This window comes from Andrographis paniculata, unplaced genomic scaffold (assembly GCF_009805555.1).
Source record: "Andrographis paniculata isolate CXL003 unplaced genomic scaffold, ASM980555v1 Contig12END, whole genome shotgun sequence".
NCBI classification, from domain to species: Eukaryota; Viridiplantae; Streptophyta; class Magnoliopsida; order Lamiales; family Acanthaceae; genus Andrographis; species Andrographis paniculata.
In genome coordinates this window covers 4,368,395-4,487,500 of record NW_026137402.1, presented here as the reverse complement: position 1 = coordinate 4,487,500, position 119,106 = coordinate 4,368,395, and the positions used below count along the sequence as shown (strand labels likewise).

Below are 119,106 nucleotides of genomic sequence, written 5' to 3'. Positions count from 1 at the left end.
TGTCTGTCCATAGTTATAAATGACGAATGGCGTGCACCATTTGCTTAATATATCAAATTAATATACAAAAATATGCAATTGATATATGTTTGTTTTTTAATCTTCTCCTACAGGATGTTTGAATCTTGTGACATCTCTTTTGAAAAATTTACACTGTACTTTGATTTTGTTATTAGTCAACAACAGACTTAGTTCAATGTTAAAGAATAATGAAATGAAAATAAAACATTATATTAAAAATAAGATTTTAATATAAAGTTAATCACACTAAACACATACAAACTCATCATTTTTATTTACTAAAAACTAAAAGATTTTTGGACATTATTTTTATTTACTGAAGTGTGTTTGGTTTGTGATGTTTTTGTGTTTTTGGTTTAAATAGTACTTTGATTTAATATTTTGTAAAAAAAATAATATATTCTTATTAGGGAGCGTGATAAATGAATAATAGTAAAACGGAAAAAGATTGTAAACAGAACAGCTAAAAGATTTGGAGTGGATCTCATTGCTTGGTTCTAAGAATACCCTTTGTAGCTCCCTTTCTAAAATCTGAAAAAATAAAGAAATCTAAATGCTTGGCTGTTAGATTAGTCTCCTTCAAGATTAGTGTTTGTTTTTGTGATCTTGTTCTTTATCCAATATAACTCCCCTTTATAGCTGCATTCAGTATTAAGGCAAAATGAAATCACTCTAATTGTCAGTCTCATTTTCTTGGTTGAAATTGAATGATATGATTGACACTTGAGGATAAATGCACTTAGTAACTAAATGCTGAAATCTGCATTGACAGTAATGTTGGCATAAACTTCTGTTGCATCCAGATTTTATACTGTAATAAAATTAAAAATAAAATAATTTAATATAATAAAATAGTACTTAACTTATTGAACGGGGCATTCCGAGAATTGAACTCGGGACCTCTCGCACCCTAAGCGAGAATCATACCACTAGACCAAATGCCCGGTTATATGTGCTAGTTATGTTTTCTACCTTGTAAACTTTTTCCTCTGTGCATTTATATTTTACTGTCTATTGTTGCGTAGTAGCTCCTTTGATGTTTTCCTTTTAATAGATATTTTACAGCTAAAATGAATTCACCAACTGCAAACCATTTTAGTGTTGCAGCCACTTTTGATTTTCTTTATAAATAGAGTTCTTCTTCTTTTTCTTTTATATATATATATATATATATTTATGTATGTATATTCTACATAAGTTTTATAATAGAATTTTGCTTTTGGTCTTTATGAGTTCTAGATCAACTGGTTAAATATATCACGCCTAGAAACATTAAACGGTCAAAGCACTAAATATACATCTACAAAGTTTCTGTGACTTGCATTTTTCTGAGTGACCCTACTCATTTTAGATCTACTATGAAACCATATTTTGTACAATGCTGTAATTGGAACAAAAATTATAATTCTGATGTTTATTGGTGGGCAATTTATTCTTTGAAAGTCAGTGAAGAAGCAAAAAAGGGGGGCATTCCGAGAATCGAACTCGGGACCTCTCGCACCCAAAGCGAGAATCATACCACTAGACCAAATGCCCAGTTGCTCTTATTTAAATCTGCACTTGTCATTATGCTTTTCTGTTGCATGTTGTGCTTCTAGTCAAAAGTCTCAGTTTGATACTTGTTAAAAGGTTGGTGGGTTTGGAGTATGGTATGTGGACAAGTTCTTTAAACCATCTGTCCTAGAATGAACAGTCAATTGACCAAATTCTTACTGGAGTGGCTTGAATTATTCGAGTTTTATAGGTTTGTGCATATCATGCTTATTATACAGTTCATGATTGAAATGTTTTAACTGCTGAATCATAATGGAAATATGTTGTAAATTTTGTTTTTCGTAATGCATCTCTTATTGCTTTGTTGATCAAAATTGTTCAAGTATTCTCTTTCCTCTTTGTTTTTGCAATTTACCTCCTCATTATAATATGACATTCCTGACCCGATCAATCAAAAATTTCTTTATTTAGCATCGGTTTCTTTTTTTGTTCTAGAACTTACCTTGCGTCTTCGTTGGATTTTTACTTTATTGTCATTCGTAACTCCTATAATCCTTTCTTCACAAGCTTTGAGCTATTATCCTTCTTAATGCTATTCAAATTAGATTGTTCATCTTATTTGCATTCATTTTACCCCAAAAAAACTTCTTTTTACATTTTAGGTTTATATGGTGGAGTTGACATTGGAGCAAGAATTATTCCAATTGAAAAAGTAAGGATTCAAATTTCAAAAGCCATTGGAGGGTTTTAGGTGCTCTAAAAAAATTGAAAAACATTCCAAGGTTTTGATTCATTTCGCCAAAAGAAGTATTCCAGTTTTTCTAACCCAAATTCCTTATTTAGCCTTCTTAGTTGATTTTGAAAATACAATTATTTGACAGTGACTGTAACTAATCATAAGCAAGATGCTGAATTTCATATTGATGGTAATTGTTGAATTTTACAACAGCTTGTTAGTTGTCATGCTGGCTTCTGAAGAATGAACTTTCTTGAAGCTTCTGAAATAGTGCACATGGGCCATTTCTGCTTTTAGGAGTAATAGTTGGCTGTGGTCAGTTGACCTTGTTTTCCACAAATCAGTTAGAGATATTTGAGAAATTGCAGACGGTAATTTAGAAAACCGTGTTATTTGTTTGAAGGAGCGTTTTGAGAATTGAACTCTGAGATATGTTGCACTCAAAGCAAGAATCATACCACTAGACCAAATGCTCCATTTACGTGTGCTAATTGTGTTTGGTGCATTGAGAACTTGTTCTCATGATGAATACTGCATGTCAATTCTTTTAAGCTGTTTCATTGTAGATATTCTAATGTTAAAATGAATGTACGAGTAGTCCAGGTTTTCTGATTTGTAGATGTTGTAATTTTGACAATTCATTTATTTTCTAAAATTTATATGAGCTGTTATTGATTGAATGATTGAGCCAACCAAATAAGAGTAAGTCTTAAATGGCTGGAAATCTTGGAATTTGGGATTTATTCCAAACATCTGGAGTGTAAATTTGTGTCATTTCAACTGAATATTTTATAATTCTGATTATAGTCAACAACTATTTTTATTTCATATGTTTATCAATCCAGTGAGCTTGGTTTTGTACTTTGAACCTAGTCACAATCTATATTTGAGGCTTTCTATAATGCCTGATCTTGTAGACAAATATTGGTATTTCATGTCTATTTATTATTAGTTCATACCGGTGCATGCAAGAAACTTTTGCCACTGAATTACACATAAACAGAGCTTCAATTATTAAGGGGATTATTGTTAATCTTTCTCAGGATCTCCTGTCCTGCTGATCCAATTGCTGCTTGTCCTTGATTTGCTTAATGTGCTGGATTTTTCTTTTTTTTGGATAGTTGAATGTCAAGAACTGTCTTTATCTTCTTCAAGGCATCAAATGCTTCCATGTTTCGGAATCACAGTGTGCATTTTGGGGTTGGAAACTTTAATTTTATCCACCAGTTATATGTTATTTCTCAGTGGATCCAACACCCATTTTACCAACTGAAGCTTGTTTATTGCCAGTAGGTTTGTTAAATTTTCGTTTCTCTTTTCTTTCTTTTTTTTTTTTTTTTTCAACATTCAAGCAAACATACAATTTGAATCTTGAAAATATGATGTTCGCAAGCTGCGGAGTTGTTTCGCAAAGCATGCGGCTAGAGGCAACTACTTCCATGTTGTAATACGTCAAATTCTGTTTAACTTACCCTCCAAAGGTTACACTCATAGAAGCATTTCGAAAAATATATGAATGAGTTAATTGGGTGATTTTTTATTATTTTTTTATTTTTAGATAAAATGAATGTATAAATTATGGTGTACAAATAAAAAAGAAAAATATACTTGATGAGGGTTTAGTATTTAATAGTATAATATATATTGAGAAAGATATAATGTAAAAAAAAGTCATTTAAAGACATATGTAGATGGATCCAAGAGGATTGAGGATATGTGTGAATGTTTTCTTTGGCAAATTATTGTAGGTACACAGATGCAAGTATATACTTTCCTTAGTATCAATCTATCAATAGTTGTTAATTATATCTATATATATATATATATATACGGGTGGTTGAGTCATTATCATATAGTATAAAATAATTATCAAACTGAAGGGAAATATTTGGAAAAGCCATATGGAAGGCTATAAAACTCTTCACTTCTAGGATCTTTTCCATAGTATCTGAATTTTGCCCACCAATGCCTCCCGCTGTCCTTCCGGCTCGAAGCGTGCTTTCGTGCGAATGTCAGGTCCAGAAATATGGCGACAATCCCGGCTACTGTGGCAGGGGATGTGAACACCAACAGCACCATCTTGTTGAACTGAAATGAGACATACAGAGAATTACATGGAATGGAATGGAGAAACCTTTTCATTTAGTATTAGTATTAGTATAATACTTACCCACATTGAAGGGGTTCTTACAGGACCCAATCCAGAATTTGTTATGACATAGTCACTGAAATATCTTGGCACCGAAAGCCCCATGAAGAATGAGAAACCAATTATGAACTTTGTCCTGAAGCTGTTGAGGTTGCAATATTGCAGCAGCCCCAACCCAGCAGAGGCTGTAGTGTAGTGTACATTCATATAAACAAGAAGTTAGATCTTAGATCAATTAAGGAGTAAGTGATATGGTAGCGTGCGTACGTACACATGAGCGCGAAGAGGACGCAATAGAGAGCGCCCACAATGGGCAAGGGAATGGAGGCCACCACAGCCCCAAACTTTCCTTTTAATTCATCAAGAATGAAGGAATCAAGTAATAATGTACATGTAGTTAATTGTGGAATGAATGAATGAATGAGTTACTTACCTAATACCGAAAAGAAGAGCATGAACAGCGCCGATATCTGGACTACTCTGCGGCTTCCAACTCTTGTTAGAGCCAACAATCCCACATTTTCACTATATATATGTATACACATATATATGCTTTTAGAGCCGAGTTATACATCCATCCCACAAAGATACGATGAACTCAAATTCAAATTAAAGAGATAGATAGATAGATCGATTTTGTTTTATAGTACAAGTCAGGATGCAAGATACATTACACTGATACAGTAGATCCAGTTCCCGTTCCATATAAACCATCCAGAAACATGCCGAATCCCTGTTAGTTTATCAGACAACGCACACAATCAGTATTCATGAAGAGATGAATGATCTGGAGAAGAATAATCGATATTTTGAGTTGCACTCCATACCAGCCAGCCGATGCCTCGGCTAAGAACCGAAGAAGGTATATGAGTAGCGCTCCCAAATCTGGCTGCAGCAATGAATGCCCCTGTTGACTGCCACAGTGAAATGACAAGAAAACTGGATGATAATTATATGTTTTCGAAGATGTAGTATTATAGAAAGACTGTCGAGATTATTGTTTAATGGACACAGACCTCAACCATAGCAACAAATGCTGCAGCAATCGCCACAAAAACTTCTCCCACATGTACGCTGGGTTGCCCCCACTGAATCGGATACGGAAAGCTGATCCTGCATCGTAAACATGGCATAAGCACTCCTAGGAACACTATGATTAGCAGCAGGTGTTCAATTGTGTCGATCGCACAGCCATTCTTGGGAACAATGGTTGCTTGAAGATGATAATAGAGGATTTGATACGTACCATGATGATCCACTTACAAGCCCTGATCGATCAACACGGCAACTTAGCTGTGTATTCAGTGGTGTATTGTTGTATGCACCAGCTACGGTAAGAAGAGCTGCATAGGCCCAGACTATCCCGACAGACAACAGGACAGCATAACGATCAAATATGGGACGTTTAAAGCTCCAAAAACCCGGAACATACTGCCACATATATATGAGAATTTAGTGCACTAATATAGCATCGAGTTTTATGGATCATTTCAGCGAATCTTTCTAGTTGCATATATGATGCTGGAATGTAATACCTTACCTGAGCCAACAAAATCAGAATAACAAGCTCGGGAAGCCCAATTTCGACACACTGTGCAAGCTACAAAACAACATAGAAAAAATAATAAAAAAGATGAGCATATTTGCATATAACAAAATAAAATTGCTCGGATCTTCTTTCGATTCACACGAGCTGTTTTTGTTATGTGAGTATATCCAAGACACTCCATAAAAATTGTTTCTCGGATATAATTAAACCTTCAAGACCTCAACTGGGGTTGTCATAACTTTAATAAAAGTTTCGAAGCAATGGAGGAAATAAGGTAGAACTCATTAGGCATAAATGCACATATTATGTTCCAAGATCATCTTCAGCTTAATGTAAATTTTGTGTAACTATCTTAGATTCACTACATCCTACTACACTATTTTTAAACGAAATAATTCTCTTCATAACTTTATACCATTTACTCATATATATATATATACCCGTATTTAAATAAAAAATACACTATTTTATGCTTGTATCTAGTAATCACTCCATCCATGCCGAATTTGGCGTGGGGTGGAGTTGCTATAAAGCTTGAAGTACATACATACAAAATCGTGATTCTAATAAATGGTGGAGTCGTCATAGCTATAGAAGATCGAAAAAAACATTGCTATGTAAAGATAACAGCGTACCAGCGGGAAGCCCTGTTCATAGAGGCCAAGTCCCACAAGAGTTACAAGAGGCACAGCAGAAAGAGGGCTCAGGAACCTGAAGCATCAATCTAATGGAAGTCGATAACTAATTTCTTTATAAGGCGTAGTCAAATTATCTCACTCATTAACATTCATTTACTTGGATACCTGACAACAATCCTCCAAATTCCTAGAAAGCCAAGCAACATTGGTAGCACTGAAGCTACCATGAGAGCTCCTTGTATTGCCGTCATTGTGCTAATAAACCTCTTAAACAACGAGATGAGAAATTATTATTAAGTCATCGATATAAAGATTGCTCCAGAGGGATGAACAGGGAAAAGTTATGATTCAAAGCTCACCTGAGAAGGGCTGAATGAGAAGAAATATCTTTGGGCGAATGCAACATAAAGAGATGGAACAATGAATCTGAATGAACCCCCTATAACTACCGGTAATCGTGTCCCGAACCAGGTTTGTAACAATGTGTTCAGCCCAGAAACAAACAACAAAGTTTGTATCACTTGAGCCTTTTCGACCTGATATGTAAAGAATTACTCCACCATTAATCATATACAGGATGAAAACTTTTATCATAGTACGAGCAGAGAGAGGTAAATGAGGTCTGAAGAGGAATTACTGACATTGCCGCCGCCCATGTACGGAACAATGATGGTAGGAATGATCACAGTAGTCCCCAGCATTACCAAATAGTGTTGGAATCCCAAAATGGTTGCTTCACCTGCATCAGTTACAGATCAAAGTTACTTTTAACAAAATTAAACTTAATTGCCATAGCAAGCACCAAACAGAACCTTAACCAATTTTCTTGAGCAGTCAGGCATTTATCCTTCTATTGATTCTTTGAGAACTCGAACACACAAAAAAATTAGTGAAACTGAATTTAACTATACAGCAAGTAAACATAGCCTAAACTAAAATCGAAAAAAAAAGCACGACTAATTGTTGCATAGTTTAGCCGATGAACAGAGGACAGTGATCAATGATAATCTGTTCTTTCCCAATTTACATTTGAGATTAAACAGAGGATTTGAACATCACATACTAAAATGCAGAGTGAAAGAGGCATTACCCCAAGAAGGGTTGCTATTGATGCAATACTCTACGCCAGGCAGCTGTTCTTTGACAGGGTGAGGCACCAATTCATCCACCACTTTGGCCATTCTCCTTTCTCTCTGCAAATCGCCCAAACCCAATAGAAGAGATTTCAATTCTTCACTCTTTGAATTATCTCTCTCTATATATATATATAGAACATCAAGTCTGCTATACCCTACCAACTAACTACTGCTCTTCTTCTACGTCAGTCATTGGGCGCACTACCACCGTTACAGTCAATCGGAGCGCAATCCCCCCCATAAAGCTTAAATAGCAATAATAAATAGCAAGAGAAACAAGGAAATATACATAAATATTTGATCAACCAACGGCCTGACCACTTTTTGACAAAACAACACTCCGCAATTATTTCGACTGCAGGCAGACAGGCAGGCGGAGAAGTTGAGAATTCTGATGGAAAAGCAAGCGATTATGGTTGAGACTGTGGCGCCATTCCAATTTCACATCACATAAACAATATTCTCAGGAAAGCACACCAACTCAACCTACCTGATGAATTCATAATCATTAATTTCCCGATGGATCCATCTCGGCTGCAGCCCTCTGTAAATGTCCGCATCGTCGCATGTTAAATTCGGAAAAGCATAATATAATAGCAACGTCAAGATTGAACTATGTCCAACCCTAATCCTGTTTTTGTTAGGTGGAGCCGTTTGGTTGTGGTTGTAATCAAAGCCTAATATTATTAATTGTATAAGTAATTAATTAATTTGGACAACTAAAATGGATTTCGTTAGCTAAGTGGTAGTACGTAATTATACGACATGATAGTTTTATTTTATGTTTTATACAACATTTAACTGAGCACTAACCGATTGCTGCATGCAACAAGGACCGCGCCTCCCGAACCTTTTTAAATTAGTACACTTTAAATATAAAATCAGTATATGTCTTTATTATATATATATATATATATGGTATGTTCTATTATAATTACAACCTATATTATATAAAAATATGTCTCGTAAGAGATGTTAGTGGTGTAGGAGTTGGACTTGTGATCATGAGTTTATGGGTTCAAAACACCTTCACTTTTTAATCTTATAGCGTTTTTTATAGATATCAAATGTAGCAATAGAATGATTAACCATATTTCTATGATTTTTGTTGCAATGTTTTTTTTATTAATGACTCATTATATTTGACTATATAGCATTATTTTTTTTTTTATGACGGTAAAAATTCGCAATTGTTATTTGTCTGGGTAAATTTTCGATCGAACCTAATAGGCTAGACTCAACAAGAAAAGTTACACTAATTGCTAACCTAATAGTCTCCAAAAATTTGAAGGTGTCGGAAGTTTGAATCGATAACACTCAATTACAAGTTCACTCTATCTCACCGGGTCATTCTTTGCTATTATATAGTACTTTTATTGTCGTATTGAGTGCCTAGAAGGTAATGTCGGCTTGACACAGTCATATATAAATTTCTAAATCCCAAAGGATTGAATTACAAATATAAAGAAGCCATATATTGTCATCTAAAATATATCTATATACTATATTGACAGATACACAGAGGCGGAACCACCATAGGGCAAGGGGGGGCAGCCCCCCCTCCCGGGCCCACCCCTTTTATTTTATTTAAATATTTTTTAATTTTTTTTATATAAGTATGTATGTATTTGTATATTAAAAATATTTAAATTTCATAAAGAATAATACTAAAAAAATAGTTAAGTATGTTTATGCCTAGTATTTTAATTTCATATATAATTTTTTAGAAATGTTATAAGATAATATAATATATATATATATAACAAAAGTTAAATATACTTTTAGTTGTGATAATAAGATAATTTTAATAATTTTTTAAATATTCTTTTTTTTAAAAAAAAAAAAACAGTTCTATTTATTATTTTTAAACAAAATAAAAATAAATATATACTATATGTATTTTTTATTGCTTTATTTATTATTATTATCTTCAAATATATCAACTTAAAAAATACAACATTGAAATATATATTTTAATCGTGTTATTTTAAAAAATTTAAGAACTAGCCCCTTGCATCGGTCTCTGGTCTCTAGTTCCGCCTCTGCAGATCCATACATATATCTATATATATATATATATATATAATGGGTATTAATCTAAAAATAGTGAAGAATGTTTCTCATGTGAGAATATGAGATCCTGATTCCCATATATATATATATATATATCTGCATCAATCAATTCATCCTATTATATATATATAATCTCACCTTCCTCCTCCCATCCATTTATCTCTCTCAGTACATAAATTATATTCTTCTTCTTCGCCCATAATTCCCCGCGTCCACCAATATTTATATATATATATATATATATATATTAACCCTACCTTTCTGCACCCAAGGAATTGAAGCAAGAAGGAAATCAAATCAAATCATGAGTTATTACAATCAGAATCAACCCCCTCCCCCCGTCGGCGTTCCTCCTCCCCAAGGCACTAACTAATTATACATACTTCATTACAGTTTCTTCTGATTCGTTCCTGATCGTCGTTTTAATTTATTTAATTAGGGATTTATGAATTGATTAATTTGTGGTTTTGATTTAATTGTTAGGGTATCCTCCCCCGGATTATCATCCCAAGGACGGATATCCTCCGGCGGGTTACCCCTCACAGGGCTACCCGCCACAGGGCTACCCGCCGCCGCAAGGCTACCCGCAGGGCTACCCGCCGTATCCCCCGCCGTACGGTCCTCCTCCACCTCCGCCGCCGCAGCAACAGCAGTCGGGTCGCAGTGGTTGCATGGAAGGATGGTACGTCGTTTAAATTAATTAATTATTTAATTAAATTTTAGATTATATATGGAAATCTGCTCTTTGGTTTGTTTTGAAGTCTGGATCTGTAATTGATTGATTGATTGTTTCTTTTCCGTGAATGTGATGAATTGTTTTCTACCAGTAATACCAATCAAGAAAAAATGATAAAAATATATTTATTAATTTTTTATGATATAAATATATTTGTGGAGTAAATTATACAAATATAATGATGCAAGACAAATAGTGTTGATTTTATAGGACAAGATATTATTATTATTATTATTATTATTATTATTATTATTATTAGCTTCGGTTTGAATGCTTGTTGGATCAAATCAGCAAATATGATAAGATTGATCCATATGGATGAAATTAAATTAGAGATTGGTAAACATGAATAGGGAAAGAATTTCATGTTCACTTCTGTAAGCCTTGTAGTTGTAGAAGAAGAAGATTGAATATGAATCAATTGACTCTTGGTTTCATATACCATATTAGATCAATGCATATATAAATACTTGTGGGATTTGCTAACTTCTAAATTAATGTTTCTATTTTGATATATATGCAAACTTTTGAGTTCTATTATTCTAATATGTTGGAGACTCGATCGACCCTACCTATCAATCATGATTCTTGTTTAACAAATTAAGGGTGTGTATGTTTGGGGGTTTGGATTTCTAGTTGAAATTTGAATAGAAAAAATTGTGAATTGGAATAAGTGTATAATGTGATTATGATGTGATATAAATAGGTGTTGATGTACTATTTTTTATATTTTTTATAATATAAAAAATAAAAAATAAATGCTTGATTTGATGTTTTTGAGAGAGAATTTAATAAATAGTGGAAATTGGTTGAAATTTTTTAAACGAACACTTTTCATTTTGTTCATCTTTCTTAATTAATTAAACTAATTGTATGTTTTCTTCTACCTTGGTGATCATGTGTATTGTGTAGTTTGGCTGCTTTATGCTGCTGCTGTCTATTGGATGCATGCTTTTGATGATACGAGATATATATGAAAGACGGAAGGAAGAAGATACACGGGAAAGAGGGAGAGCTATAGAGACAGAGAGGATCCAATTTTATTGTTTGATGATCGAAACGACAACAACTTTATCGACTTCACAAATTGTTTTCTTAAATTATTCTGTCTCGATTTTGTTTGCAATTGGTGATGTTCAAAAAATTTTATGCAAGTTTGTTCTTTAATATGTGCTAGTGTCGCGCGGTGCATAGCACAATCTTTCTCTTCCAAACTTTAGTAAATTAAAAAAATTACACTATTTTATTACTTCGTGAAAATGTATAGTAAGTTTTGACATTTTTGTCATTTGATTTATGTATAAATTAATTGTATATGTAACGATATATTTATAATTTAGATTAAAATTAAAAATATTTTAGTATTAGCATATAATTACTTTCATAGAAAAAAAATATTTTAGTGGTATTAACATATAAACTTTCACTACAATAGAAAAAATATATATATTTTAGTTGTACAAACAAAAATTGCAAAAAATGATATTTTAGTTGAGACTGAGGGAGTATTATACACATAATTATATATAATATACATTATATCTACTCATTAAAGATAAATAACCAGAACATAATATTTTTATTTTTTTTATATTACTGACATTATTTTCATTCTTAACATATATTCATCTAAAAATATATAATAAGCATGCCCCTTATATTTTATCTTATATTTTTGTAAATTATATTCATATAATGTATAATAATATATAGTATATTAATTGATAAGTACGACTATGCTTATTCGGAATTTGCTTTTTCAACTTTTTATTATACGGTCATTAAGGATGTGTTTGTTTTATGCTTTAAACTTAATGAATTTTTATGTTAGGCAGAAAGAAGTTTATCATTAATATAAAATTTAATATTTATGTTGAATTATTTATTCTTTTGAGTTGATAGAGTACATAATTATACATTTTATGTAAATGAATATTATATTTTTATAATATTAATCAAAAATTGTATCAAAAAATTTCAATGAGGTGAACAAACACTAGTGTTTGTTTGTGGGTTTTAGATTTTGGATTTGAATTTTTTAATAGAAAAAGTTTAGAATTTAAATAGTTATTTGATGTAATATAGATAAATGATGTGATATTTTGAATGTAAAATAATTTGTAGTATAATATATATATAAAAAAAAAAAAACTGTTTGATGTAATATTTTTAAAGAAAAAAAAAGAATTTGAATAATAAAATTCTGTCCTAACGCTTACAAAAGAACACAACAACTAGGACTTTCCCACTATTTTCTTGTGCCGAAATGTCTCACAATTTAGCTTGCGCGGCTGTTTTTTTTTTTTTTTTCATAAACATATTTAACAAATATAAATCAATTTAATTAAATTTTTAACATATGGATCCACTCAAAACCCCTTTATTTTATTTCTCTCCTCAATGAATAAATATTTTTATCTATATTTAAAATTTCTTATTTTTAATAAAATTAGTTTTAAGTTAATTATAAATAAATAAATTATTTTTCTTATTTATTTGTATTATATAAAATTTTGTTTTTTACAAAATTATATTCATATTGTATATATTTTATTAATATATAATGCTAAAAATATTTAAAATGCCAACACTACTCATAAAATAATAAAATAATATCATGACTTATTATTAATAACTTACTAATCTACATTACCTAAAATAATGCATCTATAAACAAAAGAGTCATCTTGACCGGAACCGAAGGAATACAATTTAAGTTCAAGATACACAGGTGAGCATAAAATTAATGTAATTATTTTATTGTGCATAATCTGCCTCATTTCAAATAAACATCAATATGCAAACTTAGGGATGTAATTTTCCCAATTATTGATAGGAATACAAATGTTTGTAACAAAATTGATGTGATACTAAGAATAGAAGCTCTGCAGATTTTGTTACAAATGGTTTCCTTGAATATAGCTTCGACAGTCTACAGCCTATTTTTAGTACTACACATTGCTCTTACAAAAGGTGAAAATTGTTGCTGCTACTTCTTCCAACAATGGTGTTCCAATAGGATATCTTTGATGATTGCTTGAAGAGGGAGCTGCACAAGTTCATTCATTCGAGATGCCGAAAAAGCGAGCAGGAATTTCCGCGGGTAGATCCAAAGAGGCAACACACTCAAACTGTTTCAATAAAACCATAACATGCAAAAATTGGATTCTTTTCAAAATTTGGTGAAATTGTTAGAACAAAAGGGCTATTGTGGGCTAGGAGAGGTACCTGAGGATCCATATATTTCTGTCGAATAGCCGGGGCGTATTTTTCACTTGTTAGTTTCCGGTTGTGAAGTCTAAGAACACACTCTTTCAACTCATTTGGTTTATACCCTGTTAGTTGTTGCAGCGCCAGGTTCTGCATAAGGAGGGATCATTTAAAACCTCGACTCGTTTCATTCAAAAATCGAAGAACATATTACAGCACATTATCCTTTATATAAATGATTCACTGCCAAAGAATATTTGAGTGCAGGAGAAATGGCTGCCTTGCAATTTAGTTATGATACACAATGTTAGGATGAGGTTAAGGCTTACCCATGGATGGCATGTAGGTTGGATAATCAATTTCGCAAGAAAAATGGCCGAAGCAGCGACAATTGATGGAGTGTTGCAAATGCAGCTGTAGTCTGTTAAGCTTAGCTCTCCAAGATAACTACATAGACGATCGAATTCAGGATCCGAAAACTGAGAAAAAGGAAATCAACTAGTTTAGCATTATACATATGGATAAATGCTTCGACAATGAGAATTGTGTGTTGGAAAAATCTTAACCCACCTCAGGTTCTTCCTGCACTGCCTCCGACATTATCCTGAAAATGATCCCAAAAATAGAAGGTTATAATCGGATATCAACCACAACAAATTCTTTACAGAAACTCTGTAATTAACTGTGCTTGGGAACAATCAACAAATGATCAGAAAATTTCCGAACCTTAGGAAGGTTTTTGTAGTTGGAAGGCCGATCTCAAAATTTATAAACTTGAGGACATCTTTCTCCATTTCCATCACCTGATAGTTACAGCCATGGATATTCACAATGTGAGTGTTTAAAGCTACAACTATTCAAAGTACTCGATAGAAATGTAATAATACCTCTTCGATTGTGAATGAATTGTCTGTTATGTAGACAAAATTTTCGATGTGAGGAGGGGTGATTTCTTCATGTTTACTGCAGTTTGTATCGAGCATATAAGAACTAGCAAAATAATTTACATCATCAAATCAAAACAGAAATTACTAATCTTACGATGCAATTAGCATGCATGTTATGCCAAGAAGTTGAAGCTTGGTCCTCATCAAGCTATGGGTAGAAAGATATCGGTCGATATAGTTTACAGTGAGGTACAATGTATCGGAAACAAGTTTATATTCTTGAGCAACCTCCACCAACCAATCAATCAAAACAGATCGCATAAATGGATTAATATCAGTCTGCACCGTCTCCATGTAATTAGACGAAGGCCTCAATGTAGCTTCAACCTAAGTTCAAAATTCTTCATTAGATATGGAAACCAACATGAATACAGGCAAGAGATTTGAAAAGCTAACTATAAATTAAGTCAAATAAAGGATTGAAATCTTTGAAAAACATCCTTTCAAGCATAGGAAATGACAGCAAATACACAAAAGCAACTGTAAAAACCATATCAAATTGGAACAGCGCCAACAATTGTCGGATTAAATATTTTCAGATCTGCTGCTGAATTTTTATGGAGAACCCAAACTGTAATAACATTAGCAGCAGATTTCCAAAGTTCTAATCAATCTAATTAAATAAAAGATAGCCACAATCCAAATCAAGAGTAATCCATAAGAAATAGCAGTTTAAGACTCCAAACCCTAGAGTAAAACACCATTCCAAGTGGTGCCTATCAATTTATAGTTACAAATCCTTAAAAAAAGAAAGAAGCACACAGACAATCTAAATAAAACCATATACCTCCAAGGAGCGCAAATGTAGGTAAATCGAAGGAGGATATTGGAAAATTGGAGTCTCCTCCACCAAATCCAAGCTATTCTCACTTTCTGCGCTTATCCAAGATTGTTCTGTTTCCAACTTCCGGCTTTTACCCACAATCGAGCTCTGCGAGAAATTGGATACATCAAATGCGTTGTTGGTTAGCTCCCCTAGCACTGTCCTCTTCTTCAACATCCGATCCCCTTTTTCAGATTCAGCCGGTCGCTTAAAAGACGCTCTGCACCGCGGGCATTCCTGATTTTCCTTGTAAGCCATTGATGCCCTTGTATGCTTAGCGTATTAAGAGACAGATGCAGCAAATAACCGACTATGGATCGTATGTATGAGAATGGATGGAATTTATAGTGAACAAGTGAGGAGGGAAAGCTCCCCGGGACAAATAATTTCGATTTGAGGGGAAGAAGAAAGAGGGAAAGGGGAAGAGGGAGAGATGCGAAGATGGCCGCCATATTCACAATTTGAAAAAGAATTGTTTACCGCCACTCGTCAAAGTGGCGCACTACCTCAACTTAAAATAGATCGGACCGAATGATTGGCGGATCTAATTTAGGCCGTCCGGTCTAAAAGTAACGGCCGTGATTTATTAAAAGGTAAAAGACCAATCTGTTTATACAATTCTCTTGTAATTTTGGCATTATTTAATTTTTAGAAAAATAAATACTCCTATTAAACATATTTATTTTTTAAAATATATATTACTCCCGCCCCGCCAGCCCGTCCTTCAATTATGTTTGGACAATAAGTTTTTTCAAAAAAAAGTAAAAAATAATAATATATTTCTTGCTAAAAGAAGTAATATTTTTTCTTACAATTCAAAAGAAAATATAAATTTAAATGACAAAATAGTATTTTTTAATTGTTTTTAAAATTCTAAAAAAATTTAAATCTATTCAAAAAGATATCTATACAAATTTAAAACTTTGGTATACAGATAAGTTTTTAGGGTGTGTTACTCTTGAGATTTTATACAAACTTTTACTATTATATAGATTTTACTTTCTCTAAAAAATATATATATATATATTTATCTTTTTTATCTTATCAAATATTATTTTAATAAAACATTCAAATTTTCAAACTCTATTTAAACTAAAAAAGTCAGAGTTGACAAAATAGGTACTGCTAAAAAATTTGATTCAAATACAGCATGAAAAAAAATCGTACCTGAGCCTTAAAAAATAAAATTGAAAAAATCTGGTCGTATCTAGCCTGGAACAAGTACATTTAACTTCAATCAAATTCTTAGGATATATATATTCAATCATGATTTTATAGAATTCTATTAAACTTTTAAATTTTGAGTGAATTCAATCCAAAATTGTAAAAGTCTATTCAAATCCGAAGCTATTTAATTCAAATTTTAAAAATCTTTTAAAATTTGGAGGTATTCAAATATCTATAGACTTCAAAATTATATGATTTTAATGAATTCTTGTTGAAAATTATGAATAAATGATATAATGTGAAATCAAATTATCGGAAGAGATTTCTATGAATTCTTAAGAATATATATTATTATTAGAAGTGATAAATATTATCACAATATTTATTAATATTGTTATAATCTTTTAATAAAATTATAGTACTTTCAAAAACTAAAATATCTATCGAAAAATATTAGTAATAATTTTACAAATTAAAATATAATATAAAAATATTAGCAATTTTTAATAAAAAAATACTCCACGTTTTTAATTTAAATTATAAACTAATTCTTATTTTTTCTTGCATTAAAAAGTATATCCATATAAGTAAAATTTAAAAAAAAAATTAAGAGAATTTAAACCCAAATCATTTGAAATAAGATAGTATTCGTCACCATCTTTATTTTATCCTATTGACATTTTACATCAAACTTGTTAGATTAATAATAATATACACATATAAAATATAAAATTTTAATAGATAAATATAGTATTATGCTACAATTATAATACATCATTAATAAAATATATTTTTTTATTTTAACTATTACATTTTTTATATTTTTATTTAATTATTTGAATATTTTAATTTTCTATAAATATATTTTGTGTAAACAATCCAATCAAATATATAAAAATTAATTTAAATCAATGTATAAACTCTATCAAATTCTGAATAAACTCTATAAATTTATATAAATATATAGAATTTTGAAATCTAATAAAATTTCAAATAAATACACTCTTTAATTTCCTTCCGATCCCAATCATTTAGATTTGTAAATTTTCAAATTTGTAGCAATGTTCACAATCTTTCACATGGACATCAAGTCTAATTTGTTGAATTCCATTTGTCAAATATAAAAAAAAATAAAAATAAATAAATAAAATAATAATAAGAATAATAAATAAGAAAAATAAAAATAAAAAATCTCACTGCTCAATCAATCCTTAGCAACACAATAGACAAATAAGCATCATAATCTATACATTTTAACTAGAGGTTTATGTCTATTTCTCACGCGTGGGAACCAAGTCACTCATTCTTTGATCAAGACCGATCAAATAAAATTATTAGGTTGTGTTATTTTGTGGATTTTACCATAAATTTTTATTATTCAAAATCTTTTTTTTTTCTAAACAAATATCAAATCAAACAATTATTTTTCTCTTTTTATATTATACTACAAATTTATTTTACATTTAAAAAATCACATTAATCTCTATTTATATCACATCAAATAATGATTTAAATTCAACTTTTTACTATTCAAAAATCCAAACCCAAAAAACTAAAACCCACAAACCAACGCACTCTTAATTATCCTACTTGACCATTAAGATTGATTTTTCCCTAGCAATTAATTCCTTACTTCAATTAAACAAACAAGTTTTAAATTTCTTCAAGACCAGCCTTCATTATTTTTATCCAAAAATGCTAAATTTAATAGACAATTAAAAAGAAAATCAACATAGTTATAATGGACTTAGAAAATACATATTATCAGAAACTCTAATATTTAGTAATAGAAAAAAAATCTTTTTGTGTTTTTTGGTATTTTTGTTTTTATTCCATTTTAGGAAGAATGGTTGTTATACATCATATTTTATTTTATTCTTTGTACAAAAATTGTACTATTATGTACAGTTTTGATATATGATAGCCAAGTTTAACACTTGGCCATGTCCCCTTTTCCACGCTTCAGTGTGAACCGAAAAGTCTCTAGTTTTAGTCTTCATTATTGGAAAAGTTGATACGTGTGTTTGTTTGGGGGATTGGATTAGATTTTTACTATTTATTTCATTTTTTTTTAAAAAATATCAAATGAAACACCTATTTTTTATTTTTTATATTATACTAAAAATCAATTTTACATTCAAAACATCACATCAACATCTATTTATATCACAACATACAACTATTCAAATTCAAAATTTTTTACTGTTCAAATCCCAACTCAAAATCCAAACCCCCAAACAAACACACCCATTACTCTCTCTCTGTCCTAGGTAATTATTGCTGTTAACGATATGAGCCGAGCCGTGTCGAGCCAAATTTTAAGTGTTCGTTAACGTTTGCGAACAAGTCTCGGGCTCATTCGTTAAGTTTTCGAGCTCGTTCGTAATGTTCGAGCTCGGCTCGTTAAGAATTTTTGTTGTTTGAGCTCTAATTCGTGTTCGGCTCGTTTAGGCTCGATTAAGTTCGTTCGAGCTCGTTTGTCTTATTTTTTTTAATTTATATATAAATTATAAAGAAAATTTAAAATTATTTTATTTATATATTTTAAATTAATATTTTATTTATTTATGACTTATAATTTTATATGTATATATAATATTTATAATAAATATATTATTTAAACGAACGTTCGCGAACAAAGCTCGGGCTCGTTCGTTAACCAAACGAGCTTGTTTATATTGATCGGCTTGACTCGTTAACGTTCGCGAACGAGCTTTAACCGAGCCGAACCAAGCCGAGTTTAGGAACGGCTCGATTCGTTTAACAGCTTTATAAGTAATATGAGACTATTACTGTAAAATATAATTAATAAGTAATTAAAATATATATTAGTAAAAATAATTATTATATACTAAAAATAATTATAAATTAAGATTAAAATAACTAAATAGTTTAATTAAAATTAAAAAAATTATAAAATTTAAAATTTAAAATAAGATTAGAGTGTATAATCATATTTATAAAAAAAATGACAAATTATATGAGACAGGACAAATTACGGACACAAGGAATATGACTTTTGACTTTGTTGGAAAAAAAGTTTTAACTGGGTGTGTTTTGATTTTACTTTCAAAATAAACATAATTCAATATGTATATTTGTTTTTAAAAAAAAATATATTTGATGTGTTGTTAATGTTTTGTATTATTGAACGAATATATATATATTTTTATGTCTATAATGTCGGTAATATTAAAAATAATATTATGTCTTTAGTTGTTAATTTTTTAACAATATAAAATTGATGAATAAGGCCGGGTTATAGTTAAACTTATCGAGATTGTTTAAACTTACTTTTGGTTTGTCAAATGATCAAATTGAAATCGAATTTCTAAGTCATGATTTTGGTTTGCTGATTTTGGTTTCGGTTGTGACAATTTTAATTTGAAATTATTGAGTTTTTTTTAAAACAAATTCTTTTTATTTCATTTTTTTTCAGAAACTATAAAAATTTTATTTTTATTTTTTAAGATATATATATATATATCTATTTTTATGTAAAAAAATATATAAATACTAATAAATTTTATAAGATAGGATCATATTTTGGTTTGGTTTTTTTTATCATTTCAAATAAAAAAATCAGCTTTATTTATTATCATAGTTCTCAATAAAAATATAATAATATTTTTTCACAAAATATCAAATCAAATTATTATTAAAACAGAAAATTCAAATATAACATTTCATTTCAAATTAATTTTAATAAATACGACAACTTTGTTCTTTTTATGTTTTTTTTCTCGCATATTTTTTTTAAAAAAATTAATACATTGCATATATTCATTATTTTTATATTCTCTGCATAATTCCCTATATCTCAAATAAAAAAAAATATTTTCTTTTAACAATCTTACAAAACAAACACAATTAATTAAAATTTTTGTAATATCCATTGGTTTTATTCATAGAGATCCATAAATTCTTTAGGATTTGTTTGGTTTGAAGGGATTGGAGAAGATGAAAAGAGAGGGAAATATATATATATATATATATATATATATATTATTTGGTTCAATTTTTATTAAATGAGACTTTAATGGAAGGGAAAGGAGGAGAAATAAAATTCCAACTCTAAATTTTGATAAACTGGAGTTGAAAGGGAATAAAAGTTGTCTGGCTTTTTATTATTTAAAATTACTATTATATTTTTTCATTATATATTATATTTGTATTTAATTATGTACGTAGATTATATTATACGTATAGTAAAAAATTAATTATGATATTTTAAAATTATATAATATAATTAAAATTATATCTTCTTATAAATCAAATTAAATTATTTTAACGTAATTAAATTGGTAAGGGTTCAATTATAATTAATAAAACAAATTCATATATTTTTATTTATTTATTTAATACTACCAACAATATTTATTTTTTAATTTATTTTGAATAAATACATTTTAGGTCAAAATAATTATATTATTATAAAATAATTCAGTTTTCTTGTAATTTTATTTTTATGCGACATAAAATAATTCAATTTTCTTGTAATTTTATTTATAAAATAATTCAATCTAATATTTTATTTATGCTACATAAGTATATATAAGCTTATTTTAAAATAAATTGCGTTACATTATATATTATTCTATTATATCAAAATTGATGTTTTAGTAATATATTAATAAAAAATTATTATATAATTTTATTTTTTTATTTATATACTATAGGGACAAAATAATAAAATTATTATTATTTTTTTCTCCTCTCCTATTTATTAAAATAAAAAAATAATTTATTTTTGGGATAAATTATACACTACCTTCTTGTATTTAAATAAAAAATACATAAAATATTTTATATTTTATTTATCGCGTAAAACTATCTGTTATATAAAAGTTTGTACAAAATACTCAAAAACTTGATTGTAAATATGCACCTAAATTATGTAATTTTATATAAATAATAGAAATAAAAAATCTTAAATAATATTTTTGAATAATATAAATAAATAAATAATTTATAATGTTTTGTAAAAATTACGCAACAGTTTGTCTTTATAATTAAAAAAAAATAAATTAATCGATTATATATTTATTTATTTTATTTAAAAAGACTATTTAATATACTTACTATCAGTTTTGACGAAAATTATATTTTAAGCAAATTATAATATAATACAAAAAGAATTTCACAATAAATAAAATATAAAGTATTTTTTTACATTTTTATTAAAATAACAAAAAAAGTTTTATATAATTTATTTATTTTTATTTTTAATTGAATCTTTCTTTTCATATAAACTAAACAAACTCAGTACAATTTTAATAGTACAACCCTAATTTTTAAACAATAGTAAAGAGGTCTCCTTCTTCTAGATCCCGAGAGTCGATCACGACCGTCCACCATGGACCCCACGTCACCAACGGCGTGGATTTAACGACGAGTCAGGCTCTACTCCGACTGCAACGTCACAAGTCAGCGTCAAGTCACCGTTAACGCTATATATAACCAGACTTCAACCCATCATACCAGAACTTGCTCCGCAATGTATCAGAAATTCCGTTTCCCGTCGGTCAAAGCCGCCGTGTCCACGGCGGCGTCGGTGGCTGCCACGGCGGTGCTCGTCCGGTCATTCGCCAGCGATTTCGTCCCCCACGAGCTCCGCCACTATCTCCTCTCGAAATTCCAGAATTTCCTCTCCACATTCGCCAACGACATAACCCTAACCATCGACGAAGTCGACGGACTCAAACGGAACCACCTGTTCGAGGTGGCGGAGCTCTACATCAGCACCATCAAAAGCCCTGCGACGGCGCGGCTCCAAGCCTCGCTTGCGGAAAACGAGAAGAAAATCAACGTCACCGTCGGCGGTAACGAAGAAATCGCCGATCAATTCGCCGGAATCAACCTGAAATGGCGACTCGTCGTCCGTAAGACGGAGCCCAGGTACAAATTGAGAGTAAATTTCCACTATTTAAATTAAATCCTTATTATTTTATTATATATATTTTTTAAAACATTATTATTTTACTATATATATATTATTCATCGTCCCATTTAATTTCTCACTCTTTCTGTACTTATGCGATGTTTTTTTTTTTTTTTTAAAATATAATTATATATTTTAATCACAATTTGAAATTAAAATTTATAATTTTTTTTTAATTAAATTATTTAATTATTTTAATTTTAATTTTAATTTATAATTATTTTTATATATTTTATATAATATGTAAAACTAAAACTTAGTGGTAAGTTAAATTAGACAATTAAGTTTGGGGACAGCGTTTGTCTCTTTTTTTTTTTTTTTTTAAATTATAAATATAAACAAGATTTATGATAATTATAATTAAATAAAATATATATAATATATATATTATTTTGTATAATCAAATTATATAAATTAATATACATTTATATTATTATATTAATTACTCTCAAATCAATATACATTCATTCAAATCCAACTCAAATCTAAAAAAAAAAAAAAAAAAAAAAACACATAAATTCAAATTCATCTCAAAATTCAAATAAAAACCAAACTCTTATATACTCCCTCCGTTAAGTTATAAAGTATACATATTTCTATTTTGGGATGTCTAATTTCAAAGTAATCATTTTATTAAATACCCCACTTTTTTCCATAAATATCCTTACTTTTACATGACATCATTACTTTTATACCAAAAAAAAATAAAGGCAAAAATATTATTACATTATTTTTACCTAAAGTAAATATATACTTGTTACTTGGACGGAGGGAGTATATATTTATATATATATATATATAAATCTGGAGATCTTCCAATTTGAAAATATCCGTAGTTGTCAGCGTATTAAATTTTAACTTTAGTAAAATTTAATTTTCAATTTCTAATAAAATTCAATTGTTTGCCATATTTCTTGCTCTAACTGTGTTGATAATCATGGGTATAAACGACTATGATTTCATTATTAATAACATACAAATTTATAACTCTGTAAAATGTAATAGATACTCAAACTGTTTTGCAACTCATGTATAGCTGTAGTGTCTCTGATTTCATTATATATAATATGCAATTCTAAAACACTATTAAAAAAAAAAAAAAATGTAATAGGCGGGTACATTACCACGACGAGTTCAATTCCAGGGTGAGATCAGACGTTCGATACATCGAATTGGTCTTCCATAAAAAGCACAAAGCGAAGGTTCTGGAAGAGTACCTGCCTCACGTTCTAGAAGTTTCCATGGCGGTTAAAGAAGGCAGGAAGACTCTGAAATTACATACCTTAAGAAATGACGGTATGATGGGGGAGCGAATTTCGCCATGGCAGTCTGTAAATCTCAATCATCCGGCGAATTTCGAGTCTCTGGCCATGGATGACGATATGAAGCAGATGATCATCGATGATCTCGACCGATTCGTGAAGAGGAAAGAGCTTTACCGGAAACTCGGAAAGGCGTGGAAGAGAGGATACCTGCTGTACGGTCCGCCGGGGACGGGGAAATCGAGCTTGATCGCCGCCATGGCTAATTATCTCAACTTTGATGTTTACGATCTCGAGCTCACTGATATCCATCACAATTCCAATCTGAGGAAATTGCTGATTTCGACGGGGAATCGATCTATTCTGGTGGTGGAAGACATCGACGCAGCATCGATTGATCTGTCGGAGAGGAATGCGGCGGAGGCTCCGCCGCCTCCTTCGGGGCATCCTTTTCACACGCCGAAGGCAAGTTTTCAACTGCTTCAACTCTTTTACATATCTTCACATATAAACCGGCAAAAATTGATAAAGATTCGAAAATTCAATTCAAATCTGACAAGAAATAATCGTGTTTTGAGGAATAAAAAAAGAAAAATGTAACGATAATGAACTGGACTGGGCCCAATCTTTTAAAGTCCGGCCATCCCTAGCTCAATAATTTTATAAATATAATAACAAATAAATATATATCAAAAAATAAAGATATAGTTTAATAGTTTAGTTTTTCTAATAAAAATTTATTAAATTATTTTAGAACAAAAATAAGTAAGTTATATAATATACCCTTTGGTTTAGTAAAAATACAAAAGTATTTTATTTATTACTTTAAATATCCTTATATTAATATAAAATTTGTACGAAATATTTTTTTCTCTAAAATTGATATTTAATTCTAAATAAATATTTTAATTACGTTAGTTTTATATAAACAAAAAATACAAAATATTTTAAATAATTTTTTTGAATAAAATAAATAAATAAATAATTATTTAATCCTTCTTTTGATGATTTTTGAAGACAATTTTTTATTATCTGATTTTTATAAGAATTATAAAAATTATTTAGAATATCTTATATTTTTTATTTAATTTGTATAAAACATGTGTAATTTAGGTATTTATTTAAAACCAAACATCATTTTTGGATAAAGGGAGGATGTTTCATGCAAACTTTTCACGCAATAAATAAAATACGGAATATTTTGTATATTTTACTAAAATACAAGGGGATGATATAATTTACCCATAAAAAATATAGATATTATTATTTCGTTTAATTTTCATATCAAACTATTTGAACACACTTTGGTAGACCGGGCTAAGGATTACAACCTTTAGACGGTGTTGTACAGATCACCTTATCGGGGCTGCTGAATTTCATCGACGGATTGTGGTCGAGCTGCGGCGACGAGCGGATCATCGTGTTCACGACAAACCACAAAGAAAAGCTCGACTCGGCATTGCTTCGGCCGGGCCGTATGGACGTGCACATCCACATGTCGTATTGCACTCCCCGCGGCCTCAATATGTTAGTGAAGAATTATTTGGGGGTCGTGGAGGATCCGTTGGTGTTGGAGGCGGAGAGAATGGTTGCCTCGGCTAAGGTGACTCCCGCCGAAATTGGCGAGCAGTTGTTGAAGAGCGACAACCCCAGGGTTGCGCTTCGCGGGTTGATTAAGTTCCTCGAGCAAAAAAAGGAAGAAAACTTGCAAGAATTGGATAAAAAGAATATAGCGGCGACTAAGGAGGATGTTGAAGCTCCGGTGGACATAGAGAATTGATAGAGGCGGCGAAGCGACTACCGCCGGCCGGAAAGTCGACGGAAAAAGTTTTCGAGGCCGAGGAAAATGGGGGTTCTAGAAGTGAACGATAAAAAATAATAAATGTGAAAGACGTCTCATATGCTATATAATAAATATAATATATAAGTATATATGTATATGGGTATGTTGAATGTGATATGATATTGTTGGATTTTTTGTCCTTATGGTCCACCCCAATTATGATACAAGATACACACTCGTTTCGCAGCCCGAGCACATCTGGGCCTGGCCCATGTCCCGACTTCACTGACCGCCCGACTACGTCCTGACTTAGCGATCTGTCCCAACTTCACCGACCGCTCGACTACGTCCCGACTCAGAGACCTGTCCCGACTTGGACCGTCCGCCCGACTTAGTCCTGACTTGGACCGTCCGCCCGACTTCGTCTGACTTCGACCGTCCGCCCGACTTCGTCCCGACTTGGACCGTCCGCCCGACTTAGTCTGACTTCGACCGTCCACCTGACTTCGTCCCGACTTGGACCATCCTAATACATACCCACTGTCCGACCTTATACCTCCCGACCTTGACCCACGTCCTGATCCGACCCGACTAGGATCCGCGTCTTTTTTTAAGCCACGCCCCTGGCCGTCCGATCTAGGGTTTTGATCCTGTCCGTCCATCCGATCTTATCTGTATATATATACCTGGGGTGAGAGAGGCGCCGTCATTCGAGATATTACTCACTCTCTCTAAAAAAGCTCACACTCTCTAGCCTCTCTCCCTCTCGACCTTTCTCTCACTCTCCTGTCCGACGGTGGTTCACGGCGGTTTTTGTGCAGTGCCTTTCCTCCTGTTCTGTGGAGTTCCTTTGGCACTTGTTTCCCCCTGTTTTGTGTTGTTCGTAGCCGAAAGGGGCTCGTTCAACTGTAGGCTTGTGGTTTCTGTTTCCTGTATGCCTTTTACTTTTCTGTGGGGGTTTTGTGGTTGTGAGTCGTGGTGTTGTGGCCGGTGTGCTTGTGTTAGTCGCGATTCGAGTGTGTATGTGTATATTTTGTGTTTCGAGTGGTTAGGGGCTGAGCCTAGCCAAAACTAGTTAAAAGTTTTGTTCGATTTTCTCAATAAAAGTTTAGATCCGTTCCGCATTTTTAAATAACAGATATATATGGATGTATTGAATGTGATATGATATATATGGATGTATGAAGTGATGGATGTATGTGTAGGTGTAATAAATGGAAAATAAATAGATGATGTTGAATAAGTTTTTACCGCACTATTATTCACAGCCGAGAATATATATATACATCAAACCGTCATACAATACAATGGAGAAACATTAGCCAATAATAAAAATTGTGTTCATCAACAAAAATGTACACTCATATGTGTATAACACTCCCTCTTAGATGCTTTTATACAAAGAATATGTCTCGTTAAAATTTTACTAGGAAAAAACCCAATGGAAAAAAATTATAGCAAAGGAAAAATAGTAGAACATTCTTGTATTAATGTGCTTCTTCTGTTTTAGACTTTATTTGATATCTTTCAATCGACGCATTCTAATTTGTTGAATGTTGCAGTTCGGCAGCGTCTTCGTAAATAAATCTGCAAAACTTTCAGATGATCGAATTTGTTGCACATTAATTTCACCACTCTTATGAAGATCGTGAGTGAAAAAAATTTTCGGGGATATTTGCTTTGTCCGATTGTCTTTAATATATCATATTTTTAATTGAGTTATACAAGTTGCATTATCTTTGAATAATATTGTAGGAGATAACAAATCATAACAAATCAAACCATATTTTTTATAAATACGGTAAGTCATAAACCTCAACCAAACGCATTCACGACTAACTTCGTGAATTGCTAAAACCTCGGCATGGTTTGAAGACGTAGTTGCTATCATTGTTTAGCAGATATTCAAGAAATTGTTGTTCCACCATAAGTAACTAATGTAGTTTGAAATTTTGTTTTGTGTGAATCATACATATAATCAGCATCAGAATAATCAATTAATTTATTTCAAGATTCATTTGAAGAAAATATTTCGAGGTCATGAGTCCCCTGAAGGTAACGAAAAATGTGCTTTATACTATTCCAATGACGCTTTGTGGAGGATGTGCTTAGAGAGTGAGATTTATCCATATAAAATTGTTTTAATACTTTTTGGGTATATGAGGATTGATGAATAAATATCTCGTTATTCACATGATCCACTTATAATCCTAAACAATATTTTGTCTTTCCAAAATCTTTTATCTCAAATTTTTTCTTTAGACATCCAACTGCAATTTGAATATCTTCAGAAGTTTTAAGTAAATTGAGATCATCAACATATATTGCAATAATGACAAAATTTGATCCATTTTTCTATATAAAGATGCATGACCAATTGGGCATATTGGATTATTAGTATATCTTTCTTTTATTAAACATTCAATGAGATACTGAAATGGTTATACCACGTTTGTCATAATTGTTTAAGTCAATACAATTGACTTTTTCAATTTGATAAAATATGATTCCTTTAGGTTTAATTTGTAAGCTTCACACATAAATAAACCCTCAGGAACTTTTATATAAATATCAGTATACAAGAAGTCATAAAAATATGTAGTAACTATGTCTAAAAGACGTGTGTCGAGCTTTTCTCGCTTCTAGACTCACAAGGTATCTAAATATTATTTAATCGACAATTGGAGAGTATGTTTCATCAAAATCCACTCCAGGTATTTGTGAGAATCCCTGGACTATAAGACGAGATTTATATCTCATATTTTCATTAAATTCAATTTTTTTTGTACAAACACTCATTTGCATCTCATTGGTTTTATATCATCTGGTGTTCATAAAACCCATATGGTGTATAACAATTTTCTATTATTTGTCTCATTATTATACTGCTAAAATGCTCAAGATGATCATTCCATATTTGAAAATCGATAGTATTTTGATCTACCGTGAGGTGTGTTTCAACAACACATATTCTGACATATTATAAATCAGTAGCGAGTGAATGTAATCTCTCAATGATGCATTTCTTTTTATCAATGATATTAGTGATTAGTTTCAATGTGGTAACTATTTTTTTGAATATTATAAAAAATAAAAATACAAAGAGCCACGTTATATGTATACATATACATGATAGGTATTGAAGGGGAAGTAGATGACAACGGTATGAGTTTTGTAGTTTGAGAATTTAGGCCTTAGAACCGGCTCTGCTCCATTTTGAATCCATTGGATTCCGACGAGTTTTAAAATTTATTTTATTTTGTAAAATATGCATATATAGTGTTTTTTGGGTTATATAATTAAATATAATTTAGAAAATGCATATATAATTGGTGTGTTTGTTTTATGATATTATTGAAAAGATTTTTTTTTTAATTTAAAGTATAGAGAAATATATAGGAAATATAAAAATAATAAATATTTGTAATTATTTAATTTTTTGAAAAAAGGGAACAAAATAATTGAAGAACAAAGCCTAAGCATTTTACATTTTAAAAATAGCCGTTACTAATATATTTTCAACTGTAATGCCGTTGGTATAGCATCAATGACTTGATAGTAGAAAATTAATAAGTTGAAAAAATGTTAAGTTGTAATATACAATAATGTCAAAAATTGTAAAATAATAATAATAATAATAATAATAATAAATGGTAAAAGGTATAACATTATGAATTTTGACAATATAAAAAATTATAGATTTAATTTTTATAATTTTAAATTTTAGGTAAATTCAAGCAAAGCCGGATTCAAAAAGAATTTTCGATCAAATTCATAATTCGCCCATACCCAGCCGAATTTGAAATCGTAGAAGCTATAATAGGTCATATATATAAAAAATTGAATTCAAACCCGAACACGCCCATTAACACTCCCGGGCAAGACCCGCCCAAATTGTCATATGCGGTAGTAATTGGTGTAGAATACTCAATAGTTCGTGTGTAAGGTCGCCGATTCACTCCAACCTTCCTCAAATTAGTATGTGTATATATGCACAGACTACTTCCTTCTTCCTCGCTCTCTCTCTCCCTATTTCTATAATTTTCTCCCTCTCTCCTTCTCTCCTCCTCTCAATACACTACTGTTCCTTCATGCGTTTTTTTCTTCATTCATTTCGGTAATCCTCCATTCCTTTACTTCAATGCGGAATTACCTTCAGGTTAGTTGATCGCGTCTCTGATTTTGTTTATGGATTAGATTTTGGATATGTTATAATTTTTACGGTTGTGTATATGTATGCATACATTTAATTTGATGTTAATAAATATGAAATTAAATGCATCAATCGTGTTTGAATAGAAGCAATTTTAATATTAGGTTTAATTGCTTGCATTCTGGAAGCTGTTGTGATTGAATCAATATATCTGTTCATCTAAATATCTTCTCTGTTTTTTTTTTTTTTTTTTTTTTTTTTTTTTTTACGAATTGGAAATTTGTTGATCTGACTGCGAGTTCGTTTATATACGCATTTGAAGGCGTAGGCGTAGGCCTATTCATCTGCAAGTTCGTGATTCTGTGATAGTACGAAAACCTACTGTCGTCGTCTGCTGCGAACTGCAATCACAATGTCAGAACCTCTCGAACGACCAGTCAGGCCAAGTGAGTTTTTGCTTAGTTCCTTCAAATTAAACACAATTCATTTATGAAAGTATTCGATCTGGAGACGATGAATTAGCATTCGGTATGAAATTGTGAGTGAGTTCTGTTGTGCTTAATCAATTCCTTCTAATTAATTAATTTTCGTTATGCGTGAGTTCTGGAGATGATGATGAATTAGCAAATTTGGTTGGTAAGCGAATTGTGATTTTTGGTGTTTTGGTTTTTTGTTGAGGAATTAGGTCAGGAGAAAATTGAGGCGGACAATCTGGAGGATGAGAGGAAGACTCGGATAGGATCTCTGAAGAAGGCGGCCATTAGCGCGTCAAACAAATTCAGGAATTCTCTGAGCAAGCGGAGGCGGAACAGCAGCAAAGTGATGTCGGTGGTGTTGGAAGACGAACACGACGCTGAGGAAGTGCAGGCCGTCGATGCATTCCGCCAGGCGCTCATTCTCGAAGAATTACTGCCAGCCAAACACGACGACTATCATATGCTACTCAGGTACCTACATTTATTTATTTATTTATTAGGTACGAATTTATTTATGCGTGCATCTATTCAATCATTTTACTTCATTTTTATTTTATTTATTTTTCAAATACTCATTTTCATTCCCACTTTCCTTTTTCACAATTTTTGGGCTACTAGAAAACATAAGTCACTACCCACCGACACTGCATACCCAAAAGTTTGATGCCGGTAGTTGAAAACAACATTGGATAAACTGTCGAAGTTTTATTATTATACTATAATTATTTTTCTGAAAATATTAAATTAAATACTTATTTTTATATAATCTTTTGTAGTTTAAAATATATATATACTATTATATTAGTAAGTAGGCTTGTATAAAATCTAAAATATTATTGGATTAATGAAGTCAAAAGTAAGATGTGATAGGATATTTTGGTAAATTGAAACAAAAGTGAAAGGAAATATAAATTGAGATAAAAATAAAGGTAAAGTGATTACTAGGTGAAAACTACATAGAGAGACCATAAATAAATAAAAACTTATTTAGATGGAATAACTCTAAATGAAAAGTGAGATCATTTATTATATATTGTATTATCCTAAAATTAATTTTTTATATTTAAAATATTATATAAATATCTATTTATAATAAATTAAATAACAATTCAAATTAAAAATTTTACTATTTAAACTATTTTGAATAATTGAAAAAGCTGATAGTAGACAAAAAAAAAAAGTAAAGTAAAATGAAGATATTATGAAAATTTTAGTAAAAATTTGATAAAAATGTGATGAATGAGTAGAAAAAATAATAACAAATTGATTATTAACAAAAAAAAATATATATATATAGTTGATATTATATTTTATTTAAGAAAATATACTTTTAATATAATATTTTTTAAAAAGATAATATTAAAAGTTCAAAACTATTTATATAAACAGGATCCCATTCTTTATGCAAAAATGATTGAAACAGGTTTCTCAAGGCAAGAAAGTTCGACATAGAGAAAACAAAGCAAATGTGGTCCGACATGCTCCAATGGAGGAAGGAATTTGGCGCCGATACTATCACTGAGGTAGCTGCTACTTATAATAATATTACGGTGCTGATAGTACATATGCTAAGATTTAATATACAATATTATTACATGCAACTCATCATATATATATATATATATTAATATAATACCAATATATTACATATAATTTTATTCATCACATCACATCATATCATATCTAACAATTGATTACACATCATATGTTATAATTATGAACAACTAACATATGTCTGCAACAATTAATTACGCAACATACATTATAATTATGAACAAATAACATATGTTGTGGACTTGTGCCTTCCCAATATTACACACCATAGAAGTTTGTATAAGTAGTTTCCTTTGATAGAAGTTTGAGAATTTAAATTTTTTTAAAATAATAAAAAGTTATGATAGTTGGTGTAATATTTTGTTAGATAAAATATTTACATATATTTTATTTGATATTTAAAAGAAAATTTTGATAAATAGTGTCAAAATTTATAAAAATATCGGTGTGAATAAAGTTTGAAAACTTAAGTAAGCTAAGGGAGAGCTATATATGATATATCTTGTAATTTTTATCTTGCTAGGATTTCGATTTCAAGGAGAGAGACGAGGTGATGAAATACTACCCACACGGTCATCACGGGGTCGACAAGGTAGGCAGGCCAGTTTACATCGAAAGGCTCGGCATGGTCGATCCAACCAAGCTAATGCAGGTGACCACATTGGATCGTTACATTCAGTACCATGTTAAGGAGTTCGAGAGGACCTTCATCGACAAGTTCCCCTCTTGCTCGATCGCAGCCAAGAAGCACATTGATCAGAGCACAACAATTTTGGATGTACAAGGAGTCGTAAGTTCCTTAAAACTTTCATTACGCGCATTCATCAAATAGAATATCTGAGTTTAACTTAACGCATATAGTCCAAAAACCTTGTTTTTCATATAGGGCCTGAAAAATTTCAGCAAGTCCGCAAGGGAGTTGATTCAACGGCTACAGGCCATTGACGGCAACAATTATCCCGAGGTAATTTGGATTGCAAATTATTATTAGATTCTATTGGTTAATTTGATTATTGATTCTTGAAGTTATTTGGTCCTCTCTTTTCCTATAGACACTTTGCCAGATGTTCATTATCAATGCCGGCTCAGGGTTCCGGTTGTTGTGGAACACTGTGAAGTCGTTCCTCGACCCCAAGACTACTCAAAAGATTCATGTAAGCTCGAGACCTAATATAAACTCGTGTTTTCACTATAGCAATAGAATATTCAAAAATAGCGTCTAATAATAAATCCCTTTGAGGTGAATATAAGCAACTAATATAGAATATTTAAAGTCCCTAATCAGCATATGAAAAATGATATGGCAAATGTATGTTAATTATTTATACAACATATATTGTATGAAATGCTAGCATATGTAATATATTTATATATCTTGTGTAATCATCACATCAAAAACTAGCAAATAGTAGATTGTTCATATTTATAGGATGTGGTGCATGAACATGTATCATATGCTAAAGTCACTATAATATGTCATACATGTCATGTAGACTATTGTCCAGTTCATATACTGCATTTGGAGTTTATGGTTGTCTGTCATAATGTAATGTATTATCATTATTATGTAATTTTGAAATTGTAAAATTTTCTAATCTATAACATGTATTTTTCGACACAACTATTCTCTCAAATGGCATGAGTGTAGTTCCTATGTTTCCTTTTAACCAGGTTCTGGGAAACAAATATCAGAGCAAGCTACTTGAGATGATCGACGCAAGGTACCGATCCATCTCAGAATTAAAAATCAAACATTTCATTACTCACACAACATTCTAGCCGAGACTTCTTCAGGTTCAATAACAGTCATTGTTCTCATTTGTTAGTGAGCTCCCAGAATTCTTAGGCGGGACGTGCACCTGCGATGACAAGGGCGGATGCATGATGTCCGATAAGGGTCCTTGGAACGATCCGGAGATCATGAAGGTTACCGATACTCTTTAAGCCTCAAGAAATCTTCTTTCTTACTACAAGAAATGTATCCTTTTACTTCATATTGAGATCCATCAGTTATGTATAGTTCTGAGAATCTGTGATTCATTTCATCAAGCTGGTCCGAGAAGGCGCTCATAAATGCTCAAACAGATCAGCCTCTGCCTCTGCGGACGAGAAAACGGTCTCAGAAGACGAACCTGCTGCGCCTATGTCTAAGGTACTCTATTTTTTCGGAGAAATCTTTAGCTTGTGCGTAAAATGTACTGAAAGCTCAAAACTTGGAATGAACATGTAGAGTATCAAGAAAACCGTATCCTTCAGCATGACGGCCAACGGGAGTGAAAAACCCGCACATTCACAGCTTCCTCCCGTCAAAGAAGAAGTAAGCTCGATTCTAACATTTTAAAATCTAGACTATAATCGATATAACTGTTAAAATGAACTTAGCTCACGAGTCAAGTTCGACCTAGCTCAGTAACAACTCGACTTAACTCATTTATAGAGTTAAATGAGTAGAGCTCAAGCTTGAGAATTATTAATTTTTATAAACAAGCTCAACTCACAGACAACTCAATTGAGGTCGTTGTTGGAGATGGTATGTTCTTATCATTTTATATATTAATACAATATATTATTAAAATATGAATATTGTATTAGTAAATTATAAATAATAAATTAAACATATTTATTTTATATAAAATTCAAGTTAAACTCAAGCTTGAGTTTGAGCCTTGTGAGCCAAGCTTGACCTTGAAGTTGAGCCTAACAAATCGAACTCGAGCTACCATTTTAGCTCAAATTCTAAATGGACCGGGTCGAGCTTGTGCTGAAAATATATTTGAGCTGAGCTAGAATAATAGATACTCGAGCTCGTTTAACAACTTACGCTATATTTTTTCAATGAACTTATTTGTTAGTATGAAGCAAATATGGTTCAAATTGTGTTCAGGAACCCAAAGACTACACAAAGGCGCAGGCTGAGCCACAGCCTAAAATCGAGTCCTTTGCAACAGCTGCTACAACAGCTCTTGCAGCAGAAAAGGCCATCACTCCAGCAATGTGGCCACAAAGCATCGACAACTTCCCTCTTTCCAAAGGCAAATACATACATACCTACAATACTACCATTTCACACATATTACATACTCCCTCCGTCCAAATAATTTCGTCTTCGTCATTTTGCTTGCGCATAGATACTATAATTAAATATTAATATAAAAATAAAAATAGATAAAATAAAGAAGGGACAAAATTATTATTATTTGATCAAATAAAGATAGCAGAGGGAAAAAAAAGAAAAAGCTGGCATAATTTTAATGGACGGAGGAAGTATTTTTATAGTGTTTGTAATCCATAACCCGATGACAGCCCATCGTCTGTCCGTCTGTCTCTCTTTGCAGCCTCCGATTTCCTAAAGCTGACGGATGCGAACAGCAACCATCTCTTTACAGGAGTACTAACATTCGTGATGGGAGTGGTGACAATGGTGCGCATGACGCGCAACATGCCAAAGAAGCTCACCGACAACCCGGCTGACCTCTACGCGGGTGCTATGGGCAGAGGGGACGACATGATGAAGAGCCGGGCGCGCTCGTACGAGTCGGCCGAGGCAGCTGTGTCGAGAGCAGACTACCTGATATTGATGAAGAGGATGAACGAGCTAGAGGAGAAGGTTAATATCATAGCCAACAAGCCGACGGGCATGCCGCCGGAGAAAGAGGAGTTGCTCAACAATGCATTGAGCCGCATAGACTCGTTAGAGCAGGAGCTTTCAGAAGCCAGAAAGGTTAGTATCATTGTCAAGCTCGACTCATTAGAAGTTACTTAAAGATACTCCCTGCGTTCCGCCTAAATAACTATAAGAGAATTTTATAATAGATTAAAATAATAATTATATCAAGAAGATGTTGATATCAGTAATACCCTTCACTTTAGCTGCCCGTAGTAAATCTCTCAAGTACTTTCTCAATGTACAGACTCTTGAGATAATTGCAGCTTTTTGGTTGCTCTATATCACAAGAAACGTTGATGCTAAATTTCGATAATATCTATCTAAGCATAGCCTAAGTTATCGAGCTGAGGCTATTCAACTTGAAATTATTAGATCAGCTCGACTTGTATAAGAGCTCTAATGTTAATAACTATTGGTGTTGTGAATTGGCAGGGTTTGGAGCAATCCCTGTCTCAACAAGCAGAGCTGATTGCGTACATTGAGAAGAAGAAGAAGAAGAAAAAGTTCTTCGCATTCTAGTGCAGATATTCTTAGAGAGAGAAAGGGTAAGTTTTTTGGGTTTTGGTAGTTGGTTGGCTAGTTAAGTTAGTGTACAAAGTTCCATCTACAAACTTGACATGGCTAGACTAACACCAATATGCATATCCTTCTATGTGTGTTGTGCAAGCACGAGTTTTGTGTAATTAGTGCTTGTGTGGATCGGATAAGACCGGGGAACCAATGCTTATATATATTACTCCTTCCTTCAGCTAAAATATTAATTTGTTTTATTTTTCAGGTCTGTTTGACTTCAAAATCACCGCTATTTAGCTAGCAAAGTTTGCAATAAAAATATACTATTTATTCTTATAAAACATCACATATAAATACTATTTAAACTAAAAAAAAAAACCTTATAAATTTCCTAGCTAATTCATCAAATATCCAAATAGCAAGTGGGGGCAACAACAATTTATACCAATATATGCTACGGAATCAGAAAACAGGGATGGGGATGGGGATAGGGAATGAATCAACAACCCTGTTCATGAAATAAATGTTTGAAATATAACTTGGAATCACTTAGATTCACGTCGTGGAAGCAGTTTCACACAATGACTCGCAAGCACAGACTAAATAATCTACATATTCAACCATAACACAAGTTGATGAGAAAGAGATGGCAAATTACCTCGAATACAGCAGAAGATATGATTCCCAACCAAAGAGCTCCCATGTTTACCAGCAAAACATCTTCTTCTGGACAAAGAAACATAAATATAAACTAGTTAACACCACACATTGCACGGCATTCTCCTCATCGAAACTGTGACTTTTATATTCAAAGAGGAATCACTGAGGGAAACTTTTGAATTAGAATAGTCTCATTTGATATAAAAATATGAGTTTGATTTGATATCTTTGAGGGGGGGGAGGTAGTTAATAAATAGTAAAAACATATATCAAAAACAAGAAGCAAACACAGCCGAGTACCTGCTGGTATTTGGCATTTTCTTGGCTGTCGATATAAGCAAGCAATTCTTCTTGTTTCATCAAAGCCTCGTACAGAGCCTGTTCGGAGAAGAAATTTGATTCTTAGGTTCGACAGAGCAGTAAGACAAAGCTGGATACGAACAATATCAAATTTATATTCTGAAAGCACTGAAAATATTCTTACCAAACTACCAAATTGAATGCATTACATTTTTTGCAGTATTAAACATCAATCATGGTAGATTTACCAATTTCCAATCTTACTTATAAGTTATTGTACCTTTTTGGTGGCAATCAGCTCGGCTTCAAGGGCATCCACTCGGTAAACAGCAGCATTCAGCAGTTCTTCTTTCTCATATGGCATCTGAGATGGTTTTGCTTGAAGGGTACTGACCTTCTCTTCGAGCTCGCCCAGCTTCTTCATGACGGAAGAAAGTATCTCTGCTTCAGTAAAAGATGGTGTTGGGGATGGAGGTCGGAACTCCTCCTTGGGAGTTGTGTCAAAAGCAAGTTCGGGAAGGGTGTGGTCAGGCTGAGAAGGGATGTTGGGAAGCTTTCTGGTGACACGGTAGTATATGGATCGGAGAAACAAGAATATTGTAGTCAAGAAAGTAAAGAGAGTAGCCACAAGACGATAGCGAGACTCTGCTGCAGCATTCTGAGAATTGGGTTGGAGAAATGTCTCTGAAAGATCAAAAGATGGGTTAGTGTTAGAAAGGCATGAAAAATAAACAAACACTTGCAGCAAAAACTGTGTACTCGATTAGTCGAGTACAAGATGTTCATATGAAAAAAGATGAAATGACCAAAGATTTACAACAATAAAGCTTGGCAACTAATAGCAACAAACCTTTAGGAACATATAGATTTCGAGGTGAAGTTTGCTTCTCACATTCAGAATCGACAGCCTTGTCAACCATAGGAACGTACTCATCATATCCCGAGAAACGGCCCCCATAGCTTGTTCCCGCAGCCTTAGCCTATGACATAACTCAAATAGTCATTTTAAAATAAATGACACGATTACAAAATAATAGCCACTCAGTAGCTAGAAGGAGAAGTAGATATACTGCATTAATATATTTATGAGATGGAATTCACAAGCTTGACACCAGAGCATATCCCAAATTTATATTTATATTTATTTTATTTCGTTTAAAAAGAATTAAACAGGGTTTGTGTAGATTTATCATACTTTGATGGAAAAAGGGATACCTCCATAAATGATAATAAAGCAATTTACGTTAAGAATTATTCAAAATTCTCTAAGGCATGAATACTTCTCCTATTAGTTTCAAATTTCGACCAAAAATACAATTATATCAAACAAGACATTGACTCTAACCAATACCTCCTCGCGCACGGGAGTCAACCTAAGTTGTGAATAACTCCTTGAGGCTTTAGGCGAAGCAATATCTTCAGCTTCAGATCCAGATTCGGCTGTCGATGTGTCACTTCCTTTTAACTGCCAAACACCATATAAATATAAATTATCTAAACTATAACCAGTGGAGGACAAAATAGACGTGCTAATTAAGAGACAATCATACCATTGGGTAACGAGGCTTCACATACACTACTTTCCCCTCACTGTTGACAATCTTAATAACCTGCCTGGGGCGACGAGCTTCAGTATTTAGCACAATCTGCAAAATTATGCCTACCAGTGATGAATATGTATCATAATATATGTCCGTGCGTAGATAGTCAAATAGGTAGGCATTGTGAAAGGGAAGTTATACTATCTTGGAACCAGCATATAACACTGCAGCAAATTACAACCTTCAGTATTTCTGGATTCTTCCACGGTCCTTTATCAGAGTAAAGGCAACCCCCTTGATCCGCACAGGTACACAGTCCCCCCAAGAAATCTGGCAATTGGCTGTGCATGCCCAACATAAACTGTCAAAAACTTTTCGAAGAGATTTCAAACACCTAATTACAAGGCACACCACAAACATGATATTCAAACACTATACCTTGAATCTATAATTTCAAGCAATTTGTGCTGGTATTTATTTCCAAGAACCTATCAAGGATTAAAGACAAAAAAAACTAAATGTTAAAACAATATGTGACCAAGAAATAAAGCTCCCAAATACTAGAAGGCGGGAAGCGGCATACATGAATCTTAGAGGCAGTCTTGGGATCGATAAATTTTTTCACGGTATTCCAAAGCAGTCTAAAACCAGAACCGGCATTAATGATAAACATTTGATGGAGTGTCTGCAGTTCAAATAAGGAACATCAATTACTCACCAAAATCATGCATAACATAACATACTGATAAAATAAGGGAATCCAGAGGTTTACTTCAGGGTAATTATCACCATCAATCTTTTGTAGCTGCATAATGAGCTCCCGTGCATTCTTGGTAAAGTTTTTCAGGCCCTAGGAGAAAAGGAAGCATAAATTCATTAAATTATAATAGGAAGACATAACTAGAAACAGTGGAAAACTAAGCAAAACAATAACTAGTCATACCACACCATGAACATCCAAAATGGTTGTGCTTGAATCAATGTGCCTTTTCGCAGCAATTGTACAAGCTGGAAACTTAATGGCAAAGGTTTTCTCAAATTCTTTTACATGGTATTTTATGTATCGTTCCATAGTTGTAACCTGCATAAGTTTGTTAGGGTCAACTTTCCCAAGCCTCTCAATGTATACAGGCCTCCCATCTTTATCAACTCCATGATAACCATGGGGATAATACTTCAGAACTTCACTCCATTCCCTGAATTCAAAATCCTGATAAAGAATCATAGAACAATATGATTTAGCTAAAGATACATCAAGGAAAAATGAATAAATAAAAATCCAAGCCACACGCCAAAAATTGAAATAAATGTATAGGAGTAACTACCTCCAGGATAGTGTCTGTACGAAAATCTTTCCTCCACTGAATCATATCAGCCCACATAAGCTTTGACTTTTCAATGTCAAATTTCCTTGCTTTCAAAAACCTACATTTAATGAGAGGAACATAAGAAGAAATTATGAATCGTAGAAAAAACCACAAACTTAGGGAAGTAAAATTCAACTACAGTGTTACACGAATATTTGATAGACACTAAAAATCAATCCCCGAAACAACGTTACTTTGGAGCATGCAAATGCTCCCTCGAAAGATCAGGGAGGGGAAGTGTTATTGATTCCCCAATTTTTTGCTACTTCAAAAACACTGAAAGAGAATAAAATGTAGATATTCTTAATGTTAGTGATCTAGATGGGTGACTAATGCCTATTAATTGTTAATTTCGTGATCTCATCATTATATAAAACTTTCCAATAAACACCATAAAAATACGTGTTAGTTTGAGGGTTTGAATTTTGGTTTGAATTTTTTAATAGTAAAATCTTTAATTAGAATAGTTGTTTGATGTGATATAAATAAATGTTGATGTAATGTTTTAAATACAAAAAATTAATTTTTAGTATAATATACAAAATAAAACTAAGTATATGATTTGATGTTTTGGGGGTAAAAAAATTAGTTGAATAATGAAAATTCTTGAAAAATACACAAAAGAATACTGTTTTAAGAGGTACATATAACCAAAACTAGAAGAAGTTTAGAATAATGACCTCAACATCATATGATAATCATCAAATTTCTCTGGCAGCAAATCTTCCAACATCAAGGCTTGTCGGAAGGACTCAACAGCTTGCAATTCCACAGCATCTCGAATATCTTCAATTGAAACAGAACTGATTCTCCCATCGCTTTTTCTTCTGCTGCTCTTTTTCTTAAGAGAGTGCTTTATCTTAGAAGATGCATTCAGTGCTTTCTTTTTCAATGACCCAATTCTTGTCCTTCTTTCATCTTCAGAATTTTCAAAATCGGACTTTCGTTCTCTTTTCTCATCATTACCAGATGAACCCTCAAAGCCTGCCCCACCCAATACAAATAAAGATTCATGTGGGAAAAACTTTGTGCCAATAAAATAGATATTAGATTCTCACACAATCTGCCTCTATTAAGTATGCATACTCTTCTTAAAGTTCCATACAGAAATTTTTCAGAAATACATAGCTCAGCAGATCACTGTGCTAAAATGGCATTTAAAAATCCGAACATCATCAAGCAACAATATTAGCATGATAGGATTCAATCCATCTCTAGAAATTTATTGACTAGGGTAGCTATTCCACTAATATAAATAGATTCAGGAGTTTTCTTTCAGTTCAATACAGACTGACCATCAGCTCATGAAAAATCCTATTCTAATACCAAAAATGTCACTTAATCTTCATCAAATTTGGCCTCGAAAACAACTTGCCACAAACAAGCTTACTCTACTTTATAAGTTGGATCAAATATTCCTCCATTTGATTAAAGGTCTAGGGACAGGTTTTACATACAGGAATTATAATTGGGGGGAAACCAATGATCTAAGAGATTCACTTCATGCTTAGTTATTCAAACCTTGGAGAAAAAAAAAAAAAAAAAAAAAAAAACAAAACAAAAAACAAAAGAAGAGAAAGATAGAAATAGAAATAATTTTATGGCTATGTCATCGCAAATATAAGAAGCAATCAAACGAAGATATTTTGGGTAAAGAGCACACCAAATCAATGTTAAGACCCATTCTTGAGGTTCATAGTAAGAATTAGACAAACTCGGTGTCAATGTTGAGCGTAAACCAAAGATATTTAATTTGAATTTCCTTAAGAGAAAGAAGAATATTAGATTGAAAATATATTAGTCAACATATTAAGTAACTACCCCGAACAAAATTCCTCCCAAGCATGATAATGTGGTATTCAACAGAAAATGACCAGATCAAACAGATTTTCCTCTTTGCAACTTTCCTTAAACGCAGACTAACATTAAACTCAATACAGACGCGTTACCTTGATCGCATACATGAAACGGTAAACAACGAAATACTTGAGAAAGCCCAAAAAGAAGTGCATAATAATTGCAGAAAAATTAAACTCACAAGGTCTAGCAAATCGATCCAAGGGTCCCGACATCGCCTTCCTTCCGCCACCAGTATCGAAATCTTGATGACCGAAGCAGAAATCGCCCGAGCGATCAATCTAGTATCAGTATTCTCCGTTAACTGAAAAATACTAAAGTCTAAGACCATAGCTCGCCAAGACGTACAAAATAATTGTTGAAAAGCGAAAAATTTTCCAGATCGAGAACTCAAAACAGAAGCTCCATTGAAATCACATCAAACATGCATTAAATCGAAACAGCAGGTACAATAAATACATACCAAAAACTAAACAAACAACTTGCAAGACAACAAAAGTAAATTCAAAAAAAAAACAAAAACAAAACATAAATAAAACTTAGCACACATTTCTGCGGATACGTTCCACCGGATAATTACTGCGGAGGCGACGGCGACGTCGGGATGGAGGAAGACGGCGAGAACAGCTACACGTGGCGAGAGAAGAATGGGGAGAGGAGAGAAGAAGGAAGGCGCCGGAGGTAGGTTTAGTAAAATGCCAAAAAAGGGGAATTTGAAACAGTAATGGAGGGGGAGAGAGAGAGAGAGAGAGAGAGAGAGAGAGTAATCACGGGGATTCGGTGCCGTGATTTCTGTACGGCACTGTGCCGTTAGGTGGTGGGCCCCACTGGACTGTGCCTTTAGTTCCCTTTTTCACGCTCTTTTATACTCTTTGTTGCTTTAAATTTATATACCTTTATTTTAAAATTTATATTGCCTCACAACTCAATATATTTTTGTTCATAAAGAGAGCATAATGTGATTTTTGTATATAAATTTTGTAAATAAATAAATAAATAATGCATAAAATCTTAGGTGAAATAGTGGATTACATAATATGATATCAAAGTCTTAAATTTCGAATTCAAGTTCCACCATCTTCGTTTGTTGTTGTCCATTTAAAAGCAAAACAGTCATTTATATATTTACAATCAATTAGTTTTAAAATAAAAAATTTATTTTGTACATATTTTAATATATAAAATTTTCCAAAATAAATAAAATACAAATATTTTATGTATTTATAAAAAACACAAATAAATATTATACAATTTATATATATATTTTTTTATTATCCTTTATTTATATATAATCTAAACAATTTTATTTACTTATAATTTCATTATCACTATTTTAACAAATAATAATTAATTTTGCATTATTTTTTTACTTGACCTACTATTTTATTATTAATTTTTTAAATAAATTTTCTATAATATTTTCGTTTTATTTTTCATATATATCATATTTACATTACTATTATTTATTAGTTTTCATATGATCATATCCGACATAATTAATCTCGATAGAAGGAATAATATAATTAGCCCAAAATGAATGAGTAATAATTATTATTATTATTTTGTAATATTTCTTTAAAGTATTACAATTAATCAATAATATTAGGTGCAAGGTGGTCCTTTTTTAATATTTAACATTAAAATTATTTTTATATTTGAATAATTTATTATTTGTATTATAACGGATTAATAAATATATTTTTGTTATTTTTTTTATTTGTATATTTGTATTACATATTAATATAGTAATTAATAAAAAAATTATATATAAAAAGATGAATAATAATCTTCTTATGGAGTACTTAAATTTTGAAAAATATTTATGTGAAAAAAAGAACCTACCGATCCAACAATAGATTATGTTAAATTTACGTTGACGGGTCTAAAGGTTATTAATAAGGTCCATGTGGCAACATCCATTGCAAGGAGGGGCGGCTGCGGCTCAAAAGTGGTCGAGAAAACCAAAATAAAAATACATATTTCTTTTGGTTTCAATACAATACTTGTTTATCATTTTTGTTCATTTTAAAATAATAGTATTATTTCTATAAATAATTATAAAATTATCTTTATTTTTTATTATTATTATACAATTGTCATTATTTTTTACATTAATATATTCGTAAAGACAAAAAAGATTTTACTAGTATTTTTTACTCATTACTAATATAATATCAATATTTTTTAAATTTCATGCCAAATATATCTTATATTATAGTTTTAAAACGGAGAAAGTATGGTAGAGAATGATCTATTCCATAATTATTGAAATTTTCTAAATAAGACTTTAGTGAAATAAAAGCAATAATTGAGACTTACGGTGTGTTTGTTTGAAGGATTTTGAAGAATTTCCACTATTCATCCAATTTTTTTCCCCCAAAAACATCAAATCAAACACCTATTTTTCATTTTTTATATTATACTAAAAATCAATTTTACATTCAAAACATCACATCATACAACTATTCAAATTCAAAATTTTTACTATTCAAATCCCAATTCAAAATCCAAACCCCCAAACAAACACACCCTTAGTGGAACGGTCAGTTGCACAGAATAATAAATAAATAATATACCTAATACTTCACCATTGGTAGTCACGCTCGGCGTGTGTTAAAAAAATAAATGTCATTAAAGTGATTGTTCAATTTATATAGATGTTTAGAAAAGTATTAGATAATAAAAAAATAAAAACAAAAATAAAAATTTATATATTTGGCGTGAAAAATTTTAAAAGTATTTAGATTTTTTCAATTGTTTTTTTTTTACATATTTTTTTAAAAAATGGAATACACTATACATATTTATTATTTTTATTTTTTCTATATAAAAAAAAATATTTATCTTAAAAAAATATATCAATAAATTTACTAACCAATTCAACATCAAATTTGATATTTAGGTCAACAAAAACTTGCACTTAAATATCTTCATTCACGGTGTCATTCGCTTGAAAATTTTAATATTGATTATTTTTTTTAAATTATTACCAAATAAATTGTATATAACATTTGTTATACTGATCTTCATATTGATATGTTAAAAAAAAAAAAAAAAAAAAAAAAGAAAAAAAAAAGAGAGTGTTAGTCTAAATAGAATAAATAAAACTATAAAATTAATTGTTAATTGCTATTAAAAGAGATAAAATAACGTTATTAAAAAATATATCATTTTTTACATTTAGTGAGAATGTATTTTTTTTATATTTTCAAGAAAAAGTAAACTAGCAAAAAAATAAAAAAGTAAAAATATAACATTTACATTTAATAAGTGAAAAGAGATAAATTAATAGGAGTACAATAAAGTGAAGCTCTCTCAATTAGGTTTTTACAAAATTTCAATAATTTCGTAAAATAAATACACTCTTAGGTGTGCTTGTTTGGGAATTTGGATTTTCAATTGGGATTTGAATAGTAAAAATTTTGAATTTGAATAATTGTATAATGTGATATAAATAGGTGTTGATCTGATGTTTTGAATGTAAAATTAATTTTTAGTATAATATAAAAAATAAAAAATAGATGTTTGATTTGATATTTTTTGGGGACAAAATATGATGAATAGTGGATTGGAAATCCAATCCCCCAAACAAACACAAATGTCTATGTAAATAGAGTGAAGCTCTCTCAATAAGGTTTTGTTCATATAATCAACTTTCGTGTACTTTTTCCGTTTTAAAACAATAGTTTTATTTTGTCATTTTCGTCCGTTATAAAACAATAGTTTCGTTTTGTTTTTGGTAACTAGTTTTTCACAATTTTACAAAAATATTCATAATTTTTTCACAATAATTACATGAGTATGGGCATTTTAGTCTATTAAAAACACTTTTACACTCACTATCAATATAATATTACTCCCTCCATTTGGCAAGAAAACTGTCATTAGCTTTTTCCGCGTTGATATTTGAATATTAACTTTATATTAATACGTAGTATAAATCAATAAAAGAAAGAAAAAAAGTATGTTTATTGGTATATTTGTCGAGTAAATTATTCAAATATAATAATATTTTTAATGTTAAGTATAATAACGCAAAAACTAAATGACAATCTTCTTGCGGATGAAGTATTATTTTTTAATTCTCGTGTTCATCTCAAATATCTTTATTTTTTTGAGACGATTGAGTACTTGATTATTATGAAGTATTTTTTTAAAAATATCAAATTAAATGGAATACTAGGTTTTCATTTTTTTTTTTAAACTTTCAAACTTCAAAAAGTTTTCAAAAACATGAGATAATATATTGGTGTGTTTGTTTTGTGAGAATGTTGAAAAAAATTAATTATGTAAGTATAAGGAATCGTTTAAAAAATATAAAAATAGTCAATATGTGTGGTGTATTAATATTTTCAAAAAACCGTGAAAGAAGAAAATTAGGAATAACAAAGCAAAAATTCATTCAAAATCTTTTTATTTCTATCTTTGTTTTCGTCTTCTCAATATATAAATATTTTTATCTATATAAAAAACTTTCTATTTTTATAAAATTGGTTTATATTATCATAAATAAATATTTTTTAATTTATTTGCATTATAATAATAATTTTTTTATAAAATAATATTCATCTTATAAATATTTTATTAAGATACATATAATATTTAAATACATATTATAATTTTTTAATTATATATATTAATTTTTATTTTACAAAAATAAAAAATATCATTCATAGAAACATAATGAAATAATATTATACTTTATTATCATAAAATATATTTTTTATATTTTATATGCTCACTACTCCAAAATAATAATCTCATTTTGTCGTTTTCGTCCGTCTTAAAACAATAGTTTCAATTCTATTTTCGGTAACTACCTCTTCACATTTTTACAAAACTATCACTATTTTTTCATAATAATTACATAAAGTAGAGGTATTTTAGTCTTTTATAAACACTTATATATCTACCATCAATATAATACTATTATTCTTTAATTCTCGTGTTCATCACAAGTATCTCTATTGTTTCGGGACGGAGGGAGTATTAATCTAAAGAATTTTAATAGAATAGCACCCTGACCATTTTTTTTTAATTCGACGAATGTGTTTTGAATCGAATTTAATAATTTGCAAATTAAGTTCAGGCATGAAATGAAAGTGTTTAAACTTATAATCTCACGATCACGAGTCCACTACCATACACTATCCTTGAGTATGTTTTTTAATTTATTGGAAGTTAATGCTTCCTCTTGTAATATTTGCAAAGAACGAGAAAGTACTTTTCAACAAAGGTTGGTACCTGACACTAATAACTCTAAATAGCTCTATTTCCAAATAAATTCTAATAAATCACGTTATTACAAATTAAGAAATATAAAAAATTGAAGCTTGGGATCGGTTGGCTTGGTTATCAGTCTCTTTACTTATCGGTTTTAAATAAATCAATTTTTTGTATATAGTATAAAGAAATATATTGGTAATATAAAAAATAGTACTATTTTGTCCGTCCCATAATAAAATATCTATTTTTTTTAGTAACTGTACTATTTACCTAACATTACAAATACTCTTCCAATTTTCAATATATTACACAAATGTCATTATTTTTATATCATACAATACTAATAAGGTTAGTTTAGTCTTTTTACCTTTATTTCTATTATATCATAATATAATACTAATATTTTTAAAATTCCGTGCAAAAAGTAAATGTATAGATAAATATGAGATAGATGGAGTAATATTTTGTATTGAATTGTTGATTTTTTTATAAATAGATACTATATATATTATATTAATATGTGTGTATATTTATAGTTTTTAATATTATTTATGAAAATTTGTTTCATTAAAAAATGCTATGTAAACAAACTTATTAAGAAAATAATAATAATAAAGTTATAGATTGTTTATTAAGAAAATCCATTATATGTTACTTGTTACTGTTTTTTTTTTTTTTTTATATGACGCGAGAACTCGTACCCTGCAAATTAGGCAAGTCATAGTAGATGAATCATATTTTGTATGGCTATAAATTTATTTCCTGCACCATCATACCATTCTTTACGGAATAATATTCTATTATTTTTCATAGATGTGTAATTGTTTGGAATTTACAAATATATTTTTAAAAATTACAATATATAATTTAATTTATATTTAGGAATGATGGTGTAGTTTGGTGCCGAAATCCTCAAACTCCAATTCTTGGAGTGGGGTTTCCAACATAGCTACATTTCATTATTTCATTTCCTATAACTTAAATGTGAATGAATATATGGAATTAGCATGTTTTAATCATTAAAATTTATTAATCTTTTTAAATAAAAAATATTACTATTTAAAATAAAAAAATATAATATTTTTTTATAAAATATAATTTCAAAATATCTTATTTTTATTGGGAATTTTGGGAAATTGAATTTTTGAATTATCTTCCAATAAACAGAATAAACTCTACTTTATATGTACAAGGGTATTTTGGTAAATATGTATATATACAATATTATATATATACTAACATCCCTCATCAAACTTAAGGCGGTGCCGTAGACATCAACTTAAGTTTACGTAAAAGAAGATGGAAACGACTCGGAAGGAGAGATTTGGTGAAGAGATCTGCCGGTTGATCGTTTGTGGGGATCGAACGCAACAAAATAGTCTTGGAAACCACATGTTGCCGTACAAAATGACAATCAATTTCAATGTGCTTCGTGCACTTGTGAAAGACATCATTATTAGCAATCTGTATGACACTCTGACTGTCACAATGAAGAGTAGTAGATAAGGACTGAGGGCACCAAGATCAGACAGTAACCAACATAGCCATAAAAGTTCGGATGTAGAATCAGCAATAGCACGATACTCGGACTCAGCACTAAACTTATAGACAACTGTCTGTTTCTTGTTGCGCCAAGAGACCAAAGAGTCACTAAAAAAGAAACAAAAACCAGTAGTAGAGCGACGATCCGTGGGATCATCAGCCCAATTTGCATCAGGGTAGCCGGCAAGAATCAAGGACGAGCGAGCCGAAAAATGGAGACCATGAAGAAACGTGCCTTTAACATAGCGAAGAATACGGAGTACGGCAGAATAATGTGTAGTCTGCGGAGCAGCCATAAACTGACTAACAATATGAACGATATGAGCTATGTCAGGACGAGAAACAGTAAGATAAATCAAGGAACCAACCAATTGATAATAAAGAGTCGGATCGTCAAGTAGAGAGCCATCCTGAGGGATGAGGCGACTGTTCGCCTCAAGAGGTGTGGAGATGATCTTGCTATCAGTCAGGCCAGCACAGGAGATAAGATCAGAGGTATACTTGGCCTGAGATAAGAAAAAACCATTCGAAGTGTCAGAAATCTCAAGACCCAAAAAATAGCGAATATGACCAAGACATTTCATCTCAAAGTGCTAACGAAGGTAGGCCTGCAAATCAGAAATACCAGAGATGTTGTTGATAGTTAGAAATTACATGCGTTTTATATTCATATCATATGCGATATTCGGGTGATTTTGATTAGATTCTACCTAATTTATATGCGAATTGTTTATTTGCTGTGTGCAGAGGGCAAATATTAAATTTGGCATAATTGGAAAAAAAAGGAAATAAAATTAATTAAAGGCCCAAAAGTCCATCTACAAAATAATTAAGGCAAAAATTAAATAAAAAGGTGTAAACACACACCTATTGGAGGGAGAGAACAATTAAGGCAGAAACGCACAGGAATAGGAGACTGACAGATTCATAGATCGCGCAGGAGCAAATCAACAGAGAACATTTCCCCTTCCCATGACTTTATCTTTATCTTTTGTTATTTGTTATTTGATTATGGAGTAGATACTTTTCTGGTTTGAGGGGTGATAATGTTTTGGTTCTTTTGTTTTGGAGATTCTTGATTTTCTTTATAAAAGTTTTTTTGATTATCGATATTTGTCTAATTCTGAGAATAGCGTTTGTGATTGTTAAATTGATTGAATATTTTGGTACCGATATTTAAATTAGTCTGATAATCTAAAGTCAATTCAGGTAGGATATCCGTAATTGTATTCGCACTTGAATAGGTGACAACCGGGTTGAATAGTTCCTTCCCGGGGGTTAGACAATCAAATCTAATTGCTCCTCTTAGGTAGTAATTGTTTTGAATTGAGTTTTTCTAGATTGGAATGCGGTTAGGCAATATTCTTATGGGCGCACCTAGGTTTATTTGCTTAATTAGGGGTAGTTAACGGTCGTACCTTAATTACCTACACTGTAAGGAAAAATTGGTTGTCAGAGCTTGTTGATAACTATAACCAATTTATTGATACTTTAATAAGAATTAACTTTATTGAATTAGTGATAAAATACAAGTGCCATAATTGCATCATCCCTTGAGCCATACATCCCCTTGATAGTCAGTTTCCATTTAATTTAATTGCTTTGTTATTTTATTTTCATTAGATAATAAAAGAAAAATCCTCCTTTATTTATTGCATTAGAATACGAAAGAGTGAATCACACAATCCCTGTGGAGACGATCCCTTCCCCTGTATTACATTAAATTGTGATCACGGATTGGATGAAATATTTGATTGACTGCACGACAGGTCAGTCGTCCCCAGTGACAATTATATCGTCAACATACAACAGGAGAATAATAATCCCAGAGGAGCTTCGACGTATAAAGAGAGCCGAATCATGAGCACTAGAAGAAAAACCATATTGAGTAAGAGCGGAGCTGAATTTGGCAAACCAAGCGCAGAGAGCCTGTTTCAAACTATAGAGAGCCCGACGCAATTTACATACCTTGCCGGATGTCTCAATACCTAGAGGGGGAGTCATATAGACATCCTCAGTCAAATCACCATGCAAGAAGGCATTCTTGACATCCAACTAACGCAGGGACCACTGACGAACAGCAGCAATCGCAAGTACGCACCGAATAGTGGTAAGACGAGCGACTGGAGCAAAAGTTTCTTCGTAGTTAATACCATACTCCTGAGAATACCCCTTCGCCACAAGACGAGCTTTGTAGCGCTCAATCGAACCGTCAGAGTGAGTTTTAATCGTATAGACCCACTTGCACGCAATAGGGCGTTTGCCCGTCGGAAGAGGCACAAGATCCCAAGTGCCTGTTTTCTCAAGAGCCATTAGCGGTGTGTATGGGAGGTAAGGTCGTAGTGGGAGCAGAGGAACACAGAAGTTTGGTATTAGACGTCATATGATTACAACATGCAGAATCAAAATACCAACGGGTGTTACATGGGGTTGTATGAGAATCAGAATTGGCAGAAAGAACCTGGGTAAATAGCTTATGAAGGTCCTGAAGAGTGGGAAGCGAGGCCACAACAGACTGTGAAACATTTGTAGCAGCAACTACAACAGATGAACTACCAATCTGAGAAGAAGATCGAGTACGACGGGGACAATTCTGAATGACATGACCCCGAAGATGGCAGTAGTGATACTTGACTTTGGGGCACTGAGTATATGGATGATCACCATTCTTACAACGTCGACATCTATTGGACTGAGTCTGACGAGAAATGGGACCCCGACGAGTAGGACCAAAGGATTGAGATGTGACAGCCAATGCAGAGTCCAATATAGATGACTGAGTAAGTTTGAGGCGGGTCTCCTCAAACATAATTTCTTTCATAGCTGCATCTAATGAAGGAAAAGGGTGACGATGAAGTAACGAGGCATGGACAGGTTCAAATTCTGGATGGAGCTTCATAAGAAGCTGAATGAGCCGAAGGTGATCAGACTCAATGGCCTTTTGATCAATGCGATCCCAAAGAGGTTGAATGGTAGAGAAGAAGTCATTTACAGACTATCCCGGTTCATGTGTCAAATCGTTCAATGAGTTGAGGAGCTGATAGTAATGGGCAAGACCGGTAGCCTAAAATCGTGACTTCAAATAATTCCATGCTTGTTGAGCAGTGTCAATACGGCGTAGCTGAATCTGAATGGCCTGACTAGAAGTATTCCGAAACCACGTAAAAATCTGATGATTCTTGCTGTCCCAATCCTCTAACTGCTCTTGGTAGGTAATAATATCCTGTGTGAGTTAGAGCATGATCAGAAGTAACTACAGGTTTGACAGGCGCTGTAAAATCTCCCATAACAATTCTCCACATTTTTCCGCCAATCAAAAAACTTTTCATGGAATCGGCCCAAAGATCATAATTATCACCCACCAAAACAATGGCAATAGGCAAAGAAACCTCCATTCGCTCCATCGAAATATTCCGAAAGAAAAAAGCAGATATCAAATTCCGAATCAGTAGAGAAAAAATTGCCGAATCCAAAATCTGACCATACGTTGAAGTCGGGAATAAAAGCAGGACGTCGGACGCTGAAAATGGCGGTCGGAGGTCGCCGGACGGCAGCGGACAGAACAGTCACCGGCGACTGGAGGTCTGGCTCCAGGTGGCGGGACGCACCCGGCGACGGCGGCGGGATTTAGGGGGCAAGCTGAACCGGATGCGGTAGAGCTGTTGGTGGTGGAGGTGATGGCCGGCGGCGTCTGGACGGTGGCGGAGTACGATCCAGCAGCAGGCAGCAGAAACAGTTTCTGCTCCACGCGGTGTCACGCACCGGCGAAGGCTTCTAGGTTTCCGGCAATGGCCGGTCTTGGCGGCGTGACGACGATGGTAGGGGTGGTGTCAACCGGCGATGGCGGCAAAGGGGCTCGACGGGAATGGCAGCTCTGATACCATATTGAAAATTTTAGGAAATTGAATTTTTGAATTATCTTCCAATAAACACAATAAACTCTACTTTATATGTACAAGTGTATTTTGGTAACCATGTATATATATACAATATTATATATATACTAACAATTTTAATTACAATTTAAATTAAATATATATAATTTGAAACAACCATTTTAGATAAATTAAACTATTTTAAAATTTGAAGTCCATGCAAAGTTGAATATAAAATAATTTAAGTATTTTCTAATTCCTGTAGATCATTTTTTCCTTGATATTTGGGCGTTCTTGCCCTTTAACATATATGAAGTTTTTGAATGTACAAAGAAATTTCTTATTTTGATTGAAAATCGGTTTAAACAATATGTCAAAATCTCTTTAAGTGACCATGAAACAAAATTTCTAAATTTCTCCATTTTTGGTTTGTTTCAATCATTAGGAATTATACATCAAAGTGGATACCATATTCACACGATAGACTGTAAATCAATTTTGATTTGATTGTCATTTTGTTGAATTATACTGGTTGTTGCACTATTGAAATTGCTAGTGCAAGTATCTGATTTCGCAACCTAGGATATAAATTATTGTAATCAAACTGAATTACCAAATTATTGTTTTTTTTTTTTGTGTATATCTATATATATTCTAATATTCGCAACACATATTGACCTATTGTATATTATGAATTTTAAAATGTGATTAAAGTGTATAATCATATTTCTAAAAGAAAATGACAAATCATGTGGAGAGAGAGAGTATTAAATTATAAAGTATATATATTGTTATTAATACTTCGTATGTCTCTATTCAAAGTATTTTTTTTAGTATTTTGTATGTTACACTTCAAAGTATCTCTTTTATATTTTAGAAAAAAATAATTTACAATAATAACAAAATGCCTTTAATTTTTATTTAAATTGTAAATTTACCATTATATGTACAATTAATTTATACATAAAGTCAAACACAAAAATGTCAAAAATTCTTAGACACTTCTACTAATATAATATTAATTTTTTCTTTACAAAACTTCAAAGGGTTCTTTTCATTTGAGATGGAGATAGTATATTACAAAAGAAATCAAACTTTCATTCAAAATATCATCTCAAATATCTATTTCATTATACCAAAAAAAAAAAAAACTATACATCAAATATTATTTAAATTTAAATTTTTTTAAAAAAGAAAAAACTAAAGGTGTTATTCGTTTGTGTATTTTGGAGTAGGTGTGCGTTTGGGGAAAAAAATTGGTAGAAAATGACAACAAATAATAAAAAGAGATAAAAATTCAACAAAAAAAATGATAATTGATTGTCCACTTTTGTAAAATAGAAAAATTCAATGGAAAAATATAAAAATAGAAATAGAATGATTTAGATAAATTGATCTTTAGAGGATGACATATTTCGAGTTGAAAAAGAAAAATAATGAGTTGATCAAAATGAGACAATAAATCAGATAAGAAAAAATTTCAATTAAAATAAAAATTAAAAAAAAAAATTGTCTCTTTAACTTGTATTATTATTTTTATTTGATTAATAATTTGAATACTATATTTTATGAGATTAGAATTGTGTATGTTTATGAAAAGAGAATCAGAAATTAATTAGTTTTGTATCATTCCAAAAAAAATTTTAAATGAGCCCTTAAAAAAAAAAAGTGCACATAATTCAATGCAAACTTTTCTTAAAGAGTAAATATTTAAGACGGCTAATCATAAATATTTTCTGAAAATTTATATTTGACCAAATTGTTTAACGAAGTAATGTTTTTCAATATCTTCTTCTGATTTAAGTATTATTTTTATAATCATTATTTCTATTTTATATATAAATGAATCAAAGAAAATATATTAATATAAGTAAAAAAAAATTGATTCTTAAAAATAAAACAAATATTTTTAAAATTAAATAATTTATAGAATTAAAAATAAGTATATATAGATGTACAAAATTTGAATTTTATTTATATTTTATTTATTTATTATCTCAATAAATTTAAATTTTGTTAGATTATTTAGTATTCTAACAAATTTTAATTAATTATCTAAATTTATTATTTAAAAAAAAAAACTCCAAAATAACGAAAATGAAAGGGATATAGAAAAACATGAGAAACACATTCCATATATATTAAAAAAGGTATATTTTATTTAATAAAATACTAAGAAAACATAAGGCAGTGAAGCTCAACAACGGTCGAGCAGACAGCTATAAATACCTCAAGATCCCAAAAAGGTTAAAAAACTTATCCCTTTGATTTTCGATTTTCCACAGCAAAGCATCAAGAATCGAGTTTTGAGCTAGGGATTCCATCGATATTCCTCTCATCAAAAATCGATCTCGTTAGTTCGATTCCTGCTTTTCCTTTGATCTCGGTTGTATATTATTGCCTGCGAGAAAAATTGTGTTTGTTGTCGTCTTCGTTATTTCCCTGTAATCGACTTTCCGCATACTTCGGTGTTTGGTATATTGTTATTATCATTATGTTTCATCTGATTGTAATGAAGGAATCTGAAAATCAATATCAATTGCGGTGTAGGTTATGGGAAATTATAAATTCCTCCCCGTGTATGTTTGATTGATTTGTGCTGTAATCGTATGATTTGCCTTCCGCAATAGGATTTTGATTTGTTTGGAAATTGCTTATTGATATATAAATATATATGATTTCATTTCAGTTGGATGTAAAATATGGCTGTGGATAAATATTATTATGAGGTGTTGGGCGTCCAAGAAGACGCGTCTCTTCCGGAAATCAAAAAGGCATACTACCTGAAGGTGATGGCATTCTAATTGTATCACCGTTGTTGATTTTGAATTGGTGATTTTTTATGGTTGATTTGAATTGGTGATTTTTTTATGGTATGTTTATAAAAGCCTGCAAAAAATCATGCATCAAGTGAAAACGACAGAGAATATTTTATTGCCAGCCCTGTGTTTGGTATTTATGTTTTCCTATAAGAGCAATTATACCCTTCTATGGCCAAATATGTTTTGTATGCAACCAATTTGGATTGATGAGTTGTTGTTACAATTGGCATCTTTCATAAATTTTGTATAGATCATACCTAGTTCATTGCAATAATATATCGTTGCCATTTGTTAGGATATAAAAGACTAGGAGATCTGTTTTGAAAGTTTGATCAATGCCTAGATATTACTTCTGTTCATTCATAGTCTAGGTTCGAAATTGTTCATTGAAGACTTGACATTTTTCAAACCTTCTGCCATTGGGATAGTTTATGCCCTACATACTGATCTGTTCTGTGAAATAAGATTCACAAAATCTTTTGTAATATTTCTGCTTCTTCATATATTCAGTCGATCAAGCTCACTATGTATAATCATTGAAAACTTTTTTCACTGGTTGCTTCCATTGGAAATTGAATGCGATGTGCAGCATGAAAGTCTAGCTGTATTTCCATTGGCAGCACCTTTGTTCTGCATTTAATATATGTGTACAACGATTCATTTTATTTACTTTAGATTGATCCATTTTATATTGATTCTGTATTGTTTGTTCTATCAATTTCAATGGGGAGAAATTGTTTTCGTTGTCTGAAACTTGTTACTAATTTTTTTTGCTTTTGTTTATAGGCGAGGGAGATGCATCCTGACAAAAACCACGCAGATCCAGAAGCTGCTGCTCGAGATTTTAATGTAAGCTATAAGTAATCTATTAGTATTAACTTCCCACTGGTGATCGTGCATAGATTTCATTTGTTTACTCTATTATAAAATTCCATACTTGATGCTTTGCTACGTAAATCGATAAAGTGTGCATGTGTGTGTGTATAGAGAGAGGAGAATACATTACTGTAAGTTCCTCCTCTTTGTTTCTCCTAATTATAGTATTTGAGATGACAAATGATAATAATAGCCTTATTGAAAATGCAACGATTACATGAATGCACTGGACCAAAACCAATTTTGAGTTTTTGGTAACACCATAGAGGATTAACTTTCCATTCCCACTAAATCCTTATAGCATAAGAAGCTCAATTATACGAACAATATCAATATATTACTAAGCACTTTGAGTTCCAACTTGTATATTATTGTACCTTTTTCAAACTAATTTTGAGTTTGTACATTATACATCTTGAGCAAAATGCCTATGGACAGCCTTTCTATAGTTCCTACACTATTGGGTGAAGTCATTATCTACAACTTTTAATAATGTCGTATACAGGAAATTGGAGAGGCCTATCAAGTCCTAAGTGACCCTCAAAGGCGTAAAGCATATGACGAATATGGGAAAGAAGATGTGCCAACGTGAGTATACATACATTAATTTTTATAAAAGTAAATAGGATCCCTTAAGGCCTTTACAAGGTTTCAAGTTTAAATTTTAGATTGGCTATATAAATTTACGGACAGTGACACTTGGCAATTTAATGCCCTGAATTCTCAACAAAAATTTATCTGAAACCATGAATGATAGAATTGCATACGCTCGATTGATCTATGAATATGCATATTTGCAGTCGTAGTGATTCATTTTGTATGTAGGAGAAGATAGGAAACAATATTTATATGCTTAATTCATTCTATATTCATGAGTCTGTCATGTAAAATTCTTGATGATGCCCAAATGAAATTTCCTAGAATCGAGTTCGATGACATGAAGGGAATGCTTGGGACAAAATTTGATCCATTAAATCAGCATCTTAATTGCATGGATGACAACTAATGCCGAACAAATTTACACAGCATTTATCCATGTATTGTTTAGCAACCTACATGTAGACAGCATTAGACCTTGTTTATCAATTTTATTTTTTAACTCGGTGATGAGATGCAAAACAGAAAAGTTGACTCTTCTCTTTCCAATTTCAGGGATTCTATAGTTGATCCTACTGTTCTTTTCGGAATGGTCTTTGTAAACGAAATTTTCGAGGATTATGTCGGGCAACTCTCATTGCTTTCTTCGCCACCTCCCGAATTCGATCCCACCATACCCCCTGAAGTTCAGAAACCCAAGTTGGAGAAGATATTGAAGGTTTGTTTAAACTCAATCTTCTCCATACAATTCATTGTATCGAACAATAATTTCAATCCTTCCCTATTCTTCACTACAGGCATTGCAAGAGGAAAGGGAAGCAAAACTCATGGAAATTATGAAAAATCGGCTCGCACCATACGTAGATGGCCAAAAAGACGATTTTGTCGAGTTTGCACAATCAGAAGCTGAACGCCTTTCTCAAGTCGGTATGTGTCTCAGTGTTCCAATTTATACAAACAGAATTACGAAGCAAAGTCTATAACTTATTCGGAATTATTATTCTGTTATTTTCCAGCTTTCGGCAAGACATTGTTGCAGACTATCGGAAACATCTACACAAGGCAAGCAGCGAAAGAAATCGGGAAGGGAAAACGGTATTTGATGATACCATTTCTAGCCGAATGGTTAAGGGACAAAACACACACAAGAAACACCAAGTTTTCTGCAGCTCGAGGTACAACAAGATTTAAATCTTTTTTTTTTTTTTTCAAAATTCCATCGATTCATGTAACTTATTCGTAAATTAACATCCCAGCGGCTATTAACTACATTAATCTCCGGGAGGAATGGAGGAGGAGCAAAGAAGAGGAGGATACAGATAACAACGACAACGACAATGCAAACAAAATGGACGACGATCTAAAAGATGCCATCTTTAGCTCCTTCTGGCAGATGAATGTACCCGACATCGAATCAACCGTGTCTCGTGTGTGTCAAGTGGTAAGCTCTGCTGATCTTTTTAGCCTTTCGACATTGTCAAGTCGATGATTAAACTTAAACTAATTCATGAGATTGTCAGATCTACTTTTAACATTTGCAAAAAGTGATTGTTATTACATCTTACAACATAAGCTAACATTGTTTAATGTTGTTGCATTCTATTTCTAGGTGCTCACCGATCCTAGTGTTTCCAAGGATGTTCTTCGCCTTCGCGCCCACGCCTTGAAAACTCTCGGCACAATTTTCCAAGTAAGCTAACGGCTCTCTCTGATTTCTTTGGTTTTCTAAAATGCCGCGAAATTGGCATAGTTTTTCTCTCTAATTTTTCAGTCAAATTTATACTCATTTTTTTAGTCTGTCAGTTAAAATTTATTTTATTATTAGCAAAGTTAAAAATAAAAAATAAAAAATACTACCATAAGGCTTTAAGGGTATATTTACTTGTTGATATTTGAATATTAGGGAAAATAGAAGAAAAATACTCATATTAATATTTTATAATATTTGTAAAAAAATTATATAAATACAAATATTTTTAATATTAATATAATAACACACAAAGTAAAAATATAATTTTAGAAGCGGATTGGATGGAGTATTTACTTATTATTATTTATTTATAACAAATACATTAATTTTATTACATTTTCTTTTCTTTCTCCTTATTTCCTAACTGAATTTCTAAACATAATTTCAATTATTATTATTTTTTTACTTTTCTTACTTTTTTATTTAAAACACTTATTTATTCTTTTTTTAATCTTTATGTCGTATTTGTTTTGAGAGATTGTTGAAACTAAATTTTTTTCATGAAAATTGTGTAAGAAATATAAAAATAATAAATGTGTATAGTTAATTAATTTTTTTGAAAAAACTCTGGAAAAAAAAATGATAAAAGAACAAAGAATGTTTACTTTTCTTTTTGCTTTGTAATAATGTTTCTATTTTTTTACCAAAAAATCATAACACTTATTTTTTTTAATTATTATAAAAAGAAAAAAAATAACAAAACTACATATCACATGAAAATTCATATCCAAAAGTTTTAGTATTTTTATTGTCATTTTTGCATGTATTATATTTATTTACTTAATTCTTTTTTTTTTGGTGCAGGGCAAGAGGCTTTGAATTTTTTTGATGTAATATTTAAATTTCCCATAGCCCGTGTAAATAGTTTTAAAAAATTACATATAATGGTGAGGGTTGAGGGCTTAGTATTGGATGTGAAAAGACAATGTGGCCCTTTTAGATATGCAGGATGGGAAATATATATTTTTGTTTAATTTTTTGAATGCAATATACATTACATATTTTTGACATGGATTAATTATTTGCTCGTTTTATGAGAATTCACCCTGAGCTGATGTTAAAAACATATTTGTTGGCTCTGATCTTTTTGTTTTGATTTTAATTTTTTATTATATAATTTTTATCGTTTTTAATAATAGTAAAAACTGGGGATTTGAACCCATGACTTTACGGTCACACGTCCAATTCCAACACTATTAGGCCATCTCTTAAGACTTTACGGTCACACGTCCAACCCCCACACCACCAGGGGATTCGTTAAGGGACAACAAAATTTTAGAATATATAATACACGGCTATAGTAAAAAACAAATGAAAAAATAAAAATAAGAATTCAATAGAAAGAAAATAACAAAGAAAACAATAAAAATAAAATCTAAAACAGTAAAAAATGCAAAATATAAAAAATAAAAATAAAAATAGGCAAATTTTGTGGAGTGAATGGCCGTTCGATCTCCTCTATCTACTTATTTATTATTTTGAAAAGTAAGAAATAATCATAATCTCACAATTCTCAACAATTTTTTTTTTTCTTTGACTTAGTTTAGTTTTTTGGTTTTCGATTTCATTGGGCTTGAAGGATGTCATATTTGAAATCAATTTTGAGGCCTTCATCACTAAATCACACATTATGACATGTTGGGAGTTTGTTCGATGTATTGGGCCCTCGTTGACATCACTGAACTTTCACTCAATGTGCATGGGCTTCGTGTGATGCAGTCGGACTTTGCTCCATGCTACTGACTCTCACTCAACGGTGTTACACCTTGCTCGATATTGGTTTGATGTTTTCAAACCTTCGTTCAACTTCAAATTTTTTGTTTAGAACTCGTTTGATGTTGTTGAGCTCCACTCGACATGCTAGATTTTTAATTTTGGGCTAATTATTAAGTTTTGAGATTTCACCATCAAGTTGAAGCCTAATTATTTTCATTACCTTATGCTTTATTCATTTAGGATCTCATCGATCCGATACGTTTTCAAGTGAGGATGACAAATGCACTCTAAAAAATATCGGATGGACTAAATTTTTCAAAAACATCACATATTTTTTTTTATAAGAAGTGATGTGACTCGATTAGTTCCAAAGTTGCTTGTCATTTCGAGGCACTTAGGTTTTTAAGTCGTAAGTCGGCCTTAGTTCGTGACTCGGAACTTTCATATTTTTATGTTGCATGTGGACTATTCATTAACTTTTTTAACACCATCGACGATGAAAACATTTTTGAGAGAATGTGTTGTATTGTCCTTATGGTCGACCAACATTGCATGACTGGCCCCTTTTACCATAATGTCACTGTAGCTAGTCATAAGAGGCCAGGGACTCATTTGATAAGAATCTGACCGTATTGACCATTAAAACCACCTAAATAATGAAAGCCTGCTCTAAAATATCGATTAATTGTGACGATATACAGGCTCGCTTCGCACAAACAGTTCTCCTCCAAGGAAATTAATTTTTGCTGGTCTTTTGGTACTTCGGTAGTTAAGATACCTGGTTGCACACTCGAAGTACTATTTTGAATGTTTTCGACGAAGTCCTACTCTTTTTGTTGTTGCACGGTGTCAAAGGTTATTATGGGCTTGAAGCGGCTCCAATGAAGGCTTTTGCTCATAGGAAGTAATATTCTTTGTCTTTTTTATATAGAAAATGTGATGTAGTATTGGTGGCCAAAGGGCCAAACACATCCTCTTCTGGGAAAATTATCGATATAGATAGACGCCAACTAGTTGTCGAATATTGAATAACTTCTTTGAGAAACCATGATAGTGATTATAGGACTCTTCTTAACAAAGTCCATAGAGGATTGTGGTGTGATCTTCACTTGCCTCAAACTTTTGATCGGTGTGAACTATCCCCCATTCTTTTGAATTTAATAGTCAAGCCAATCTGCCAAGAAGGTTGGATGATCGATGAGGTGATGACCCCTTCTATGGCCTCGTGCGGGGTTGTTGGCTTTAAGATTTTTAGTTGAGCTTTGGATAAAACATCCTGCAAGGCCTCCAAATGATATTATATGACCGAAGCCGTAAAGTCTTTGATGGGAATGCAAAGCACAAGGGTTTAAGAGCCTTTGATTTAAATTTCTCCTCAAATATTGCTGAATGTAGGTTTCGCAACAAAAAATCAGCTGCCAAGAGTCTGGAGCCTCGGATTGATAACCAAAGTTGTGGGTTGCGACACTTTCAAACAAATCTCAAAGGTTATTAACTTACAAGCTTCAAGATGAAAATCAAAGATTGCAAGCTACTAAGCCTTCGGTGTAGACTCGAAGACTATGAAATTTGAACTATTGAGATGAAAATCAAAGACTGCGAGCTGTGAAGCCTTCGAATGAACCTTGTTAGTCGTGAATTTTGAAGCCTTAAGCTGAAAATAAAAGGTTTTAGGTTGCACAACCTTCAATTGAAACTCAAAGGCTATGGATGTTGAATCCTTGAGTTAAAAGTCATAGGTTAGGAACTGCAAAGCGTTTGAACGAACCTTAAAGGTCGACGAACTTAAAATCTTAAGCTAAAAATCAAAGGTTGTGGGATGTGAAGCCCCTGATTGCGATTTAGTGATTGTGGGTTGTAGGGCCTCTGATTTTGATTCAGAGTTTGTTGAGTAAGGTTTTTCCGCAAGGACGTAACCTTAGGAAGACTGTTTGTTATGTGGACGAACAGATAAACATAAAAAATCACCATAGATTTTCCGAACAATCTTTACAATGACCTTGTGGTTTATACATTGAAGTTCGAGCTGATTTCTTACAGGCTGCTCTTGAGGCACTCGCCCTGATGGTATAAGTTGGGGGTCTCCTAATAGTTGAAAATCGCTATTAGGTGGAGGCCCGGTGAAGGCAACAACGCTATAGATGGTAAATGGCCTCCCAATCATCGTTGTTAAGGGTTGTTGCATACATTCCTAATGAAATTGATTTTGAACATGTTCTTTTAGTACTTTTTACAAGTATATATGGTAATTTCTGATTAAATATTTGTTTAATTATGCCAAAATGCCTAAGTTAATATATTTTCATCTTTTTTTTTTTGTATAATTTGATATGCCTTGGTATTTTTAAGTAATTTCATTCACGAATTCTGAAGAAATAAGCTCGCGTTGAGAAAAACTCACATGGTCGTGCTCTAGATGCCGCTTTGTCAAATCACGAGAGAAGAAATTGAGCTTGAAGTGGACAATCAGAATTGTCTAAAATATTTGAGAAATATAACATTGAGTTAGTGTCAATTCTAAAAAGAGTTCACCTAGATCTACCGTCCACATTTGCATTTTCTGGATTGGACGACTGAGAATCACTTCATCAGCTGACAATTTGTAACCATCAACATTCTAGAAGCTCTGTCAATGTCTATAAATAGAGGCCAATTTGAATCATTTTGGATATTTCCACTTTTTGAAAATTACAATTTCTTTAAAAGATTTTCAAAACGTCTAGCGCGGGTGACTGACAGTACTTGTGACATGAGTCACTTGCTTGCCGCCTATTCTATTTACCTTATGCACTTAGATGATCTTAATGTTTCCTAGTGTAATGTGAACTTTAATTCAACTTTACGTAATAGAATACCATTCCTCTTCATATCTCCAACAAACATAGATGACATATGTATAAGATAACTATTTTGCGAAATGCCTTGTGTGATCTTTGACTAAAATGTGAATATAAGTCATTCAATCTAATCTAAGATTTCAAAAGGGCTCCAGACTACTATATAAAACAAGAATATATCGTGAAAGTAACTCTTTGAATGTAAATTTGACTTAGAATAAATGAAGATAGGTAGCAAACTGATCTCTCAATTAATTAGTCGCAAGTGCTGAATAGAACGGCTCACCAGACACATAATAATAAATTTATAAATAAATTACTAGCTCAATAATTAAAGATTAGTTTATCTTTACACAATTAGCCATAGGCTAAAAATGACTCATTGACTCGCGAAGTATATTAGCAAGTATAGATTTTCTATAATCACTTGCACATGACACTTTCCTATACGAAATTTATACATATATTTCAAATACTTCCACTCATGGAATGCCACCCTTATCCTTTTCGTGCCTTTATATACTCTTCACTTTTATTAATCATTAATCCACCACATCCATAAACACCACGTAGATCGCAAACACTCCCTTGCCAACATTCACATCCCAATCCCTATCGCCACGTGATCTGTCTCACATTTCAATCTCTAGTCATATTACTCCACTTAATTATGTGTTCCATATTTACACTTCTTAGTGTAATTTTTCCTTTAAACGCAACTTAATCTTAATTTTCGAATTCATGAAATAGCATACATTTTTGCATTGTTTTTCCTTGACATTAAACATTATGAATTCGACTTAACACTCACCGATTAATATAAAAAAAAGATTATTTGATGAATCTTTTTGAACTTCAAAAGTGAATTCCTAACTAAAAATCTATATATATATAAAAAATCACTTATTGAAAAAAATCCTTGAGGAGAGCCTTCCTTATGATATTCTTTAGTCAAAAGAGTTGACAATGTTGCACTGAGTCCTATTAGATGAGGCGTTACACATTGTTGCAATGTGATTCCCTCAACATATCTTGTATGACCTGCGAAACTTCGAAGTCTATGCAGAGTTGTAGTTTTGAAGCCTTAAACCTATCCTCCGGCAATGAAACCAAAGAGAGACGTTGATGTATGCCACATAACATTAGTTTTACCTAATGAAAGTGCAGAAGTTTAGGCTGGTGGTGCACAGATCTTTGAAATAAGTTACTTATGATTTACAATGATCTGCAGTTGAGAAGATGCCTCAATAGTGGCCATAACAATCTATAATGCAATTCTCAAAAAGAGATTAACGTTAGATTAAGAGAATATACAAACTTGAGTCAACAACACATATGTCTTCCAAGTTATAGGCGAACTGTAACCCGTTGCAAGTTGCAATTGTGAAAACACTACGACAATAACCGCAACAAATTGTGATGCATTTTCCTAAAGAAAATCAGTGTTACCTGAAGGAAACACATGAGCTCAAGTCGCAGCGACCATATCCCCCACGTCATAGGAAAGTTTTTTTTCCACAACAACTTTCAATTTGGAAAATGCTTCGACTGTGGCTACGGTAAGCTACGATGCGACCGGTGGAGTTGGAATCGACGGCAGAATCATGAATTATTGGGCATCTCCTCTATATACGCCTTCAGGGGCGGCTTCCTTTTCGATTTTCTTTAATTGACTTTTTGAAACAAAATGTGGAACGATGTGAGCAACCTAGTCAAGAAAAATCAATGAATAGTGAAATGTGTTCGAATAGAAGAAAGTGAATTGGTAAGCAGGTGAAATCGAGGTTTTTTTCCTTTTTTCTTTTTTAAAAAAATGAGAGATATAAGTGAAATAAAAAGAAAAAAAAAAGTAAAATGAAATATAAAAAGTAGACATACGTGCAAGAGCATATTTATTAGTATTAATATTAGTTGTTCTTGAATTGAGTTTTGAATTTTTGTTATCTTTTAAAGTTAGAATTTTGTAAGTTGTATTTGTTTAAAAGTTTTAAATGTGTAATATTATATTGAAAATTGTTATTTATTCAAATTTTTGTTATCTTTTAAAGTTAGAATTTTGTAAGTTGTATTTGTTTAAAAGTTTTAAATGTGTAATATTATATTGAAAATTGTTATTTATTCAAAATTTGTCAATGTAATTGAAGTTTTAAATAATATATATAATTTTGAGCTGTAACAATTCAAAGAAAGGATTGGACATGTATGACTACGTTTTTCAATGCATAGTGCACAAGTGTCTCGCTGTAGGCATTCCATAACTCCAATTGTATGAAATAATTTTATAATTTAAGGATGTGCTTGTTTGGGGGATTGGATTAGATTTTCAATATTTATCCCATTTTTTTCCTCAAAAATATCAAATCAAACATCTATTTTTTATTTTTTATATTATACTAAAAATCAATTTTACATTCAAAACATCACATCAACACCTATTTATATCACATCATACAACTATTCAAATTCAAAATTTTTACTATTCAAATCCCGAATCAAAATCCAAACTCCAAACAAACACACCCTCAGTTTTTTCGAAATTTTTATTTGCAGAGTGCAGCTAAATGTGAAATCAACAAACATATCTACACAAACAAACGTACTATTATTTTTTTAATTTACTACAAAATTTCAAAGGAATACATTCATTCGGAAGGGATGAAGTATTATTCAGTTTAATTTAAAAAAATAAAAAATATAAAATCAAAGTGGTATAACAAATTCATAGTGAAATAATCTATTTACCTACTTTGAAAAATGAAAAAAATATGTCCCGTTAAAAATAATTTGATAATATGTGATGAACTCATACCCAATATTCATTAGCATTAGTTTTTAAAAAATACTGTACCACTAAATATTTAATTTATTTAAAATTTTTTATTTAAACAACCCCACGTATTTTAAAATTTTGTATTCTTATAATCTCTTAATGTCGTGGAGCAACACGTGGCCACATATGATAATGCTTAATTTGGACACATAAGTGAAATAAATTCTTTTGTACTAGTAACAGATTGGTCATCAATTATTTTCATTTCTATTTATAGTGAGTGAAACTGTGAAAGACACGTCGATTTCTTGCTTAAAATAAAATTCTTTTGAAAATTTTTGGCTAATGTTTTTATTCAATAAATTAAAACTGTTTGGCAAAGTTAATCAATCACTGATGTAATGTTTTCTTTTTAAACTTTTATTTAATGAAATATATATATATATTTTTCACTGCAAAGTAACATTTAAATTGAAAAATAAAAAAATTCGTGACAAAAATCAATCGAATGCTTAGTGCGCACTCCACGTGCCACAGAAGAAAGCATGCGAGGATAAGGAGCTGTCCAAATCGTACAAAGTCTGTTGCAGAGGGTACTACTACTCACTGCACGACACTTTTCAATGACAGCCCTCGAAGAAGACGCGTGCTTGCGAAAATGTTCACGTTGACGCCGTTACATCACCGCTTGCCGGAAAACGTGACCGTCAACTAACGCCGTTAAATGAGCTGAATCGCTTCCTCTGTACACTTTCCACGTATTCTCTCTCAGTCTAATTATATACATACACACGGCGCTATATATAATATATATACGTACAAATTTTGTTTGTATATATTATTGTTATGCGAATTACTCTCTCTCTGTATATGGACTCACAGTCTCTCTCTTCTTTTCGTTTAGGGTTCGTGAGCGGTGGAAGGGGAACTGCCCGATCACGTAAGTTTCGCTGGTGTTTGATGATGCTTTTTTTTTGTATTTATTTTTTTAATTCTGGCTATTGTTTTGGATTCCGCGGAGTTTGTTTTCGTTTGGGATTGTGAATCATGCGGATGAGTGGTGGTTATGGAATGGGTTGGTATGAGTACTTTTGTTTGATTTTTCAGTTGTTTAGACATGAGTTTCGGATCTAGATTGACCTCTGCGGTGGCAGACGCCTCGTGATTTTAGGGTTTTTAGCCTCCGAAATAGCACAATGAAATCGAGTGTTGGCTTTTGTGTCTATTTTCAATGAGTTTGCCTCTGTTGGTGAATTTTTTGGAGATTTTTTTTGATCTTATGATTTATTGGGTGGTATGTTTCGACAATTAGTGTTCCAGATGGGTGAATTTCTGTATCAGATCTTCAAGTGATCATTCGCGTTGTATTATACATTTTTTGCGGTTGAAGGTTCACACCAGGTCGCTTGATCGAATGAATTTAGAAAGGCGTTGAACTTTTGTTCTTCATGGTACGAAATGTTTAATTTGGCTTTATATGTTCATCTAAGTGGGTAAAATCTTGGTGGATTCATTCAGTCAATTGGTTTTATTCACGTGGTGGTTTCATATGTGCATAAGTGAGTAATTGCTCTGTACCTTGTATTTGTATATTGATTTTTTTGTTCTTATGTTTGAAATCATAATTAGTGCCTTATATATCTGTGTGTTCTATGTGAGCAAGTATAGTTATTCTTGTTCAAGTGATTAATTTTCGGTTTGGCATGTAGGCTGATACTCTATGATTAGGGTGTAAAGGATTTGATTGCTGGCATTAAATTTACGAGAAGTAAACGGTGAGAGAGCATCAATTTCTTGGACTTCCAGACCCATCTCTTGATTGTGTTTAAACGATGGTTTTTAAATGCAGGTGCTTTGCTGCCGGTGATTGTCACATTTATTTCTTTGATATCATTGGTGTAAACCCAGCTCACCATTTTTATCATCTGTGCCGAGAAAGAATGGGAGCTGCTTGTTGTGTTGCTGCAAAGGATAGAACTATAGTGAGCAGATCACCTGGTGAAACACTGCAGCGGCACACTCGCTATTCACCAACTTGGAGCTTTCGATGGGATAATCGTGGGCGAGTGGCTGGGGAAGAAACATCGGTTAATTGGCTACATGATCGAGGTGGCGGCAACAGTCACATAGAAGTCAAATCTGGAACCACTGTTGACACTGCTTTTGCTTCTCAGGAGAGCAGTCCGTTAAATGCTCCACAGTCACCTGCGGTTTCCAAACTCCCACCCTCTGTAGGGAATGGTGAGTTTTCAAGGCACCTATCTTCTGGTAAATAACAAATTGATGTTCGAATTTTTTTACTTTAAATATAATATAAATGTCATGTATATTGAGTAAAGGAAAGTAAGCCCATAGTTCTCTATCCCTACATTTATCACCCACCATCATTGCAGTGAAGTTGAAACAATATTATATCTGCAATTTATTTGTTCTTTTAGTAAAGTGATTCTTTGTTTTGCCATAACCATTCCCAGTTTGTTCTGTTGGTTTAAATTTAATTAAACAGTTATTCAGCAACAGAGGACAACAGTTGCTGTAGATGCTCTTGTTTATTTTCCCCTTAATGCTTTACTGGATAAGGCGACAGAGAAGGCAATGAAACAGGAGTACTGTATGGAAGATTTGGGTGTTGCTGGATAGGAAGTCTATAAAATAAATTTCATTTAGTATAAGGGTCAGATATAAGTTTGCACTCTGTTTCGTGGTTAATCTATTACTATTATAATTCCTCAGCTTCTTTAGCACTTGGCATGGATTATATGATTAGGATATGCACTAATTTTCACAGGAGGATTGGAATTTCTGAACGGTAGTTTAATACATTTGGGATGAGATTTGGTGCCTGGAATTTGTATGTTTTTGTTAGATGTACAGGGTCTCCCCAATTGTTAGATAAAAACTTGTAGATGAAAAGTAGTTATTTCAGTGGAATACAATCAGTAAGAGGTTTCCCATGGACTAAATGTATAAAGCATCTAGGTTAGTACGGAAGTTCATTGAAGTCGACTAGGAAGATAATGTTTATGAAATCTTACAAAGGATTGATAATTTGATGTTTTACTGCATTGTGCCTTGCATCCATCTGGCTTTGCAAAGCTATTCCATTCTTCGATATATGTCTTAATTCCTTGCAATAATGTGAATCTAATTAATTTGGATACTTGCGTGTGAGAGTGAGTCAGTGTGGGTCGATAAATTGCAGGGTCATTCAGTTCATACTATGATATTAGCCCTCGTTGCGTCCGTATTTGACATTTTCAATACTCATTAATATTTCAGGTCAGCCGGTGTTGCAGAATATTATGGAGGTATGTAAAGAGGATGATTATAATCGGTTCGATCTTTTAGAGGCATGTATAAGAAACCAATATGTATCTTTGGATAATTATTCTTTAGAAGTTTTAAGACATTTTTTTTGTTACTGGTAGGTGAAGGAGCCGATAGATGCGCCGTCCGTTTCGTGTCCGTACCCTGTCAAGCTCTCCCCTTCTGCACCGTCTATGTCTGCCTCTCCACCAAATTCGACTCCTTCAAGATGGCTTCGCCGCTCTTCAGGACAACAATTGCTCCGTCAAGGATCCGACGCTGCCCGGAATCCCAAACCCAAGCCGCCGTCACCGACGCTCTCGATATCCGAGGAGCCACCTGTGTTTCTCCCTCCTGCTTGGGGCAATGACACATCCATGGGATCCAATGGTGGTTCTTCGGACAATTGGTCGATCCCGACTTTCCATGAGCTCGTGACCACTCGGAAAGAGCGGTGGTCTTTTGATAGCGAAGCGTCGGGATTCAGCCGCGACAAAATTGCCGGGCATAGCCCTGCATCTGCTTCCTTTGACCTCCAAACCTGTGGTATTTGCACGAAGCTTCTAACCGAGAGATCCGTATGGGGATGCACCAGCCAGAAGATAATCTCCGCCAACGAAGTTGCTGTCGTCGCAGTTCTAACATGCGCGCACGTCTACCATGGCGAATGCTTGGAATGCTTGACTCCCGAAATCCACAAGTACGACCCTCCTTGCCCTGTCTGTACCTACGGGGAGAAGCGCACGGTGAAGATGGCCGAAAAGGCGCTGAAATCCGAAATGGACTCGAAAGCTAAGAAACGATCAAGGAGACGTGTAGTCGATGATGATCTCAACACAGGCATGTTCGACCACTTCAAAGGCCGAGGTGACGGAAGGAGCTCGAAATCGACCTCGAGTTCAGGCACAAAGGGGAAGCCTTTCCTCCGGCGGCACTTCTCTTTCAGCTCGAAAACGAGCCGATCTTCTTCGATGTCCGAGAACAACCAATCCCCTTTCAAGAAGGGGTTTCTATGGTCAAGATCCATCAAATACTGATTCAAGAAAGTAATGTTCCCTTCCGATCATATAAAGAAAAAAAGAAAAGAAAAGAAAGTAATGTCCCGTATACTTTCATCTACAAATGCCTTTTGTCATTTACAAAACTACACTTGAACTTATTTATTGCCAGGATCCCCGTCGTCGGAAGAATCGGAACAACAAAAGTCCGATCGCCTTACTTGATGTGACGAAGAGGAAACGAACGACGACGAATCAGGTATCGAATCTACACACACACAGACATAATACACATTGTAAAGGGCAGAATCAATAAAAACGTTCTGAGAATGAGAAGTGGTAAGAGGAATGGGGATTTTATATGATTTGTGGTTGTGTAGTATCATGAAATATGGTATGAATGGTAAGGAAAAGGTGTAGGTTGTGTGGCTTTTATTTTATTTTATTTTTTTAAAAAAAATTTGATTTATTACGTGTATGTATTAAATTTAATTACATTACATGGTGAGAGGCTGCTGATTACTGCTTTTTGTGGCATGTGTGTTTTTGCAAGCAGCCCTCTTTATAAGATACTACTAAAAGTTAACAATCTTTTCTCTTACATGTTACTGTTAGCTTTGCTTTGTTGGTCTTCTCTTATTTGTAGGCTTCTTGCTTTTCCTAATTTTATTCACTTCTGTTGTGTACTTATCTTTCTTTTTTTATTGCCTTCTTTACATTATTATTATTATTATTATTATTATTGTTGTTGTTGTTGTTGATGTTGTTGTTGGAAGGATACTTGTATTGTCTATTGTCAACCCTTCACTCTATTTACTTGGTTTATTTTTGTGTAAGTTGAGATGTGCTTTGTAAGTGTTACGGTGTTCATCATAGTTGGTGAATTTGATGCAAGTATACTTGCAAGCGTGCAAGGATTTAAAATTTTAAATAGAGAAAATGGGTTTTTTATTTTTGTGTAATATTTTGTTAGTGAAAATAATGTTTTTGTTTTAACTTTTTTTTTTTTTTAAAAAAAAAATCGGGATTTGTTGTTGTTGTATGGAGTAAATAAACTAGAATCAAATTTCAAATGAATGTAGAGTAACTTTTCAATGTAATATGTTAATGAAAACTGTGTTCTTTTACAATTTTCTAGAATTATATTTTTTCAAAGTAAATTAATATATTACACACAATTATTTTTATATTATTTATAAAATATAAGTGAGTGTTCTTTCTATAAAAAAAAAAAATATAAAATTTTAAAAATATATATTTTTTAAAAAATAATATATTATATATAAATGTACTCCCTCTGAAAGTATTATTTTTATATTACTTTTATAATCTTTTATACTTGGGGCGTGTATATATATATATTCAAATTTTTTTACTAAAACAATTAAACCGTAAGCAGTGTTTTTACCGATTATTAATATAATATTAATATTCTTTAAATTTTGTGACCAATTTAATTAATACTATAATTTTGGGACGAAGAGAGTAGTAAAAATTAATCTTAAATCAAGATATCATATCCACCCATTTATGTGACCGGAGAGCAATATTTTTTAGAATTAAAAAATATATACATATTATATACTCCCTCCGTTCCATAACAATGTATTCATTTACCTTTTGCGTCATTGTATTTAACGTTAAAAATATCTTTATATTTGTATAATTTTTTATACAAATGTCATTATATTAATATTATAAGACAATAATAAAAATATTTTTGCAATTTTTTTTTGATTTGTAATACGTTTTATATAATAATTAATCTTCAAAAATCAATATGCAAAAAGTAAATTGATACTTAGTTATGTGACCGGAGGAGTATATTCTTTCAATTCATCAATTTAATTTCACTTTTCTTTTTAGTCTGTTTTCAAAATTTATTTCATTACTAATTTTATATAAGTTAATAAATCAACATTTAATTATTACAGCTAGCTTTGTTATATTTTTTTCGTTACTTTAATTTCTATCCAAATTTTTAAAAATTCTTCAAACTTATCTATTATTTTTTTAATAAAATATTATTTTGTTTTAATTTTTGATCCAGGTCAAATCGTGTTAATGGACGGAATAAATATTATATTAATACTTTATATATATTATTTTTTAATATTAATCAAAAACAAAAAAATTAATTAAAAAATACACCAAAAACGATTATTAAAATCCGACACCCAACTTTATAACACCTGTGAATATTTCTAGAAGATCACGCATTCCCACGTGTCCCGAACGCGCGTGCATATTTGACCATTTGGTCCAAATAATTATAGAGAAAAAGCAACGTACTCGGCGCCTACGGTTCGATGTGTCCAATTCATGCAATTGCTGCGAAAAAGACAAGTGTTCATAATCTCGACTACGTTACGTCTCCAAATCCCTATTTTTATATTTCCGATTGCTAATTTCATCCTCGTTTGATCGATTGATTGAGGTAATTCGCAGCGTTAATGGAGCCGGTGATGGAGGACGAGGAGTATAGCTGGAGAGAAGTTGTTTTGCCGTCGATGATTCCGGTCGTATCCCCGACGGAGCTCAACCGGGAAACCGGCGAGAGGAGAAGAGGACGCGACATAATCATCGCCGTCGATCATGGACCGAACAGCAAACACGCCTTTGATTGGGCGATCACGCATCTCTGCCGCCTCGCTGATACGCTCCATCTCGTCCACGCCGTGTCCAGTTACGTCCTCTGTTCCTCGTCCTCTTCAATTTCCATTTCGTATCTCTGATTTTTCGTAAAAGCATAAAAACTTTGGTTATAGGTTTTAAGAATGAGGTTGTATACGAGAAGACTCAGGGACTCATGGAGAAGTTTGCAGTTGAGGCATTCCAGGTGGCTATGGTGAGTTTAACACTTGATTCTTCATCCTTATTCATAATTGTAATGGAAATTGTGTGTTTACTCAGTGTTTTGCAATGTTTACGGTGTCATGAGTTTTTCTGGATTTGGATTGTTTTGTTGTTGTTTACTGATATTAAGAAAAATTAATATTTCCTTGAAAAAGTGATATAAAGGTATAAAATGGTAATTAGAGGTATTTATGGAAAAATGAAGATAATGAGAATGATGTAAAATAATGGCATTGTCAATTGCATTACATAAGTGATGAACTAAGTGTAATAGTTAAATGTTGAAGATGCAAATTTAATGGACGAACGAAAAATGAGAGTGAAAATAAGTTGTTGGACGGAGCCAGTAGTTTTTTTTTACAGTTGGGTGTAGAAAATGGTTTAGAAAATAGAAACTCGCACTTGGGTTAAGATTTAGGGTTGATTATAATATAACTTAACATCAGAACCTAATGCAAATAAGAACACACAAGAATTTTTGTTAATACAATGTCACAATTTTGATTTGATCTGATACGCTAACAAATCAAGCCTAGCTCACCCTCATAAAGTTCTCCACTTTGCCAGCTCGATTCAAGCTTAGACCTCAGATTTGAGTAGCTGGACTACATTACTAAAATTGTTGGTGGATGGATACTGTGAATTTTTTGAGTTTAGTGTGATTGAAGTTTATTTGAGGCAGAAGGAATGTCGTGTTGAGATATAATGCGGGGTGTGGAGTGTGTGCTCATCTATTAGGTTGATATGTTGGAGAATATTGTTGAATTATCTCAAAGTTGAATTCATATTAGCCCTACTATAGTACACTTTTTGGAAAGTATTTGTTTCATGATCCTAGCTATTATCCATAAGCCCCAACAATGGATCCTGCTTCAACTTGACAAACTCTTCAAAGGATGAATAAGGAAATAATCATCTATTGGAAATTCAGAAATGATGATATCCATAATATGGTAGATGTCTGGTTTAAATGCTGGTGATCCTCTACGTGAATTAGGTGCCTAAGTGCTTGTTTGGATAATTTTCGGACACAAGTTTTTATCTGTAAATGCTGAGATTATTCTCTAGATATGTCATTGTGGTTGTCATCTACTCTGTCAGAGGAGGCTGTCTAAACAGCGTCACACAATTGCCAAACTTTTGAAACCGCGGCAATATTACAATTCAGCAGCCACTGTAGTGCAAAGCTTAATTCTTTAGAACTCTAAATTAAAATGATCAAATATTAGAGGATTAGAAGATAGTTCGTTACCTGTCTTTGCGTCGGGTGGATGGATGTTGTTATAATTTCACACTCTTTTGTGGCACTTTTGGTACATGCCCATTGTCTAAATAAAACATCAAATGAACATATTATGGTTTGGAAAAAAAAAATACATAAAAAGAGTTTAACATAGCATTTGTTTTTTTTTACAAAAAGAGGCTCACCAATAAATTAAGTTTTTCATTATTTGGCAACCACACTTAACACAATAAGGAAATTCTTCTTGCCACTTTTCGTTATATTAAAGTAAACCAAGGACAATCATCCTGAAACATTGAAACCATTTGGCCACATAATGAATGAATTCTGTTTACTTTGATTTATAACTTTACAAGGAAATAACATATAAACATTTCTTTGGAAATAGTTGAGAACAAAAGCCAGGATTGTGGAAGGAGATGCAGCCAAGGCAATTTGCAAGGAAGCAGAGAGGTTGAAGCCCGCTGCTGTGGTGATGGGCACCAGGGGCAGGAGCTTGATTCAAAGGTCGTTCTTTATCCTTAATGCTCTGTTCGACTGTATACTTGTCTGAGCCCTTGATCAAATCTTTCTGTGCTAATCACTTTTCGTTGCCTATGTTCAACTGATTTGTTTCTACTTAATATTTTCTGCAGTGTAATACATGGCAGTGTAAGTGAATATTGTTTCCACAACTGCAAAGCAGCTCCAGTAATTATTGTTCCCGGGAAAGGTATAGCATTACACTTTAACCTCATACATTGTCCCCAATTTATGCGATGGATTCCAGAAGAGATGAACATATTTATGTTGATCAATGGCAGGGGAAGAATCTGCATAGGACGAACAAGTCATGAGTCTTCAGCAATATGTTTGTTAGTTTCACTTCCCTTAGTGAGTAAAAGATTCCCATGGTTTCATTTGGTTGTGGTTGTAAATTCATGCTTTTAAAGAGAGAAGTATCTTCTATGTTAGTGTTCGATAATTATTGTGCTCTGAACTCTCATTTGCAAGCATGTGTAGTTTATAACTATGCCCTCCGTCGTGCAATCATTTTCATTCTATAAGAACAATGCCCAATATTATTAGCATGTTACTTGATGCAAATTTATTAGTGCATGACTCATTTTAAAAATGTGGATTAGGTACATATCCTAGAGATCCCTTATACCATTGGCACTTTAGGAATTGAACAAAGCTTTGAATTTAAGTTAGTAGAGGGAAACAGAGTAGATGACACTAAAATTATGCTCTATGTTTCCCTCTTTGCCTTTAGTTAGATTCGGTTTCAGAAATTTAGTGGGAAATCTTCTGTTTATGCTTACAACAATACAAAAAGCACAGAAAGCATGTGTGAGCTGATATCCATTCATGACAATTAGAAGGAATAGTTTGTCAAAATAGTGAATGGGAGATAACATGCAGAGTTATGTCTCCTTCTTCACTTATTATTATTATTATTTAATTGTTATTATTATCGGTTTTAGCAGGAGCAACTTGACCAATTATCTAATCTAATTTTAATTCTAAAATTAAATTCTAACCAAAATAATTTTAAAATTAATCCCATCTTCTTTCTGGCCTTTAGAATTAGTAAACTCTAACTAAATTTTTTCTAATTTTATATTCCTCGCCATTAGAATTTGTACTTATTATTATTGAGTTATTGACTTTATAATAGTTATGATATTGTAAAGTTTTATGTATCACAAACTAGGTTTGGCAGTCCACTTTCACACCCGCCGATCATTCTTTACAGAACATGTATATTTCATTTATTGTATATATGATTAAGATAATTTTTATTTTTGTAGAATTTATTATTATATTGTCCGTTTATAGTATTTTGACAAAAAAAAAATCATTTGTTCATAGAGCCTATCATTTATTTTTGCTGAGAACCTTGGAAAAGTTCTATTATTATTATTATTATTATTATTATTATTATTATTACTTTCTTTTTGTCTTTTTAATTAATTATACTAATAGTGTTGATACCCTTGGATTTAGATGGATTTTAAATGGATCGATTAGAGATCACTGATCTCAAGAATGTGCATATTTCTTTTCGATAGTTCACTTGAAAGACTTATATGCATCTGTGGAGTCAATTTATGATCGTATAACATAGTAGGCCAGTGGTGTTTAAGTTATGAAGGGGTCAGATTCTCTTTCATCATCCACTGGATGGGGTCAAAGAGAATCAAGAAAATTTTGGCAATAGATTAGGGCAGGTCCAGCCTTTGCTTTTTCCCCACATGGCTTGAAAATGAAGGTTCCCAAAAACAGGAGTAGAGTAGCAGTGTTAGTGTGAAAGGTGTAGGATACAGCTTTGCTTCTCCATTTACTTGTCTACCACTATTACATTATCATATCATATCATTTTGATGCAAAGGGAATCTTTTCCTGTGTTTTTTATGATTGAGAATTTGTCAAAATAATGTCTGATTATTAATTTGCTTGTTATTTTTTTGTTTCTTGAATTGCCTGTTCCTATGCTTTGGAAAGATTTCTGTCCTAACTTCTTCATTGCTGTTGAGTTGATTCCTTCAATTTCCAGCCTTTTCACTATTGATAAATAGTGTTCTTGTTGTAATGGATTTGGATATGCAAAATTGGTTATAATTCGGTATCATTCTCTCTCATGATTTAAAAACAGTGTGAGATTCCTTCATATTTTGTGTAGCATTATGAAAATATGATCGAGCAATTTTTTTAGAGATCCGATGCAATAAATTTTGAAATAATGCAATTTTTAAAATATAAGAAAGAATAGTGCAAATTTTTTAAACTATATAGGAAAATAGGAAGGTATGTATATGTATTCTGCCTCTGTCTCTATATATCTATAATCTATCTATCTATCACTAAGAGTTGGTTGAGTTTGAGGGCTTTGCAGTTGTTGGATATACATACAATACATGCCAAGGTGCCCCCACAACCCAAAGGCAAATGGGACATCTCAGAGAGGATGCATCCATTGCAATTTCTGCAGGTCAGATATGTTAAAGGTTTTAATTTTTTACTATTTATTTATTTATTTATTTATTTTTTTTCAAATTTTGAAAAATTTCTATATAAGTGGAGGATTTATAACTGGCATGTCTCATTCTATGCTCACAGAAGGAACATGGATGTTTTAACTGGTTGGCTTACACACATATTCTCTCTCCACACACAAGACACATATATAGATATATAATAAAATGGTTCATACAGCTTTCAGGCTTTAATTTAATATCACCACTTGTGCAAATTGATGAGTGTGACCCCTTAGAGAACTTTTGTCTGTTGCCTGAAGTTATTATCGGGTTTATTTAGTCCTGAAATTTATTTGAAATAAAATATTAATTTTTTTTTAAATAGTATTGTAATATAATTTTTTTATAGTAATATATTATGTTTTAATTAATAATTATACGAGCTAAATAATGTAAACTTGTGTTTGAAATTATAAACAAACACAAACATTTTCTTTTTTTATTGAAATGACTAGCTTTTGGAAACATTGATTAATATATTTTAAAAAATAAAATAAAAAAATAGTGTAGCTTTCTATTTCTGTTGGTATGAGTTCTTAGGTTAGTTTTTTTAGTCATTTAACATTTTGTGAATAGAAATAATTACTTATGTAATATATTTTTTAGAAACAAATTTTTAGAAATTTTATTTTTGGAAGCTTTGTTGTTTTGAATTTTTCAAAGATCATTAAAATGTTAATACTATTTGATATGATTTTTCTATGTTAGTAAATAAATATATGATGTGATATTTATTAAAAATAGTTACTATAGATAAATAGATTCAATTTTATTTTATTTATTTATTTTTTATGTATGTAGAGTCGTGGTAATTTGGAATACGCCTTTGAAAATATTGAATAATAATAATAATAATAATAAAACAATAATACATGTATGTATGTTAAAAAATAAATAAATAAAAATAGAAGATTTGAGGTGAATAAGCCTAGTTCCCTAACATGACGTAGGGAAGGGAATGTCTTGTATTCGAGTTTCATTGTTTTAACGAGGATGAATAATAATTAATAAATTTTTGTTTTTTATAATAAAAATTATTTAAAAATAAATATTGTTTTTTTTTTTTAATTAAGTAATTTTTAAAATATTATTAATATTTTAATGTTGTAATAATATATTGACTAAAATACTCGGGTTGTAAAATATGTTATTAATAAAAAAGTACAATTGTATTTTATTATTTGATGGGACCACATCATTTAAAGTAAAAATAATAATAATAATATAATGATAGAAGACAAATCGAAATGACAATAGGTACGGTGTTTGTAATTAAGTGTTATTTAATTTTTTATTTAAATAATATTTTGTTGTAATATTTTATGAAAAAAATAATATATTATTAAAATTGATCAAAAAGATTTATTTGATGAGATAGTAATTTAAAGGGATCTTTTTGAGGTAAAATGATATGCAATGTTTTTTTATTTTTATTTTTTAAAAATATTTTTGCACTAGTGTATACCTTCATTCATTAATCATAATCATCATTGTTAATATCTTGGCACAAGTATACATTAAATATTTATCCATATGCATGTATGTATGTATTAAGATTTGTCTGCTTAAGAAAAAAGAGGCTTCAATTTCAGGATTAGTACATCATCACATTTCCAGCTTCACTTGTCCAGCTCCCTTCATTCCTACAATAATATCATTCATTCCTTCACAATTTTGTGTTGCACTGTCTGCCTATAATTGAATTGAATCGAATCAAATCGAATCGAAACGACGAGTTTGTTACCTGCGAATGCCTGCGACGAAGCATACGGCGCTGATCTTTCTTGCAGGTACGCGATACCATAGAGATTTTGCAGTTCATTTTCCCATGTTAAGTGCTGCATTTGCTGCGGAAATATAAAAATCGTTACATTTGTAGTTAGAAACTGGTAAGGCTTTTTGTGTCTGAAAAATAAAATATTGCACAGAATCTCCGAAAAAATGAGTGAGGCTTGTATTTTCGAAAATATTGCACAAAAAAAACAATTACGTGAGACTTCCCGTGTTTCCGAAAATATTACACAAAATTGTCCGAAATGAAACAAGATAGATTTTATGCAATATTTTCTAAAACACAAAAGAGAATCGTGCTTTTACTAATCACCACTCATAAGGAAAAACTTTCCAAACTAACTATGAAGAATTTTGTGCAATATTTTTTTAAACACGAAAAGAACACAGCCCAAAGTTTTGTTTTCTAAGCTGAGCGTTTTGTGCAGATCGATAGAAGAGAACACTCACATTCAGACACGGTGAGTCGAGAACTGTGTTGAGGATCGATACAGGACCGTTAATGCTTCTCCCAACAGCTACATCCATTTCCATGGCTTGATCGGCAAATCCGTGTCCTAACGAGCTGAATTGAATAATTGCAGGATTCGCCATCGGCTGTTGTGTCCCCGGCCCCGGCCCCTGCCCGACTGCCCGAAGACTCGATGAACAAGGCGGATACACCTGCGGAGATCTTAGATTTTGAGCAAGAACTGAAACAAAAGGTATCCTTGTTGATGAATAATCACTGCTATATATATATGATTCATTTTATTCACTTATTATGTCAATTTTGGTCTTACTAGTTTTAAATCGATGATTTTTTATGTAAAAGTTCTAGCAAATACAATAATTTTTTGAATTATAATGGAGTAAATTATATAAGTTAAAATTGAACTAATTTGATAGACGAGAAGAACTATGTTCATTTGGAATTTGGTTTCATTTAATTTTTACTATTCGATTTCATATTTCTTGTAAAAATATATTACTTTGTCCCTATACATATCATTTTCTCCCTTAAGTTTTTTGCTATTATTTTTCAGTTTAAAAGTTCCACAAAATTTGAACTTTCTTTTATCATGCATTGTTTTTCTACTTTTAGCCTTTTAAAAAGAATACATAAAACCATTTCAAAAAAAAAAAAAAATGGTAAAAATCAGATTATTACATACCTCTCCAGCCAGGTAGCTTTCAACGTCGAATTCGGGTGGTGCTGGATTGATCGAAGCCAGTTTCATAGACAAGAACTGCCAAGAATCATCCATGCATACATAAATATGCATATAAATTTGTTGGAATTGCAGAAGATGGAATGAATTTGTGAATTTGCAGATGTACCTCAACTTGTCTTTGCAGAGACTGGACATAGTTGATGATTTCATCCAGCATTCCAGCTTTCCCTGTGATCCTGTTGCAGCCTGGAACCAAATCCTGCAGGTACCTCATTCTCTCACTTATTCTCTCTCTCCTCACCTGCAAATCCAATCCAATCTTATTCATGTTAATGTTCGTGTTCAATTGATTGAATATATATAGCAATTGCAATTTGCAATGAAGAACACCAAATATTCATGGAATCTAATCTAATTCAATCCAATCGTGTTTCTTACTCTTTCGGCCAAGCTATGGCTGTCCGTTGCCTGTCCTCGCCGAGCACGAACGTGGATGTAATCGTGCTTCGGCGCCTCTTCCTCCTTCGAATTCGAATTCTTCGTGCTGTTCTTTGTAATTGTGCTTCCGCTCGTGCTCTTGCATTCTTCCTCTGCATCCACCGGAATCTATACGTATATATTGTGTATTGTAGTGATTTATTGTCGATTTTCCCCAATTGTTGCATAATTAGGGCGCAGATTTTGGGGATGGGACTGACCTTAGGGTTTTGAGCTTGATTTTCAGCTTTTCTCTTCTTCTTCTTCAGCTGTTGCTGCTTTCCTTTACTCGCAACCGTCGCCGGAATACCATAACCGTTGTCCGTACTCAGATCCGGCTTAATCAGCTCTCCAATACCTCCGACTCCATCGCCATTCGAGAAACTCATTTCTTCGAGAAATTCAAACCTTCCTGCAACCTCTGTTTACTGGTTTTTTTCCCTGAATTTTTACGATTTCGTATGATACGATATCAGATGAAATTGTTGTGGAGAAAACTGGAGAGAGAGAGGGAAGTGGGTGGGGAAAATGTGGAGAGTGTATTTATAGAAAAGTGGGGTCGCCGGAAAATGCGAGAGCGACGGCCGGCCGGCCTGAATTTGAGGGCCGGCGGCGAAAGTGGGGGCAGGCAAGGAAGCATGGAATGTAAGGAGAGTCAGGAATGGGTGGGCCCATGGGACGTGACGGGCCACGTGGCCTTGTCTTTGGGCCCACTTTCTAAGGCCTAATTTAGTATTTTAAAATTGATACATTACATCACATACCCTACACTCTTTATTTTATTTATTTTTATTAGTTTATTTTATCTATTGCATAGACTGGCACAAGTGTGTGTTTACTTGTAAAATTATAATTTTTTTATTTGAATTTAAATAATAAAATTTTTAATTAAAATAATTATTTGATGTGATATAAATATATATTGACGTGATATTTTAAATGTAAAATTAGATTTAATTGTAATAAATAAAAAAAAATAATGTTTAATTTGATATTTTTAGATAAAAAAAAATTAAAATAGTAAAATCCGATCCCACAACTAAATACACCTATGTTTTTTTTGTAATGGGTTTTGAAATTTTTTTGTTCGAGTATGATATTGAATTTATAATTGAATATTTATGAAAGAAAAAAATATATTATAATTTTTTTAGAGTAATGCAAAATTTAATTAGTAAAAATTTAAGGTTTAAAAGTAAATAAATAAACTTTAATATTGTTGCATTCATATGAATTTCAGACAAATTTACATTTTGGGTTTTGTACAAGATTAAAAAATAAATATATTTTGTTATACAAATAATTAAAAAATGAAATAATCTTTAATAATAGCAGTGACAATGATCATAAATATAAATATTAAAGGTTTGTTTGTTTTATATTTTGATTTGATTTTTTTTACATTATATATAAAAATATAGAAATTAATATTTTATAATAAATGTTGATTTTTGTTAAAAAATAAAAATAAATATTAGGACAATAAATAATAATGATTTATATTGATTTTTTTTGTTTTTTACCAAAATTAGTGATAATATATACGGTATTTAAATAAAAAATGAAAATAAAGGAGTATTATAAATAAAGGTATTCTTTTTAACTTATTTAAAATACTTAGGGTGTGTTTACTCCTGAGGTTTTTAATTTGGGTTTTGATTTTAAATAGTGAAATTTTGAATTGAAATAATTGTTTGACGTGGTATAAATAGGTATTGATTTGATATTTTGAATATAAAATAAGATTTTAGTGTAATAATAAATAAAAATTGGATGTTTGATTTGATATTTTTAGAGGAAAAAAAAAATTGAAATAGTAAAATCACACAAGTAATTTGTCTAAAAGGAAAATTAGTAAATTTCATTACATCCTCAATAGTTTATTAGAAAAATATTATTCTTTTTTATAATTTAACAATTATACTCTCTTTTGTCCAAAAATAAATTTATTTGATTTTTGTACTAATATTAAGGTAAATTAATATTTTGTAGGTATATAGTGTAATAAATAATGTAATATCTAATTTATTTTTTATATTAAAGTGAAAGTAATAAAAAAAAAATTAAAATGTTTTGGTATTTAGGTGAAAATTATTTTCCCAAAAAATAAAAAGAGAATTTTTTATTGGACATACTAAAATAGTAAAATAAAATTTTACTTTTTTACGGAGAGAGTATAAAATATACATATATGGTGCGTTTGTTTGAAATTTTGATTTAAATAATAAAAATTTTAAGTTAGAATGGTTGTATGATGTGATATTTTAAATGTAAATTATTTTTTAGTATAATATAAAAATTTAAATTTAAATATTTGATTAATATTTTTTAAATTTTTTTTTATATAAATGTAAATTTTATGTTAGATATTAAAAATTGTGTTGGTAATATAAAAAATAATATTTTATATTGAATTATTGATTTTTTTGAATAAATAATCTATATTATATTATTATATTTAATTGTATATGTTGATGTGTGATTGGTGTTCGTTTACTAGGATTTTATCAAAATCCTAGTATTCATCTAAAAAATTTTCTCCAAAAACATCAAATCAAACACCTATTTTTTATTTTTTGTATTATATTAAAAATTTTACGTTCAAAACATCACATCAACGCGTATTTATATCGCATCATACAACTATTCAAATTCAAAATTTATACTGTTCAAATGTCAGCACAAAATTCAAACCCCCCAGCAAACACACCCCTTGGGTGACATGATTAACATAAATATTATTTGTAAAATAAAATATAAATATTTCAACGTAATATAATATATATATAATTTATTTATTAAAAAATTCAATAATTCAACGTAAAATATTATTTTTATATTAACAATACAAATTTTATATCTAACATAATATATATATAAATACAAAAGAAAAATCTATTTTTATTTAAAATATTATTATTTAATAATGTTTTTTAAAATAAACATAAATTATATTGATATTTTTAATTTTTCACTCTAAATAACATATATACTTTCTTTATTAAAAAAATTAACAATTCAACATAAAATATTATTTTTATATTAACAATATAAATTTTATATCTAACATAAAAAAATACATATATAAAAAAATACAAAAAAGAAACATTTTTTCTATTTAAAATATTATTATTTAATAATGTTTTTAAAAATAAACATAAATTCTATTGATATTTTTAATTTTTCACTCAATATAATTATTTTTATATATAAATATTATTCATTAAAATAATAATAATAATAATAATAATAATAAAACAAATAAACTATTATTACTTTAGTAACTATTTTAAATATATGTATTTATGGAATTCAGTGTGTGAGATAAGTCCTATTAACTCGACAATTTCCAAGATTCAACTGAATTCCATATATTAATATGCCTTATCCTCAACCACCCTACATAAATACTTGTTATATTATCCCCTAAAATATGCTTCTTTATTTTATTTTTTTATTTTTTTCATTTTTCCTACAATTTTAATCTTTACCATTTTTTTTAAAACAATAATACTATTATTTTATTTTATAAAATATTATATTCAAATTTTTTTTTAACTAAAAAATCATGGACTAAATATGCATTAAACTATGGGTATTTTCATTCAATCGGATTTTTAATAAAAGAAAAAAAAGTATACTATTTTCTTCAAGTATTATTTAAATTCCAATCAAAATAAAACAAACCATATATATTCTTTTTAAATTTAATTTAAATTTATTTATTATGCAACAACAACAGTTTGAATCGAATTAAATTGATAGCACCACAATTGGGAAAAAACACATCATGTTAATAAATAGTTGAGAATAAAATATTGAATATAAGTGAAACAATATAATAGAGAAAAACCAAAGCCAACCCCAATTGTTAGTAATAACACAAGCAGCAATATCATACCATAAAGATTTGTCCCAAAATGAAGAAACCACCCAAACAACCATTGTGTATATATATATATATTAATTTGTAGATTATGCTTGCTTTGATTTATTTTTTTTTATTACTATATAATACTCCATCCGTCCGCAATATTTAGTCTATTTGCACTCGACACGGTAATTAAGAAAAATTAATATTTTATTGAAAAAGTAGAAAAAGTTAATAGGTAGTTAGAGATATTTTTGAAATTTTAGTTAGTAATTAAAGAGAATGAAGATAGATAATATAATAAAATCAGTGGTATTTACTATAAATAAGTGTTGAATGAATGACAATAATTGAATTTTGACTTTTTGACTTTTTCAAATATAGTAATAAGATAAATTTAACTAAAAAAAAGAATAAATTTGACAGACAAAAAAAGATTATAGTAATAAACATCTTCATCTTCTTACATTTTCCTATTCTTCTTCGATTTTTTTTTGTTTTCCCCATATTTTCCTTCCGTTGTTCTTCAAATTTGTCGCATTGAAATCTTCTTTTGTGCTATCTTTATGTCTTCTTACCGTCGTCTCTTTACTCATTCCATCTTTTACCGTAGTTATCAAATGAAAAATTTGTCCTAATTGAAATTATAATCGTTGAATTAATTTTAATCCAACGGATTAAAATTAATGAATAGATGATGCTTAGCAACTTAACTCTCCCATCAGTAATAAAATTTAAAAATAAATTCAACGTTTATTTTTTGTAGCTCTCCTATTTTTTTTTCTCATATTAATTTATTTATTTAAAATATTTTTTTTTACATATCATATCATATATTTATTTTTTTTACATTAAAAATTTTTAATATAAAATATCATATCAAATAATTATTTATATTATATTAGGTCATTATTATAATTTAAAATTTTTACTATTCCATTTCAGTAACACTAGAAATACTCCAAAACACAACCAAACAAATCCTTAATATGCAATCAACTTTTATGTTATTACTATCAATTTTATGTGTTAACATATGAGTTTTTTTTTTCTTTTTTCTTTTTCGTTTTTTTTTCCCATATTTACATCGACATTTTTGGTATATTTGGTATTATTAATCAAATGTAATTTTTTTCCCCCCAAAATGCACCACGTCAAATGGTCAATTTTGGTTTTTACTGTTTACAAAACTTTCAATAGATTTTATGTATTGAATTAAAATAAATTGTATGAGGTAAAATTTTGAATAAAAAAATAAAAATAAATGGTGTATTGTTTCTAAAAGAAAAATTAATACTCATTTAGTCCAAAATCAATTTATTCATTTTGGTATTTTATTTTATCCAAAACCAATCTATCAATTTATTTTATTTTTGAATAATTGTACTTTCTATGTAACTTAAAAAAAATTTGTACAAATTACATATTATTTTAAACATATCATCATAATTATTTAAGTAATTTAACTCTTCTAAAGATAAATTTGACTATTAGTATTTTTTTATACAAACATATAAAATTTTAATATTAAAAAAAATTAATAACCTAAATATGGACGGAAGAAATAGTTAGAAAAACAATAAGGAAACCGTTATATGGAGACTTTTTATAAACTACTATGGGCTTTATTTTTTGGGCCTCTGAATATTAATGGGCCAATAAGTCATTATGAGCATATATATATAAAAATAGTTTTGCTTATTACTATTCTATATCAGATTAAAATAAACATATCGTTCGACTAGTGTGACTTGCATTGTCAGATCTAATTTGCAAGCTATTAGATTCTGTAACGATTGTGGGTGACTTGCATTGTCGGACTTAATTTGCATGCTATTAGATTCTGTAGCGATTGTAGGTTCCACGTTATATATATAAAAAGAAAAATCACGAGTAGCGGCTGTGGATTCTCATATTATAAAAAAATACCTTAAAAAAATAATATTCCCTCCGTCCCCAATCTATTTATCCATGTGCTTTTTGCACGTAGTTTTAGAAATATTAGTATTATATTGGGATATAGTAGAAATAAATGTAAAAAGACTAAATTAACTCTATTAGTATTGTATGATATAAAGGTAATGACATTTGTGTAATATATTGTAAATTAGAAAGGTATTTGTAATGTTAGGTAGATAATACAATTACTAAAAAAGGAAGCGGATACTTTGTTATGGGACGGACCAAAATGGAAAAATGAATAGATTGTTAAAGGATGGATGGAGTAATAAAATTAAATCAATTCCATAACCATATTAAGAATATATATATAGGGCTTGAATAGTATAAGAAAATTGGTAAAAAGAACAAAATCAAATCGAATTGTATAAAGTCGAATTGAACTGAATTTTAGGTTAAACTAACGAGTTTGACTCATACAAATATTATGCATTTGATACTTGCTTTGTTCGGTCTAATTTTAATTTTTAATGTTAACAAAATCTAACCAAATTTATTTATACTATTTTTTTGATTAAGTTCGGATCAATATTTTGGTTTATTAGGATTTTAGCTATATAAGTTGAATGTATTTTATTAATAATATTGTCTCAGCTCGGCTCGAATGCATGTCACATACAAATTATGTATACCAATTTTTTTGTCCATTTATTTTAATTTGATGTAATAATATTGATATAAATACGATTAAATATATTTTTAATTAGTAGATATGACAAAATATAAGGTAATAAACAACAAATATCATCCATGGATCTTAATTGTAATAAAATTAGGAATTTGTATTGGATAAATAATGATATAAGAGTAGATATGAAAGGTAGATCGATAAAGGCCTTACAAGCACTCACATTTTTATTTTATTTTTTTTGTATAATTATATAAATATAAATATAAATATAAATATATGCTTGGATTGGAGACCATTCGTATTAATTAACTACTAATACATGATAATTAATTTCTAATTATATATGTGAATCTTTGAGATGCTTCTAGAAGCAACCCCTCGCATCTTCATAAGCTTTAAAATCCTGAAACCAAACAAACGAGTTCAAATAAATTAGTTAAATTAAATAAACTAAAATAAATCACCTTATCATTTATATATATATATATATATATTTATGGGTATATTTCAGTGTATATATCCACATATATGTGTGTGTCAAAATCAAAAGATATACGTATCTGAAAAGTACAAATCAGTTTGAATTATCACTCAATTTTTATATTCTTTTAGGAAAAAAATAAATAAGTGAAGGAATGAAGAATATAGAGATCAGTATGGGAGCTCCCGGGAGCAAGGATCCAATTAAAAATGCATTAATGTTTTGGATTGGTATTTTTATTATTTCTAATAAAAAAAAATTATTTATAATATTTGATCAAGTTATATTCGAAAGTTACAATATATTAATTTTAAATTGAAAAAAACAATAAAAAATAAATATAATTTTATTGAATTGGTTCATTGCACGGGACCACTACTCCATGGAGCTCTCAATCATTAGCTCCTTACCACTCATTCATTGCATGCATGCATGCATTTATAAAAATGCACGTATAAAAATTAAATAATCATTTTTCGTACTAACTAAAAACATATATCACAGTTTATACAATTAAAAAAAAAAAAAAAGAAGAAGAAGACTTATAATATATTATTTTCATTTCAGCTTATCTGCTATTACTTTTATTTTTAGATGTAAAATTTAAAATATATATATCTGCAACTTTCTATTTCACATTTATATATCAATACAATTTATAAAATCAACTCGAACAAAATAAAACTAAAAATTACACCACATAGTTTTCCATTAATATAATTAATTAATAATAATAATAATATTATTATATATTAATATATATATATATATAGGTAGGTTACCGTGGACGGAGGAGGTGTTCAGGTAGGTCGGGATAGGGATGTGACCGCACTCAATGCGGCGGAGATCCTCGATAAGAATTTCGTAGTGCCTCTTAACTTCGTCCGGCGACTTTCCGCCGCCGACGGCTCTAGCGACGTTGTGCCAGCGGTCCGGCGAGTCGGTGTCGAAGCGAGCGAGCGCTTTCTCGAAGAGCTTGTTCTCCTGAGGCGTCCATTGAGATGAGCGCAACGAACTCGATGCCATGGCCGCCCTCCGATTAGCTAACGATCGGTGATCGATCGGATTACAGAGAATCGGATCGGATCGGAGGGCAAGTCAGGTGCAGGAGATGGAAGAATTTGGGGAGGAGCTGGAGCGGTATTTATAGGCGGGGTTTGGATTTGGGAATTAGGGTTTGGGGGGAAAAAAAAAGATCCCCAAATTGGGATGGGGAGGGAATCTGAGTGATAAGTCTGAAGCGGAGCCACAATTGAGGAACTCAACGCGAATATTATGCTTATATCCGTATCTCATCATAATCCCAACTTGTCTATATATATAGATATATATATATATTATTTATTAATTTATTTATTTTTATGACTATAGAAATAAGTGGTTACTGTTTTAATGCATTTTGGGTAAATTCTGAACAAATTTTAAGCGAATTATGTGTGACAAACAAAATTTAAAAATTAAGCTCTATTTATTTAACCAAAATATTATTCAACATAGCACTTTTACAGTTCTGCATGTCTCTTAAAAATGAATACTTAGAACTATAAACGGTCTGCTATATTCCTTTGGATTTGGATTGAAAAACTTTGATTTGAAGTATTCTATCAGTTATATTAAAAATATCTTTAGATTATACAAATATCATTATTTTTATATCAAACAATACTGATAAGATTATTTTAATTTTTTCTATTTTATTCGTATCATAACCCAATATAATATTAATATTCCTAAAACTCGGTGAAAAAATAAACGGATAGATAGATAAGGTAGAAATCAGGGAGTATGTTGTATGAATGTATATATATATATATATATTCATAATATTAGTAAGAGTGTATTGAAAAAATGTTGAAAGAAAATACCTATGTTTATTTGTTATTTCTTTTATATGGTGTCTTTTTTTTAGGTGAGATGATTTTGATAAATTTTGTAGCATTTTGTATTATTTGTTACTTGTAATGATTTTATAGGTAAATTGTATTGATAAAGTAAATCAAAAAATTGTAAATACTGTATTTTGGAAATGTCAAAATAGAAATAACAGAAGAAGTATTATATATTTCATCTATCCCAATATTTTTGCTTTAGTTAGTGTTGGCTCGATTTGTTAGGTAGTATAGTTTTAATAATTTTTACAATTTTTTTTTTTATTTTTTATTTTTTTTGTATTTGGAATCTTTAAGAAATTTCAAAAAGAGAAGAACCTATAAATTATAAATAAATTCAACAGTTTTGAAACGTTATGAATTAAAAACAATAGATATACATATATAAATATAAATACAGGCTATATCTATTTGATTTTTTTTTATTAATTTTTAATAAAATTTTATATTTGAAAATGATGATTTTTTGTAGGAACAGAAAGTTCACTATAAATTGTACAGTAAAATTTAGGGAAAGATACAAGTGAACATACTTATATTATTATTAGATTTATACACTGTTAATTAAAATAATTCTTTTTTCTAAGAATAACATTTATTATTATTATTATTATTATTATTATTATTATTATTATTATTGTTATTATTATTATTATTAAAGGACAAGTATTGGAATCCGACGTAACGATAAAATGACCACATGTAATTGGTCCATCCATATCCATTTTAGGAATTGGGCCAATCAACCGAACAGATTCAATTCCTCGCACATTTCTCTTTCTGAATAATTATTTTTTTTAGGGAGATTTTGGAATATTTTTAATTATATTTTTTGAAAAAACAATTATTTTTATTTTTTTATGGAGTATTATATTAAAAATATTATATCGCATCAAATATAATGAAATTGATGTGAATAATGTGATTTCGAATTTATATACAGATAATTTTTATCAATCAAGGATGTTGTGGCTACTTCCCGATCACTCAAAATTAAATAAAACATTCAAATTAATACATTAAAAAATTCAAATCCCATATATTATCCAATGATAATATTCGAATAGATTCATCTTTAAAATCGAATACATACGAAAAAAAAAGAAAAAAAAGAAATAGATAATACAACAATATAGCATAATGAACATTAAATTTATATAATAAAGTTTGGTAAGTTGGTTGTTGCCTTACATTTTGAACAATAGACACTCTAATTATATTTTTTTTTATCATTCAAATTTATTCTTGTTTTTTTTTTATTTAAATTTATTCTCGTTTTATTTTTAATAGGAAAATACCAACTTTTTAATTTTTTCTTTACTATAAAAAAATAAAAAGTTCCATTTTTATCTATTTTTTATAAAGCTCATGCATGGTCAAATGGTCAAATGAACACACAATTAGATGACGGATAGTGTATAACTATGAGTCAATATGCGGACATTTCATAGTACAAAAACACATACATGACTTTACATCAATTGATTATTTTTTTTTATTATTAAAATAAGAGTCTCCATAAAATTATAAATGAATAAATTTTTTTATTATAAATAAATTGCACAAAAATTAAATCGGATAATAAAAAAATAATTATATTTATAATTTTGGCAAATGAAGTAAGTAAAATTTATGTCTGTTTTAAGATGGACGAAAGTGAAAAAAAATAGAGATATTGTTGAGGGACATGCATATCTCCGTGGTGGAAAGGGAAATGGAATGAATAATGTCAAAAATATATACAAAACGCAAACAAACACAGCCTTAGTGAGAGTACACACATACATGCATTGCGTATATGGAGACCCCATGCATGCACAAAACCATATATATATATACACACATTATACATACACACACAGCCATATATATTTTAAAATATATTGAAATTTTAGGAAACTATCTCTACCGGATACCTGTCAATGCAATCCAGCCAGGGGCTCCCCGCCACCGCCACCGCCGGCGGCGGCGGCCGGACATTGCGCAGCGCCTCCCACACGGCGCTGTTGCACTTGAATCCGCTCCCGAACGCGATCTGCCACACTCGTTGCCCCTTCTTCATTCTCCCTTTCGCCTCAATGTACGCGAGCTCGTACCAAATCGAGCTAGACGAAGTGTTTCCGAATCGGTGAAGCGTCATGCGCGAAGCTTCGACGTCGATTGGATCCAGCCGGAGATTCCTCTCCACCTCGTCGATTACTGCTCTTCCGCCGGCGTGGATACAGAAATGGTGGAAGGCGAGCTTGAAATCAGGTACGTAGGGTTTAATTTGGGGATTTACCAATTTCCGTGCAATTAGGGTTAATAAGAACCGGAACTGCTCGCCGGCGGGGAGGACGAGCGGTCCGAGCGCCGTGATGTTGGCTTTCAAGGCGGCGCCGGCGACCGCCATTAGATCCTTTGACAGAGAAACTCCGATTTTGCCTCTTTGGTCTTCGTCCTGGTACACGCAGCGGTATGCGTCGGGTTCGGATCCAATGTGGGTTCGGATCACGTGTTGGATCTGGTATTTGGATCTCCGCTTGTCGGAGCTCCGATTCGAGAGTAGAATTGCGGATCCTCCCATGCGGAAAAGGCAGTTAGGGATTAGCTTCGATTTCTGGTTCCCGAAGTACCAATTCTGAGTGATGTTTTCGGTGCTCACAACAATGGCGTAGGTTTTCCGGTGGATTCGGAGCATGTCCTTTGCCAAATCGACGGCGATTACTCCGGCGCTGCATCCCATGCCTCCTAAATTGAAGCTCCTCACACTCTGTCGGAGCTTGTATCTGTTCACAATCATGGCGGAAAGCGACGGAACTGGATTGAAAAGGCTGCAGTTCACCACGAGTATTCCGATCTCCTCCGGCTTGACGCTGGTCGCCGCGAATAGACTATCCACCACGCCGAACATCACCTGCTCTGCCTCCTCACGCGCCGCCGTCATCGACGGATTCGGCGGCAGCCGATGCAGCGCTTCAGGCAAGTAGGTCTCCTCTCCGATTCCAGAACGTTCGAGAATCTTCCGCTGAAATTCCAGCGACGAATCGTCGAAATCCCCAAACAACCGCGAGTGCTCCATGAACTTCCCGAACTTCACCTGGAGCTCATCCGGCGGCCGATAGCACGCATAGTCGACGAGATAAACCGCCCTAGGTCGCGCCACAATGCACACAATCAATCCGACCACCGCCGCGCCGGCGGTGGCGCCAACCGCAACTCCGGGGAGATTAACTTCCAGAAAACGGTACAAAATCTCAAATTCTCCATAATACTTGGTACTATACACTAACAACATCAATACAAAAGCCATTAAAGATAACACGCATAGCTTCAAGAACTCCTCCACCACACAATTTTGCAGGAACCCCCGCCGTGGAGCTCCGGCGGTTGCTGTCATTATTATGCAATACAGGACAGCACAGGTCAGTCTTTATTATACTGAGTTAATTAAATTTCTATGCTTTACGTAGAAACGTCCATACACACACACATATATAGAGAGTGTTGATTATAGATCTGTGAATTCATAATTAAAACAGATACGTAGAGCAAATACATTAGAAAAAGTGTAAAAATATGTGGAACTAAGAGTGTTAGAGAAAGAAGCATTTAATTTAATGTAATAACGTATAAAGATGGTATAAAAGAGGTAGGTAGATAAAATAGATGTATATGATGGGTGTGGGATCGAAATTGAGGGGTTGGGCGGGTGGGTGGGTGGGTAGAGGTAGATACAACTGTGTTAGTTGTCTTGCCCTTACACAATATATACCTTAACTTATAACACTATAGAAGAAGAGTCGAGATCTTGTAGGAACATGTTACAATGTGCATGGATTAGGGCCTCTTTGTTTATCGTTTTAAATTGTGATTGGAAGTTCGATTTTAAGGTTTGGAATGAGATGTTGTTTATGATCGGATATAGGCCGCAATTAATTGTATATTCTAATAGGATCTATATTTCATGTCCTGATTATTATGTTAACCAAATATGATATAAGTAGTATAATATTTGATTAAAAGATTAAAATGTATGGATAATTATCATTGAAATATAGTATTTTATTATCCAGCGAACACAAAAAGTAAAATATTACCAGGGATAGGAAATTAAAAAAAAAAAAACAATAAGGATAAGGATATCTCAAAAATATATATATATATATTAATGATCTTTTTTAGTGTTATTTTTAAGGTTTTGCTTCTAAAATAAATACAAGTAGTTAAACATTTAATTATTTTTATTTTGTGAGCCACAAAAATAATACTCCCATTATTCAAATTTGTTCATATTTTATTTTTTAATTGTCATTCAAATTTATCCATATTTTCTTTGCTTTTATTTTTTTTTTTATAAAAATGCTTTTATTTTTTTTTTTAATTTTTTCTATAAACATCTTATATAACCACTAATCTAAAGTAATTGTATTTAAATTTTTAATAAGTTATTTAACTTGCAATATCTACCAAATCCACAATACATATAATTTAGGAATGTGTATGTGTGGATTTGTTTTTTCTTTTTTTTTTTCTTTTTTTTTTCTTTTTGTAAATGATTTTACCACCAAGAAAATTCACCGGAAAAAATCATTTAATTGGAAAATATGTCTCAATAAGTGAATGATTTTACTGTCAAGAAAATTCATTTGATTGATGAATGTATATGAATGAGTGAATAATTTTATCACCAAAATTAGAGAGTATATTTGAATGAGTGAATAATTTCATCATTTTTTTTAAAAAAAGCTCATTTAAAAAAAAAAATCTCTGATTGAAGAATACATCTGAATGAGTGAATGATTTCATCATCAATAAAATCCATATGATGGGAAAGTATGTCTAAATGAGTGAATGATTTCATCACAAAAAAAAACTCATCTGATTGGAGAGTATGTCCGAATGAGTGAAGGATTTCATCATTAAAAAGAAAAAAGTTCATCTTATTGGAGAGTATGTCTGAATAAGTTAATAGTTTCATCATAAAAAAGAAAAAAATTCATCTGATTAGAGAGTATGTCTGAATGAGTGAATGATTTCATCGTTAAGAAAAAATTTTATCTGATTGGAGAGTATGTCTGAATGAGTGAATAATAATAAAAAAAAATCATCTGATTGGAGAGTATGTATGAATGAGTGAATAATTTTATTATAAAAAAAAAAAAAAAATCATCTGATTAAGAGTATGTTTGAAAGAGCGAATAATTTCATCATTAAAAAAAATCATATAATTGAAGTGAGTGAATAATTTCATCATATAAAAAAAAAAAAAAATCATCTGATTGGAGATTATGTCTGAATGAGTGAATAATTTTATCATAAAAAAAAATAAAAAAAAATCATATGATTAGAAAGTATGTTTGAAAGAGTGAATAATTTCATCATAAAAAAATAAAAAAAAAAATCATTTGATTGAGAGTGTGTTTGAAAGAGTGAAAGATTTCATCGTTAAAAAAAAATCATATAATTGAAGTGAGTGAATAATTTCATCATAAAAAATATTCATCTGATTAGAAAGTATGTCTTAATGAGTGAATAATTTCATCACAAAAAAAGTTCATCTGATTGGAGAGTATGTCTGAATGAGTGAATAGTTTCATCATAAAAAAAAAAAAAAATCATCTCATTGGAAAGTATGCCTGAATGAGTGAATAATTTCAATATTTAATAAAAACATTATCTGATTAAAAAGTATGCCTGAATGAGTGAATGATTTCATTTTTTAAAAAAAAAAACCATCTGATTGAAACGTATGTCTATTTGAATGAATGAATAATTTCATCATTAGAAAAATTGATCCCACTAAAAAAGTATGTCTAAATGAGTTTCGTCACCAATAAAGTTGTCTTAGAATTAGCCATTGGAGGTTTATTTGGAATATTTGCATTGTGTAAATCATTGAGTTGCACAATATTTGTTCAATCTGTTGCCCGAAATTTTTTTGTGATCATGTTGAATGTTGGGTTTACTTGACATAAGGGTTAATTTGGGAATAACAAATATAATTGTTTTGAATAAAAAATTTGATATTACACTATAATATTTTTAACAAAGTTTGATTTTGCACTATATAATTAAACAGACCTTGGTGTGTGTTTGTTGTATTGTAATATTTTTTAAGTGAAAATAATTTATTTATATTGACACTTATCTTGATTTATGTTTGAAATTAAAATGAAATAAATCTGTAATATATAAGTATATTGATTACCAATTATTTATGGTATGTTTCTTCAACGCGATTTGGGGCAATTCCACTGTAGATTCATTGTAGGTCTGGTTTTGGGCGCAAAACCCCGTCTATGGAGACGATCCAACAAGCCTACGGTATAGGGTCCGGAGAGATTCCCTATTGTCAGGCTTTAACCATTAATTTTTTTTTAACTTTTTTTTTCTTTTTTAAAAAAAATTAAAATCCAATTTAATATTTATTATAATTATAGGGAAAAATATATATATACAATATATATGTCATTTTGTAGAGAATAAAATTCTACGATACAAATAAAAATTTAAATATATATATGTTGGATATAATATGAATTCATAATCAAATTATATAATATAAATTTAATTTAATACACATTTATATTATTTTATTTAGATCCATACACATCAAAACTCCCCAAACTCCAACCAAACCCCAACCAAACCCAAACATGAAAAAAAAAACAACAAAATTCAAACTTATCCCAAAATTCAAATAAAAACCAAACTCAAACCCAAATTTTTCCCAAATCCCCTAAAGAAACACACTCATAATATCCAGATAGTCGTCTGTTTATGAAACTGTTGAATGTGTATCTACCGTTTATCTCCAAATTTGTATTTGAAATCAAAATCAACAAGCCCATAGTATATTAAGTATTGATTAGTAATTATTTAATATACAGATAGCGTTAGTTTATGAAACTGTTGAATCTGTATCTACTGCACTACTATTTATTTCCTAATTAGGAAAGTCTTTACGTCCTCACCAATAATCCACCAGACTAATCACAAACGGTGTCGTTTCCCCCAAGAAAACTGTACATTTCAATTTTTGAAATAAACAAATAATTGGGCCAAATATTGGTTTCATAAAGCAAAGGCCCATTATGTAAGGCCCAATTACGAAAATGGCCCGTTAGACTTGTTCTTGTTCTCCAAGCTAAAGGCAGGATTTTTTTCCACGACTTCATCGGCTTCTCTTCTCTCTGCCCATTCACTCTTGATTGCTCTGCTCCTTGGACTCGGTTCGATCAGGTGAGGAGGATTTGTTATCTAGTTTAGCATCATTGGTAAGCGCATCTGAATTATGGTTTGATTGAGCCAAGGGAAATGGGCGTGTTGATTTATTAATTGGAGGGGGTCTTTTTGGTTTTGTTGTCTTTCTTCTTTTCTGTAACTGTTGCAGCTTGGTTGAAAGAGTAGTTTGATCCTGATTTTGTCGTTTTCTGAACAATTTGGGACGGAGTTCCATGCTTTTAATTGGAGATGTGAGAGATTCTGCAGTTCCTTTTACCTTTTCTTTTTTACGTGACGATGTCTTAATTGTGACTGTTCATCTTGGTTGGAAGAGTTGTTTGATTCTGAATTTTGTCTAATTTTGGGGTTTTCTGGAGTGGCGGAAATTTTAGGAATTACGTACATGATTTAATCGGGGAAGAAGTGGGATATATACGGTTCTTTTTACTTTTTCATATCTAATTCAGTTGTATTAATCCTTAAGAGTATTGAGTGTACGTTCTTTGTAGTTTATTGGAGGTTGTAAATTGCATTCAAGGAAATTATTTAAGAATTTGCTGATAATAGGGTACATATATGATCACTAATTCACTATTGTTTTTATACTTATATAGAATCCAATATGCTGAATAGTTCTGTAGTTATTTTGCTCTCATTTGGCAGAATAGTCTATTGGAGTTCAAGAGTGCACGTGATAATGTCTTAATGTGCCTTAAATATCATGTTTACATGGTTCACTGAGCGCTATTGATTTGTGTTTGTCTGCTCCATCACCTATAATGTTAAACCCAATAAGCTTAATTTATCTTATAATCAACCATTGGTATGTGTTAATGGAGTCTGGTTTTCAGCATCGAACATCTGGTTTTGCTTCTCTCTTGTAATTCTCCTCTCTTCTACCTGGTGAAATTATCCTATATGATCTGAATTGTACTTTATTTGAGAGTTCACTAGCTCAGTAGCGAAAAACAATAGATGCCTCAAGTCCCGTAAGGGACGGCCTGGTGGTGTAGAGGTTGGAGCTGTGACCGTGAGGTCATGGTTCAAACTCCGATGTTTCATGTCACCTGCCACACATGGTTTGCTTAGTGTGACTTGCCCGTCGGACCTGGTTTGCAGGGTATTAGGTTCGGTCGGAGGTTTACTCTTAAGCTGGTTTCAATTTCATCAATGATGAAGATATTTGACTGACCAACTGTTTATCTTTGGCCTAGTTGCCACATTGTTGCATTTTTTTATTCGTCATTAAGTTCTTAGTTTGCCCTATCACATTCTTCCTGATTTTCTGAAATTTCAGGTTTGAGCAACTTTACTGTGCTGTCATCTTAACATTGAACACCAAACTGGGTGCTATTTAGCAATGTCAAATCAAACTAGTCTAAACGAGAAGATACCATCATCTGGAGCAGCAAACCCAGTCACAACATCATGTCGGAAAAAGAAAAGTGAGGAAGCTACTTTCATGGAAGATTTGAAGGATCACATTGACGAATTTATTCATGCTTCTATGGATGAACACAAAACTTGCTTTCAGAAGACTATCAAGAAGGTTCCATTCAGGCATTTTAATTTTCACTACAATAGGATGTGCTTCCTGTGTTTATCATAGAATTCCTTACGCTTGGTGTTGATACATTTACAGATGTTTGGAATGTCAAAAGTAGTTGCAGAAAGACATTCTGAGATTAAAGAAGTGGAAAGTGCTCTGCCACTTCGAACAACAGTTGCTGATTAAGGTGCTGCCCCAAATCTAATTTGGTGTTAGCATTTTTTTTCTGTTTTACTGTCTGCTATTTGAGCATCTATTTTGCTCACATAGACCTGGATGATTGTATGTAAATGTTTTATTTCATAGTGATACTCTGTAGCGCTGTAATCTTGAAGTTTCATAGTGATACTCTGTAGCGCTGTAATCTTGAAGTCTGATCATCGAATAAACTGAACTTCTATAAATTATAAATAATCAACCTGAAAATATTATTTTCATTTTGTTAGGGATGGAGTCTTGTATTTCTACTTGCCTTTGCATTTCTGGACAGTCCAATCAAGTTCTTATTCCCCCACTTTTATCGTGTTAATTGTGATAGGATCCTCAGCCCCAGTGAAGATTAAGCCTCCACTCACCACGTGTCTATACATAGACCCAGTCCCTTGTTAATTAAGGCTGTCTTTGCAGTGGCTGTAATCATATGGTTAGTGTTTATGACTTTAGCCTTTCCGGAACCATATACAAGTTGGGATATCAGTTGAAACATTGCAGTTTCTCCTGTTGATACTCAATTAGGTTGAATCTAAAAGAAAATCTTCATAACATGCATGACTTTTTGTCAAAGTATACAGTGAGATAAGATTTTAGAGTCTTTCTGGTTTACATACTCTATGCTGCTGTTTTGGCTTTTCAAGAAATGGTCCGCAGAAAAGAATGGGTGGTTAAATAGCTGAAATTGGTAGTGAATATCCACTATTTATTGAGGATAAGTTGTCAATAAACTAGAGCCAGATGATAATGCACACAGAGCTGCTGGAGTATAAGATCTTTAATATCCCTGTTTATAAATTCTTCCAAGTGCAGGATTCAATGAATCTGCATAACAGCTGGTGGACCATCCTATTTACTTTGTGGTTGGGCCATCAGCATCACCCTCAAAGGTACGTTGATTACATTAAGTTATTGTCTAGAAACTTAAACCACCACCAATCATCCCTCCCACCTTTACCTTAATTTGATGTGTGAGATCCTTTTTAGCTTACAAAATTCAATGCCTTGTACTGCCAAATGGATAACTTTTGGTTCTTTTCTGGAGTGGTTAATATGCGGAATTGAAAATCAATCTAATGAGTGGCCAAATGGGCTTCTTGATGTGGTTTGAGATGCTAAACTTGTTTGTACAAGTAGTAATGCTAGGGAATGTTAATTCCAAAAGCCCACCATTGACCATACTATATTCACAAAGCACAAAGTCTATTGATGATATTTGTGTGGGTAATCTCTAGTGGGTATGTGCTTCTTCAGGTGAAACTTCATAATTTTATAAGTTGATATGCCCTGATCTGCAATTTTATCTAAGACATCTTCGGAGGTGGATTTGATGAAAAATGTGATGTGTAGATAATGTGTGATGTTGATGTGTACTTTCAATTCTTAATTTCTAGGTTGGAGAAAACAGCTCAGGTTTGGCTCTTTAAGCTGTATGATCCATACACATCTAAAACTCGAGTTCTCAATATTGTTGTTGTATATCTCATCGCTTTAGAAAGGTTATTTTGATTGAATATATATATATATATATTCAGAAACTAACTTCAGTAAATGATAATAATAAAAGAACACGATCCATAAGGGGAGGCCAAGTCGGTATAGAGGGTGAATTTGTGACCACGAAGTCATAGGTTCAAAACCTGCCAACGCCTTCTTGGTCTTGTTTGCCACGCAGGGTTAGGTTAGTTGTTTTACCGTGCTACAATAGTTTGCATACTATTACGCTCAACCGGAAGTTACTTTTACACTCAAGCATAACCTGGGTGATCATTTTAATGCATCCAACCTTGTTGGCATTAGACCATTAATTTCACTTATATATGGGAATAGATCTAAATATTAGTGTATGGGATATGCAAAAACTTAGGAATAAAGTCTTATTTGATTGTTATGAGCGTTATTTTTGTGGAAAATTGCTCAAATTGAAATAATATGTAAGAAGCATGATAGATATAATTTAGGAAGATTGATTAACTGGAATAGCTGAAATTAAGAATAGCATCCACAATGGAGGACCAGAATATAATGGTATATAACATCAAAGCGTAATCCATTTGTCACATCAGTATTTCACTATTTTGCATTTGTAGCATAGTATACCTGTTGTGTTGTATTATTAGGGGTAATCGCTAATCACAAGTGTTAAGGTTCATTTTGTTGTTTTGTAAAACAAAGTAAGTTGATAAGATGAATAAATAAATGATTTATTATATTGTAAGTCTTGTAGGAGTCCTTAAAGTTAGATTCTTATATTTCGTAGAAGTCTTTTAGAATTTGATTTCATGTTTAGTAGAAGTTCTTTAGGTTGGGAATCTTTACTCAGATTGTAATTAATGATCATCAGAAGATAATTTGTCATTTTGGTTTTTTGGCTTGGGATAAGGAGAATAGCCCTGTAGATCAGAAAATATTCCTGTAATTATTAATAATTTACAATTTCTCTAATTAAATACTTGCTCCAGAACAGTTACACTCCTTGTTTAATAGCATGGGTTCACAAGCATATTAGTATTTATTTTAATAAGGCTTCCATGGAAATTGAGTACACATCCTGCTCTTTTTTCCATCCCTTTGTATCATGTGTATTATGCATGTAAATATCTCACTTTCATCTAGTACTGTGGGTTGATTCAACTTAGCTAGAGTTGCCTTAAGTAGATAACTATATAAATTTTATTCTACAAAATTTGCATCACAGGATGTATATTTCTTGGTGTTACCAGATGTTTATTTATCTCGCCCCTCTTGAATAGCCCACAGTAATAAAATGAGTGTGTATAGATTTTAATCTATTTATCTAACCCCTTATTGTTTACCGTGTCTGATTCAGTTTCTTGTCAATTCCATACACAATCTCTCCTGTTTTGCTAATGCTGTGGATATATAGGTGAGCGGTATCTGGAGAATACATAGATCTGAAAGCTAGCTTTCATTTCATAAATAGGTATACATATATTGAAAGGAATTAAACTGGTCCCCAATAATTTATGGCATGAAATATAAGAAGTTTTGTAGATGGACCACTTCAGTCCACTCATCAGGAAGAAAAGGCTCTATATATGCTAGAATCTAGATACTAATAATAATACTTCAAGTCGATGATCGAAAACCATCTCTTTATTTCTTCATAAGTTGGGATCTATCACCCTGCATGGAGAAATGATAAATATCAATAATCCAAAATATTCATGCAAAAGCTATTCTGCATGGAGGTTCTAGAACAGGTGCAAAATGAACTAGTTAGTATACATTAAAAGTGATAAACAAACACTAGTACTTCAAAAAGCAATAGGGTCCAACAATGAGAAGATTTAGGCTTATCATTTTGTGGGCACTTTGATAACTACGTGTATTAATTATAGCCTCCTCAGGAAACTGCCTTTTGTGGTGGCAAATAAATCCACATTTGATTTTACCTCCACAGGTAATACCTGCTGTTTGGTTAGTTTGTTATTCAAAGGATTGAAAGATAGTGTTATGTACTTGCATGCACAAATAGACCCTACTTGCTTTCTTGTCTATCAACACGTATGCCATTAGACGCGTTAACTTGGCGCTTAATCATACGTTCTTTGATTGATTTATCCATTTTGGAATGATACCTAAGGCGCTACTTTTGGTTCACAAGTTTAATAGTGATTTCATCTCATTTGTTTATGCATGCATGATTGGTATAGTGCATCATTGATTTTTACCCGAAGTAATTAGAAGTTACTATCTGTTCTGACATTGAAACAATATGTAAGATTTTCGAATGATATGATGAGCATGCTGACTATTGAAGGATATAAGCTAACCTTAATTCACGCCACCGTTAGCTCCGGTGGTAATGTAGTTAGGAAATGGTACCCTGCCACTCTCGATACACATGATATCCTCCACGAGGATCTCATAGTGTCTCTTGACCTCCTCCGGGGTTCGCCCCCCGATGGCTCTGGCCACTTTCATCCAACGGTCTGGCGTGTCCTTATCGAACACTGCCAGCGCCTTCTCAAAGGCTTTGTTCTCCTTGGCTGACCAAGACCTTGTTGAAGCATGGGTCATGGAGCTAGAAGCCATTTTCTTACACTCAACTCAATTGGCACTAAAATATTCAACAGAATGAAATGCCAATTGAGTGTAGTGAAGATTAGGTGAGTGTGGTGAACAAGTGAAGGAAAATCCTGCTTATTTATAGCCTACATGGATTGGGGTTGGGGGGGGGGGGGGGATGTTTGTTGGATTTTCCCTGGAGTTGAGGTCCTAGGAACCCCCCAAAAATAAGGTCCATGGGGTCATGACAGTAAGGCAGTGAACTTTGTCAAATGTGAGGAATTTTTGTGATTTGGATCCTTGAGGGCCACAATTGGGAGGACACAAAGGCAATTACTTTCATTGAAGAATCTACATTTGATATAGTCCCATAATTAAATGAGATCCCACTTGGGAGGAGTTAATATCAATAATTAGTGTTCTTGTCTTAAGATTAGGTCACATGCACACGTACTGTCGATATCAACCTTATTCACTATCATTCTCACATGTAGTTTGAACAACATAGGTATGCCTTTTAGTTCTCCAGCTAACATGGAGTTCAAGTTTTTAATTTAAATATAGCTGTCTCGGGTAATTGCGAAATTTCCGCCTCCCTTGTAATTATTTGGCCATGATACTGCTAAATACTCTGTTGCCATGTTGCTAGAATTTTCTGTTTTTTACTGGGAATTGAGAATCACATGAAAAAATTGGATTATTTTATTTTAATTTTTAAGAAGTTTATTTTTAAAGAAAATGTAGGAATATTTATGCAATTTTTGTTCTCTCTATCAATATTTTTTCTTATAGTAAAATAGAGTGGAAAAGCGATGTAGAATTGTTGATTCTTGCAAGACTGGCTGTATATTTGACTATTCATGTAGAACTCACGCTTTTAGAACAAGAGCCTCTTACATTTGAGAATGCGTTTGGTTGAAAGTTGGATTTTACTCTTAAGTAATGAGACGTTTTGTTGTAAATTAAGCTGTAGTATAATATATTTTGATAATAAATTTAAAATAGACTTAGAATATTCTAAATAATAGTATATTTTTTAATAAATTATAAATATTATTTGTAAAAAATAAATAATAAAAAGCATATATATTTATACATAATTAATATGAATTTGCTTTATAAAACTTGAGAATTTAAATTTATACAAAGGTATTTGTGTATTAAAGAGAGATAAATAGTAAATTATAATATGAGTACTTTAAAAAATGGAAAAATAGTTAAAATAAAAAATAATAATAATAATAATACTCCCATTAAAAGGTTGTTGTTTACTTTTTGTACTTAAATTTTTTAATATTAATATTATATTAGATTGTAATAAAGAAACAAAAATACCCCTATATAAGTATTGTGTAATATATTATAAGTTAAAATGTATTTATTATGTGAAGTAGGTGGTACAATTGATGTTGAATGGGGTCCTCGTAGGCTCCTGTCTGGATTCTTTCACTCATAAAATACTCATGAATTGTTGATTGAGTCACCCTGGAGATAGGGAATTTCCCCTTTTTGCACCCAAGTTTATAATGTCAATTATCAATTAACTATATCATCAAGTTGATATTCAAGTGTACCCAACCATCATCATCATCATCTTGATCTAGATTTGTCTGTGTCTTTCTGTCTGTTTATTTATCACACTGCACTTGAGTACTTGTTTGTTACCACCATCATTCCAAGAATTCACAGCTGTCAATCCGCAACATCCGTACAATGATTGCTCTTTCACTTTTTCTTGCACCGTTTGCAGATAAAAGTCTTAGCTTGTTGAGATCATGTCGACCTCTACCGCCCCAAAAAAATCTAATGCACGGCTCTATTGCTCTTAAGGAACAGGTTTGATCTTCTGTTCTTCCTACTGTCATATACTATTCTTATGTTTGGCTGCTTGTTGTGAATTCATTTACTAGCTCCATGGTCCCAGAAAGTAAGCATTATTACATTTCTCTGTTTTGAAAAAGTAGCTTGTTTAGATAAAGATTTTTGTAGTTTCTGAAATTTTTCAAAGTAGTAAAAAGTTAAGTATTTGATGTGATTTTTTTTATTAAAAAATTTATTGTTGATTAATAGTATCAAAAATTTTAAATAATATTTATAGAACGAAGCGTGGTATATAATTGATCCGACAAGATCTAATACGAAATAATTGAATTTGGGTAAAAAATTTCAATCCGATTATGTATACGGGTCGACACGAATCCGACACGATAATAAACAGGTCGAGTTAGGATTGAGTAATTTAATTCGTTAAAAATATTCAACCAGACACGAGTCGACCCATTGTCGCCTCTAGGTATATAACAGTAAGAATATATAAATGTAGAGTAGAGTAGAATGGTCCTCATGTGTTGGAAAGAAGCTAGGTGAGGGACCTTCATTATTTTGGATGCTCCTAGAGGCATATGATGAGAGTTTGTTTGGATGTTTGTTGAAATGCCACGTGGTTTTAAGGTTAAATAATGATTAGGATTTGCTTTGTATTTTTAATTTAAATTTTTTTTTCCTTAAAATTGTCCGTTGGTTTTTTTAATTTTTCAAATCAAAATTAAAATTATTTAGTGTGAAATCAAAATCAATATTATTCGTTTAATACAGCTTTTAATAAAAATACACTGTTTTCAAATCAATTTTTAACATCCATTTCTGTGGTGGTAGTGTTGCATGATGAACAAGAGGGCAGGATAGTTTTAAAATATGCATTGTTTTCTCTTATTTTGTTTTTCTTTTTAATATATATATTACATTGAAAATCAATTTATAGTTAAAATATCTATTGGAACTGGGGTAACTTAACATTTTTTTTTTGTTTTTTTTTATATTATATTGAAAATCAATTTTAGAGTTAAAATATCTATTGGAACTGGACTAACTCAACATTTTTTTTTGTTTTTTTTTTATATTATATTGAAAATCAATTTTAGAGTTAAAATATCTATTGGAACTGGACTAACTCAACATTAAGTATGATATTGTCAGTTTGGGGCACAAATTTATTTTTGGAACAGTTAAAATATTTATTGGGACTGGATCAACTCAACACTAATATGATATTGTCAGACTGGACCAAAACAATATTGTCCGCTTTAGGTTGAGCCCGCACGGATTTGTTTTTTAAACATTTAAAATATTCATTGAAACTGAGTCAACTCAACACTAGTATGATGCTGAGTCCGTACGGATTTATTTTTATACTTCCTCCAAAAGACTTCATACTAGTGAAGTAGAATTTATGTAGAGGGACTTACGTGTAGATTTTTTTTTCAAATCTTCCATTGTGGGACTTAAGTTTGCACCCAATAACATCAAATCAACAGCCGTTTATATCATATTATACAACTATTCAAAATTCAATTTTTTACCATTCAAAATTCAAATCTAAAATCCAAACCCCTAACCGAACAAACCTAGTTTGCATTATATATGTTAGTTCATTGAGAGGGAGAGAGATTCTCTTATGCATAAAGGAATATATTAGAGAGAGAGAGAGAGAGGGGAATTATTATTGTTTGTTTTTGTGTTACCATATATTATATACTATAGAGATATATATTCTTATAAAGTTGTGGTGGGAGTGTTGGTTACATCTGAGTTATTCTGATATATATATATATATATATACATGTGTGTGTGGGGGGGGGGGGTTTGTTGAGTGAGGTGAGCGGAGTTGCTTCCCATCATCAGAAATGATAAGTTATATGTGGTCTGTTTGTGTGAACATTTGATACTCACATCCCACTGTGCCCACAAACTGCAAAAAAGACTACAATAATGAACTTACAAGTCTTTGGGGGAGAATAAGAATTGAACCTGCTCATCAATCTTTTCCTTTCTTTTCTTTTCTTTGCTTTGCTTTTCTACTACTAGTACTTTTGTATTTTACACTCTCTCTCTCTCTCTCCCTCTTTCTCTCTCTTCTTTTTAGTTCACCATAACATTCACATATACATATGATGCACACTGCCTTTCTTGGATCCACTTGGATTGAAATTACCTTTTATTTATAATGAGGCTGTCATTTTTATTTTTCTAGGAAGATTAGAGCCGGCAAGGAGTCGATTCGTGTCAGATTGAATACTTTAAATGGGTTAAATTACTCAATTTTAATCCGACTCGTTTATTATCGTGTCGGGTTCGTGTTGACCCGTTTATTATTATATTCCTGGAAGATATTATAATTTCTAGTTTAAGTTTAAAGCTCTAAGTTTGCATGCTGATATTTGAATATTAATTATTATATCAAAATGTAGTACAAATTAAAAAAAAAAATTGCAAAATATTTTTATTAGTATCTTATGGTACTAATAGAATGACATTTGATATATATATATGTATACAAATATAATAATATTTTTAATATTAAGTACAATAAGACAGAAGGTAAATATGACCCTAGGCAGACTAAAAGAGTAAGGAGTATATTTCCTCTCCATCTCAAATCAATATGGACATATTTTTAAGACATGAGATTCAAAAAATATTAATATTATATTAGTAGCCGTACAAAATGTTGCTTAAAAGTCTTTTTATTGTCTTTGAAAATATGTGTTTTAATTTAAATATTAAAAGTAATGATATTTGTGTAGTAATAATAATTAAAGTAATAAATTAGATGTAGTTTTGTGATGGTGATTATTTATGATTATGAGAACATTGGTTCGGAACCAACAAAAATAGGACAAAATAGTAAAATGGAATATTTCAATTTCCGTGCTGATTTGGTTAAATCCGAATGATATTGATTTGACCAAAGGATAGCACATTTCACAACATATATATTCTTTTCTGATTTGATTTATTCATTTATGATCTATTTTTATTTTTTGTAACATCTGTTATTTTTAGGATCTTGTTAATGGTCACTAACTCCATCAATTTTTAACTTTATTAACCTCACTTTATTCGTCATTCCAATCGCCAAACCTTATACTCCTTTCGTCTCATAACTATGTACCCGTTTGTTTTTTCTCGAAGTTTTAGAAATATTAGTATTATATTGGGATAGTAAAAATAAAGTAGAAATTACTAAAACAACTTTATTAGTATTGTATGATATAAATGTAATGGCATTTGTGTAATATATTGTAAGTTGTAAGGATATTTGTAATGTTATGTAGATAGTACAGTTACTAAAAAAAAATAGATATTTTGTTATGAAACGGACTAAAATAAAAAAATGGATAATTTGTTATAGAACGAAGATAATATATTATTGGTTCGGCCGGCTTCATCATTAAGTTTGCATTTTTTTCTGTCATTTTATTAAATTGCATCCAACCTTCTTGCCAATCATCTTTGGGACAGAGATATTGACGGTATCTTTCAAACTCGATCATCCCAATTAATCGGACATACACTTGTCTTGATCCACTCCAATTATATATCGCCCGACCTACCGAAAATGTTCCTCACTTTTTCAAAACAAGCTTACCGGAGAGACTTTTATTGCGGTAACAAACATTGATCATTCCATCTGCAAAGATCGGGCGTACTTGGATGGAGTTTGACGCTAACAAATTCATGTTGAATTGGCCTTATATTGATTTTATTTGATAGATTGAAATTCTTCGGAATCTGTCCGCTACTATTGATGGATTTTATGCTACAACAAAATTTATCACAAATAAAAAAGTAAGAACGACATGGTAAATATATATATATACCAAAATTATATCACTTAAAGAAATCATATCACTTAAAAAATCATATCAAAACATAAACTAATATATAGATTTAATTGAAAGTAATATCTAACTGAAAGTAATATTTCTCGTAATTTATCTAAAATAAATTAGAAGATTTAGTTTATATATATATATATATGTTTGGTTACTATTTATGTTGATAAAGAATCAACACGTGTTAATAAAGAAGAAAACAATATGTAGTATGTATTTAACAGTGGATTATATAATTATATATGGATCTCATTTACTTTTTTTTGCGTATTGATTTTTGAATATTAATTATTATATCAAAACGTACTACACATTGAAAAAAAAAAAAAAAAAAAGCAAAAATACTTAGCACCCTAATCACATGTATGTGTAGATATATATATATATAATGAACACAGTAAAATAAGTTTATTTATGTTAATTAACATAATCATATTCAATCAGATGTGATTAATTGATCAATATAATAATCAATGTATTATATTGAGACTCACCAAAATAAGTTGATTTATGTTAATATAACTTTTTTTTTTTTTTACATAGAATTTAAAGATTAATAATATTTTGTGTAAAAGTTGTTTTGTCAAGTGTAAAGACAAAAATATTTTTATTATATATGTTTGCTGTTTTTAGAAAAACTAGTAAATGGTATCATTCTAAATATGTTTTGAATTGTAGAATATTATTTACGAGATTAATAAAAAAAATTTAATTGACACATTACTAAATATATATTGAAATATCATATTTAATTAATAGTTTAATTGTAAAGTATAAATTAAGAAATCAAAATCAAAAATCCCTCCATCTCGACTATTAAGATATACAATGTGTTAATTTTGTATGTCTAAATATAAAGTATTAAAAAAGCATGTAATTTTATTACACATTATAAATATATTAAAATTTATATTTATTTACATAAAATTATAGTATAAAATTATATGATCTCATGGTCACAAGTCCAACTCTACACTACTAGGTCATCCCTTGCTACTCCTTTTGTCCGTACAAATGATGTTATTATTATTATTATTTGGTCCGTTTCAATTAAGATAATGTATTTTCGTTGCATCTTATATCTATAATTTTTAATCTTAAATACAATTTTAAAAAGATTAATGAAACTTTAATTAATAATTTTGACTTAATTCAAATAATAAGAAGTACAATAATTTATTTTTAATATTTTAGAACAAGTTTATTGGAGAAGTTTATATTCAAATTTTTGTAACATATTTATTACAAATTTTTATTTGCATTTTCAAATAAACTTTTGTTTATTGCAAATATTTGGGTGTGTTTATTTCGTGTTTTGATTTGAAAATAAAATAATAATAATGTGAAATATATGCAATTATGTAAATAATATAAAAATAATAAAAATATGTTTAATATATTTATTTTTTTTAAATTAATTAGCACAATATCTTTCAAATCTTTCGGGAGATTGAATATCTTTTGTTCAAATTCCTTTATATTCTCTCGCCCCAAGAATTTTTATATATAGACTAAAATATAAATAATTAAATAAAATAATGTTTCTAGCATTTTTAGATTCTAAAATATTAATAATAATATTAATATTAATCCTTGTGAGATTTGGTTTGCAGGTATCAGGTAAACAACGATGGTGAATTCTCACATTATAAAAAATAAAAAATAAAAAAAAAATCGAGCTTTGAGTTAAATGAGATAAAAAATAATAATAATAATAATAATAATATCTATTATTATTATTATTATTTATATTAAAATTAATTAATCTTTTATAATAGAATCAAAATTGATTGATTTTAATTTTTACGGATCAATAATAACAACCCAGCTTCATATTGAATTGGGCTACATATGTTCCGGGGTTTGGGTTCCTCACATACCCAAACTCGAAGGGTATGGGGTTTCTGTTTTTTCTGTTTTTTTTTTTTTAAAAAAAAAAATTTAAATTTAAATAATATTTTAATAGTAAATTTTTAAATAACATTTTTATGTATTGAATAATACTTTTTTTCATTTCAATAACGTATATATATATATATATTTGTCACTCATATTTAAAAGTATTTATTTTTTAATTATGAAAATACTTAATATATAAATATCAATTTTACAAAAATAAATTTTTTTGTACTTGTAAAATCAAAAATGTTAAAATATTTTATATACTTTTACTAATTAATAAAATATTATTATTCTTTAATTAATAAAAATTAAAAATAGATGGAGTAGAAATTTTCGTTTAATATAAACACCAAACAAAGACATATATTATTGCAAAATCAAATGATTTGTTAAATTGTTATCTAAAATTGATTTCGTATAAAAACATAATTTTTGTTTCGTATAAAAACATAATTTTTGTTTTTGTTTTAATAATATTTTGATTTAATATATTATATTAAAAAAATAATACCCATTGTTAACTAATAAATTTTTTATTTTCATTTCTTATTGTGCAGTAAAATAATTTTCTAACTAAATAGACATTACTTTACTGGGTAGGTCTGTTTGGTAAAAAAATAAAAATAAAAATAATCTCATTTATCTTATTTAATTAAACAAAAGAACTGAAAGTTTGAAAAATAAATTAATTCTATTTCAATTTTATATTTATTTTTTTACTATTTTTTAAATTCTATTTCATTTTCTTTATTTTTTTTACTATCTTTTAAAATAATACTCCATTTGTCCCAAAATTATAGTCTGAATTGTGTTTGGCATTGAGTAAAAAATATGGATAAAATTTTTTTTTGTCCTTGTGAATGTATTAATATAAAAAGTAGTGACAATTGTGTAATAATAATGAAAAAATAAAAGTAATTTTATAGTAATATGATTATTTATGAAAATAAAACTATTATTTTAGGACGGACAAAAATGATAAATATGACTATTCTTCTGTTGGGACGGACGGAGTACTAATATTCTTTGTACCAAAGGTCGCTTAATAAAATACTAGTAGCATACAAGTATATTTTTATTTAAAACAATACATAATAAAAATTAGCATTTTTTATTTAAAATAAAACAAAAAAATAACAAAACAAATTCGGGTGTGTTTGTTTGGGAGTTTGGATTTTGAATTGAAATTTGAATAATAAAATTTTTGAATTGAACTAGTTGTATGATGTGATATAAGTAGGCGTCGATGTGATGTTTTGAATATAAAATTATTTTTTAGTATAATATCAAAATAAAAAATAAATGTTTGATTTGATATTTTTTAAGGAAAAAAATTGGATGAATAATAAAAATTTGAAAAAATCTCCCAAAAAAACACACTCGAAAAATGTGCGTTTGCTAATGTGGTTAAAATTTTAGGTTTTAAAAAGTAAAATTTGAAATAAAAACTTACAAACAATCAGATCGAAGGGTTTTGTTACCTATAAAATGTTTCTTTCCCATTCCTATACAACCTTTTTACTAATTCGTAGCTATAAGGGGTGTAGTATTCACGCAATTATTTTTTATTAATACAATTCATAGTTAATAGATATATATATATATTTGTAAAATTGTTTGAAGAAAAAAAAAAATTATATGAGATATAAAAATTACATAAGTATTATAAAAGTAAAATATATTACTATAAATACAGAATTTTAAATAAAATATAATTAATAAATAATTAAAAATATATTAATAAAATAATTTTAAATTAAAATCATAAAATTTAAAATACAATTATATTTTAAAGAAAAAATATGAATAACAAATTAAGCTGCCGAGCAGAAAAAATAGGGACCGATTAAAAGTAAAGATAAAAAGAAAGAGTAGACTAACCGAACAAATCAAAAGATTAAAAGATTAAAAATATTTAATAGATAGTAAAATTATTAAAAAAAAATGAAAAGAAAGAAAAAAAAAATATTTTGTTGTAAAACAAGACTTAAAATAAATAAATAAATTATTAAAATCTGAAAAGAATACTAATATAAAAATAATAACATTTCTATAACATATTCTAAATTAATTTATAAAATTATCAATTTTTTATTTTTTTAAGTCACAAAATAATAAATTTACTATTTCCTAATATATAATTTTTTAACTTACATTATGTACCATTATTTTTATTACATAATCCTAATAAAAATATTTTAGCCTTTTTAATAAAACATTTTTTATACTAACAAAACAATACTCCTACCAAACATCAGTATCCAAACAATCATAAAAAGCATTCCACATTTCATTTCATAAGGACAACAAGTCACTAACAGTCATTTGATGATTTTCCCACAGCAAAAACAAACAAACTCAAAGCACTCAACTAAACAACACCCTAATAATAACCACGGTCACCGCCGGAGCGTCCACCACCATAACCACCGTCACGGCGACCTCCATAACCACCACCGCCTCCTTCACGGCGGCCTCCATAACCACCGCCATCACGGCGAGGACCACGGAATCCACCGCCGCCTCCGCCGCCTCCACCACCACCACGAGACTGAGCCTCGTTCACAGTAATGTTACGGCCGTCCAATTCATGACCGTTCAATCCATCAATCGCATCTCTCATTGACTGCTCGTTGCTGAACGTCACAAATCCGAATCCCCTCGACCTTCCAGTCTCGCGATCGTTGATAACCTGAAGAACACAAAAATCGAGCAACGGAAAATCAGATCCACGCGAAATCTCACGAAATCCGGCAAAATATAATACTGAATAGCGATAATTCGATCTTCGACCCTCCCAAACAGAGGAAGAAAGAACGTACCGTTCCAGCGGATAAACAGTAACACAGTAACAGTAGTAACTCAGAGTAACAATAGAGTAACAGTAACACGTTTTTTTAACACAGATCAGAACGGAATCGAGTCAGATCCGACGATCCCTGCAACAAACAGACCTTCGATTCAATCACATCTCCAAACCGCGAGAAAGCCTCGCTGAGAGTCTGGTCGTTCGTCGCCCACGCCAAACCACCAACAAAGCACCGGAACTCGACATCAGCTGCAGCCATTGATGAACGATTGACGAAATTAGGGTTTGAGATTTAGGAGGGGAGAGTGTAGGAGGACTGATAAAGGAAGGCTACTCCACTTGAATAATATATATAGGCGGAGAAGGCTAGGCTTCCGACGTTAGGGTTAGTAATGGAACCGCCGTTTAACGGAATATTCGCTGAATATGCTGGCCTGATAACCAACGGCGTTAAAGAAGATATTTTTCTTGGTGGGCCCCATTGAATATTTACTTTTTGGGTAGCTGGAACTTTCCTTTGAAAAAAATATCTTAGATATTCATTACATTTTACCGTTTTGGGTTTGTCTTTTTATATTTATTTATCCATTTATATTTTTCACAAAATTTTAAAGTAATAGCAATAAAAATAAAAAAATTAAAATAACTTTATTAGTATTGTATAATATAAATGTAATAAAATTTATATAATATATTGTAAAATTATAAAGGTGTAATATTAGATATACAATACAATTACTAAAAAATAAAATAATATTTTTTATGAAACTGACAAAAATAGAAAAATAATTATATTGTTATTGGAGAAAGAGAGTATTTTTTTATACAATTTAAAATATATAATTTCTTTTTACAAAAATCAATATAAAATATAAATATTATTTTTATATTACGAATATAATTTTTTATATCTTACATTCAAAAAGTTTAAATCAAAATAATAAACAAACAATCTCTTTGTTTGAATTTGTTTAGAGTTTGTTCTATTTTGTTTTCAAATTAAATGAAATGTTCATTTCAATTTTAATTTTAATATTTTAGCGTTTTGATATAATATTTAAAATAAAAATAAAATATTTTATTAAAAATAGTACGGAATAACAAACTCATGATGTTTTTTTATTATTTTTTATTTATAAATCAACATTATCGAATTCGCAATAAAATATTATTAAAATTAAAAATCAAATTCAAAACACAAAGTCAATCTAAAACTAAACAAATTTTTATTTTAAAATAAAAATATTACTATTCAACTCGCATATTTTTTAATAAAAATATATTATTATTTTTTAAAAAAATATTATATCAAAATAATATTTAAACAAAAATTTAAATCAAACATTTATTTCAAATTAATTGTAAACAACAATAAAACAAATCCTTATATTGTATTTGTTTTGTAGGGTTTAGATTTTGCATTTTCAAAATTGAATAGTATTGAAAATTTTGGTCGTTTGAGACCTAATCCAACAAGTTCCTCAATAAATAAAATAAATTGGTCCACTCCATAGTCCGGTCCATTGGATCGGTCCAACCCCTTTTCTCCCAAAAAAAACCCAAACTATATCCCAAGCCCAATTCCAACTCCTAACCCAACACCCATTAGATTTGAGTAGTTCCGAGATATAGAAATATCGAGCGTTTAGGAAAATTGTTCATTTCTTACCGTACAGAGAGAAGAAAAAAAAATAGGAAGCCGAGAGGGTGAGAAAAGAGAGAGAAGACAACTGTAAGATGGATTTTTTCACATATTTTTATTATTAAGAATTTTTTTTCTTCAAAAATATTACATCAAACAATTATTTTTATATTATATTATAAATTTATTTTACATTCAAAACATCACAGTCAACCTCTATTCATATCACATTAAACAATTATTCAAATTCAACTTTTTACCATTCAAAAATCCAAACTGAAAAACTAAAACCCACAAACAAACACACCCTAAGTGTTTTCTCCGGTGAGGTTTGGGCAATTCCGATGAGCGATTTTTCTTTGTGAGTGATACCGGTAGGAATTTCAATGTCCGTTGAGCCGAAAGTTGTTGTCCCTTCCCAAAATTCAATTTTGCTTTTAGCCTTTGTATAAGTGTGTTTATTTCGTTTTCGATTTCAATTTGATTTGGGTTTATTTCGAATTCGCTTCAAATTGTATATTTTTATACGATGTATCGTTTCGATAAATCCAAAATATCCGAAAATAAATTCACAACAAATAGTAAAATCTTGAATTGAAATAATTATTTAATGTGGTATAAATATGTGTTTAATGTAACGTTTTGATTATAATTTAGTGTAATATAATAATTAAAACTTATTTATAACTCACATGTAATTTGAAAATTTTATAATATTCTTTATGTGACTTTAAAAAAAAATTAGTTGAAATTATGTAGTGTTTTATAAATTATTGGCAATAATTTACTAAAAGTTGTACGAGATTTCTTAGTATTTTAAAAAGTATTTCACAAAAACTTCTAAAATAATACATGCAATATTTTCTAAAAGGCGTGTGTTTACTTGTCAGGTTTTAAATTTGGATTTTGATATTAAATAGTAAAATTTTGAATTGAAATAATTGTTCGATGTTGTATAAATATATACTGATTTGATATTTTGAATGTAAAATAAAATTTAAATGTAATAAAATAAATAAAAATTAGATATTTGATTTAACATTTTTTAAAAATAAAAATTGAAATAGTAAAATCATAAGTAAAATCACACAAATAAACACACCCTTTAATATTCATTTTTTAAATATATATAAATACAACTTAATAGGCCAAGGCCCAAAAATTTGTAAAAACCTTTATTCCAATAAATTGGTCTAATATTGGACTCTTATCATATAATTCGAAATGGCCCAATTTTGTAGCTCAATGATAAATTGATAATACTCGATTCCTCCAGATCTATTCTCATAGAAAAATATTCTTTTTAAATTTTTTTAGTTAAAAAACAAAATAATATTTATATTATTTTATTATAAAAAATAAAATATATATATTCATATTAACATATATTTTCAAAAATATAACCGCACAATTAAATTACGGATAGAGTATAAAATATTTGAAAACAACATATAATTATACGTTTTGAAATGATAAAGATTTTAATAAAATAAATATTTAATTCAATATAAATAGATATTTTTATAATATTTTGCATGAAAAAAATAATTTTTTTACGAAAATTAGGTGTTGAATATAATGAGTTTGTTCACTCAATTTGTTTTTGATGGTATGATTTTCATAAATATTACGGAAAAATACTTAGTACCAAATAGAACAAAAAATTAGGAATGATATGATTAATAAATAATAATAAGTATATTAGTAAAAGTAATTCAAATATAATAAAAATAATTATAAATTAAAATTTGATAACTAACCGATATAATTAAAATTTTTGAAAATTAAAATATAAATTTTGATTAAAATGTGTAATTCTCTTTAAAAAAAAAAATACTCCATTCGTTCCACTTAAATTGTCTATTTTATGTTAGACACGGAGTTGTATCGAGTAATTAGCAAGTAAGTAAGAAGCGTATTAATAAAAATAATTATGATTTAATATAAATAATTATAGATTAAATTAAAATAATTAAATATTTTAATTAAAATTAAAAAAATTATAATTCGTAAATTTTAAAATGTTATTAAAGTATATAATTATATTTCCAAAAATGTAAAAGACAAATTACGTGGGACAAACGAAAATAGAAATAGTAGATAAATGAAGTTGGACGGAGAAAGTAACATAATATGTGAGACGAAGAAAAACATAAATTGTGACATGATACTTAGAAAAGAGTAGAGGTTTTTCAATTAACTGATTAAATTCAGTTCGAATACAAATACTGTATATTTGATATTTCTTCAGTTCGATTCAGTTTTGATTTGATATTTTTTTCGATTCGATTAACCGAACTTTATATATTTATATTATTATATTTTAAATTTTATATCAATAATTATATTCGGTTCAATTTCAGTTCAAATATTTAAAATATTTGCAAATAATTTTATTTATTTAAAATTTAAATTTTTTTAATATATTTTTAAATTTCAATTCAGTTTGAATATCACCCTAGAACGGAAGGATTACAATATATATTAACACAGTATATAATATATTCTATTTATCCACAAAAATCAATAATTTAATATTAACAGTTTCAAAAAAAATAAAATAAAATGTGGGCCTGGCTTTTAATTTATATTGGATTTAGAAGGTAAAAAGAGAGAAACAATTGGTTTAGGACTATACATTATGAAATATGTTGTAATATATTTTTATAAACATATAAATATAAAATATACATGGAAGCAATTTAAGAATTATATTTTAATAAAATGTATTTAATGTGTGTTTTATTTTGTAAATAATAGTAAACGTTTACACAATCCAATCAACTAATGCATACTTTATTAATAAAAAAAATTAAAAAAAGAAAATTATGTTTTGTTTACTTATGTTTAAACAATAGTTTGATTATAATGTTTGTTTTTTTTTTTTTAAAAAAAAAAAAGATTATTCATTTCCAATCTTAAGGTATTATTTTTATATATTTTATTAAAAAAAAATTTAGTAAAAATAATTATACAATAATAAAATATCTTTAATTTTTATCTATAAAAATTTAAAATATTTTAATATTTGTTGAATGAGGAAAACCAATGTATAGAGTTTTCGAGAATGAATTTGCAAATAAGACCAGAGATTGATTTATGATAACATCTGTCACTTGTATTAAGGTTTTTTAAATGGGCTGGTGTGTAGACCCAAAGATTAAGGCGTTATCAAAAAATGAGCTTCTTCGAAAGACCCCCGATCAGGCGGTCGGTTGATACGGAGGTCGGATAAAAGAAAAGGAGACAGTGGGTGTTTAAGTCGGTTGACACGGAAGTCGAACAAGGAGAAGTCGGGCGAAGGAAAATGAGACGGTGGGTGATTAGGTCGGTTGATGTGGAGGTTGTATGGACGGTTGATGAAGGCCAGATAAAGAAAAGGGAACTTGCCAGGATCACAGGTCAGTTGGTTAAATGCCGCGGTTGAATAGGAGTTTTACAGCGGTTGGAAGAAATTACAACTGACGAGCGATTGTGGAGGCACGATCTGGGACGGTTGACATAGGTTTATAAATAGACTTTTTTACAATCTGGAAAAAGGTATATTCAATCGACATCAAATTCAATGAAATTTCTTTTGGGATCATCTTTTACTTTTGGGATCATCTTTTACTTTTCTCGTCTTTAGTGCTCTTTTCAATTTTCTTATGTATCGTACGGTGTCTATAAATTTTCAATTTCAGACATCCTTTTAATCAAATTCGAAGATAATTTTTTTCGAATTTTACTTTTTTATTGTTGGAAATCTACCGCAACAATATTAATATATAATTATTTTTATTATAATATAAAAATTATATTTTGGAATGAAATAGATAAATATATATTTCAGTTGATTGAGAGAAAATATTAATGAATAAATCCCTCCTGATAAGTTTGGTTTTTAATTTTGGCTAAAAAAACAATCATATCTACGGAATAGAAAGTCGTGTTTTTGGATAAATAAAATTTGAAAAATCAGAAGGAATAATTTGTGTGGCACAATGCAATCATTTATTTATTTATTTATAGGTTTATTCCAACTAGGTAGCTTTCAAATACGACTTTATTTAAATATTATTTAATTTTGAAATGCATATATGAATTTGTCAACTTCCACAGCCGACTAATTAATTATTTATTTAATTGTATACTAATTAATATCCAATCTTCTAATAATATTTCCATCTGATAATATTAGGTTATATATATATATACATTATTATTAATGGTAGATAAAATATTTTATATTCATATTACTAGATAAATTAAAATAAATTATTTTTTCTAAAAAATATTTAAAATGATAATAAAACTATTTCACTCAAATAAAAATATAATTCTAAAAAATATTTTTATAATTTTTAATAACTTAACAATAAATATTTTACCATTCTAAAACACTGAAAGAATACAACCTAAGGTGTCTTACTTTGAATATGTTCATTTTGTATTTTTTATGTTAGGTATGAAGAATTGTGCGAGTAATATAAAAAAAATATTTTGCATTGAATTATTGATTTTTCTGAATTAACAAAAATATATGTATATAAATTATAATGTATTCTTTTAAATAATAATTTGATACAATGATTTTAAAAATAAAATTACAATGTTTTAATCTATTCAACATGAGAATTACATGGTTAAAAAAATGCGTTG

General features: G+C 30.6%; 15 protein-coding genes, 2 long non-coding RNA genes and 2 other non-coding genes across 37 annotated transcripts in view; 8 read left to right on the top strand and 11 right to left on the bottom strand.

The window, feature by feature from the left end:
* The window catches only part of LOC127256308 (uncharacterized), a 4,119-nt gene extending 1,188 nt beyond the window's left edge, over positions 1 to 2,931 (top strand). The window contains exons 2-3 of the long non-coding RNA XR_007839830.1: positions 2,178 to 2,227; positions 2,465 to 2,931. This is a non-coding gene — a long non-coding RNA (uncharacterized LOC127256308). The remainder of the gene's footprint in view (positions 1 to 2,177; positions 2,228 to 2,464) is intronic.
* Positions 894 to 965, bottom strand: TRNAP-AGG (transfer RNA proline (anticodon AGG)). The gene has a single exon. It is a non-coding gene; the product is annotated as a tRNA-Pro (tRNA).
* Positions 1,486 to 1,557, bottom strand: TRNAP-UGG (transfer RNA proline (anticodon UGG)). The gene has a single exon. It is a non-coding gene; the product is annotated as a tRNA-Pro (tRNA).
* Positions 2,932 to 3,685: 754 nt separating the features above from the next.
* Positions 3,686 to 8,307, bottom strand: LOC127256290 (nucleobase-ascorbate transporter 4). 5 transcript variants are annotated; one of them, XM_051282223.1, is made up of 16 exons: positions 8,214 to 8,270; positions 8,013 to 8,114; positions 7,678 to 7,780; positions 7,229 to 7,326; positions 6,947 to 7,123; positions 6,753 to 6,853; positions 6,585 to 6,660; positions 5,941 to 6,000; positions 5,647 to 5,831; positions 5,417 to 5,513; positions 5,228 to 5,314; positions 5,075 to 5,133; positions 4,834 to 4,925; positions 4,672 to 4,749; positions 4,422 to 4,585; positions 3,686 to 4,339 (listed from the first exon to the last, which is right to left on the bottom strand). In XM_051282223.1, exons 3-16 carry the CDS (start codon positions 7,766 to 7,768, stop codon positions 4,121 to 4,123), a joined length of 1,584 nt encoding a protein of 527 aa, XP_051138180.1. In that variant the 5' UTR covers positions 7,769 to 7,780; positions 8,013 to 8,114; positions 8,214 to 8,270; the 3' UTR covers positions 3,686 to 4,120. The 5 variants fall into 5 exon arrangements, with proteins under 5 accessions (XP_051138180.1, XP_051138211.1, XP_051138200.1 ...); XM_051282254.1 differs by having other exon boundaries at positions 8,042 to 8,114; positions 8,214 to 8,264; XM_051282243.1 differs by lacking the exon at positions 8,013 to 8,114 and having other exon boundaries at positions 8,214 to 8,307.
* A 1,764-nt stretch (positions 8,308 to 10,071) lies between these two features.
* LOC127256249 (cysteine-rich and transmembrane domain-containing protein WIH2-like) lies at positions 10,072 to 11,735 on the top strand. The gene is made up of 3 exons (XM_051282155.1): positions 10,072 to 10,158; positions 10,280 to 10,478; positions 11,445 to 11,735. Exons 1-3 carry the CDS (start codon positions 10,101 to 10,103, stop codon positions 11,488 to 11,490), a joined length of 303 nt encoding a protein of 100 aa, XP_051138112.1. The 5' UTR covers positions 10,072 to 10,100; the 3' UTR covers positions 11,491 to 11,735.
* Positions 11,736 to 13,298: 1,563 nt separating this feature from the next.
* On the bottom strand, positions 13,299 to 15,939 carry LOC127254923 (putative cyclin-A3-1). Its single transcript, XM_051280278.1, has 8 exons — positions 15,477 to 15,939; positions 14,784 to 15,016; positions 14,630 to 14,705; positions 14,469 to 14,545; positions 14,313 to 14,346; positions 14,072 to 14,221; positions 13,761 to 13,892; positions 13,299 to 13,663 (listed from the first exon to the last, which is right to left on the bottom strand). The coding sequence occupies exons 1-8, from the start codon at positions 15,768 to 15,770 to the stop codon at positions 13,592 to 13,594; spliced, it is 1,068 nt and encodes a 355-aa protein (XP_051136235.1). The 5' UTR covers positions 15,771 to 15,939; the 3' UTR covers positions 13,299 to 13,591.
* A 6,008-nt stretch (positions 15,940 to 21,947) lies between these two features.
* Positions 21,948 to 23,873, bottom strand: LOC127255875 (uncharacterized). The gene is made up of 3 exons (XR_007839736.1): positions 23,745 to 23,873; positions 22,161 to 22,539; positions 21,948 to 22,091 (listed from the first exon to the last, which is right to left on the bottom strand). It is a non-coding gene; the product is annotated as an uncharacterized LOC127255875 (long non-coding RNA).
* Positions 22,177 to 25,860, top strand: LOC127255870 (protein HYPER-SENSITIVITY-RELATED 4-like). The gene is made up of 3 exons (XM_051281625.1): positions 22,177 to 22,577; positions 23,732 to 24,347; positions 25,234 to 25,860. Exons 1-3 carry the CDS (start codon positions 22,177 to 22,179, stop codon positions 25,660 to 25,662), a joined length of 1,446 nt encoding a protein of 481 aa, XP_051137582.1. The 3' UTR covers positions 25,663 to 25,860.
* Positions 25,861 to 29,425: 3,565 nt separating this feature from the next.
* LOC127255862 (phosphatidylinositol/phosphatidylcholine transfer protein SFH12-like) lies at positions 29,426 to 36,256 on the top strand. The gene is made up of 14 exons (XM_051281615.1): positions 29,426 to 29,824; positions 30,141 to 30,264; positions 30,504 to 30,765; positions 31,718 to 31,817; positions 32,372 to 32,638; positions 32,735 to 32,812; positions 32,901 to 33,002; positions 33,520 to 33,569; positions 33,675 to 33,774; positions 33,899 to 34,000; positions 34,079 to 34,165; positions 34,733 to 34,880; positions 35,184 to 35,569; positions 35,948 to 36,256. The coding sequence occupies exons 2-14, from the start codon at positions 30,231 to 30,233 to the stop codon at positions 36,032 to 36,034; spliced, it is 1,803 nt and encodes a 600-aa protein (XP_051137572.1). The 5' UTR covers positions 29,426 to 29,824; positions 30,141 to 30,230; the 3' UTR covers positions 36,035 to 36,256.
* A 159-nt stretch (positions 36,257 to 36,415) lies between these two features.
* LOC127255848 (phosphatidylinositol/phosphatidylcholine transfer protein SFH6-like) lies at positions 36,416 to 42,489 on the bottom strand. Of its 2 annotated transcripts, none has more exons than XM_051281603.1 (15): positions 42,302 to 42,489; positions 41,935 to 42,057; positions 40,577 to 40,880; positions 39,855 to 39,954; positions 39,473 to 39,739; positions 39,302 to 39,379; positions 39,113 to 39,214; positions 38,968 to 39,017; positions 38,771 to 38,870; positions 38,539 to 38,634; positions 38,340 to 38,453; positions 37,839 to 37,968; positions 37,269 to 37,672; positions 36,989 to 37,066; positions 36,416 to 36,754 (listed from the first exon to the last, which is right to left on the bottom strand). In XM_051281603.1, exons 2-15 carry the CDS (start codon positions 41,966 to 41,968, stop codon positions 36,734 to 36,736), a joined length of 1,878 nt encoding a protein of 625 aa, XP_051137560.1. In that variant the 5' UTR covers positions 41,969 to 42,057; positions 42,302 to 42,489; the 3' UTR covers positions 36,416 to 36,733. The 2 variants fall into 2 exon arrangements, with proteins under 2 accessions (XP_051137560.1, XP_051137565.1); XM_051281608.1 differs by having other exon boundaries at positions 41,935 to 42,034.
* A 12,108-nt stretch (positions 42,490 to 54,597) lies between these two features.
* On the top strand, positions 54,598 to 59,481 carry LOC127255837 (chaperone protein dnaJ 10-like). Of its 2 annotated transcripts, none has more exons than XM_051281594.1 (10): positions 54,598 to 54,642; positions 55,086 to 55,185; positions 56,005 to 56,067; positions 56,600 to 56,682; positions 57,247 to 57,409; positions 57,489 to 57,618; positions 57,708 to 57,866; positions 57,948 to 58,132; positions 58,301 to 58,381; positions 59,246 to 59,481. In XM_051281594.1, the coding sequence occupies exons 2-10, from the start codon at positions 55,099 to 55,101 to the stop codon at positions 59,258 to 59,260; spliced, it is 966 nt and encodes a 321-aa protein (XP_051137551.1). In that variant the 5' UTR covers positions 54,598 to 54,642; positions 55,086 to 55,098; the 3' UTR covers positions 59,261 to 59,481. The 2 variants fall into 2 exon arrangements, with proteins under 2 accessions (XP_051137551.1, XP_051137547.1); XM_051281590.1 differs by having other exon boundaries at positions 54,609 to 54,749.
* A 7,111-nt stretch (positions 59,482 to 66,592) lies between these two features.
* On the top strand, positions 66,593 to 70,595 carry LOC127255798 (uncharacterized). 7 transcript variants are annotated; one of them, XM_051281555.1, is made up of 7 exons: positions 66,593 to 66,704; positions 67,077 to 67,215; positions 67,474 to 67,539; positions 67,614 to 68,032; positions 69,044 to 69,114; positions 69,193 to 70,164; positions 70,241 to 70,595. In XM_051281555.1, the coding sequence occupies exons 4-6, from the start codon at positions 67,705 to 67,707 to the stop codon at positions 70,105 to 70,107; spliced, it is 1,314 nt and encodes a 437-aa protein (XP_051137512.1). In that variant the 5' UTR covers positions 66,593 to 66,704; positions 67,077 to 67,215; positions 67,474 to 67,539; positions 67,614 to 67,704; the 3' UTR covers positions 70,108 to 70,164; positions 70,241 to 70,595. The 7 variants fall into 7 exon arrangements, with proteins under 7 accessions (XP_051137512.1, XP_051137539.1, XP_051137528.1 ...); XM_051281582.1 differs by lacking the exon at positions 67,077 to 67,215 and having other exon boundaries at positions 67,614 to 68,005; positions 69,044 to 69,072; XM_051281571.1 differs by lacking the exon at positions 67,077 to 67,215 and having other exon boundaries at positions 67,614 to 68,005.
* A 1,760-nt stretch (positions 70,596 to 72,355) lies between these two features.
* Positions 72,356 to 75,742, top strand: LOC127254191 (uncharacterized). The gene is made up of 5 exons (XM_051279147.1): positions 72,356 to 72,753; positions 72,837 to 72,916; positions 74,556 to 74,674; positions 74,803 to 74,879; positions 74,971 to 75,742. The coding sequence occupies exons 1-5, from the start codon at positions 72,522 to 72,524 to the stop codon at positions 74,985 to 74,987; spliced, it is 525 nt and encodes a 174-aa protein (XP_051135104.1). The 5' UTR covers positions 72,356 to 72,521; the 3' UTR covers positions 74,988 to 75,742.
* Positions 75,743 to 78,611: 2,869 nt separating this feature from the next.
* Positions 78,612 to 81,205, bottom strand: LOC127254182 (transcription factor bHLH49-like). Its single transcript, XM_051279134.1, has 7 exons — positions 80,831 to 81,205; positions 80,571 to 80,738; positions 80,299 to 80,433; positions 80,133 to 80,207; positions 79,429 to 79,641; positions 78,932 to 79,034; positions 78,612 to 78,830 (listed from the first exon to the last, which is right to left on the bottom strand). The coding sequence occupies exons 1-7, from the start codon at positions 80,996 to 80,998 to the stop codon at positions 78,793 to 78,795; spliced, it is 900 nt and encodes a 299-aa protein (XP_051135091.1). The 5' UTR covers positions 80,999 to 81,205; the 3' UTR covers positions 78,612 to 78,792.
* Positions 81,206 to 87,333: 6,128 nt separating this feature from the next.
* On the bottom strand, positions 87,334 to 88,678 carry LOC127254868 (protein RADIALIS-like 4). The gene is made up of 2 exons (XM_051280194.1): positions 88,334 to 88,678; positions 87,334 to 87,473 (listed from the first exon to the last, which is right to left on the bottom strand). The coding sequence occupies exons 1-2, from the start codon at positions 88,575 to 88,577 to the stop codon at positions 87,466 to 87,468; spliced, it is 252 nt and encodes an 83-aa protein (XP_051136151.1). The 5' UTR covers positions 88,578 to 88,678; the 3' UTR covers positions 87,334 to 87,465.
* Positions 88,679 to 91,331: 2,653 nt separating this feature from the next.
* LOC127255036 (3-ketoacyl-CoA synthase 4-like) lies at positions 91,332 to 92,870 on the bottom strand. The gene has a single exon (XM_051280459.1). It carries the CDS (start codon positions 92,817 to 92,819, stop codon positions 91,332 to 91,334), a length of 1,488 nt encoding a protein of 495 aa, XP_051136416.1. The 5' UTR covers positions 92,820 to 92,870.
* Positions 92,871 to 96,532: 3,662 nt separating this feature from the next.
* LOC127255433 (uncharacterized) lies at positions 96,533 to 104,374 on the top strand. 7 transcript variants are annotated; one of them, XR_007839634.1, is made up of 5 exons: positions 96,727 to 96,897; positions 97,944 to 98,195; positions 98,289 to 98,382; positions 99,219 to 99,295; positions 104,188 to 104,374. XR_007839634.1 is itself a non-coding variant. In XM_051280993.1 (4 exons), exons 2-3 carry the CDS (start codon positions 98,007 to 98,009, stop codon positions 98,379 to 98,381), a joined length of 282 nt encoding a protein of 93 aa, XP_051136950.1. In that variant the 5' UTR covers positions 96,727 to 96,897; positions 97,944 to 98,006; the 3' UTR covers position 98,382; positions 104,188 to 104,206. The 7 variants fall into 7 exon arrangements, 6 of the variants coding, with proteins under 6 accessions (XP_051136913.1, XP_051136922.1, XP_051136950.1 ...); XM_051280993.1 differs by lacking the exon at positions 99,219 to 99,295 and having other exon boundaries at positions 104,188 to 104,206; XM_051280980.1 differs by lacking the exon at positions 104,188 to 104,374 and having other exon boundaries at positions 99,219 to 99,511.
* On the bottom strand, positions 101,318 to 102,542 carry LOC127255467 (transcription factor RADIALIS). The gene is made up of 2 exons (XM_051281001.1): positions 102,203 to 102,542; positions 101,318 to 101,552 (listed from the first exon to the last, which is right to left on the bottom strand). Exon 1 carries the CDS (start codon positions 102,462 to 102,464, stop codon positions 102,204 to 102,206), a length of 261 nt encoding a protein of 86 aa, XP_051136958.1. The 5' UTR covers positions 102,465 to 102,542; the 3' UTR covers positions 101,318 to 101,552; position 102,203.
* A 7,900-nt stretch (positions 104,375 to 112,274) lies between the features above and the next one.
* On the bottom strand, positions 112,275 to 113,159 carry LOC127256500 (glycine-rich RNA-binding protein-like). The gene is made up of 2 exons (XM_051282542.1): positions 112,969 to 113,159; positions 112,275 to 112,706 (listed from the first exon to the last, which is right to left on the bottom strand). The coding sequence occupies exons 1-2, from the start codon at positions 113,080 to 113,082 to the stop codon at positions 112,398 to 112,400; spliced, it is 423 nt and encodes a 140-aa protein (XP_051138499.1). The 5' UTR covers positions 113,083 to 113,159; the 3' UTR covers positions 112,275 to 112,397.
* Positions 113,160 to 119,106: the final 5,947 nt, after the last annotated feature.

Bases quoted from the DNA above. Each gene is read 5' to 3' on its own strand.
- LOC127256290 (XM_051282243.1), bottom strand. From the start codon at position 7,768: ATGGCCAAAGTGGTGGATGAATTGGTGCCTCACCCTGTCAAAGAACAG. The intron at 5,134-5,227 runs GTATGGAGTGCA...ATAAACTAACAG, and splicing joins GCCGAGGCATCGGCTGGCTG to GGATTCGGCATGTTTCTGGA. The intron at 4,586-4,671 runs GTACGTACGCAC...ACTACACTACAG, and splicing joins CGTCCTCTTCGCGCTCATGT to CCTCTGCTGGGTTGGGGCTG.
- LOC127256249 (XM_051282155.1), top strand. From the start codon at position 10,101: ATGAGTTATTACAATCAGAATCAACCCCCTCCCCCCGTCGGCGTTCCT. The intron at 10,159-10,279 runs GCACTAACTAAT...TTTAATTGTTAG, and splicing joins CGGCGTTCCTCCTCCCCAAG to GGTATCCTCCCCCGGATTAT. The intron at 10,479-11,444 runs GTACGTCGTTTA...TGTATTGTGTAG, and splicing joins AGTGGTTGCATGGAAGGATG to TTTGGCTGCTTTATGCTGCT.
- LOC127254923 (XM_051280278.1), bottom strand. From the start codon at position 15,770: ATGGCTTACAAGGAAAATCAGGAATGCCCGCGGTGCAGAGCGTCTTTT. The intron at 14,546-14,629 runs GTATTATTACAT...TGTAACTATCAG, and splicing joins ATTCATTCACAATCGAAGAG to GTGATGGAAATGGAGAAAGA. The intron at 14,222-14,312 runs GTGGGTTAAGAT...CCTTTTTCTCAG, and splicing joins CAGTGCAGGAAGAACCTGAG to TTTTCGGATCCTGAATTCGA.
- LOC127255870 (XM_051281625.1), top strand. From the start codon at position 22,177: ATGTATCAGAAATTCCGTTTCCCGTCGGTCAAAGCCGCCGTGTCCACG. The intron at 22,578-23,731 runs GTACAAATTGAG...AAAATGTAATAG, and splicing joins GTCCGTAAGACGGAGCCCAG to GCGGGTACATTACCACGACG. The intron at 24,348-25,233 runs GCAAGTTTTCAA...GGTGTTGTACAG, and splicing joins ATCCTTTTCACACGCCGAAG to ATCACCTTATCGGGGCTGCT.
- LOC127255862 (XM_051281615.1), top strand. From the start codon at position 30,231: ATGTCAGAACCTCTCGAACGACCAGTCAGGCCAA. The intron at 30,265-30,503 runs GTGAGTTTTTGC...TTGAGGAATTAG, and splicing joins CGAACGACCAGTCAGGCCAA to GTCAGGAGAAAATTGAGGCG. The intron at 30,766-31,717 runs GTACCTACATTT...TGATTGAAACAG, and splicing joins GACTATCATATGCTACTCAG to GTTTCTCAAGGCAAGAAAGT.
- LOC127255848 (XM_051281603.1), bottom strand. From the start codon at position 41,968: ATGTCGGGACCCTTGGATCGATTTGCTAGACCTT. The intron at 39,740-39,854 runs GTAGTTACTCCT...ATTCTTTATCAG, and splicing joins GTACAGACACTATCCTGGAG to GATTTTGAATTCAGGGAATG. The intron at 39,018-39,112 runs GTATGCCGCTTC...AATCCTTGATAG, and splicing joins AGACTGCCTCTAAGATTCAT to GTTCTTGGAAATAAATACCA.
- LOC127255837 (XM_051281594.1), top strand. From the start codon at position 55,099: ATGGCTGTGGATAAATATTATTATGAGGTGTTGGGCGTCCAAGAAGAC. The intron at 56,068-56,599 runs GTAAGCTATAAG...TGTCGTATACAG, and splicing joins CTGCTGCTCGAGATTTTAAT to GAAATTGGAGAGGCCTATCA. The intron at 57,410-57,488 runs GTTTGTTTAAAC...TCTTCACTACAG, and splicing joins AGTTGGAGAAGATATTGAAG to GCATTGCAAGAGGAAAGGGA.
- LOC127255798 (XM_051281562.1), top strand. From the start codon at position 67,705: ATGGGAGCTGCTTGTTGTGTTGCTGCAAAGGATAGAACTATAGTGAGC. The intron at 68,033-69,043 runs GTAAATAACAAA...TTAATATTTCAG, and splicing joins TTCAAGGCACCTATCTTCTG to GTCAGCCGGTGTTGCAGAAT. The intron at 69,115-69,192 runs GCATGTATAAGA...TGTTACTGGTAG, and splicing joins ATCGGTTCGATCTTTTAGAG to GTGAAGGAGCCGATAGATGC.
- LOC127254191 (XM_051279147.1), top strand. From the start codon at position 72,522: ATGGAGCCGGTGATGGAGGACGAGGAGTATAGCTGGAGAGAAGTTGTT. The intron at 72,754-72,836 runs GTTACGTCCTCT...CTTTGGTTATAG, and splicing joins TCTCGTCCACGCCGTGTCCA to GTTTTAAGAATGAGGTTGTA. The intron at 74,675-74,802 runs GTCGTTCTTTAT...TATTTTCTGCAG, and splicing joins GGCAGGAGCTTGATTCAAAG to TGTAATACATGGCAGTGTAA.
- LOC127254182 (XM_051279134.1), bottom strand. From the start codon at position 80,998: ATGAGTTTCTCGAATGGCGATGGAGTCGGAGGTATTGGAGAGCTGATT. The intron at 80,739-80,830 runs GTCAGTCCCATC...ATATACGTATAG, and splicing joins ATCAAGCTCAAAACCCTAAG to ATTCCGGTGGATGCAGAGGA. The intron at 79,642-80,132 runs GTATGTAATAAT...AGATCTCCGCAG, and splicing joins AAAGCTACCTGGCTGGAGAG to GTGTATCCGCCTTGTTCATC.
- LOC127254868 (XM_051280194.1), bottom strand. From the start codon at position 88,577: ATGGCATCGAGTTCGTTGCGCTCATCTCAATGGACGCCTCAGGAGAAC.
- LOC127255036 (XM_051280459.1), bottom strand. From the start codon at position 92,819: ATGACAGCAACCGCCGGAGCTCCACGGCGGGGGTTCCTGCAAAATTGT.
- LOC127255433 (XM_051280993.1), top strand. From the start codon at position 98,007: ATGTCAAATCAAACTAGTCTAAACGAGAAGATACCATCATCTGGAGCA. The intron at 98,196-98,288 runs GTTCCATTCAGG...ATACATTTACAG, and splicing joins TTCAGAAGACTATCAAGAAG to ATGTTTGGAATGTCAAAAGT.
- LOC127255467 (XM_051281001.1), bottom strand. From the start codon at position 102,464: ATGGCTTCTAGCTCCATGACCCATGCTTCAACAAGGTCTTGGTCAGCC.
- LOC127256500 (XM_051282542.1), bottom strand. From the start codon at position 113,082: ATGGCTGCAGCTGATGTCGAGTTCCGGTGCTTTGTTGGTGGTTTGGCG. The intron at 112,707-112,968 runs GTCTGTTTGTTG...TGTGTTCTTCAG, and splicing joins GAGATGTGATTGAATCGAAG to GTTATCAACGATCGCGAGAC.